This window comes from Denticeps clupeoides, chromosome 3 (assembly GCF_900700375.1).
Source record: "Denticeps clupeoides chromosome 3, fDenClu1.1, whole genome shotgun sequence".
NCBI lineage: Eukaryota > Metazoa > Chordata > Actinopteri > Clupeiformes > Denticipitidae > Denticeps > Denticeps clupeoides.
In genome coordinates this window covers 9,462,450-9,606,628 of record NC_041709.1, presented here as the reverse complement: position 1 = coordinate 9,606,628, position 144,179 = coordinate 9,462,450, and the positions used below count along the sequence as shown (strand labels likewise).

Here is a 144,179-nt window from a genome sequence, read left to right as displayed (position 1 = left end):
AGTGTATATAGTGCAAGGGCCATCTTATAATTCTTATAATTATAACGCAGGGGATATGTCGTGTAGTAAAACACTGATGGTGTAATTATGCCAATAAGTGACAAAAAAAATCCCGATACATACACAAATCGACGTTTTTTGAACACCACAATTTACATACATGGCCTTAATTAATGTTCGTGTCAATATTTCGCTACGAATTAAACCAACAAATCTGATAAATTCGATGGGGTACGGACACGATGGCTTATAAGAGTCCCGGCGAAGCAAATGGAACATTCCGTTCCCCTCCGCCCGAGTTGGTCCCGTCCGCGACCCGGCAGAGATTCCCCCCTGACCCGCGCTACTCCCTTTCCCGTGGCTGCCGTCGGAGAAAATGGTGAGCGGGCATCCCGGGCGCAGACAATCCGCCGCGATCCTCGACTATGGCGCGCCGCTTCTCTTATTTTATCGGCTGGACGTGCCGAGCAGGTCTTACGCTTTACGGCCTTCCTGCCATCGAGGCGTCCTGGCGCTGGGTTTGGCTTTAATGTGAGGATCGTGCCGCGCGGCGTTGCGCCCCGTTTCGGCCGCAGGTTCACGCCGAAGCGTGTTGGCCTTTCCGCCCGGACGGTTGGGCGCAAACTCCCCGACCGGCGTTGCCACTGTTTGAGCGCGGTTCTCTCCGCGCTGCGGTTTATTATTTTCTGGGTCGCTCTCGGCTGTGAGCGTAGCATGCTAACGAAGTAGCTTTACGTTTCGCGTCCGTGGAGATCACGCCGGTTTCGGTTCGGTCGTCTGTGTGCCGGGCGCGTTTGATCGCTAATGATTAAAACATGTCAATGCGTGTCTTCTCTCTGCTTGTCAAGTAATGTCGCGTTTTTCCCCCGCACCTGCTTTCCAGGCGAAGATCAAGGCCAGAGACCTGCGCGGCAAGAAAAAGGAGGAACTCCTCAAGCAGCTGGACGACCTGAAAGTGGAGTTGTCTCAGCTCCGTGTTGCGAAGGTCACTGGCGGCGCCGCTTCCAAGCTTTCAAAGATGTACGTTTGTATGAAGCGTCTGTGTCTCCCGAACACATCAGCACCAAAATGCTTCGTTCTTTGTTGGTAACGTTTTAGTGAACATTTTCTCTCCTCTCTGCAGTCGCGTTGTCCGTAAATCCATCGCTAGAGTCCTGACCGTCATCAACCAGACCCAGAAGGAGAACCTGATGAAATTCTACAAGGTAGCAGACTTTATTTTTATCTCTCTCCTCGTGTAAAGGCCACTGAGTGAGTTGATGTCTTTTAAAAATGAGTCCTGTTTGGGTGGAAGTATTCTAGTGGGTAACACACTCGCCTATGAACCAGAAGACCCAGGTTCAAATCCCACTTACTACCATTGTGTCCCTGAGCAAAACACTTACTTTGCTCCGGGGGGGGGGGGGGGACTCTCTCCCTGTAACTACTGATTGTACTCTGGATAAGGACGTCTGATAAATGATGTAATTGTTTCCCTTTTGTGGCACATGTAATTTATTATTTTTTTTTTTTTTTAATCTGTTGAACATTTACCATCTGAAAAATGTGCCATTTTTATATTAGAACACATGCTACGTAAAGACATGGTCCAGAGTTTGTAGTCCGCAAGACGATCACCCAGCACTGTTCCAGATACCCGTGGATCAAGTGTGAATGGGTTCTTGCTAAATTCACCCATCTTTCTCTTTGGGAATGGTGGGTGGCTGTCCATTGTGGAGTTATCAGATAACACACATCTGCAGTGGATGCCAACAAATGACTAGTCGCAGTTGAATATTATAGTTAATGTGGCAAACCAGATGTGTGTGTGAATATCAACTTTTAACTGTTATTTCTATATTTTAACAGGGCAAAAAGTACAAGCCACTGGACCTGAGGCCCAAGAAGACGCGTGCCATTCGCAGACGCTTGACCAAGCACGAGGAAGGCCTGATGACCAAGAAGATGCAGAGGAAGTCTCGCTTGTATTCTATTCGCAAATTTGCGGTCAAGGCCTAGGCTGTACTATTTTTTTTTCTATTTGAAAATAAACGCCCCGCCCTTTGAAGTTCATTTTTCTTTTTGTTTGGTCCCAGCTGAAGTTCTTTGAATATGTAGAATTCGTTAACATTTAAATAGTCCAAAATGTAGAGGAAAGAGTTTGCCTGTAGACCATAAGTCATTTCAGTGGTTATTGCAACACTTTGGTCAAATACTGTCACACAATGCAGCGTTCTTATGGCATTTAAAACATGGAAGTAATGGGATTGGAATGAAATTTTACATTTTTATTTATTTTTTGGAACATGGGCCGTGGTGGATAAGGAAGCAGACCTGTAATCGGAAGGTTGCTGGTTCGAATACCCAAACAGACATGGTGCCACTGAGCAGGTGCCCACTGCTCACTAAGGGTGATGGTTAAAAGCAGAGGACGCGTTTCATTGTTTCACAGTGTGCTGTTCTGCAGTGTTTTCACAATGACGATCACGTGCATAGAAAGTTGTGAATGTAAAAAATATTTACTTCGTTATACAGGAACTGCACAAGAAACATTTACAACTTTGTTTAAAACCAGCGCAGGTCTATAGTATTTTTGCTGGCTTTTCATACTGAACCACGTCGTGTGGTACTGTGTGCGTTGCTTCGATATTCCAGCACCTCCGCAGCAGCATGTCTTCTTTTCTAAAGTCATTTTAATTACAGCTGATTATCTATTCCAGAACATGATTGGGCCCATTTTACTCAGGCTTGCATGAAGTTGGAGGAAGAAACGCTCGTTTTTGTGAAGCTTTTCAGGGCTCTAAACAATATTTTGGTAAATTAAAAGACTTTTTGTGAATTTTCTTTTTAAAATTTGGTTTGCTTAGGAAATATCAGGGAAATTCTTTTGTAAAAATGTGTAAGAACCCTGACAATGATTACTCGTAAGCAGCATGTCCTGTCTGCTGAGTGTCAGTCCCACTCCGCAGAACCACTCGTGAGCAGAGCGCCACTTGGAGAGAAGATGCACCCGTACGCAGTGTCCTTATGTCCCTGGAAATGGAATCACATTTTAGAATTAACGTAACAACGTCATGAAAAATGTCTCCTCTTACCTGTAGGCAGTTAATACATTTGCCGTCTGACATGTCCCAAATCCTGATCTGCATGAAGGGAGACGTTTTGGAAAGGATGAAGTAGCAGCAAAGTTATTGCATCTAAGAACATCTACAACACTCACTAGGTCTCCCTCAGCTGCTGAGGCAAGTACCAGTCCGTCTCTGGAGAAGGCCAGGCTTCTGACCCAGGCTCGGGTGGGTCCTGTTAGCACAAACAGACAAACCCCTTTCTCTGGCAGCCACACGCGAACTGAACTGTCCCATGACCCTGATGCCTGGACCAATTATAAAGGCGGTCAGTTATGAAGAAACGGTAAAATATAGATTGAAAGCAGGCGGTTTTTCTACTTAGGAAATCTCACCAGCATTCCAACCACAGAAAAGCAGACGCTGGCAATGTTCCCGCTGTGTCCCTCCAAGGTCACGACCTCATCCTCTACAAGCAGGTTCCACACCTTGACCATGTAGTCCCATGCCCCAGTGGCCTATGCAGAATTTTCCCAAGTGTTTTGTGACTTTTTGATTACGTAGATGGTTTCAGGGGTGTATAATTAAACAGGTAATATGCGTACCACATACTGCGAGTCCTCAGCAAATGCACTGCTCTGAATGGCACCCGTGTGTCCCCGAAGTTCCCTGAATGCTTGTCCAGTCTGTAACACAGCAATATGAGCAAATACCACACCACATTTCAGTCAAAATGCATGGACCGTCTGACCTGCACTTCCCACACAACAGCAGACTGGTCCCAGCTGCCGGACACCAACCACCTGGAGTCGGGACTGAAGCTCACGGTCTCTACACTTTTTTTGTGGCCTGCGTGGAAAGAACATCAAAAATCACGCAGCACTGTGTTGTCGGCAGCACAACGCGTCCACTCGCCATGAGTATGTGGTTGCGGGTACCATTTATCAAAAACGACCCGAACAAGCCTAAAGGATTCCCATAGTTTCACCCCTCAAACAGGCACCGGCGCCGCTCACACGGTGGCGCCATCCTCTCAAATAACTCGATTTATCGCCGTTGCGGTTCGTCGTGGCCCCGACCTGTCAGCACGCGGAGACACGTCACCGGCGCCGCCGCCGCGTCCCATATTCTGACGGTGGCGTCCAGAGACCCGCTGGCGCAGAGATGTCCGCACGGCGAGACAGCGCACGTCTTCACGGGACCTGCGTAATTACAGTACATATAGAGACACACACATATACAGTACAGGCCAAAAGTTCCTCAGAAAACCCTTCTCGTTCAATGTGTTTTCTTTATTTTCAGGACCATTTACGTTGGTAGATTCTCACTGAAGGCATCGCAATTATGAATGAACACATGTGGAGTTATGTACTTAACAAAAAAAGGAGACCTGACCTCCACAGTCACCGGACCTGAACCCAATCTAGATGGTTTGGGGTGAGCTGGACTAACAAGTGCTAAACACCTCTGGGAACTCCTTCAAGACTGTTGGAGAACCATTTCAGGTGACGACCTCTTGAAGCTCATCGAGAGAATGCCAAGAGTGTGCAAAGCAGTAATCAGAGCAAAGAAGAAACTAGAATATAAAACCTTTTTTTCATTTATTTCACCTATATAATATAACTCCACACGTGGTCCTGAAAAAAAAATGGTAAAGAAAACTCATCGAATGAGAAGGTGTCCAAACTTTTGGATGTGTGTCTGTGTGTGTGTGTATATATATATAACCCCCCCCCCACACACACACCGGCGTGTCCGCTCAGCTCCGCCAGCAGCTCGGCGCTCCCGGCGTCCCACAGGTACAGGCGACCGTCGTCCGAGCAGGTGAGGACGGAGCGGCAGTCTCGCGAGAGCGCGCAGCAGTTCACCTGTCGGCGCCGCGCAGTGCGTGTGAGTCCGTTCGTTCCGACCTGCGCGCTTCGCGCCCCACACTCACCTCTGCCTGGTGTCGGGCGTAGAACCTCACGTCCGTGGCGGCGAGGGTCGCCGCCGCGTGTCGCCGCATTGTCCCACGGCGGAGCTCGAACACGCCCCAACTCTGTTTGCGAACAGTTTCCACAGTTACGGCTCTTACTTCCCCCTCCATTCACTGGCGTTTAACCTTATTAACCGGTGAAAGGAAGGGGGGGAGGTTGCTGGCGACAATCTGGGACCTGTGTGGCATGTTTGACCTCTGCTGGGTTTAAGGAATTGTTAAAAGGAAAATAAATAGATCAAACAGTAACGCAGTGAGCGCAAAACTGCACTGTGAGCTGGTGTTCCTGCCAAGGACTTCATGAATTAAGAATTGCCTAAACTCAGACATAAATGAATCCCATTTACATTTACAGCATTTATCAGACGCCCTTATCCAGAGCAACTTTCAATCAGTAGTTACAGGGACAGTCTTCCCCTGGAGCAACTTAGGGTTAAGTGTCTTGCTCAGGGACACAAATGGTAGTAAGTGGGATTTGAACCTGGGTCTTCTGGTTCATAGGCGAGTGTGTTAACCACTAGGCTACTACCACCCTGTGAAGCCCCTATGCGGTTTGCCTGGTGCCCTGTTAATGAGTTGAGAAATAGCTACTGTATTCACAAGGTGTATATAAAATTATATAAGAAGTGCCTTGAATCAGTGGAATATTGAGTGAAGATGTTTAAACCTGCATATAATAATAATAAGATCACATGGAAACTTACCTCAGGTTGGTTACACTGGGTGGTGAAGCTAACTATCTTGGTCGTGATGTTTTTTTTTTTTTTTTTTGCCACAAGGCCAACTCCAAATATAAAAAAGAGACAAGAAAGGTAACTTGGGGGAAATCGGTGATGAAAAGACTGCATTTTACTGCAATTCACACATGCACACACCTTCAGCATCCATCTGAAGATGCGGCGATTGGAGTTCATATCCTGGCAGCATCTCTGAATCCAACATGCACCGAATTTCCTGTTGGATTTTAAAATCCTGCCGTTAAGGGCGAACCGCCTGGGCCCATTATTCTGAGCTGTTTTACGATGGCTTTCAGCTGCGCGGAGATCTTCAATATTACACGGGTACGTTGTAAATTATGCCAGTCGTGACAGACAGGGTTGATGGAAGTTTAAGTAGGGCGTGGGATTAGATCAGAAAGTGAGAGCAGATCAATAAAAGAATGGGGCTGTATGGGAATGGTTGTGAGCCAGTCTCGCTCAGGACCTCCCACGGGTAAACCACAAACTGAGAGAAAAGGATTTCCTTCTGATTATGTCATTTTTTGCAGTAAATAATACCGTATGACTTTTATGTTGTGACCACAGGGATGCAATGGAAAATGGGGCTATACCTATGCTGTAATATACTGAACATTAAACATACTTTAGCACTGATTGATTGAATTTGCATTAATCAGTGTACATTATTTATTTTTCAATCAAAGACAAATAATGAACATGTTGCACTGCCAGGAGGGGGCGGTATTTCTCCATTTTATAAATCTCACCCACTGCCCTGTTCCATGTCCTAGATCAAATTCAAATTCAAATTTTATTTCTCAGATATCCAAAGTGTTGCATTATACTTGTTTCTGATAGATTTTAAAATTTATTTTATTAATGCTAAGGTTTTTTCAAAATAGTGCTTAGGTTTCTAATTTTTAATTCTAAAGTTCTTTATAATATAATTATTAATAATGCATTAATTGTTTAAACATCGTTTAAACATTGACAGCTGGTTTTTAACACTATTTTAACAGAATGCAGTGTATTTGTCAGCCTATTTATTGCTTGTGTGGGGTGGCTATTGAAAGTGATGCTGACGCTGCTGAAAAATGACTGTGGGCTCCCCAGAAAAGGCCAGAGGTGGCGGGTGTGAATGGAGTGTGTTGTGCTGAGTGCATGGGTCACTGGACCAGGCTGTCTGAGCTGGTGGGAAAAAACAAAGGAAGGCTGATATTCATCTCTTCAACACACACTGCCATTTTAAAATGAAATGCGGTCGCGTTTCTGTTGCCCACTCTTTTGCACGCTGTACAGTGGCATTGCCCTGATCTCAGAGGAAATTCCCTGTTGGACACAACGCCTCATCCTGTGCTCCCTTTCACACAAGGGCTACTTCTATTTATAAAGAAAATTCTGAATGCATGACAAAAAAGCCTTTTGCCCAGGGCTTTGTCCACACGAGAATAAGTGCACAAGATAGATGGCCACCAAACGGACATAGTACTACTTGCCACTTCTTCTCTAGTCTTGCTTTCTTAGCTAGTGTTGCTGTACATCTACTCTCTCATTTGGTGTTCTGATGATGTACGCAATTTAATCTGTCAGACTTGCACTGTGTCTGAAATGTTGCCAGTTTGAGGCTGGGCAACCAGTTGACCATTGCAATATATGTCATGTATGTCCTTATGCACTCAGAATGGCAAGTTTAGGCACAGTGCAATTCAGTTTGCGTCAGATATGGTTGAAGGTCACACAATGTGACTTATGTTCTATTTTCTTTTCTATTCTAAAACAGTTGATGGAAACGATAAATTCCGTTTCCCCTCTTGTGCACCTGGTCATTGGGTAGACTTGAGCCGGGCGATGGGGGAATGTGTCCCTTTGAAAATGATGAAGTCAGGCAGGTCAAAGGAGATTTTTTTTGTAGATCGCCAAGCGTGATTTTTCTCTCAGAAGTAGGACATACCAGAGGAGATGAGTGATGCTGTTCTGCGAACTTCAGGTCAACAAAAGCGGAATGAGTGATGCCACTTCAGGCTCTCTGTCAAATGGCTACAGCTACACTCCAACTTCGCTTCTAATGACGTGGAGGTAAATGTCGTTTCATCCCATGCCACTAACCTCTGCTCTGACCCCTTCCTCTGAAATCTGTCAGGCCAGCAGTTCTAAGAAAGATGACTTTGAGAGGTCACTTCCTCCAAACCTGCCAGTCAGTGTCGCCTGAGTCCAAAGGGAGACCCTAAGGAGTCTTACTTTTTACAGTTTTTTTTGTGCCACGTTACCCATCTGGGTCTGTATAACTAGACCATTCGATTTTTCCGCCATTGACAAACACCTGCTGCTCTGCCCCTGCCTCCTTCTGCCCTCATCCTGCTTGTGGAGCACAAATCAAATTACTTACTCCCCAGTGGAGCGTTTAGTTAGGTTTTTAGGGGTCTGCCAAGGAAATGTAATGGGGATTATGTGGCATTGTTAGTAGGCACTGGCCCCTGTCAGATGAGAATGTGTGGGAGTGAAGAACAAAGTTCTTAGGGGGTCTGTTCCCCTCATGTAATTAGGGGTCTGTCACTTGCAGGCTGCACACTATGGTGGGTTGCGGCCTCAGTTCTGGAGGCCATTCATGTGTTGCCCTGTGAAAGGGGAGACACGTGTCCCATGTGCGAGGAAGGGTCCTTAATTTGGGCCTGATGACGCCTTGATCTCTTTTTTTCCCCTCTCTCTCTTTTATGATCCTCTCTGTGCAACAGTTTGTAAAGAGTCCAGTTGGATCAGATGAGGAACACTCATCTATAATTATCAGAAGATGGGATACAGAGGGATCCCTGCCCTCTTTAATCATATTAGCATGTGGTGTGAAATGTTTTTCATCTCATGAATGACAGCAAAGCCTATTACAGTAGGCTGTGTTTTATATCTTTTAATAATTTCTTTTTGTTTTATTCCATGAACCATTGTGAGTAGTCATTATACTTCATTATATTTTCATACTAAATGAATCCACATATTTCACTCATAATTTAGATTTATTTTATTTGATGTATTATTTTATAAATAATAATAACTGTTTATTTTAGGGTAGGTGGACTTGGCCTGCCATAACTCTGATAAACTCTGATAAATCAGAATAAATCAATAAAACCTAAAGCTTGAATAGCCTTGCTGTGCTTATTTAACCGGGACATTTGGTCCTTCGTTTGCTGAAGTGATTGTCATTGTAAAACACTGCAGCAAAGCACACGGTGCACACAACGAAATGGATCAGCTATAAATTGGGCTTTGAGTCTTAGGATTTATTTGAACATTTGGATGACACAATGACTTTCATGGTTTCTCTTTTCATAAGTACTTTTCATCTTTGAGTAGTGTGTGTGTCACGTCCATGCGGGCATGACGAGGCGGGTGCACGGAGAGGAGGACGAAGAGTGACGAGGAATGAAGGCATGAAGGACGCTATCACCTGACATCACGAAACAGGGGTTTAATAGTGGACAGGACAGTGGAGACATCCGAGACGTTGACAGTGGTGAACACGGAACATAGCGTCAAAGACCTGACGGCGAACAGAAACGAACAGGGCAGCTTTATACAATTAACACAGGTGAAAACGATTAGGGAACATTACACAGGACAACAATGAAACCCCATTTCGGACCGGATCGTGACAGTGTGAAGGTGATCTGTATGTACGTACTGTATGTATGAAAGTGAAGTGATTGTGATACATAGCACAGCACACGGTGCACACAACAAAATGTGTCCTCTGTATTTAACCCATCACCTTGGTGAGCAGTTGGCAGCCATGACAGGCGCCTGGGGAGCAGTGTGTGGGGACGGTGCTTTGCACAGAGGCACCTCAGTGGTACCTTGGCAGCTCGGGATTTGAACCGGCAACCTTTCGATTAAGGGTCCATTTCCTTACTCACTAGGCCACCACTGCCGCTTTTGTGGCTCCAGTGGAGGCAGGGTGTACTGTGTGTTATGTTCAGGAATATCTGGTTTAAATGAAAATAATTTGGAATTTTTATTGGGTAAACATCCTACAGACCTAAATACCATACATGGATTAATGAAAAAAAAACTTGTCAGAGTTTACATTTTATCAATGTTAGTCTGAATTCTTACATATAGATTTTTTTGCAGTCCTTCACACTCACATAATAACCTTTTAATGATATCAATATCCCCTTTGTGCCAACATATTAATAAAAAAAAAAAAAGCTCACAAACAGCTTTGGGGCAGTGGTGGCCTAGCGGTTAAGGAAGTGGCCCCGTAATCAGAAGGTTGCCGGTTCGAATCCCGATCCACCAAGGTGCTACTGAGGTGCCACTGAGCAAAGCAAAGTCCCCACACACTGCTCCCCGGGCGCCTGTCATGGCTGCCCACTGCTCACTCAGGCTGATGGGTTAAATGCAGAGGACACATTTCACTGTGTGCACCATGTGCTGTGCTGCTGTGTATCACACGTGACAATCACTTCACTTTCACTCTGGATTTAAATGAAGTTAAATGTCTCTCAGCATTTCTTTCAGGGGCTATGAAACCTACAGGGGCAACAAGGCTTTTCATGCACACACCCTTAAAATGAATTGTTCATTATATTTCTAATTTGGAATACCCTGGAATTGTAGGCCTTTGGGGGGAGCGGTCCTCAGTCCATATGTTGAGAACCACATCTCTAAAGGACATTCAGTGCTGTTGGCCAATTGCTCACCTAGAAGAAACTGATGATTTTTTTATTTGCCCGACCACTTAAGCTGCGTTTGTATTTCAGAATTCTAACAGATGTGCTGGCAGTGGCGTAGACTAACTGGCTAGCGTGCTTGATATGACTAGTGACGTGCTATGTGCTTACACCCAGCCATCACCACCACACGCTCACATTCAATTACTCCACAGGGAGTTGGAGCAGCCATTTGCGCGTACGGGAGGAGGTCTTAACCTCAGATCTGTTCTTCAGATTTATAGCTAGCTCATTTGTTTCTGATTTTGCAATAATTGCATTTAACACGTCCAAAATCTTATGCACATGCTCTTCTGTGGGTGTTCTTTGAAGTTTAGTAACAATAGGGAGGACACATTTGTGGCAAAAAAAGCATTGATTTTCTAGAAAAGACTTCTGATGGCTTCTGGCAAAATATTTACCCTATTTTGGGGTGGTTGTTCATTTGTGCGGTCATCTTTGGTTATATCAGATATCATCTGCTTGATATATGAGTTTTGTCTATGTGATGCCTCAAAGTGGAAGTATCAAGGACAAGAAAAGGAGGTGCTTGTAAGAACCTTATAAAGCCTCCACCTCTGCATTTAAACACCCAATAGTTTTTGTGCCTCTTTTGTGTCAATCGGTCTGGATCTTGAGGAACACACTTGTGGGTAAATATTGGGCCTGTGTGAGTGTAACGGAAGTCTTTGTCAGTGCTCCGCCTTGAGGCCACCGTGGAGAATTCACCTCAAAAACTTTCAACAACCTTTGATGTAATGCATCAACCAGCATTAAATGGCTTTACAGAACCGTGTCGTGCAGCCATGCAGGAGGGAACAAAAGACATTCTGAAGGGTTAAGAAAGTGTGTGTGATGCACATTTTAGTCACCTGTGTCCAGCACCATCTCCAGATGTGACTGGAGGGCCTCTGATCCATTTGCAGTACAAATGATTGTAAAAATCTTGATGTGCGCAGGGTAGAAAGAAAACAAAGGGTTGGTTCACAGCAGATTATGTGGGTTTAGGAAAATATAATTGTTTTTATATAATCCTCAAATAGCTATAAAGGTTTTGAATTCAGGAGTTGCCAGCCCACAAAAGTTTCCATGATGCTGTTTCTATTCCAACTTCCAGTCTTCTGTTTGTTAACCCCATTAGATCCCCAATATAGTCTGTTTGTCACGATGGCTGGACATGGCGAGGGAGGAGGATGCATACGCACGATGTCACGAGACAAATGCCTTAAATGAGACAGGGGGTTTAATACATAGTAGACAGGACAGGGGAAACATCACCACACAATGACCCAACGGCGAACAGGATAGCTTTATACAATTATATAATTATACACAGGTGAACACGATCAGAGAACATTGCACAAGACTAACATGAAACTCCGGACCCGGAGTAACTCCTGTCGGACCGGATCATGACATTACCCCCCTCAAAGGCATGATCTCCAGGAGTGCCACAAAAACAGTCCATGAAAGGGGGGGAAGGGGGGAGGAAGTCCATAAGGACGAGTGGTGGCTGTCCTGCACTGGTGGCTTCAGGCCCGGGCCAAAGCACGGCTCATCCGTGGGGGACCGGCATCCTGTCCGCCGTTCACAGTGCCGATCACTCTGCTGCACTCCTTGTCTCAGTTAATGCCGGGAGCACCTGAGCTGTGCCGTCGTAGGTCGTCGAGGTCCAGCCACATGAATTCGCCTCCGGAATCGCCAAGGGGAACATGGACAGCGTGACAGATCCTCTCGACCCCACGGTAGCTTTCATAGGCCACCGAGAGTCTGTCCTGCTTGGGGAAATGATAAAAACATGGCATGGATCTTGGGCAGGAAACTGGAGATTACCGGAGATGCGTCACTGGAATCCGGACAAGACGCCAGCGTCGGGGAACTATGGAGCATGGAACTATGGGCCAAACCACGGCTCTTTGAGTCTCAGCGGGGCAGCGTCGGCTGCATTCAAATATAGTCGGGTCATTCTGTCACGATGGCTGGACACAGCGAGGAAGGAGGTCGCATACGCACGACATCACGAGACAGGGGTTTAATACATAGTACACACGACAAGGGAACATCACCAAACAATGACCCGACGGCGAACAGACACGAACGGGGCAGCTTTATACAATTACACAGGTGAAAACAATCAGGAAACATAATAACACTAATAAGACTACATGAAACTCCGGTCCGAACTCCGGACCCGGAGTAACCCCTGCCAGACCGGATCATGACATTGTTAAATAAATGCCCATTGCATTTATCATGATCTTATTTCTACCAGTCTTTTTTTTTACATGGGGAGTGGTTGAGCATGGTTAGGGACAAAAAGTAAAAAAAAAAAAGACTGCAAAGTATTCCCTTTCTTTCAGTTGAGATCACTGTAACAGTTCATTAAGTTGTGGGAAAGCAGCTGAGCAGGTGACTAAGTGGCACTGAGCTTGATATGGGATCAGCGGGGAGGTCTTCAGCTGCCAAACTCTCATTTACCAGGAGCAGAAGTCAGAAAGCCCACGGAGCCCCACAGTTACATCTCTTCCCAAGAGACTGGCACTTGGATTAGAAAAAGTGAACATGTAATTGGCTTGGAACGAGCAGACCCTCTTTTCTGTTTAAAGAAAACAGTGATTAACTGGCATTTTACAGGATGGCTAAAAGGTATTTTGATTTGATTTGTTACTAATTAACCTTGCTGAGGTAATGATGTAACAAAGGAGTGCAGATTCTGAGGGTATACAGTCCTGCCGTTTAAACAGTGGAACACTTTGTGGTACGTTGTTTGAACTACTGGGGCTTTCTTGTCTATTTTCCAACAACGCATGGTCAAACCATGGACAGGACGTTTTAGTCAACTGTGTAAATACATTAATACATTTATTTTAATAACCAGTTCCTTTGTTTCTGACACTAATTTTAGAATAAGTTTTGCTCTTGAATATGCTCTTGGTCCATTCCACGTAAAATTGAAGGACTGTGTAAGTTTAAGGGTATCCCAGTGCTGAAGCAGTCTTATGTCATGTTTCCAGAATGGAAGAACTCTGAAATGAATGCTGACAGACATTCTCTTCGGGCTTGTCAGCAAGAGTAAAGCTGGTAGCGACCACCCACTTTTAATTGCTGTTTTTATATATAGCATCATAGTTAGATCTCTAAAACAAGTATCAACATCAACAAGCAGGATATGTTGAACTGTATGTTAGCTTTTTTAGGAATGGTCTTGAAAGTGCAATGATGTGGATGAACACATTTACACATGGAAATACTGTCTCTTGTAGAATACTATTTATGAAATACACCTCATTTACCCAATTTTTTTTGTTTGTGCACATCTTGTGACATTCACACACAGGTTATGACATCTTTGAGAGTTTTATGGATTGGTGTTTGAGGTAAAAGCACAGTGTCTCCTGAAAGATACTGCTCTGTGGCCTTTGAGCCTACAGCCGATTGATAACATAACTGTCACCACATTCCTGAAGGCATGCTGAAAGCTGCCTGTATAGAAGTTTGTGATAAATAGATAAATAATATAACAGATGTTTTAAAATGTAAATGTCATACTGTGTGGTGTTAGCCATTACTAATGGTTCATTCAGAACAGATGGTGTCCAAATCTGGAATTTAGCTTGAATTTCCTTACCCTTTTGGTTTCATGTGTCACATTAAAAGGAGGCATAATTCCCATTTGCACTGGTGAATATGCTGCACTGTTATTCTCTTGCCAGGATCACTTCAAACGGGGTTGAGATGTCAGATGATGGACCTTTAGGAGGACCCTATGCTCCTCATGTTCTTTACAACTTTTTTCTAGCACGACAGGAGGCAGAGAGAGGAACATTAGACCTCACCATTAGTAGCTGGAAAAGGACCATACTTAACATGAGCTGTCAGTGTACTGTCAGGTCGGCCAAGGCCATCTGCTCTTCATGTGCTGAATTCTGCTCTATGCTGCAAGACTGGGTTGGACTAGCTTTTAAACAGCAATCAGGAGCAAAATATGACCTCTGCAACAGTTGATTGAACATAACATGTAGCCTGCATTAAGTATATGAAATCTGTATATATGAATAATTGTGTGTTCATTTTAAAGATAACACTGGGATTGGGATTTACTAAGGAAAAGCATGGTCACTGCAAAAAAATTATTTTTAAAGTTCAGAAGTGGGACCCACCCTTAGATGTCAAAGAAAAAGAAATAATCAAAATAAATTAATCAAAATAACCACCTGTCTACCACCCTTTATTGCACAGATTTACTGCATTTTCTTTCTTGCTTTTGAAAATTAATTGTGTCCAAAACCTGCCAGCACCTTTCCCTGTATGCAAAGACATGTCTTGTGTGACCTTTGTGCCATTGTGACAAAATAATGTTATTAAAGTTATAAAATAATGAATACAAAATATTATGTTTGAATACAGCAGGGAAAATAAGTATTTGACACATCAGCATTTATATCAGTAAGGGGATTTCTAAGTGGGCTATTGACACAAAATTTCCACCAGATGTTGCCCTCAAGCCAAATATTGAATTCATACAAAGAAATTTAAGTTCAGTCATAATAAATAAAGTGAAATGACACAGGGAATAAATATTAAACACACTTTATTTAATACTTCATAGTAAAGCCTTTGTTGGTGATTACAGCTTCTAGACGCCTCTTGTATGGAGAGACCATTCGTCTGCATTGCTCAGGAGTGATTCTGGCCCATTCTTCCTCACAAACGGTCTTTAAATCTTGAAGGTTCCTTGGGCCTCTTTTATTAACTTTGATCTTCAGTTCTCTCCATAGATTTTCTATGGGATTTAGGTCAGGTGATTGACTGGGCCATTCAAGCAACTTGATTTTCTTTCTTTGAAACCACTTCATTGTTTCCTTGGCCTTGTGTTTGGGATCATTGTCTTGCTGAAATGTCCACCCTCATTCATTTTCAGCTTTCTGGTAGATGGCAGCAGATTTTTATCCGGAATGTTTACATTACATTTACAGCATTTATCAGACGCCCTTATCCAGAGCGACTTACAATCAGTAGTTGCAGGGACAGTCCCCCAGGAGCAACTTAGGGTTAAGTGTCTTGCTCAGGGACACAATGGTAGTAAGTGGGATTTGAACCTGGGTCTTCTGGTTCATAGGCATGTGTGTTACCCACTAGGCTACTACCATCCCCGGTACAATGTCCCGGTACGTCTCTCCATTCACCCTGCCTTCAATAATATTAAGTCTGCCAGTACCCTTTGCTGAAAGGCAGCCCCAAATCATGATGCTTCCACCCTCAAACTTAACTGTTGGTATGGTGTTCTTGGGGTGGTGGGCAGTGCCATTTCTTCTCCAAACATGGTGTGTAGAATGACAGACAAAAAGTTCAATTTTACTTTCATCTGACCATACTATAGTCTCCCAGTAATCCACAGGCTTCTCCAAAAGCTCAATATGCTTTTTGTTCAGCAAAGGAGTCTTGCCTGGTGAGTGTGCTTGGATGCCATGGCGGTTCAGTGCATTCCTTATAGTTTTCTTTGAAACAACTGTACCTGCGGATGCAAGGTCTTTCTAAAGTTCTGCCCGAGTGGTTCTTGGCTCTTGGAGAACTCTCCTGATTATTCTTTGGACTCCTCGGAAAGGGATCTGAGGTGGAGCACCTGATCGTGGCCGGTTTATGGTGAACTGATGTTCTTTCCATTTCCGGATCATGGCCCCCACAGTGCTCACAGGAACATTCAGCATTCTGGAAATGCGGCTATAACCATTCCCATCAGAATGCTTTTCAACGATATGGTTACGAAGATCTTGGGAGAGTTCTTTGGTTTTACCCATCATGCCATTTTGCACCTTATTATCTTCATGTGTTTAACACTTATTCCCTGTGTCATTTCACTTTATTTATTATGACTCAACTTGTATACTTAAATGTTCTGTTTTCTTTGTATGAATTCAATATTTGTCATCATCTGGTGGAAATTTTGTGTCAATAGAAATCCCCTTACTGATAAAAATGCTGATGTGTCAAATACTTATTTTCCCCCGCTGTATTTGTTCTCATGAGCAGTGTTGTGGTCTGATAATGAGTTGAAAGACTAAATAAGATTAAATAAGATTACATTTTGGTGCCACTAGGTTTGCTCATGAGCGGTTATAAAACATCTATAAACGATGACTTTAATGTGGAATGTGTGATAGTATGCAGTTGTTTTTTTGTCTGAAAAAGCTTTGCGCGTGCCAGATGTCTCAGAATTTTCCTAATTTTTATTCAACTTTTATGTTGTACAGTATGCATAGGTGGATGATCCAAACATATTAATTCATATTAGTTGGAATTGTATTTGAGACCTTCTTTCAGAATTCTGTTTCCCCTTCGTCTTCTTGAATTCACATCAAACACAACTGGCTTCAGACGCCACTGGAGGTTCTTTTGGCCTCATGGCCACATTATGGCCTCTCCAGTAAAAAAAGCAGGGAAGGGCTTGAGCCAACTTGAGCATAACATTTGCACCCTAGGGTAGCATTTGTTTCCACATCCTAAAATGACCACTGGGAGATGTTCTGTCATTTGACCAGGCAGGGGCGTTTGAAGTTTCCTCCAAAGCCCACCCTGTTTATTATGAACTGTTTTATGAAGCATCATGCATGCTCAGAAGCCAGGGACTGCCTAGCTCAGAAGGTATCGTGTAGTGTCACTGACCTGGTTAGGTCAGCACAGAGAGACAATGACGACTTTATCTGGAACAGTTCAGGCAAGAGGAGATGTCTTCAGGGGGTGTTTTTATTGTCCTACAAACCACAAAAAGGCCTTTGCTTGTCCAAAGTGACCACAACGAATTACACAGCTTGTTGTCTCTGGTCATGTAATTTAAAGACTGTTAGGTCTGCTAATGGAGTTTGGGAGGTCCCACAACCTCCCACTGTCTGTTTAGCACCTGCCCATATATGCAGTGAATGGCTGTGCTCTTTGGATGCATTTGTCATATGCACACATATCTGATCTCAGGCTAATATATCATGACCCTTATTACAGGAATGCAGTTTTGCAGGTGAACTGTAATCTAACCTGGCACTGAAACAATAAATTCTCATTGTAGTGTTTTATTCTTGAATGCATGCCCACTGGTTAAATGAACAATGGCTTTGCTGTGTGGTAAAATTACCATGCAATCCTGTATTTTTAAGAAGATAAACACCGCCTGTGTGGAGCTGCTTCACCACGGCAGCATTCCGCCGCGGTTGAGCAATGGCACTGGATCCCAGCTGTACATCTTGTTTCGTGCTATCTCTGATTTATCGACAATGCTGACTGCACACTTCAGGCAGAGCTGCCTGCATTTTATCAACAACTGAAACCAATATCGTGTTTGTCTTGCTGGCTGAAAGCTGCCAGCATCAGTTTTACAGAACTGAGCCACGACACACTGGCAAGCAAGAGTGTTTTTCTCTGTTTATTTACCCGTCACATCACATCAGTTCACATCTTACATTTGGCCAATTTGAACCAAACCAGTTAACGAGGACAAAGTGTAATAAAATTGGTGGAACAGTAGGGGCATCTGGAACATTAGACTATTTTGCTGATATTGTGCAGCAGATCCTTATTCTTTACATTCAAACTTATTTTTAAGCCAAGTAACCAAGTCTATGGCCCACAGTTTGTTAAATAATTTTGTTTATCTAGTAATTGCTGTCATATTCACTGTACTTCAGTAATGATGTGGTTGTGTCAGTTCTCAATTGCTCATTTTGAGGGTGTCATGGTCAGACACCCTCTAGTTATATATGTCCTGTCTTCTGTAGTAATGGGGATATATTAATTAGCATCAGTGTGAAAACATTTACCTCCTTTTGCCCAAAATAAAATAATTTTAGCAAAGATTGCATATGGAATAAGTGGAATAAAAAATATGGAATAAAAAGTGTATTTGACCACAAGAGGGACCCCTTAATAAATAATCAAATGTATAAAATACCAGTCCAATGAGATACAAAAAGTAAAGTAGAGAACTTTTTCATTTTCATACATGTTTCATAATTCAGATCAGTTTTCAATATTGTTAAAAAAAAACGAGTGAAACGAGCAAAATTAATCTTAATGCTTTTTCTCAAGCTTTCTGCCAGTAAAGCTGGAAGGGAATCCCAAAAAGGAGTCCCATGAGGTGCTTTCCCACCACAAGCAGTAAACAGAAAAGAACTAAGTGAATTAAGAAAGAGGAGAGCTGTTGTTCCCTTCAATTTCCCCAGAGCTGGGGCCGCTTGTGCTTGGGAGGGAGTTTGACCTTTAGACCTGGAGAGACCTTCTCAAAAGTGTTTAGCTGAGGTATGATTGAACTCGTGGGACAACTATGCATCGGATAGTGTGTTTTCTGGTGAAAATTTCAACAAAGATAAACGAGTTCCAAGAGCATGATTTTATTGACTGTGGGAAATGTGTGGACATGCACTATTTTCAACACCAGCCTGCCTATGTCCCATTCCCCTTGTGTCTGCAGACTTTAAAGGGTTAGCTAGCAGCTGTTGTCAGAATGATGTTCGAGGCCAGGGATCAAGCTATTAAATCTGCTGTGCATCAGTGTGAATAATGCCTTTACACATTTTTACTGCAGATATGATATCTAATGAATTTTATATATTTTTTTCCAGTAAGATATAGGTGGGAAACAATATGCCATATAAAAAGTATTTCATATATTGTTTTCACATCTAAGGTGCTGATCAGTTGTTAGTAAGTTCTGCTTTGGCCACTTATTTGGGGGCAGTGGTGGTGTAGCGGGTAAGGAAGCAGACTTGTAACCGAAGAGTTGTGGCTTCAAATCTGCTGCCCGGGCCCCATTCATGGCTGCTTACTGCTCACTAAGGGTGATGGGTTAATTGCAGAGGACACAGTTTGGTGTGTGCACCGTGTGCTGTATATCACAATGACAAAACTTTCACTTTATTTGGCATTAAACATCTGAATCCTTTAGCTGACAACAGAGGTCCTCAAACCTTTCCGTGTGTTCCAGTGACAAATGAAATTTTTTTTATCCAGTTTAGAACCATTTACACTGACTACTGAAAATCTTTTTGTTATGCTCACAGATCTGAGGACCTGTCACATCTTGTTGGGGCTGATAGACACATACCTTTTGCTTTTTTGAGTGGTTCATTGGTTTGCACGACAGGATCCCTGCAGGACGTCCAACAGACTCTGCGGACTCTATGTTTATGAGCTAATGGATGAGTTCACCTGGTTGCATGTAATCCACACATCTTTTTAACCATCCCAAAGCAATAAAGTGTCTGCTATGAAAATGCATGAGAAATGGACTGGGTTAAATCATCCTACGCGGCTGCACCACGGTGCGTGACACGGCTGAACCTTCCTAATCTCCTCAAGCCCACTCCCTTCATCTTAACTCAGCAGTGCAGACATCCCTGCAGCTGGGCAACAGGTCGCATGATTAGAGTCCATGAGTTACGGCCGGCCTGGCTGCACCTGTGCATAAAGCAAACAGGCATTCAGACGGGACGACCCCATGCCCACACACACACACACACACACACACACACACACACACATCACGGCCAATTTGATAAACAATAGAGCAAATCTTTTCCAAAAAATCACCAGGGAGGTTAATAACATGTCCTGGGACGTTGAGCTCATGCTGTGGGTTATTGCAACAATGACCGACAGCCAAGGGCTGCCGCTATATATAAAACACCCACAGAGAGAAAAAAAAATGCACAGTCACAGCCAGCGTAATAGGATCGCCGGAATGTTACTATGGTAACTTCCAAACATTTTATAGAACAGAAAACTGTTTGATAGACAATAAAGTGTGATGGTTTCATGTGCTTTCATTCCCGCTGCTATGTGTTTTCTATTCCAATTGGTGAAGTGTGAGATCCTGCACTGCTTTAGATTACTGCTCTGCAATGAGACACCAGGGGCTTTTGCGGTGAGGAGGTCCCCACTGCGCCGCCAGGTTAAGGTCGCGATGGGTGTGATGCTTCCTCGTGAACGTTAATGAAGATCAGCTTGCTGCCCCACCCTTTCCTATATTTTTCTGGTGATGCATAAGGACCCCAGATTTCCCTTTCAAACTTCCCTTCTGCTGAAGATGCTTAGATCTGTTCCTCATCAATCACCCTGACGTCCATTTTTGAAAATCCTCCTCATTGCTCAGTGAATTCTATCCCATGTTACATCATCTCATGGTGTTTGCACAAGCTTTATTAATAAACTCTGCATGTCATGTTCCTTCAGGGTGTTACAAATATTGCATGCTCAAAATCTCATGTCACTTCTTGTCTGGTTCTACTGAGGCCAGGGTGTCCACTGATGAGCAATCGTGACTTAAATACGGATGTCAGCTCAGAGCTGGTAACAGAACCATGATCTCATTTTATCCAATTGCGTGCTTTTAACCCACTGGGGCTATCAGGCACTCACTATCCCTGTGCCAGCACCCAACTGGAGCTTAACTGAACCTGTTCAACAAAAGGCACCAATGAGTGGAAATCCCCCTGTTTCGTCACAGAGGGGTGACGTGTTTTCTAACAGAGTTAGGGTTTAGAGCCCTGAGATCAGCACTCCAAGTGCAGATTCATGTTAGTTTAGTCTGATCCAAATAAGTCAACTTTTTCTTATTAAATTTATTTTCTTAAGTTCTGTGCCATAAACAGAAGGAAGCATATCAAGCTTCTAGGAAAGGGGCTTTAAATGTTAGATTTTTTTTTTCAGGAATCTTGAACATTTCTATGCAGTAAGACTTCAACTCAAATAAGCCACTAAATATATAATATAGTGACTTCAGCTCCTTTTCTGCATGCACATGCTGCTCCCGACACATGATCACCTGTCATGGCTGCCCACTGCTCACCAAGGGTAATGGTTTAAAGCAGAGGACACATTTCGTTGTGTCACCATGTGCTGTATTGTGTATCACAAGGACAATCACTTCACTTTCACTTTCACATACCAACTTCCAATTTCTGTATCATAAACAACTGATTTGTCTCAACCAGCAACATCAATGTTCGATCTCAGTTCAGTTTAGAAGTAACTGCTTAAATATTTTGACCTTGTGGTTTTTGGAGCTGGAAAAAATAGCCTTTATTCAGAATGGCAGTGCACCTGTAAGGGATAGGGTAATGGATATGTGTATATGTATAAAGGTCTGTCTCAGGTCTATGCTCAGTTGTCACCTGTGTGCTTGTCACAGTCAGCAGGGGTCCCAGGTATGAGGGAAAGGGGGGCCGGTGTCTGTTGGAGAAGCGAGGAGAATCGGTCTGACAGCTGCCGTTACGTGAGGAATTCCAGCCTAGTGCCAGCTCTCCTCGTCAGATTGGATTTGGGTGATTCAGATTAAACCAAACATATTACCTTCAGAAAAGAATGAGACCATTTGTTTTTCGACATGGAATAACTGAATTAACAATGCAATGCAAAACTGTCAGTGCCACCTTGAGTCTTATTTTCTTTCTGTTAACCAAGAGCACATGAACTTTGTCCATAAGAGATTAACTCGCTCTGAAATACTGTCTTGAAAACCACATTTTTAATAAATCATCTGCATGCAAACACAGGTGCCATCACGGTAACATGTCAGTGCTTTACCTTGCCATACTCAGGGTGAAATTGCTTAAACAGGTTAAAAGAGAGAATCCTCACAAGGGAGAAATCATAGTGTGAAGTGTGAAATGGGTTATGAACAAAACAAACATTGTATAATTCTTAATCAGAGTATAAATTGTACATGCTCAGTAATGTTATAGAATTGCCATAGACCCGTAGCCAACTGTCTCAGAAATGTTCTTCCATAACCGCTGTTGAGCAGTACTGTCTGGCACGCTGTTCATCCATCTGTCTACATTTACAGTTACAGGGACAGTCCCCCCTGGAGCAATTTAGTGTTAAGTGTCTTGCTCAGGGACACAATGGTTGTAAGTGGGATTTGAACCTGGGTCTTCTGGTTCACAGGCGAGTGTGTTACCCACTAGGCTAATACCACCCCATGTCTAGGGATGAATGTATAGTCACAATGTGCATTCTGTACTAAGATACAGAAGAAAACACTGACGTTAGCCACCTTCCCTCTAGTGTTTTACATGCAAAATATGGTTTCTGAAGCGATTGGTTTTTCTGTATTTTAGGATCAGAGAGCACCACTGCTGTGCTACATGTGTGCAACAGCTTTGGGCACAGGCGGTCAGCAGACGTATGCTTTGCATTCCAGTGGATTCTCTTTCATGCCTCGGTCCTCAGATCACACAAATAATGTCACAATAAATATAATACTGTACAATAATAAAGTTGGTGGGGTGAAGTTAAAATTAATATGAAAATTTACATTTTTGGCTGAATTGGCACTACTATGAAAGTACATGCACTATGGTGCATTTGACTGTAGGCTACATTTACATTTACATTTACATTTACAGCATTTGGCAGACGCCCTTATCCAGAGCGACTTACAACGCGCTTTCAAGTTACCATCGATGAAGAGATCAATTCCGGTTCACTAGGCTACTACAGTCAGCTGGTTTATAATAACAATGAGCAATCATAGCAATGAGATCTGTTATTGGGAGATTTACAGCACCTTCACTGAATCAAGAAGTGAAAGTGACGTGATAATAACTTGGAAACACTGCAGCACAGCACACTGCACACAACAAAATGTGTCCTCTGCAAATGTAACTTCAGTGGTGCCTTGGCAGTTTGGGATTTGATTATGAGTCCGCTTGTGCCCTCATCACAGTGCAGGGCTGAAAGAAGACAGTTATCATAATGGATCATAATGGATCATAAATTTAAAGAGAAGTGAGAGAAATTTGTAGTCGTGCTGACTAGGACATTAACAGAAAAGCTTTGTTGATGTGTCAATGACAGAGGTACAAACCGAGAATTCGATTTCTCTCTCTCGCTCTCTCTCTCTCTCTGACTTCATTCACAATGGAAGTTAGTCAGACATCTTACTAAACACCTAAAGAAGTGTTACTAAACCCCTCCTTAGTGGCTGTGCAGGGGCGATGTGCACTGGTAGAAGGATGCCTTGGAGGATGATGCGGAGAATGTGGAGGGTAAACTGATGTGGTAAGATGGGGTAAACATGTCTCCCGCTTCCTCTGTCTGCACAGGGACCTGGCCAGTGTGGCCAGTTATTTTGCCACACCGCACAAAAGTGGACTAAATAAAAGTGTTCAGGAGTCTTCCCTGTTTTGGATTTTTCTGGCTCTGAGGTTTCAGTTCCCTCTGTGTGAACTTGTTAATAAAACTGACACAAAGCCAGCCTCTTGAAGAGGTGTATAAAGGACAGCTGGAGATGGGGATTGGGTTGCCCATGCAAAGACTCAACTTTGACTTTATTGACAGATAATTTGATCTGTAAAAAAAAAGTTTTTAATGACCTAGACCTGACAGTTTACATTTTATTCACTACCTAAAGCTTAATGAACAATTTCAACCAGCTCTAATGCACTGTAATCAGTAATATAGTCGTAATTATGTTTCATGAATCTCATGGGTATTACGAGGTGAATGATATGCAAATTCTTTCAGTTTACATTTTTTATAACAACCACAAAAAAACAATAAAAACCAAACCATTAATTCTCTTTCAAGGAACCAGCTAATCAGTAAAAATGGTAAGGGTTTGAACCTGTGATCCTGGCAGGTAGGCCTACACCAAATTAAGTTCATTAAGTTCACGCTGTTGTTAAACCCCAGTGGTGCACTTTTATGTGACCTGTCACCAGGCACGGTTCATAACTATTTATTGTGGAAAAGAGCCTTGAAAAACCTTCATGAATGTCACACATGGCTTGTCATGAATGTGAACATCGGGGGGGTGCATGTGTCTCCAGCTGTAAAGAGGAAGTCTTGCTAAGGAGGATACATGTGATATTAATTTAAGCTATCAGTTTCAGCAAATTAAAAGCTGAAGTGGGAAGCGGGAGAAGCCTACAGTAGAACAGAGATAAGAGGAGATAAGTCAGGGAGTTTGGAGTTTGTCACCTATAGTTTGTCACCTATAATGCCTAAAATTATTATGTTAACTAGACAATTCAGTATTTCCTGTGCCAACATGTGGTACATAAATGGCCAGTAATACAGATCACATGGACAGGAAATGGCTCTCTTTGATCAGCTTGAAAAGATGCCTGTGCTCCTCAAGACCAGATAGGCTGTTTTGCATAAAGGTGCACTACCACGTCTTTGCTCAATTGTGAGAGTTAGAATGGACATGAAGTAACACTGGGCTACGAGAGCCCTGTAGGACATTATCCATACGTGGTCTCGCATACACAATAATATACTATCACAAACAATACTACACTCTTTCACAAATACTACCATACCCTCTTTTATTTACTTATTACTCGCTCTCTATTCGTGGTATCTTAGTTACAGCGCAGTTCACATGTCAATGTACGGTTATGCTACAGTTTTTAATACACATAGTGAATAATCATAAATTAAATTGCAATCATGACTTTATTCTTAAACTCATTTAGCCCTAAAGTATGTGATGTCATACCCAAATTCACATACTTTAAAAGAACTATGCTATCCCCACAATCTGAGAAAAGATTATCATCTCTTACTAGCTACAAAGTGTTATTCTGGGACAGTTTTATGATCTCTTATATTGCAGAATTAGGTTAATTGTCTTATTATTATTATTATGCATAGTATTTCTTTATTAATTTCTGAAATTTTATCTATAATCTCCACTTTGAGTCTCCACAGGCTCTTTGCTTTGATATGAAATGGAAACCATTGTTATTTCATGTCATGCCAGATATTTCGGGGGTTACGATTCCTCAAAGGGACATATGTGACAGTAATGCAACACACACAGTCTCTCTGACCTATCTCCTCTTATCTCTGTGCAAACTCTGGGGTGGTCATCCCTTCAAGAAAGCATGTGGATTTATTAAGGAGACAGGACAGTGTAGGACATCCTGAAGATGTATGTATTACAGCTGGCCACTTTCTGGTTATGCATAGATGTGTGCGTCTCAATAGGAGACGGTACAGTTGCCTTTGTCTTGTATGTACTTTTGTTTAGCTTGCAATCTTTCAGCTGGAAGTCCTGCTGCATAAGTTCTTACTAGTGCTCAATATCTCAGATGTCACACATTGGTTGAAGCATGCATGGCAAATCAACATTTCATGAATCATACACAGCTGGAAGCAGCACAAGGGATGGGACTCAGTCTCAATTTGGCTACATGATGTCATCATTTGAAAAAGAGAGAAAGGAAACACTACACAAGTCTTACAAGATTTATCTCTAGGTTTCCGGCTACATTTAAACCATCTAAACTCAAGAAGAATAAAAAACTTGTAAATTATGTTATCCAGTTTATTTGATAACCAGTGGTATATCATAAAGCATCTAGTCCTTTCAGCCATAATTTATTTGAATGTGTTATAAATTTGTATTTTAAAGTCTTGTGACATAAATTAGTCATTAAGCATCCCATAAAGGCCAGCGTGCTAGATCAATTTATAAAGACTTTCATATGACGTTTCAGTTAGATGTTGGAGTTAAACCACTTAAAGCCTTCATCTTGATTGTGGTTTAAATTTTTTATGCAGCACAATTTTATTTTGAACTTTTCGTCCGTCAAGCCTATCATTATAAAACATTTGAACATAGATAAATAGATAAACTACACATTTTAGGTTTTAATAAAGAAATGAAATATGTTTGCAAATATTATACGACCATACCAATGCCAGTTTTCTCCCTGCCATTTCCAAACAGCAAAGCTTTGATTCAAGCAAGTTAGTAGTGTGAGTTCCCCAGAGTCTATCAACAAGGGAAGAGGCCTGTAGAGCCTTCAGCAGAAGGTCAAACACCTCACCTCACCCCTGAACCTGCTGAGGAAAAACAGTGTAGCGGCACGGTTCTGTTTGAGTTCTATTCATCAGTACTGTCAATGATGATGTTTATTTTCCTGTGTGTGCATTTGCCCCCACATGAGGCCAACTAGCGGTTTAAGGAGTGGTCCTGTTCTGGGGCATTGGCTTTGCTAAATTAATTTTCCAAATTAGCTGGACCTTTCCAGGCCATTTAGCATGTATTCAGAGTACAGGCCATCATGCTTGTTCACTGATGATGAATTGTATTTTTCATTTGCACAAAATTTGAAATGTTGGAGTTGGCCCCTCAAACTAAACATCACAAAAGGGCAATTTCAGACACACAACAGCCAAAAATCTGTCAAAATATTCCAAAAATATATCACCACAATATTTATTTTAAAAAATCTTTTTTTGACTGGTTATGTATACTTTCTCACTGTCAGAATACAGCTGCACTGAACAAGCTGCTTGAGATATGTGCTAATTGATGCTTAAATAGCTATAATTATGTTTTTCTTGTGTGAAATGCACTGTTTCTGTTGCTTTTGTCTATGCTCCAGTCCTGGAAAATGTGTCTTTGTTTTCCATTTCACTACAACCATAAAGAATTAAACTGCAATGTTGGATTTAATGGGTTATTGTTAAAGCCTCGTTTTTATGGAGGCATAATAATTGAAACCTGTCAATGGTTTAACTGCAAGTGCAATGAAAGATCTGTTTACATGAAACAATGTTGGAGCAGATGCACTCTTTTCAAGAGCCTGGGAAAGTTGGTCTCAGACTCTGGCCTTGAGAACCTGCCCCCACCCCAGCACCCTCCATATCCCCCCAACACACTCATGCTGGGTCTCAGTGGTGCCATCGGATCAGAGCACATGACATTTGCCCACCAGACAACTGCCATGATCCGTGTGTTTTGATTGACTGTTTGTCTCTGTCGCTAGGAAGGGCAGCTGGCACCTTGGCAGCATGCTCCCATCACATCGTTCAGTCTGCTGATTCTTCAGAGCACTGATTTTATGTCCACTTCACATTTATTTGGCGTGTGATTTATAGCTATGAAGGCAGATCTATAGATCCAGTGGTGTGACACTGTGTGGAGTTTCTCCTTTATGTGTAAGTACTTGGCCATCTGACAGATTCCTCGGTGCTCTTTGGTCCAAATAAAAATTTCTGTTGGCAGACACACAAAGATGTCTATTACTTGTGTGTAGGGGGTATAGTTTCATGGAGTTAACGCAAAAAACATTCTAATAAGCAAATTATTACTCCAAATGTTCACCACATGAATCCTATTGAAAGATTGATTTAGGTCTCAGCTCAGAGAAATATGAGTTTTCTCACTTAATGAAAGATCAACGCTTTTCTGCAGCTATTATGGAGCTGAGAACTAATAGCAGTGATTATTCAGCATAAGTGTTCTGTCATCAAGCAGTTCTCACTGGAGAAGAATTTTAAAGCTTGGCATGAGTAGGAGGTTCAGCGCATTCCAACCATTTTGTGTGTTTGTGGACTTACAGTACGATTCTTTGTTAGAAAAAAGACTCTATTATATTGGTCCATTTGTTCACATTTTCAATAGTGTCCTTTAGTGTTGAGCTATAGTATACTACAAGACTGTTGTCTTCAGTAGTAAAAATCCTACTACTTCAGATGGCACCAACTGTGTGCTTTGTACTCTCTGTATAAGTGAGTCTTTAGGTTTCCTTCAAAATGTTTTTTTGTTTGAACATGTCAGCAGTTTACCAGCATGTACCATAAATGCACTTAATGTATGTACCCTAATTTAACCAGTCACTCCGTGGGTGCCTTTCATGGCTGCCCATTGCTTTCCAAGGGTGATGGGTTAAAAGCAGAGGACACATTTCATTGTGTGCACCATGTGCTATGCTGTGTTTGACAATGGCAATCACTGCACTTTTAAAGAATGTCCTCAATCAAACAACCCCCACTTGACTGTGGGACTTATTGGCTGCCAACTACAAACTATTCACTGCCAGATTAAAAAAGGGAGAGGTTGCTACCTGCAGAGCTTCTGTCCTGGATCCAAAAACAACTCACATAGGTGAAGTCATCACTCTTCCAATTTCGAGCCTGAGATGAGCTCTTTGTTAAAATCTTCATTGCTGCATTATATTAGCCTATTGTGTTCCATGGCCACTTGCCATTTATCATACTTCAGCCAGAAAAGTCTCTTTTAAACAACTAGCAACATGCCCAGCTTTGAAGGCCAGGCTTAGTTACACTTATCATGAGTTGGATTGAATGAAAAAATGTCTGGCTTTTTTGCCTTTCTAGGGGTTTTGTGGCATTGCATTGATTTACCAGTGCATCTAAAACTTCTACTTTTAACCTCCTTGAGGTACAATGCAATGATCCATAGATCCATAGACCCATAGATCTGGTGACAGTTTGCTTTTCTTTTCAAGTAGCAACAGCTCACATTAATTAGTACATTAAATGGAGACACCATAAGGTCAGTTTACTACTGAACGGTGTTAATTATGGTTTTGGAAAATCTGTGGGGGTTCGGAACAATTCAGGTGGGAGCACATTTAATACATAGCAGAAGCTGTCCATTATTGGAACACATGCCACATTCTTTTTGTGTGTCTGTAAATTAAAACTATTTCAGATTACCAGCATATTTCTCAAATGCAAATTACTATTTTTTTTAAAATGGCAAGAAAACAGGACAAGATTAACAACAATCAAGGTTACAGGATTTTTGTGTTCAGTTACAATATATTTTAAACATTTTACATTGGTGGGGAGTAAAACAACACTCATAAATGAAAAACATACTCACATATTGGAATGAGCATGCAGTGTCCTGCCATGGGCATTGTAAAATATATGGTTTTTATTAGATCCAAACACCCAGAGAGGGAGTGTTCGTATATTGTGGTCCACCACTAATAGAGTTTAAATGTTTCCTAGTAGTGCTGATTTACTGAGTAGAGTTGTTTTAAGGCAATGGGTCTGTGTCAATACATTGGCTCAGAATGCAGCTGTAAAGAGACAGAGACACAAAGAGACTATGTCCATTCAGCTAATTTACAAGTAAATAATAGAATTAATGCATTGACAAACAGATCCACTACAGATGTTGAATGTGAAGATTTGTGATGTGCTTCAACAGAATTTCACTAAAAAGTATCCACTTCTGTTCATCTCTATTGTAAGAAGCCAAATTATTCATTATTATCTCATAGTTACCTTAAAAACGATTCATGTAGCTGGTGTACATTTTACAGATCAGTTCACATGCAGTGCAATCCACTCACTAACCAAGTGGCATTATTGTTAACATTGCGTGATATTAGAACTCACCCTCATGGTGACTCTCAGTAACTCCCTTACATCACCAACTGAGGTGCATTATGAGAGAGGCAGTGATGTTGCAAAGTGTTCTTACTGAATGCATGGCAGTGGACATATTTCCAGGACCACACTGAAGAACCTTAGTGGGGTTTGCTAAGTCAGACAGTGATGGAGAGCAGGCAAACACACACTCACAGTCCAATTAGAGCCAGCAGCACTTCTAGCAATTTTTGCTTATTAAAAGACCTCCTCTTGTGTAGCAGTCCCAGGAGTCCTGCAAGCAAGCAGGTTGTGGTAAGGCTGCAGGTGAAAAGCCACAGGGCATATAGACTGTTGGAAAGTATCTCATAAAGCAGCTGGCCTTCTTCCTTTTTACCTCCACGCTCATTATGGGGAGGAAAACTTGTAGTCAAGCACAGCACTTACTTAAAAAACATCTGCAAATACTGTACACAACTCATCATTCATGGAGACATACATTTTTGTTATTATTATTATTATTTGTTGTTATGTTATTACTGTGTTATTTTTTTTTTTATCTTATCTTGTCTTATCTTGATTGTTTAAGATACGTATGCTGCATATTGGAGTATTTTCTTTACAATATAATGCTGAATCTTCTGGGGTGCCCCAAGGAATGATCTCTGGCCCATTACTTTAACCATGGAGAAAACACAACATGTTTATCATTATCACCTAATGCCTTCAGGGTTATCAGCTCTCTGTATCATTACATAAACTACTTTAAAATGTGAATGTTACTGTCTGCAATACATGGATAAAATGTTATGTCCATGTTAACTGAGTCCATGTTAGCTGAGACAAAACTGCCAAAATAATGAAAATGAAGTTATCTATTATCTTTATATTTAGTGTTGGTTAATATATTCTGCATTTACAGCTGTTCTTAAAAGGCTATGATAATCTTTAAATTGTTCACTTTGTGTTTACTTTTTTTGTTTTTATCAGTGTTTGCCTTATGTGTATGATCACCATTTATATCTTTTGTTGTATATCTTCAACCAAAAGCTAGAAACCTTTTTTTTTAGGAAATGTTGGGTTCTGAATGATTAAATTAAGGGTATTTGCAAATCAGATAGTTATGAAACAAATTAGGGATTACAATAATAAGACATCTTAATGCACTTATGTAATTCACTCTGGGTAGGAGCATCTGCCAAATGCTGTAAGTATAAATGTAATCTAGAATGTCAATTTTTTTGCGTCACTTCATAGCTCGTGAAGCACTTTGTAAATGTCATTTTGAAAATGTATACATACATCTCTATTGGGGCAGTGGTGGCCTAGCGGTTAAGAAAGCGGCTGCGTAATCAGAAGGTTGCCGGTCCCCACACACTGCTCCCTGGGCACCTGTCATGGCTGCACACTGCTCACCAAGGGTTAAAAGCATTTCGTTGTGTGCACCGTGTCTAGTATTAACTTCTGAATCACTAAATGACTGTCTCATTTCATCATAGATGTAACGACTAATTTACTAATGGAAGCCCTGACCTTAACCTGCCAGGATTTTTCTAATGGAGTATCGAACTGTTTTAATACTTCTAATGTGTTGAGAGCTCTCAGTGGAATTGGTGTCAGATAGTAAAGTCATATATTGGACTCCAAACAATGGTTCCAATAAATAAGAGGTACCAAAGAAGGATGCGTTCACTGATCTATGTTAATTCACTTCAACATTAGCATTCAGCCTGCCTGTTCGTTCTGCAGACAAATTTGGCTGGAAAACATTGAACACTAAGCATGTTTCTGATGACAGAGTTGGTCTCTTGTTGTATTAACCACCCATGAGACTGACCCTTTTTTGGCTCATTATGGCCAGTGCCTCAAATCACAAATGACCCATCTACAGTATTTCGCACTCTGTATCCTTGGTTTCCCTATTATTTATATCAGGAAATTCTGTTGTAAAGTTATAAGGACATCCAAGACCTTGATTTGCAGCAGTAATCAGATGCTCCCCTCCACCCAGGCCCTGTGGGGGGGAGAGCAAATATTTGGAGGCATGATCTCATCATGTCAATATAATGATTTACATCAGGAAGACTGAAGGGTATTGAATGACAATTCCAGACAACCAAAAAGCGTCTTATGTTCTCTGACCCCTCAACACCATCCCACACCCTGAATGTTGCCCGGCATTTAGGACTGATAATATCAGAGACTGAACAGTGCTGAACACATTTAAACTGTCTCTCATGTCTTTGCAAAATCACTACAGCGTGTGTGTAATGGCCCGTGTTCTATGAAGGCATGACCCACTGTGAGCCATGTTAAGAGTGAACACAGTAAAAAAAAAAAAAAAAAGCAGCTGTGTGCGAGCATGTGTGTGTGTGTGTGTGTGTGTGTGTTCAAGCAATGTTATTCAGGTATGGATCCTCTTGTACAGGATGCTGTTGATTTAGCAAAACCAGAAACAAAACCTTCACCAAATCTCACGATTGTAAATAAATGTACGTGTCTGTGGAGGTTTATTAGAGCTTTATAAATAGGAGTGAGTCCACTCATGTGCCAGTTGAGCATACACAAAGGGCATGATGAGTCACGATTCTCCATCTGCCTGCTCTGCTTTTTGTTTATGGTCTCTTGCGTGGGAGTTATTAATGGAAGTTTTGAAGAGTGAAGGGAGTGGACCCCAGAAGGGAGAATAAGGAGGCACATGAGAGGTTCCCCACCCAGCATTACAGTGTGCTGATCACAACCGGACTGCAATGTTCCTTGCCTTAAGACAGGGTCTTTGTTTGGGCTCTTTTATTAAGATTCGGTAAAAGGGCAATTGCATGTGCAAGTTCAGGCTAGCGTCCCTCAGAGAGTCAGTGTGGCCTGTCTGGTACAGTGTTTGGCGTGATAAATAGATCCCATTTTACACACCCACACCAGAGACAGTGCTTGTGTACTCACCAGCAGCTCCAGGTAAACACAAAAATCACTGGACCCAATGTACCCCACAACAATTCAATGTTGAACATGCAAAGTGGAAAAGAGTGTAGAAGATTGTAAAACTGAGGAGAATAGAGTAAAAAACTATCTCTCTACACACAAAAGCACTGTATTCAAACCCCTTCAACTTGATGTTAGCTGGCATGAAAGAGGCATGGCACAATAGAGGTTAAAAGGATGAGCAGTTTCTAATTTATTAACACCAGTAGTTTATTATTGCAGTTACATGTAAATATTGTATGTAAAAATGTACCAATGTTACAGAGAAAACCAAAGTGAAAGACAGGAGGAAAAGACAGAAAAGCCTGAACCAAGCTTCAGAGACATCACCTGATCCAGGAGACACATGGGAAGAGAGAAGACTCGAGAACTGGAATGCCCAGTTCCGATGGAAAAGAAGCTGAGAGAAAAAAAAGACCCCCGCTACCGCACGTGAACATCCTTTATACATTCGACTCACAGGAAGTTGTCACAGACCAATCAGAATTTGTTGTTTCTGTCGTCACGCCCTCAGAGTCTCCCGTCTGGGGCAGACAAAGAGAGCAGGCGATCTAAAAAAAAACCATGGCTGGCCCTTCACACCCATTATTCACCAATTAGTCACAAGAACAAAGAACAGGAGACCGACTTCCACGGACCATCACCACCAAATTGTCACGAGAACAAGGCAAATTTGCAGAAGTACCGTGGTCCTGCAGAATGCCCCATCTTACAAGATGCACCGTGTTGTTGTGAAACTATTCCTTGCCCACTTGATGACATTTACCGCATCCAGCAATACGACACATAGCTTGTTCAAGAAAAGTCTCTCCACCTTGCAGTTTTCCTACTGATGAACCATTTAGCTGACCATTCCAATAATGTCACGTCGGCGAGCTGACGGAGGAAGGAAGCGCAGAGGCGGGACATAATATAACCAAGGATTTATTAGTAAATACGAAACGATGGCTGAAAATGTCGCTGAAGAGGGGCGGAGTCACAGGCTTTTAAAAGCAGTCCGGATAGGCTATATATCTGGAAACAGCACCTGGAGCCAATCCTGACAAATAATTGAATAACTGTCAGATGTTTTTTTTCTTAATGTCACAAAGACAATCTCAATATGGGCACTTACTGTGTCAGCATTTAACAGTGTATATATACAATAACACACAGCCATGACGGTTTAGGATATATGTCGCATAACTGAAATATTGGTGAAGACTGTACAGGAATTATATTAGCAAATATAATGTCACTAAATATGTGTCACTGACTGTATTTTTTTCCTATTCCAGAATTACAGCCACTAGAAGCAGTAAACAGAGTGTGTCATTCCTAAACTGGGGTTGTGCATGTTTTTGCCAAGATGTTTCTTACAGGGGCGTGTTGGAGTAATCAATTTTAAGAATTAAGTATGGATGAGAAATTTGACATGGTCTTGGTTATGATACAGCACCATAGCAACTGATCTACTGATAATTGTTCTGAGCACCTGTTTACCTCACTGAAAAAACTGTTCTGTATGTTGCTATGGTTTCAAAATCTGTGATAGAAGTGACACTTCTTCACTCCACTCTTCTTCTTTGTTCTTTGTTCTTGGAATGCATTGCTGCATTCCAGCATCCTCAATAGTCTTTTGATTTCATAATTATTTTAAGATTGAAGACTTTTTTATGATCAGAGATGTTCATATTTCATTTACAGATGTGATATGACTCTCCTGTCACCATTAAAGGTCCCCAATTATGAAAAATATTTTTGCTTTTCATGTTCATGTCTGTTCGCCATTGGGTCATTATTACGTGATGTCTCCCCTGTCCTGTTCACCATGTATTAAACCCCTGTTTCATGATGTCGTGCATATGCATCCTATATAGTGCTATCCAGTGCTATCCAGAGGAGAATGGGTTCCCCTTGCTGAATCTAGGTTCCTCTCAAGGTTTTCTTCCTGTTAGAGAGAGTTTTTTGCCTTACCTGGGGCTTTGAGCATTGTTCTATTTGTTAGATCAATGTACATTGTAAAAAGCACCATATAAATAAAGATTGACTGATTGACTTGATTTCATTCTTCCCAAATTTTCCCACACTACTCTCCCCTTGATGTTACTTCCACTGCCTTGTAGCTGCCCACATCAGATTCAAAATACTGATGTTTGCCTACAAAGCCAAAGAACCTTGAATCTCCAGCACTGCTCTATGGGTACCACAATCTCTCAAGGTACTAGGAATGCATTAATCTAGACTCATTCTGAGTTGTTATGCAAACACTATCTACAGATTGGGTCCTAGAGAGCAAAACAAGGGTTTTCAATGATGGATATTTAAAGCACTTATGTAAGTAGATAAGAGTACATGATGTATATAAGAGCGTCTGCGAAATGCTCTAAATGAAAATCTAAATGAACGGCGAAGCAGAATTGCCAAAGCACTCTTTATACATATCGCCATTTCTATCCACTGCAGGACCATAGACAGCTATGGGAACTAGTATTAATGTTAAATTTAAAAAATCATGTTAAAAAAAAAAACAAAAGAAAACATTATCTGGGTTATTGTCTGGGTTATTTGCACACGGATCTCATATTCTCTCTTGCTACATATGAGATGCAACTAACTGCTCAGTCCTTGACAATATGTATTTGGAGATAGTATGTAAATACCTGTAGGCCCTACCAAAATTGTCTTGTCATTCACTTAATTTGGTAGCTATGAGGGTCCCTCATGTTCAAGGATAGAGGAGAGCTTCGTCTGTAATTAGAACAGACACTGGCATGAAGATAATCCAATTAGCCAGCCTTATACTGCCAGTTTTGTAGCTTTCACTTTGAACTGGAGACAACTGACTGCTGTGAAATCCAGGGTGTTGCCAGGGTCGGTGATACACACACACACACACCAACTTTGCCATCCAGTTCCCTTTTTTTAAACATCAAAATTTTTTATTGTTAAATCAGCAGCAAAAAAGTGCAGCCCATAAACAATTCTGTTTTTAATATTCTGGCACATATCCTGTCACATATCCTCCTTAACACTGAACCACATTATCAACTGTTACTGATTAAAATGTTGAACAGCTGCAGGCATTTCCTGTGCCATGACTTTTATCTCCTCACCAGGTTATTTATGCTGCATTCCCCAGATGAAGTTTCATAATAATGTGAGTGAGTTAAGCCCTCTGAACTGCAGTAAAATTAAAATGGCCATTTATCTTTTAGGTCCATGTAGAGATAATATAAAAATGAACACCCAAAGAATAAGTATGCCATGAAACTGGGCTTGTACCCTGTTAATGATTTTATTCTCCCAGATATGCCTTTTTATGCAAAAAATGAAACACATATAGACAGTAGTACTAAAATTATATACAATATAGAAAATGCAACAATTTAATATTATCAAGTTTTAACAATGAGTTAAAAAAAAAACCATATACTACCTCCTATCCAAATCCTTAACAAAATGCATTGTTTGAAACAAGGAAATACCTAATTATTTATTTAAAAGGAACAAAGCGTATTTACAGATAAACATTATTTTACATGTATGTTTTCAATCATGCTCTACTTATGTATTTGAAAATGGTTTAAATGTTGGAAATCGATGACACTGATGAGCCAAAATGAAATCCAGCCACATTACAACCATGTCTAACCAATCCATGCAGTCCAGAGGGAAAATAACCTTTTTTTTTCTTTTGAAAGTGATACTCGTAACATGCATGTATCAGAAATGATGATTTTCGGTTTAATACACTAGAACATTATATAACATACCAATTCTATCTATATATACATACCTGTAAAATGGCAATGACAATGAAACAATGACATTTCTCAATATATGTAATTTGATATCGACCACAGTTACCCATTTGATAATAAAAGCATTATTTTGTGTAGTATAATTTGGTCGTGTGCATTTTCAATATCTTAAAACCAGCATCATTTAACACTGTGGATAAAGATTACGTATGCTTTTCTAATATATTGCAAAACAGGAGCACTGATATTCAGGTTAAAAAGAATATTCACTTTACTCCCTTTGTCATGTATTAATCATACTTATTAAGTGCATATTGACTTTAGACATAAAAGGAAACCCCATTGAAAAAGAAGACCCTTTCGCAATACTTTGCAGTCTCTGTCTCTGCTGTTGCTATTTACGGTACAGCAGAGAAACATGAGCTTTTTCTCAAAAGTGCACTATGAGTTCGATGGTGTTTTCAAGAAAAGGGATGTGGTAGCAGAGTAGTATTACTATTTCTTTTGCTCCACAAAATGAATGTTGTAGGTGAGTTGGTGGCCATTGTCCCAGGCATACAGCACTTTCTCTTTTGGGTTGTAGTCAACCTGTGTGGTGAAGGCGTACTCGTTGATGAAGGGAAGATGTGGAGCTGCCTGAGAGCCTGTGTGTGTGTCGTAGGCATAGTTCACATGTCCCTCGCGTTGGTTGTAAACATCCACGGCGTAGAGCACACCACACGCGAGAAAACAGTTTGCGTACATGTTGCGCTTCAGACCCGTTTTCCAGGTGGTCTCTTTCTTCATGGACAGGTCAGATGGATCTACCTTGCTGATCACAATGACCTCTTGCTGGCCATAGTCATAGTCCATGGCTGGATAGATGACCCACAGGCCACTCTCATCCACTGCAAAGTCTATGTCAGAATGGCCTCTCCACTTCCAGGGCCTTGAGTCTTCATAGACAACATCATGCAGGAGAGTCCAGGCTGCAACATATCGCATCTTCAGGTCATACTTTATAATGTTCTTGGTAAAGGCACGGTTATAATAGAAAGCCCCATTGTACACAACATGGCCTGTGCCGATCCAGTTATATGGAAGCTTGTACAAGTTGCTCCAGCGTCCTGTATGAAGAAATAGGGAAAATCAGTCAGTTCATAAGTTCACTTTCTACGTGATTTCCTTTGACAGCACATTAGTTTAAGTGCTCCAGGTTTGATTATAGCTGAGTAGAGCATTTCTAGCCTGTGTTTTTTTTGCTGTAGGTGCTTCATTGACGTTTCAGTTACAACACAGACCAGGTAAGTAAAACCCTTCATTCTTTTGAAAGAAAAGTACTATATTTATTTACTAGCTATCTTTCTTTTGATAATATATATGGTATTAAAACCCTCTGAAGCAAATTGATCCAAGCTTGGAGCTGTTTATTAGCATTATTACAAGCTCACCCTGACTAATGCAGAATTAGTCAAGGAATGTTGAGCAGTCAACTTAAAAGGCAGACAAACTCAAGTTGCCATTTTCTATCTTTTTAAAGCATCTGGTATCCTTTTAAGAAAGCTTATTTGGAGGATGGGATTTTAAAAATCTGTGAAAACAAGATTTGAGATGAAAAAAGATTTCTTTTTTTTTTAAGTATCTTGCCAGTGGTACTTACGCAAATTCCGCAAATGGGTCCCAAAGATTAGCATATTATGGGAGCGAAACCCTTTTTTTTAATTCATTATCCACAACAGCTTTTCAACCACTGTGAGTGATGATGATGGAAATTTTTATTAACTTTTAATTTCCTTTAGCAATATGACACCAGCCCACTAATTGCTCTCAAACTTTAAAATGGCCACTAATAACAAAGCGTTCATCGGAGCACTGGTCTTATTTTCAGTTTCTAAAATCCCATTAACTTTTCCCATAAGAAACCAGATGTTTAAAATGTAAACGTATACAGAAAACGATGCCACCGCCTCAGTCAATTCTAGTTGTAGTCATCCCTTCGGCTGCTCAGATTAGGGTTTGCCACAGAGGATTAACCGGTCTGGTCGTCTGCACAACTGATTTGGCAAAGGTTTTATGCTGGATGCCCTTCCTGATGAAACCCTCCTGCTTGACACTGGCACCCAGAAAGGCACACAGTGGCTGGGTTAGTTGTAACCATTACTGCAAATGGCAATAACATTGGGTCATCAGGCCAAGGATTATTTATATATATATATTTTTTTTTTACATGAGCAATAACAAAATTGATGACACCTTGTTTGAAATTGTCCAGGTTGCGAAACTCAACAAGGTTGTTGCCATAGTAGTAGTTGGTGATGTAAATCTTTGAGTCTTTGGCCACTGGATCTTTCATCCAGGCACCCTCGTTACGTCCATAGCTGTGATGCTTCACGGGCTCCTCCACTGAGGCGATCGTGCCCTCGCACTCAGAGTCGCGTCCTGCCAGTGCACAAGACAAAAGAGTTGCCAAGGTGAGTAAATAACGTAACACAGCACATATGAGCCCACTGCATGCTTTCATTATTCCGCAAGTACAAATTCTCATGGATTGCACACACAGGAGATGAAACCCACAGGAGGAGATAAGGTTGTTTTTGTAGTTCTGGACCGTTCCTGCTGTAATTAAGCTGTTACTTTTGCTCGTGAATTTACTGTGTTACTTGGCAGGCCTGTGTATGTCCATAACCTCTGTGAACATCCACAGAAATGATCCAGTTTGTGCAACCTCCTGTCCAGTTTCTCGGAAACGTTCCGCTCACAATCAGGGCTCATATGAAATATTGTATATTTCTGTGATGATGGGAACAACGCTAAAACAAAGGAAAAATACACACAACCAGATCACCACCATCCTTCCCACTATCATAGGCTCTGTTGTAGTTTTACATACACAATATAGTTATATATTGATTGATAATTAATTAATTGCATGTGTTATTGCATTGCATTAATTGATGATTCATGTGTTGCATACCATTTTTTTCTAAAGACTGGCTAGTGTTGTTAGAGTTGTCTATCACCAGGACAACAGTTGGCGCTGGCCTCTCTGCTCTGTGTGCCCGTTTGGTCGTAGTGGAAGGATTGCTTGTGCTGGTGGGGTTCCTTGTGGTAGTGGTCGTAGTGGTGGTGGTAGTGGGCGTGGCCTCAGTGGTTGTCGGGGCAGTGGTGATAGGTTCCTCGGTGGATTCGACCTCGAGCACAGTGTCTGGCTCGTCTGGCCTTTCGCCATGGCGAGCCTCTCCGTCTGTGTTCTGTGTCTTGGCCGTGTTCTCTGTGATAGAGAGACAGGAGCATTAGGGAGCTCTGGGAAAGCTCAGAAAACCAGGAGAGATTACACCGCAGAACTTCCTTAGAGACACATAGGACAAAAATGAATAGAATGGCACCCCACACCACCTATGCACACATACACACAAATTCACTGGGCTGAGAATGCATACACACAAATCTGTCGCTCTGACAAACTTTACACAAAAACGGTGGTATAACCAGACAGGCAGAGGCCACCCAAAATGCACTGGCTTTGTCAGACCCATTCAATGTTCCTCAGACAGGCGGGAGCTCCGCCTGCAAACCCCTGGCCAACACGTGTTCCTGTCCACCTCTGTGTTCCTCCAAGTTCCTGTGGGCAATGTCAGGACAAGCGCAGGTTTTGAAAACACTTTCCACCGCTGCTTATTCTGAGACTTCCTGCATGTGGAGCGTGGTGCGTGTGGCGAGTGTCCTTTCTGTGAGTGGAACCACCAGAGCCTTGTTAGTGCTGCCTAAAAAAACATTAGGGCACAAATGTCCATAATAGGTCAGCAGAAACCAGTCCAGAGGGCTCATCTCCAACAAGTGTGTAAACAGTCCATTTTGCAGGAAACAAATTTCTCCTGAAGTATAATAAACAGTGGCCTGCGATCAGTCGGTTGTGCCATAACTTCACAAATTTGAGAAAAAGATAGACAAGTGGACGGCTTGAAACGGCAGCGAGGTGCACTACGCCAAGAACGATTGTTATCTGAGCTCAAGGCTCTTTGGGCGGTGAGGGCTTCCAGCATCCACATGACCGGAACTTGGCACGGCCGCTCTTGGACTTCAAGGAAGTCTTCGCTGAGGAGATATGGGACGTCGCCGACCCTTTACAGCAACACAAACTACTGACTGGTTTACAAACGTCTGGAAGTGGCCACTAGTGTAGATTTGCTCTGAATACCTTGCTGAGGTGTTTGGAGATACAAGGAAGCGGCCCCGTAATCAGAAGGTTGCTGGTTCGAATCCCGATCTGCCAAGTTACCACTGAGGTGCCACTGAGCAAAGCACCGTCCCCACACACTGCTCCCCGGGCACCTGTCATGGCTGCCCACCGCTCACTCAGGGTGATGGGTTAAATGCAGAGGACAAATTTCACTGTGTGCACTGTGTGCTGTGCTGCTGTGTATCACGTGTGACAATCACTTCACTTTCACTTCACTTTCATGGGGCAAAGTCAGAGGAAGAGACACCCATTTGTCACCTTCGTATCTGTGTGTCATTGAGGTTATAGAGCATGCAGCATAGTTTATCGCTGATATCCTCCACAGGATCTGCACAATGATGAAACTGTTCCTTGTCAGTGTGTGTTTCTTGGAGGTCTCTCATGACAGAGGGACATGAACCTCTGAGGTCAAGATAGGTGGACGTGTTTGTGTTTTTACGTGCTAGTAAAAATGTGTGAGAAAGTGAGTGTTAATAATTACCATGTGGTCCGTCACCAGGCTACCATTTATCTTTAACACCAACGGGCATTAATTCAGTCTATTACAGTTTGGTTGAATATTTCTGTAAGGCTTCCTGAGAGCCCCCAACCAAATCATTCTCAGCCTTCTAGAAACCACTCTCCCTGAGACTCACATATCCCACATAGGTTAACAAGTGACCTGCTATCTAATACAGGCCAAATGCCGAGTAAATGTTCCAGTGAGATACGTACTTAGAGGAAAACAATAAGCTAAAGCAATTTATCAGAGAGAACATTTACTAAGAAGGTCAGGACAAGGCCATGTTGTCCCTTCTGCATCACCATCTGTCTTCTTGTAATTGTATTAAAAACTGTTTTGTCTGAGAAGTGGACATGGATCTGAGCGAATGTGCACTTTGTACTTGCTGAATAAAGGCTTGGAAAGGTTTGAAGAAAGGTTTGGCTTTAGATTAAATGTCCTGCAAAATGGAGTTTAAAGCCATTGTGATACACAACAAGCACAGCACAAAATGTACATAATATGTGTTCTCTGCATTTAATCCATCACCCTTAATGATTAGTGAGCAGCCATGAAAGGCGCCCAGGGAGTAGTGTGTGGGGATGGTATCTTGCTCAAGGGGACATCAGTGGCACCTTAGTGGTTCTGGATTTGTACCCATAACCTTCTGATTATGAGTCCTTACAAGTTCCTTACCTGTTAAGCCACCACTGCCCCCTGAATATTTTAATGTCTACGAATCTACTCACTAGTACATACTGCCATGATTTAAGATGAATGCCTAACCTTTGTTGCTGGTGCTGAGGACCACATCATCAGGTTTGGTGGCTTTGTAGTAGGTGATGCCTCTGATCACTCCTGGTTGGTGTCCTGCAGCTTTGACTTTGCCTGTGGGTTCGGGCTTTTCAGGCTTGACTGGCTTGGGGTTTTCTTTCTTTGGTTTGACTGGCTTCTCTTTGGATGGTTTGGGTGGAGGTTTGGCCTTCTCAACTTTCTTGGTGGGATACATAGCAGCTTCTTTCGCTTTCCCTCCCACAGTGTCCTGTCACCATGAACATTTGGTTAATCAAGTCTTACTTTAAGAGCAGCTCTAATAGTTGGGAAGGGATGGGAACATGGGAGGAGGTTTAAAATAATATGACAGACGTGAAGTAACTGGATGAACAGAGTTCTTCAGAATTAAAGTGAACCAGGCTTACGGTACCTGGGCTTTACTGTTGGCTGCGGCTGCAGAGTCTTTCTGAAGCAATTGAAGGCCCAGGCTGTTCAGCTCCTTCTTTATACTGATCATGATGTCCGAGTAGTTCTCATACCGCTTCAACTGATTGGACAGGCTGTTGACGCTGTCCCGAACAAAACTGTTCTCCCGTGTCAGGTTGGTCTTGATTGTCTGGAACAGGTCATGTTAATGCAGATTTGTTCATTTGCTGCTTTGTCAATAGTGAAGCATGGGGGAAGGCCAGCATTTTCAGTATCTCACATCATGTTAGTATTAAGAACAGTTTTGAAAATCAGCAATGTCATGTTTGACAAGAGAAGTTTATTTCTTATAGAAAGACTTGGCATTCTGAGCTCTTTTGTCATTCTCGACTTGGCCCTTTGCATCTGAGTGGTTGAGGATTTCTCTGGCTTTGTTTCAGTTCCCATCACGTCGGGGCAGGGATTTTAGAGAAAACACCCTGATTAAGTGTGGGCTGCCACAATTTCCTTAAGTGCCATTTAATTCAGCTACAGCTCATTAGAGGGTGCCTGCCAGGACTCAGAGGGACAGCCTTTCACTGGATTAATTACATTCTCATCTGAAGAACCAAACACAAACTGTTTGGATTTCTTGTTATTCCCAACAGAAGGTTCAATTATATCATTTTTGGCACTTGCTTTGATTTGCATTTTTTGTAACTGTTCCTCTAATGCCTTTATCTAAACAACATTCCTCTGTCACTGGAGCTTTTCTTGCCTCCTGCTGCCTCTTTGTCTCTGTCCTTCAACAACCGTTCCGGTCTCTCACCTCCTCCAGGTTATTCATCTGGGAAACGACCTTGTTGATATACGAGTGAACTTTCATTAGATCCATGCTAAACAGCGTCCCCTCCAGCAGGTCGATCATAGACTGCAACTGGTGGGAAAGAGAGCAATGATGGGGGAGGGGCGGAGGCAGATGAAAATAAGTACATAAAAGGTCATATATATTTTTGGGAAAACCAGTCAAGGATCATTGATATTAAATTGGATTCTCAGTCATTCACAGAATTAGCTACAGTTAAAACCTTTTGCTTACTAAGCTTATACAGCTCACAATCCAATTCGTCTGGCTTCTTTACAAATGCAGCACACATATTAGATATTGTTCTTTTAAAAGACGTGTGAACCAAACTAAAACTGTGAATGGGTCTGTGACAAATCAATAATGCTCTCTGCAGGGAGAATAAAGGTTCCACTGATATATAATTTACTAATTTACTAATGGTCTGTTTTGTGTTGTGCCAGTGCATGTTGCCAGAACTTGCGAATTCTTGTCCCTCTATTCTTGGTTATGTGTCTCAACACTGTGCCCTCAATGAAAGTGGCTGTTTATTGGTGGGGTGTGCGTGGTTATTTTCCTCGATTGGAGTAGTCAGTACTTTACTTTGAGCAGCTCTGGAGCCTGCTTCTTTAGCTTCTCCATCTTCCACTCGTTTTCACAGGGGTTGAGGGAGGACGGGGGGGCGGTGCAGGAGCACTTGCAGTCAGAGCCCGAGCTGACAGTCTCCACGGTGTAGAAGTCCTCCACTCTGGCGCTGCCATTCCGCAGGCGAGCGCAGGCGTCCCGGGGCAGTGGACGCATGATGCACTTGCAGCGGCAGTCTGAGCCTTCAGATGTCATCCGCACCTGCTCAGTGTCCCCAAAAATCTGTCAGAGTAAAGATTCAGAAGGAGGGACAGGGACAGGAGGCATAAACAAAACCAGACAATGAAGCGCCTCCTTTCCCCAGGGAGGATTCTCTGACTTACTGAAATGGACCATAAATCTCACCATAAAACAACCCGTAATTTTTCAAATAGAAAAAGGCTTAAAAGAGCCTTTAATATTCAGGGACAGACTTGTATAGATTTTGCGGCCTTGTAAATGACAACTTTATGTCCAATGCTGTTATATAATTAAGTATTTTGGCTCACTATGAAGTATGGTAATAATTAGCAGAATACTCAGTTTTAGGCCCCATCCCTCTTCCCCAGTGCAGCTTTCCTCACATGGATCAAATTAAAGTTGCTGAGATGAACTCAGACTTTACTGCTCGGCTTGAAATCTTCAGCAGTGAATCTGCCAGCCTAAGTGGCCGGACTGAATAATCATCCATGAAAAGATGTGCTTCTTGTTTTACAGTAGTTCCATGTACAATTCAACAGGATCTAAATTCATCAGCATGACTAACAGCCAGTCTCAAATGACCAACAGACTCTGCTTCAGCGCAGCAACTGGACAAACAACACTACGACAATTTGGCTCCCTGAAATTCCTATAGAAATGATCTTGAATTTACACCTCTTACAGATGCCAGATGCAGTGTTTCGGGGAGATTTTATATCGACACATATGATTTAACAATACTGTGATGCTGCTAGACTTTTGCGACACCCGTGTATGTACATAAACTGCACAACACACACATATGCACAAACAGACCTCTTTTCCTTGTGGAAATCTGTGAAATCTGAAATGTCTGAATCCTCTGACAGGGCTATTATTTCTTATGTCCACTTTGACAATTCCCTATGGAGGGTCAAGGGGCAAAGGTGAGGAGGGCACTCTACGTACTCCATGCCTCTTTGCACACAAAAGAGGGGGTCACCAGCCCCTGGTGTGCCTGACCAGTAAGGGCTCATTGGCTAGGGCGTATCCCAACATGCTCCACTGGCTCCTTTTTAATCCACAGAGTCACTCATGATGACCACCAGAGATGGAGAGCATGTGATGCTTGTGTCAGTGCAGGTCACATTCTCCTGGGCAGCGGAGCAGACGGGCTGCGATGTCTCAGTTATCGCCAGCCCATGTCTCAGCGTGGAATGCCCTTTCTCTGTTATTTGACTGAAATGTGAATTAAAATGCAACTTACACTGTATTTTTGGCTCAGATTCAGCAGTTTAAAACACACAGAGCAGGTACCAGCACAGATATTTGTCATATTACAGTCTTTTGGCATAAGACATTGCTTTTTATTCTACAGTATTTAATGGCAATTTCTAGACATTCCTCATGATCAAGGACACCCGGTAGAGGTATACGCTGTGTTACACACATACACACACACACAGATTAAATAAAGAAACAGAAATCCTCTGGGAGTACCGTGGGTTCCAGTGGTGAATGGTGATGGAACATTTGTTTGGGTTATCTGCTCAGTAAACGCCCAAGCAAGACCTGTCAAGTGAATACTGCAATGTCTAAATCCATGAGAACCAAGAGTGCTCTTCAAAGTGCACTAGAACATTTATTATTGCAAACCTGGTCCAGTATCAGTATCAGTTTCATCATGGGTGAAGAATATATTATCAGTACTGCAGCAGTTCCAAGGTGAGCTGGACAAAACTAAAGCTGCAAACCAGATCAACGACATTTTAGAAAAGAATGAGAAATTGCTGTCCTTACAAGGTTAAGTGAGAAAAATGTGCCAGTTTATTACCAGATGTAAGTATATGTGCTTTCCTGTATTCAATACCGTGAGCATAACATGAACAGTTATGGTTGAGGCTGCCTGGTTGATTTGGATGCTGTCTTGCTAACAGATGTGATTTGTAGAGAAATAGTAGGATCTGTGACGCTGTGGGGATCTCAGCCCAGATTTAATTTACTGTGGACTATGGGAGGAACGGGTGTGTACAAGACAGAAATGGCAAATTAAGGAGAATGTGGGAGATGCGATATATTAGGTTTGTTGGGAAACTTGGTATCTCTGCATGGTTGAGTTCATGTTACAGTCATCTGGGCCAAGGGAGCTCTATTGATAGACTGTTAAAGACAGTCCTCGTTTGCCTAAAATGTCCACAAGAAACAGAATGTTTTCTTGCTTTGGTTGCTTTTGTCCCTTTCAGCTTTAATAAAGTTGGCCGTGCAGCTGCCTTCAGTCCAGTCCAAATTGCTATTCTTTACTCAGATTAAATGGAAATGAAATTTCTCTCTTTCCTTGTTTGTTTTTATTCCTCTGTCTGTCATGTGATATCCCAACCGGCATGGGTTTGCGGTTAAGTAGTTGGATCAAGTCGTCAGCTGCGCATTGGGAGCCACACAGGTGCAGCGTCCCAGGACTGGTGGTGGCTGAAGGCCAGTCCAGGGCGTCTCCTGCATCTCTATCGGCCCAGAATCAGCTGCCATACATCCCAACACTTGCTACTGCCAACTGCTGACCAAACGACTGCAGGACCTACTGAAGCCTGTCATCAGGACGTTCACACTCAATCACAAACACACCAAAATATCAAACCACACACCAAGGAGAACCCAGCAAACCAGCCCCTCCCACTGTATTTATGGGCATGCCGGGACAACAGGAAATAACCATGCAACATGAGCGCAGCCAAACCATTCTTTTTTTTTTATCTCCAAATAACTGCACAATGAAATTCATTTTATGGGTGGGTGTTATTGTGTGCTCTTGTGGGTATATCTTCTATTAATGCTGTTTATTCTAACCTTGTCTCCTGGAAAATTAAAGAAAAGGGGACCTTAGGATGAGCCAGAATAATAATTGGGTGATTTATGACATATTAACAGCACCAGTTTACAGGTTCTGGATTAAAAAAAAAACATAACATTATCCAGCCAGTAAATCTGTCTGACTTCACCTTTAATACCCATTATTATGAAATATAAGTGAAATCCTGTCCAGTTTAACACACCAAAGTCCCATGACCTTATCAAATTTGGGTAACACACTGTTTGGTTAAGTTCACTGGTACTGAAATCTCCAGGGCATCACAAAAAAATTCACTGAACTTAAGCCTTTATTGCTAAACTCCAAAAACATCTCCACAGCAATACTGAACCTGGGTCATTAAGTCACAAGTGACAAGGGACCGGGAGATGTTTTTACATGGAATGCAGGCTCTTAAAGAAGAACAAGAAAAAAAAAAACAAATATGCATGGTTTAGAGGTTGTCTTTTGCAAGTCGACAGCAGATCAAAGTGCCTGAAATCCTATAACTGTGGAATGCTGTTTTACACAGAGAACCAGAAGAAGTACGGCTCATACCCGCCGGACAAACAGGCCAGGTAATTAGCTTAATTTCGCTCTACAGTCTTGAACCGCTGCCCAAACCTCATTAAGTGCCTACTGAATGTGAAGCACCCGACCTGCTGTCCCCCTGGGACCATTTTAATTGGATGGCACTGAGATTCTTCAGCCCTCTGGACTGTTTGGAAGGATTATGAGGTACAGAGAAAGTTTGGATTTTATAGCCCTCTGAACTACAGAAGCTATGATTGTGGGTGGCTATCGTATTTTTTTTTTAAAACCAGGACGCTGTAAACATAATGAAGAACATTACATGCAGCTGAAGCACAATTTGGGCAAACACACCCACACCAAACCAGTGTTGGGCCAGTTTGGGTTGAAAATCCCACACTGATGTGAAGTTGGGAAGCCAAAAGTGAAGCCACGTTTTTGTGGATTTGCAAAATACTGCCTTCAGACATTTTTTTGTCTTCTGGTAACCACTTCAGACCAGCGCTGCCTTTCCAATCCTGATATATCCTCAGCAGACCTACAAAAATGACCTCTATAAGACTGAAAATGCTAACACTCATTTAGTTTTTTCATAGACTTTTACATGCTTATCTAATGTCTTAATGCTTGATATGTGTATATGGTGGTAGTAGCCTAGTGGGTAACACATTCGCCTATAAACCAGAAGACCCAGGTTCAAACCCCACTTACACTTAACACTTAAGTGTCTCCAGGGTGGCTGCACCTTTGACTACTGATTGGAAGTCACTCTGGACGAGGGCGTCTGACAAACGGCGTAAATATAAATGCCTGTCGTTGATTGATTAATGTGTGAACATATATTTTACAAATGATGATGAATTAATAGGCACAAGCTAAAAATAGATATTCACAAGTATAGAAATATGAATGGTTGTTAGGTAGTTATCACTGTGCGTTTCCCACTGCAGGCAGCCCAGACAGGCCACTACTTTCCACGTTATAATTGCAACTGGAATGTAACACAACACATAATAAAAAAAAACACACTGTGATGTACACTGCCCTCCTTCAATAACAGAGAAGGCCATTAATTCTTCCCGCCTGTCCTTATTATGCAGGACAATTTTCCCATTCTTCCTTTTCCTGAGGGTCTTCAAACCTAAAATGTCCAATTTGATGCACACTATGAAATTAGCAAAAGGGACTTTTCACTACATTTCTAGTATTAACTTTTTATTCCTTTAATTACTTAAATAATATATTTTTTCTCTCCTATTTCACTGAAAAAATTGTCATTTGCTGTCTTGAACCAAATGCCAGCTCTAACATCAGTGAGAGCTGGAAGGTGGAGACAGGAAGGTGGAGATGCAGTCTTTCTCCACCGATGCCTTTATTTACTGCTGTAACTGGTGGAGGCCTACATGCCAGGGCCTGAGGAACCAGGGATGGGTGTCACACACTTCACACTGCCATGCAAAATATGAGCTGGTATGCCGGTGTGCCTGTCTCTGCCTGCTTGATGTTGGTAATAATTCAAGGGACCCCTCAGTTCAATTTCATTTCCACAGATCCGACATGAGGAAGACCCTGAAAGCCCCACTGGTGTGTGTGTGTGTGTGTGTGTGTGTCAGTGGAAGGGTGGGGGTGGTGATGATCTATGGGAAATTGGGAGGCAAAGCAGAAGGATGGTTACAACCACACAGCTGTGCAAACAGCACTAATATTATTGTTCACACACTGGCGCAATTTCATGCCAGAATATATTTCCACAAAATGACTACATCTCCAGAGGTGCTCATCCTCGTGGTATTTCTTACAACAGCCTCGCGCCGGGGGTTTTCAGCGGTCCCATTCTGAAGCCTGAGACTCAGTGTGTACGTTAAACAGCATGACCTTGGTTCTCAACTCGCAGCAACCTTCTGGCAAAGTCTTCCAAGAGTCACAGGACAATATTGTTTAAAACATTTAGAGGCATCTGTGGCTCATTACAAGACAAATAATAGGAATTGCGCTATATATGTGGATCCAAGTGCATACAGAGATGAAGGGAACAGCCTCTAACTTTCACTAGAAAGATGAAAGCAAAGACAGGGCGATCTTGCTGTTTAGAGCTAAACCTCTGCCTTCATTACGATGCATGGCAACAGGGAGAAGCACCTTTCCCGACCCCCACTCCGGCTTGTGAATGCTTGAGCATCCATTCAGATCTTGTCTAATGCACTCCATGTGCCCCTTTTTCATGGTGAGGAACAGACAAAGGCCCGCTTTTCACCACCACACAGCTCTTACCAAACTCACACCACTGCTCCTAAATGCCCTTTGGGAAAGTGAAAGTGAAGGTAAAGTGATTGTCATTGTGATACACCGCAGCACAGCACGCGGTGACACAACGAACTGTGTCCTCTACTTTTAACCATCACCCTTAGTGAGCAGTGGGCAGCCATGACAGGCGCCCGGGGAGAAGTGTGTGGGGACGGTACCTTGCTCAGTGGCACCCCAGTGGTACCTTGGCAAATCGGGATTCAAACTGGCAAAATTCTCCAAAAGGAAACAATCAATATTGAATCAGTTTCAGAAAGTGCTGCATCTACATGACGGGACGCTTTATCTGATTGGGGTGTGGGACTGTGTCAGTAGTGATCCACCATGACCTCTCTGTGTTGCTTTATTCGAGACTAACCAACTGTTTTACTAGAGCTGACATCCACAGTGCTCTTAACCAGTGTGGACTTCCACTGAGGACGTGGGGGCGTCGTTAGTCTGGTTTTGGCTTTTCCTGATGCTTTCGTTTGATGCCTAGTTAGGGAGATATAATAACACATCAGAAATCTCCATGTTCTGGAGACCCAGCGTTCTTTTTTATACTACGGGACCCCCCCATACCTACTTCTAAATGATTGCTCTAGCAGAAAATGACAGAATATTTGTACAAAATTGGTATATATATTTTTTGGCTTTTAATACTTACTTACATGGCTATAGTTATTTCAAGAAATAGTGAACTAGAAATCGATCACAATATCAACTTACCAAAAGTTGTTGGAAATAATGATTCTGCACAAAATCACACACCCCTCCCCCCGTGCTATCATATCAATTATTGGAGAACTTTATTTATGAATGGTGCCCTCAAGATATGATCCGAATAAAATTAGCCTGGTTATCACCGCACCGTTTATGGAAAATGTCATCAGAGTATTATTGTAACTTTAATTACACGCGGCCTATAGTCTAATAGGAACGGTTCACAGTTTTATTAATTTTTTTTATTCGGTCTTACCTTGCTCTCCCCCGTCACGTGTCCACAAATGATCAGTAGACACGCTGCGGCGCGCATGGCTCTCCACATCTTCTCCTTCATCTTCCCTCGCACCTCACAAGTCCTTTAAACCCTTCTTCTCATTCACAAGCAGGACGCAGAGAGGAATTAAAGGTCCATCGCGACGCTCTGCGCGGAAATCTGGCGCGGTCCTCCCTGCGCGACGCCTGCGGCGGCGCCGGAACACGCCCTCCCTCCCTCCGTCCCTCCCTCCGTCCCTCCGTCCGTCCGTCGCGAAGGCGGGATGCTGCCATCCACTGGGCCGCGTCCAAGAGCCCTAATTCACGAATCTAATTCACGATAAACGAGGAGTCGCAGAGAAATTCATTTATCAGCATCACAGCAATTTTACACTCTGTCACCCATCATGGATGTTCTCGTTAATAATAACACCAACAACACATTATCTCGCTAATATTAATCCTTCGTTTTACTATTCATTTTTACATTTACAGCATTTATCAGACGCCCTTATCCAGAGCGACTTACAATCAGTAGTTGCAGGGACAGTCCCCCCCTTGAGACACTCAGGGTTAAGTGTCTTGCTCAGGGACACGGTGGTAGTAAGTGGGATTTGAACCTGGGTCTTCTGGTTCAAAGGCGAGTGTGTTACCCACTAGGCTACCACCACCCCCTTTTCAGGTGTATGTGTACTTGTAAACTTGTGCATTTAATAACTCAACGTAAACACGTGTAAGTATGTTTTGTCGCTACGATGTTTGCATGCTGGCGAAAGGGCGCCATCTTATGGACAATGAAGCATTGTACAAAATGAGATGGGGATAATATTGCACCATATACAGTGGGGCAAAAAAGTATTTAGTCAGCCACTAATTGTGCAAGTTCTACCACTTAAAAAGATGAGAGAGGCCTGTCATCATAGGTATCCCTCAACTATGAGAGACAAAATGAGAAAAAAATTCACATCCCCTGGTTTTTAAATAATTTATTTGCAAATTATAGTGGAAAATTAGTATTTGGTCACTAACAAATAAGCAAGATGTCTGACTCTCACAGACCTATAACTTCTTCTGTAAAAGGCTCCTCTGTCCTGCATTATCAGTATAAAAGACACCTGTCCAGAACCTCAAACAGTCACACTCCAAACTCCACTATGGCCAAGACCAAAGAGCTGTGTAAGGACACCAGAAACAAAATTGTAGACCTGCACAAGGCTGGGAAGACTGAATCTGCGATAGGTAAGCGGCTTGGTGTGAAGAAATCAACTGTGGGAGCAATTATTAGAAAATGGAAGACATACAAGACCACTTTTAATCTCCCTCGATCTGGGGCTCCACACAATATCTCACCCCGTGGGGGCAAAATGATTACAAAAACGGTGATCAAAAATCCCAGAACCACACGGGGGGACCTAGTGAATGACCTGCAGAGAGCTGGGACCAAAGTAACAAAGGCTACCATCAGTAACACACTACGCCGCCAGGGACTTAAATCCTGCAGTGCCAGACGTGTTCCCCTGCTTAAGCCAGTACATGTCCGGGCCCGTCTAAAGTTTGCTAGAGAGTATCTGGATGATCCAGAAGAGGATTGAGAGAATGTCATATGGTCCGATGAAACCAAAACAGAACTTTTTGGTAAAAACTCTACTTGTCGTGTTTGGAGGAGAAAGAATGCTAAGTTGCATCCAAAGATCACCACACCTACTGTGAAGTATGGGGGTGGAAACATCATGCTTTGGGGGTGTTTTTCTGCAAAGGGACCCAGACGACTGATCCATGTAAGGAAAGAATGAATGGGGCCATGTATCGTGAGATTTTCAGTGAAAACCTCCTTCCATCAGCAAGTGCATTGAAGATGAAACGTGGCTGGGTCTTTCAGCAAGTGGCTTCGTAAGAAGCATTTCAAGGTTCTGGAGTGGCCTAGCCAGTCTCCAGATCTCAACCCCATAGAAAATCTTTGGAGGGAGTTGGAAGTCCATGTTACCCAGGACAGCCCCAAACATCACTAGAGGAGACCTGCATGGAAGAATGGGCCAAAATACCAGCAACAGTGTGTGAAAACCTTGTGAAGACTTACAGAAAATGTTTGACCTCCGTCATTGCCAACAATGGGTATATATTGAGATGAACTTTGTTAGTGACCAAATACTATTTTTCCACCATAATTTGCAAATAAATTCTTTAAAAATCAGAGGATGTGATTTTTTTTTCTCATTTTGTCTCTCATAGTTGAGGTATACCTATGATGAAAATTACAGGCCTCTCTCATCTTTGGGTGGTAGTAGCCTAGTGAACCAGAAGACCCAGGATCAAATCCCCTCTTAGTACCATTGTGTCCCTCAGCAAGACACTTAACCCTAAGTTGCTCCAGGGGGACTGTCCCTGTAACTACTGATTGTAAGTCGCTCTGGATAAGGGTGTCTGATAGAATGCTGTAAATGTAAAATCTTTTTAAGTGGGAGAACTTGCACAATTGGTGGCTGACTAAATACTTTTTTGCCCCACTGTATATATTTGTGTGTGTGTGTAAAAGACTCATCAGGGCATTAAATTGATGCAATTAAAGCTCAGTTTAATAAAACTTAATAAATACTATACATTTTAATTAAATACAGTACAACAGTGGGCATTACGACCAATCATTCTTTCTAGCGTGCTAATAAATAAACACAGATCTTATAAAACTGCTAGTGTAACACGCTTGCACTGTGCACTGCCAACCATGCCTAGCCACAGCCCTTTTCAACCAAGGTTCTCATTGAATGAATTATGTTTTTTTATATAGAACTCAGTGTTATTTTAAAGGCTTGTTTTCCATTAAACACGGTCCCCACTGTGGAACTGAGCTTAAACATCGGCGTTAAACCAGGTTAGGTAATATTTTCTTCTATGGCTTCTAAGTTATTCCAGCTATATATCTTATATATCTTGCTTTGAGGATCAACTCCAGGCAACAGCATCTGACTCGAATGATGGACAGTTGATGTACAATTGTGAACACTCCAGACATCATGAATGTCCTATTGGAATTTTCCTGAATTCTGATTGGACAGGTATGGGTGTTTTTATTTTATCTCATTTCTGTGTTCATAGGGGCAATGGTGGCCTAGCGGGTAAGGAAGCGGCCCCGTAATCAGAAGGTGTCCGCCAAGGTGCCACTGAGGTACCACTGAGCAAAGCATTGTCCCCACACACTGCTCCCCGGGCGCCTGTCATGGCTGCCCACTGCTCACCAAGGGTGATGGTTAAAAGCAGAGGACACGTTTCACTGTGTGCACCGTGTGCTGTGCTGCTGTGTGTCACAATGACAATCACTTCACTTTACCGTTTGCACTTCACTTTCTTTTTTGTAACGCCACCAGGTGGCGACAAGAGACAACGTGCAGCGCTTCAGTGCGTCCAAATTTAAAATTCCTGCAAAAAGAAAAACGTGGGTGCAGATTAATTAGGATAAAATAACCAAACTTCTCCAACACCAATTAGAAACATACTGGTACTGAGTTATTATTATTATTTTTTTAATGAAGTTGGAAATCAAACCACATGAGCCTCGATTTAAGACTGTGCTCCTTGTGACTGAATAATTCATTACAATAAAATAAATAAAATAAAATTTACATTTAAATAAACAATTTTATTCCGAATTTCTTATCTCGGTTTTACGCGACAAGTGTAGTGTACGTTGGGGAAGAATGTTTTGGGCAGACAGTAAAATCTTCAATTTCTTCATCATGAAAGCCGTATCAAAATTCGAAATTAGTCCCATTATTACAGTCCCATAATTACATTCAATTTTATTGCACGTCGGGGCTGGGCAGCACACACGTGTCAAACGGAAACGAACCTTTACGGACTAAAAACACCTCTTAGTTCATCAAACCAGTCGTTTTCTTTGCGTTTTGAGTAAATAAACTGATAGGCTTAGAATAAACTGCGAAAATCTGTGAACACCAAGGGCCGTGTCGTCTTGGCACATGTCGTCCAAAATCCGACGCTAACCTGTGTGTGTGACAAAATAAAAGAACGCAAATGTTACAAAGATCTTACAAGGACCTTAATTATTCCATCATTTTCTTCAAAACGTCTGATATCTTCTTTGTTAAAATATGTTAAAATGGGTTAGTTGCGCACGCGCATGTTATTCGGGGAATACATGAATATGTATTTATGTATCAGGCACATCATATTGCTGCCATTTATTTTGAACGTTGTTTTCGGTTTGAAATTGCACGGCGCCCCCGAGGCCACTGAACGTCCAGCGGGTTTTTTTTTTTTTTTTTTTTTTTTTTTTTTAATTCGAGCCGACCGTCGAGCGAAGGACTTTTATTTTGACGGCGAGCGTCGCCGAGTCGACGGCGGCGCGCACGGCGCAGTTCACGCGCTCGGGGGGCTGTTTTCGTGGCCCGGCTCGGCGGACGCGCGCACCTCCGCGAAGTGACAGCGGTCCGCGGCATGTAGCGGCGGCGCCTGCGTTACCAGCATCGTTCGCCGGCGGTGGGAGCGACGGCCGAACCGGACGCGGAGACTCGGCGACTCGGCGTCTCCCGAGGGGAAGATGGAGATCGAGAACCGGGCGAACGGTTTTGAGTATGCCGAGGGGAACAAGTCAATTAAGGGTAAGGCGGCACTTTCGTCCGTGCGCCCGTGACGCGGGGACACCCCGAAATATGCAGCCGGGGTCCGTGGCACAAGTGCGCACAGAAAACGAGTGAAAAATAATTGACTGTTCAGTGGTATCGTTATATTTAATAATCAAGCGGTTCATAATTGAGTAGCTGACTTTAGTTAAAACCATTTAATTGTTTCCACCCAAAGACGTTTCAAGCGCCTGAATAGAAACCAATTAATGCATTAATTAACCCGGAATCATTAAGACGTATTTAGGGCGGAAAAGAGGTCCTGTCCCGAGTTTTGGGCGAGCTGGAAGATTTCGGGGGGCAGGAATGTTTTTATGTGGACGCTCCTCTGGAGATTGTAAAATCTGAACTTTTGAACTTGAGGGGAAGGTTTGGTGCTGAAAAGGAAAGAAAAAAAAACGAACAGCTATTATTTCTTATGAAAATATGATCGCACCTGCCTGTTTTTTTGTTTTTTTTTTTAATAGACGATGTTTGAATCTCATGAGCTCGACCTAATGAGGCTTTTTAATTACATTTTCTTTTTACTAAATTACTGCACGCGCCACGCCCCAACAATATGACTCTAAATACACCACATTCTAATTAAACTATTATTTTTGTTTTTTTTTATCCCTTTTGTGAATAATTAATTATCCGTGTACCACGTTGCGCGCCAATCACCTTCTGAGGCGGGAATAAACTTTAATAATTTCAAACAAAACGACGCTGCTTTTTATTCCACAAAATGCCGATTCGGTAATTGGAAGGCGGCTCGGTAATTGTGGCCGAATTGTGTGCCGGTCGGACCGATCGGATGCAGCCGCGCCTTTTCGTTTTGTTCGATTGCAGCGCTGCGGTTTTGTCCAGTAGGAAATTAATTCGCTTTTTTATTTTATTTTTTAAATAAACTATTTTAACTTCTTCAATTACATTGGGATTTCTTTTTTAAGTTGAAAAATTAGAAAACGTAATTTATTAGGAAATGCTAATTTACCCACCGAGACGAGCTCCGATTCAGTGCCTTGATATTAAACAAACTCTACAAATTAAATCCAACTCTTGCTTTAGTGACATAATATGATATGTGTTTGGGTGAATGTAAAAATGTACAGGATTTCCATATAAAAAGGCTGTTTAGAGGGGTAAACGTCTAATGCTTTTTAAAAAGCTCGCCAGGTTTGAGCGGGGATGGTTGCTCAGCACCGTAATGTGTGTCTGATGGGAATACACATCTCATTTACATGTATGTTCATCTGACCCTCAGTCTGTGTGGTCTGAACACACACACACACACACACACACACATAATTCTAGCTGGTGGCAGATGTTGGGGCTGCAGCCGGAGAGTCTCCACCGGTCGGTCCCCGTTGAGCACTGCAGCTCGAAGCGGGTGTGGGCACATGTTGCAGTTTTTCCCTGGGGGAAATAACTGTGTTGTTGTTGTGGGGTTAGGAGCTGGGGATGGGGATGGGGGGTGACACACACTGGGCCCTCCCCTGTGGTGACCTGGAACAATGATGGGGGGGATACAGTACAGGATGGGTTTGGTGGGGGAGCAGGTACCCCCAACTTTTGTGGAGGAAGAGCTGATCACGAAGCCCCCTGGTTTCCATCCATCAAAGTCACAGCACAACACACATCCACTCAGTGAATTAAGCTGCTTGTCCTTTGCAAACAGAACAAATTTCAAATGTAATATATAAATGATTGTTTAAAAAAAAAAAAAAACTTGTCAGAATAAAGATCAGACATGGTATTCGGATGAATTATCATTAAGGTGATGATGACACGTTTTATGCTTCTTGTGTTTTTGTGTGTCTGGTCTTGTAACCTGACACTGCGTGCGGTTCAGCTGTTTGAACGTCATGTTTTGTTTGAGTGCAGGTCACCATAAGCATTTAGCTCCGTGCAGATTGTTCAGATCCACCCATGGATTATCTGATAATCTCTGACCTCACCTGAACAGCAGAACTGCGGACGCCCGCATTTAGCCCGAGGCCTTTTTGTTCGCTCTTTACTTTTGACTGATGGTTGGGCCATTGATTTCTCTTTAGATAGAAAAAAAGGTGCATGGATATAAAACGAATGAAATGAAGGTACACTCAAAAACCACTGAAGTGGATGAAGCCAAAGTGTTGTGTTGGGGTCAGTTGCCCTCATAGGTCACCAATTATGATCTGTTACCACGCAAGCTGGTGTGTATGAGAGAGAGAGAAAGAGAGCATAATCACTCCATTAAAGATTTAAGAGGTTTGTCAACACAAGAAAATCCATTTATAAAAAAGTAAAAAGATTACACATGCAAGATGTATTAGACTTCCATTATTTATTATAATTTACATAAAGTAATCTTTAGTAACCCTTCTCTCTCTCTCACACACACACACCCTCACACCTTCTGTAGTGTAGAGTCAGCTTTAGGATGCTCTGACACGCTCTGTTTCCATGGGAAAACCATCTAGTGCCGGATTGGTCTACATGCATTCCACAGCGCAAGTGCAGCCATCAGCCTTGACCTCTTACTGCTCCCTGACCCCGCCTAGAGAGAGCAGCCACTACAGGACACACAGGGAGGAAGAACAGGAAGCCGAGAGAGGGAGGTCAGATATTGAGTGGTTTTGGTTGGAGAAGCTCTTCTGATGTCCTTTCAATTAATTTTTTTTTAAAGCAACACATGACAGGGTTCATTTCAAAATATTGGGCCACCACCCAAAAAAAATGTAAACAGTGTCTCTTATTGATCATTGTGATTCCATCATTTTACTTCTCAAACATTTTGGCTGCTGGTTCGTTTTAAACAGTCAGAACAAACAGTTTGGCACCAAACAGCTGGCGCTCAAATGCAAGGTCTTTGGGGGAGGGAGGTGTTTTAGGGTCATGCAGGAATTTTAGAGGTGGGGTCGAAGGGTTTGGTGGTGTTACTGTAAGGGAGCCGAGGCCAGTTGGTACAGTAACAATGACCACAGGAATCCTATGGTACCCTTTTGTCAGCACTCTGTGATTTTCAACAACTGGACCATAAAGCATGTCCCCCCCACCACCACCCTGCCTGAATTAGATTTTTGGCTCAAGAAAGGCTTTTATGACTCCCAATAAAACAATGAACTTGGAAAGCAATATGCTCTCCACTGCATTGCTAGGGCCTCTGTGCCTTAAAATTGATCCCAGAAAACTTCCTTTCTTCCATCGTAAAAAACGAGCTCCCGTCTTCCCGCCTGTGACTTTGATAACTGTAAACTCGTGGCAACCTTGGCTGCTGAGAGGTGCGAGGCTCTGTAGCTTTTGAAAAGGGGGGCTGTAAAAGGGCCCCGAGATTGTCTTCATCCTCATTCACAATTCATTTCCTACAAGGAGGAAGAGTGCGAGGTAAGGCAACTTTGGGCCACAATGACTATTAGAGCGGCGATGGTGACGCCACGAGTTCTGCTTAAAAACTTCCGATGCGCAATACAGGTTCCCTCAGCCTCATACCAACCGCTACGCCTTCAGGTATTTACGACACAATACCTCGGCCTCTGTATTTTTCAGGCAGGACGGTACAGTGGACATTTATCAGTAAACAGCTAAAAGCACACAATGACCGCTCCCATTGGGAAAAATGCCGGGATTCCAGTAGGCCAGCACCCCATATGCTTCTTACACACTTTCAACCTCTCTTTTACTGAGTCATTAACAAATAGACCTCACTTCCTGGCTCCAGCATGGACTTGTATAAATAAACTTAAAAAGATATTTTATGCTCCATCCTTTTGCATTTAATGCAAATTTGCATAAATCTCATCAGCCTGAAATGGTTCTTTAAACTTGTGGTGTCGGACGTCGGAATAACAATTCTGATTAACTTTTTGATTTCATATTCCTGCACAAAGCTTGATTTATTTGGGTCGCTGACTTTTCAGCATCATGTCATGTTCCGATTGCCAGCCCTCCGGCGTCTCCAGTCAGTGTGAAGGCTACGTTAGCCAGGCCAGCGCTCATAAATCTCCCTTGCTTTTATGTTGAAAGGGAAGATGTCCCTTTGAGCTTGTCACTCATTGCAGAGGAATAACATCACCCTCCCCTTCCCTGTCATAAATGCCCCCTCCTCTCCCCTGCCCCTGACCACAGCTTGACCTTCTGAGAAAGGGTGTGAGCTTGAGGTGTTTTAGTGGAAAATGGATGGACCTTATGGGTTCATGTTGAATAAAATAGTTTTTCTTGCCTTTGTAACATGGACACGGGTGACCTCTTTCTGAGTATTCCCTGTTAAACTGAAGTTTACTGTAAACAGCTAAATCGCTGTTAGTCACTGTTAGATATTATACGTATCTTTAGGATATTCATGTCAATAAACATATGCACCCCATATTGTCCTGGAATTATTACACTGGAATGTCACTTTTTAGTACAAGCTCAGCTAGTATTTTGTTCTAGAAGCTGGTCTAGCAACTTGAACAAATACATAAAAACATTGAAAATGGTTTGAGGATGAGAAAATATTGAATATGTTATGGGTAACAGAAATAAAATTCTCTTAATTACAGCATTTATCAGACGGCCTTATCCAGAGCCACTTAGTATCAGTAGTTACAGGGACAGTCTCCCCCTATAGACACTTAGGGTTAAGTGTCTTGTAAGCGGGATTTGAACGTGGGTCTTCTGGTTCATAGGCAAGTGTGTTACCCACTAGGCTACTACCACCCAAACAAAATGCAATTTCATTGCTCCACTCTGTTCTCTGATGAAGTCTTACATGTTGTAATTGACACATGAGATCAGGCTACTTTTAGAAACTGTATAGCAGTGTTTAAAATCAACTTTTCCTGTAGACATTTTGTCTAATTCGATAGTTATGTGGAAATAGTCGATATACAATAGAATCCAATACTAGCCCAATTAAAACATACCATAGTCTTTCATTTCAGGAACTATGATACAACCACAGGTTATAAAAGGCAATAGTTCTGCTTTTACAGTTGTCTCCAAGCATGAGTGGAAAAACATCCTAGATCACGACGTAATGGAACGCTGGAATGTGTGTGTGGAATGTTTGGAAAGAACACACCGGGCCTGTTCTCGAGGCAGGTTTGCAGAATCTAGAACCCTGCCAGCTCCTGGTGGTCCACTGATGTGTCACAAATTATTATCAGATTATGAACTTGAGTAAGTGTGTGCATGTTGGGCTGTGTAAGTGACAGAAGGCAGTCTGAGGGCACACAATGAGCCCCAGGGACAGAGTGAGGACACTGATCTCTGTGGCATGGAGCACCGTTAGGGTAAGAGGTCATCTTCAGGGGTCATGGAGGTGGTCACTGGAACTTCACGCGGAGAATGGGGCTCTTTCATGACCCACAAGCTGCCGTATGAGCTGCAGATTGACCAGCCGAGACAAAGTACCAGTCTCATTTTCATTTAACCATCAGGACTAAGTAGCAGTCGTCTGCTCAGAGCAGAAGGCAGAGAGGTTTATGAGAGCTGGCTGATTATCACACTTTTTCCTAATTTACAGCCTTGGTGAAGCCTGTGTGGTGCATTTGAGCAGTTATACACTGCTCCACTGTGCTCGGAATCTTCTAAATGAATCAAATTATGAATATTCATGAGCATGATTTTTATTGATCTGTTTCTCAGTCCTATAGTGTAATGTTGGTGGTGTCGCTCATGCACTGTTTTCTCTCCTTCTCCTGGTGTGGGGCATTAACTGTGGAATGCTTGTTTAATTTCACCAACACCCACCCGCTAACATAATCTGCATGCGCAGGCTGGGACAAGCACTGTTATTTTCTTTACTGTGCCTTTTGTCTGTGTCCCTTTGTCTTAATGAAGCGGCTTGAGGCAGGGTTCTTGTTTGCCACTGGTCTGGAAGGGCCAGCAGAAAATCCTGCTTCTGAATGAGATCCTTGTTTAAGGCTGTGGCCTGATGGAGGGCTGAGGGTTTTGAGACAGAAGGATAATCCATCTACAGCTACGTCCCTATTGAACACCTATGAGCCTCCTGCTATCCTTGCTAACCAGTCTGTTGCAAATAATCAACTCTGTGTGTTTTTTTTTTTTTTTTTTTTTGCAATTGTTTTTTTAAACAATTGCAAAAACGTAACATTTCTTGTTAAAAAAATGCATTCAAATCATTCTATCACCATTTTGTAGATTTGGTGATTGTTTGATGCGGTCTTTTCTTTGAGCTGCAGCTTCTGTTTAACTGCAAGTAGAGAAAAATGGATAAGCAGACAAAAGGCGTTACTTAATATGAAAGCGTTCTGTTGAATTTGTCGCTCAAAAGTGCTAATATTTCAAATTTACAAACCCAACTGTGGATCCATGAGCCCACCCAGTATAATCGCAGCTGCAGTTCTGCTATTGGCTGCTGTTAAAGCGTTTGCGCAAATGATTAAATAAAAGGAGCATGATCGGGTGTGGTTGTGGAGATAGCCATATACCCGCTCCCTAGTGTCCACAAAGGAAAAACAATGTTTTATACAGTGAGAGTGCATGCAAAAATAAGTGACAACAAAGTAATCCTGATTTTTATTTTTAACACAACATTAAAAGCAAAAATTAATAATTTTTTTCTATTTGCATTAATTAATATGTTCCAGTTTTCTGAGCCAATAAATAGTTCTATAGTCTAAATAATGTTCATTATTAAGCTCTGATTAGGCTTACTTAGAGTTAATTAAATGGTTAAATTGTTCACCTTTATTCCTAATAATAACTGGATTTATCGTATATATATATATGAAATGTGATAGATGGTCTGTTGATCAGCAGCAGTAAGGAGGTAGAGGACAGGAGCAGAACCTTTAAAGTTTGACTTCTGCTGCCTCCTTTAGGAGAGCAACTGCAGCTCGGCCAGCTTTCTGCTAGTGTTCAAAATAATTTGTAGCAGATCACTGTAGTTTACCCTAATTAATAATTTTTTCCCTTCTGTTTATATCTCCATTATAATAAAATTCACACATACACACACAGCAGATTCGAGACTTCATCTATTCGGTGGATTTGAGAGTGAGATAAGAGCTGCTGGACAGGTACGTCCTTCGTTCCTGATGAAGTGCTGATCTCAGTGCCCCTCTGCTGCCCATGCGGAACAGTGGCCATCTGGGATGGGACTTGGGGGGGGTTCAGTGCACGGACACTGAAGTGGGTTTCAGGGATCGGGCCAGATTTCACTCTGTAATGTCCTGGTGTGTGGGCACACGGGCAGATGCTGCCGTTTGGGCTCAGGGTGTAAGTGGTGTTGAGTTTTCAGGAAGATTCATCAGTGCTGACAGCATCTCATAAGTGTGCCGGGGTCCGTCTCTTCTCCGAACACTTTAGCTGAGCGCTGCAAGACTTTAGTTTCACCTCGAGCTGTGGATTGTGTGATTGAGTGTTAAATGAAACTGCCTTGTGTGTGAGTGTGTGTGTGTGTGTGCTAAGTGAACATATGCTGCTGGCCAGTGGTGTGTGCTTGGCGCGTGTCGGGTCAGAGTGCTGCAGCTGTCAGTGAGCTGGGGGGGCCGGGGGCGGAGGGTTTGGGAGGGGGTCCCTCATGCCCCTGCTGACTCGGCCACAGCCAGACCCTCCTGCTGACGCTATCGGTGTCACTGGGAGGATGATGAATGGAGATGCCCGCGCCCAGCCACTCTACACATGGTGCTCTTGCCGGGGACCGGGTGATGGGCCGGTCCCGGAACCCTGTAAAGGGGAACATGAATCTGAAGATTGAGGCATTGAAAGAATGTCTGGAGACTAGAAACAGGGGGGCGGAGAGTCAGTGTAATAAAGAAAAAACTTTCTCAACAGTTACACACTGAAGTCAATATTTAAGCCAAAAAATAATACACAAAAAGAGGCAGCCTGTATTGAACAGTGCAGCATGGCCTCAAGGGAATTAGTGCTACTACACCAACATTTAACACATTTTATCTGAGATAAACTTAAGGTTTAGCTGCTGCAGAGAAATAGTTTCGTCTGTGACCGCGAAGAGTGTCAAATGATTATCGGCCTGAAGAACTCAGAAATCAGCAAGAATTGAGATTTCTTTAATGGTCAACCCATGGTCATACTTTCTACAGTTGTATGTAACTTAATTTTCTTTTAAAATGTACTTTTCATGTCAGTTTGTGGAGCCAAATTATTTGTTTTTAAATTTAGCTAAAAAAAAGTTTGTAATCTATCCGAGAAACTGATGTACGGTCAGTGCCTCAATGAAAGCGTTAATTCCCGGGTACGTAATACATTAAGACACTGTTTGACTTGAAGGCCATGGGTGCCCCACATTTCTAGTTTTGCCAACTCTCTTCATTTTCGCTTCATCGTTGTCTTTGTTCTGTAGGCTGCCTTTGTGGAATTTGCACAATGTACCCACGCTTTTTTTTTGGCCATTTTTGTCTTTTGGACTGGCCAAGGCTGTTCTGCTGCACTTACCTTTTTTCCAGCACAATGTCTGTTGTCGTCTCATCCCCTTGTGTGTCCACTTCATTGGTGTGTTTTTTTTTCTTCTTCTTCTTCTTTTTGCTCCTGGATGACAATAAGCCATGTCCTTGTCCGTTTTTTCTTTAAGGGGTTAAAAAAGCAGAGAGGATGTGGGCTTGTGTGGCACGTCTCTGAGGTTCGTTTAGGAAATGAATGAGTCGCACAAGGCCTAGGAGGCGTGAGGCTTTTGGACCAGGGGAAAAAAAAAAAGTCCTTTTCAGATAATTCTGCCTGAAATTTGTATGAGGCTGGGGAGCAACTTTTTTTTGAAAGATGTTAGAGGTTGTGAGTGACCACGTTCCTGAACGAACCCTCCCCTTGTCAAAAATATTGCTTTTCGTACTCTTTGCTATTATGTAGGCATTAGATGATATTAGGTCAATTTCAGCACGATAATTCAGCGCTGACCTTGGAGGAATCGTGTCTACAGATGTGTAAAAGTTGGCATGAAATGGTCCAGTTTTTATTCTGTGCATTTTTGCCAAGTGTTTGTAACACACTAGTTACGCTGTAATGTTGTGTTAGCAAGGTATACCACAGATGGACACAACCTTGCATTATGATTTCATGGGAGAATTAATAGGTTTGGCATAGGTTATTGGCTCTTCTCTTTATAATATAATATATCTTTATATATTATATTTAGCGTCTTTGTATATCATGGCGGTTTCATGTTCATTAGGAATGGTGAGATCAGCTATTTGAACATTTTGTCTCTGATTAAGACTCTAACGATGTTCTAATCACTTCTGCTGGCCTCCGATATTGATATTTTGCTTACATGTACTCATATTTATGTCAAGTCATTGCATGAAAATATCACACAGCTGTATATGTATGCCCACTCAATTCAGGTTAGCAAAGGATGGTGAATGAAGGGGGGTGGCAGGCAGATGGGGATTTTGGTGGGGGTGGTGGCCGTGTTAGGGGGGTGTTTGATTCCATTCTGATGCACATGAGTCCAGCTCTTACCCGGCCCCTGCCTGGCAGGGGGTCATCCCAACCACAAACAAGAGAGCAAAGGTGCCAGGGGAAGGCTTCGGGACGGAGAGGCTTTTGTTTGCGAGTCCCCAAACAACACCCACCTCTGAGCAGCTTGGATTGAGGCAGGGGTTCGGGCACGTGTGTGTGTGTTTGATTGACACATCAGAGGCTCTTCAATCACGTTCACTGTGACATGTGCTTCCTGAATGCTTCTTTATTTAATTGTAGGGAGGCCTTTCTCTTCTGACTCTGCAGTATATTATGTGACATTAGGTGGTGCAGGCCACACGCTGTCAGCATACACATTGCAGGGCCAACTGCTGCAGCAACTATAGCAACTTGCATCCATAAAAATATAATTATACCACAGTCAGCATCTCTTTAAATTGTATTCTGCATTGGCTGCAACCACAAATCCGTCCACTGGTAAACATTGGAGATGAGTGATTCTGAAGACGAAAGAATGCCGATTTGTTAAACATTTGGATGCATCAGAGGGTTGAGTTAAAATGCGTGGTTAAGATAATCAGGCTTAATGTTTGTCCTGTGGGCAGCCACCCCTTTGTACCTCACAGCACCTCAAGGGGAAAAGAGGTTAGAGTTCAGCCTGCTGTGTTGCTAAATTTGTGTCATGAGGGCACTCAACAATCACATAATGTCAGTCATTGAATTAGTTAATGCATCATTACATTTGAAAATGTGATGCACAAGAACAGTCAGAATAATAAACCAAGGAATTAGCATCTTTGATTAAGGAATTATTTTGATTCATGTATTCAGCAAATGCAGATTTTTTTTTTTAACTCCGTCACAACAATGCAGCATTCAAAGTCACTCTTTCTCTTCTCCATACAGGTTTCTATGCAGATCATCCTATACATGCAGAGAAGACTGAGGAAATTGGTGAGTCAAACCTTCGAACCAGCGCTTGCAACTGGACGAGTCCATGTTTTTGAGCTCTAGTGCCACCTATTGATTAGGGAGTGTAAGCTTGATTGGTGCTCTGGAATTGGGGTGGTGGGGCCTGGGTGTTGAGATGGCCAATAAGAAAGATAATTAATGTATTTTTACCGCAGATACCTTGCCTGAGCTCTGAGTAAAGAAACAGCCATGATTTCTTTGTTTATCTTTCTTGTGATCTGATTTTCCTGGGCACATAACCTTCAATACTGCAGCTCAATATCTGAGAAGCCTGAAAAAATTTGCATGTAGATGTGCTGCTTTGTTCTGTGCACACTAGGGGCTTAAATGATGTGATTTTTACTCAGTGGGTCAATGGTTCAGTCAATAGATTGATTTTTCAATCAGTCAGTAGGAAGAAATGTTTAGATGCATCTTAACTGTAAATGTATATTTTTTTGTAATTTTCAATAAAAATGGGGCATGTGTCTCGATCCTACAGTCATAAATAAACACAGATTGTAGCTCTGTTTAGCCGCCTCAGATGAAGCAACTGTAAGCCTCTTTTTTCTTAAGTAGTAAATAGTGGTAATTTTTTTACTACTTTATTGAAAAGACTTTCTTGAAATAAAAAAGCTTTTTTACACATTTTAGCACAGACAAACATGTTTAAAATAGCTTTGTTGCACCACATTAAGAGCAAGTGTCAATGAGTTTTGGAGCGTTACTTATGCGATTGTATTGACCCTTCCCTTTTTTTTAACCCCTTTATATCATCCTCAGATAAAAATATAATGTGATGTCCTTCTGATTTAGTTTTCTTCCCCTCACTGTTTTAAGGCCATTGAACACAACATTACAAGATTTAAGTACAATAAATGGATGCAGTAGCAGGGCTTAAACATACAGTGTTGGAAATATATTAGTATATATTGCACTGGAGCAGTGTTACAGGAATACCATTCAGATCTCTGGCCTTGGAACAATTGAGTCACTCTAGCCACCAATGGAAACAATCAAATCTATATGCAATACAAATGTTCTTCATATATCCAATTGCATTATTATTCTAATGTAAATTAGTCCAGTTAGTTATCCCTATGCTGACATCTGCAAATGTGTCGTTTTTGTGCACCACATTGTAGTTCACTTTTGAACTCAGTGGTTTGAATGGTTTCATTAGTCATTAGTAGTTTTTCACTGGCAGCTGTTCTTTTATCTGCACTGCATCATCTGTCCAGCAGAGGGCGAGAGAGACTGGCTTTTCAGCTTGTGATGAGGATGCTCTCTGGTTACATTTCTGTGATGCAGTAATGGGAGTGACAGCTAGGGGGGGTTAGCGCCTCACTCAGTACACATGTCAGTGAGCTGTAACTTTTCCAACATTGTAGGATGTGGAATGAAAGTAAATGGACCTACAAGACATTTAGACACTTTTTTTTTTTTTTTTTTTTTTTTAAATAAATTTTATTGATCTACCGCTAATCTACAAAAGAAACAGTCAAATGTGGAATTTTCACTGAATTCCACTTCCATTTTAACTTTACTGGATGAGCTGAACAAATCCTGTGGGAAGGAGTAAAGTGAGTATCAGAATGTTGGCCAGAGACAAGACTGGGACTAGATATATAGTGATTGATAAGGTTTGTAGTGCCCTGAGTACGTATAAGAGGTGGAAGGGGAAATGGTAGGTTGGAGTGAAACGGAGGCAGAGGCTGAGGAGGCCTGGTGTTTGGCTGGAGAGGGTGTGAGGAGACTGGCTCACACGGGTTGTCAGGTGTCTGTCTGGGTGATGGGAGTTCTCTCTGCCCTGTCAGCCCGTCGTTGCGCGTTATCCATCGGTCAGCCACGGAAACTAACAGCTACAGTCAACCATGAGCAACACACAAGCAGCAGTGCCCCTGTCTTCCCTCCCTCCTCCACTTTATTTTTTTTTTTTACCCCATTATTTATTTTTATCTTCCTCTTTAATCTTTTAACCTCTGTCCCTGTATATCTTTCGCTTCTCTTCTCAGCTCTTCTTTCGAGGGGTATATGGAAGTGACACCCTGTCCAGGGTCATTATACTCATGCTGAGGTTTAGCTGACTGTGTCCCATGTCCTTCACTGACTCTGTGGGGGGAGACCAGTGGTGTTATGTCACAAGCAGGAAACACATTCGTTTGAGTAACCAGCTCTGTGCAGTGTATTGCGGATTGGCCAGCAAAGGCTTTAAATCCCTTTAATCACTGTGCCTGAATTAGCAGTTTTAGTGCAGCAGAGAATACTGCTGAACAGAATTTAATTAGCTGATGTCAGCAGGTCACCCCAAAAGGCCTTTAGACATGTGTGCTACATGGACCTGCGGGTTCCATGTCAGAATGAAGTCATTTTTATCGTTGTGAATGGTAATGCAGAAAACTTCAACAGCTGATGCAACAAATGATGTAATGCGCTAATCCTAACTTGTCATCCCGCAAGCTAGTGCGATGTTACATAGCGATAGAGTTTCCATAGCGATATAACTTACCCACTTGTTTCCCTGCATGATGAATGTATGCTCTACATATTTTTATGTACATTTAGTATTTAGATTAATCACATGTTCAATTGATAGTCACTGTAATCATAAAAAACTCACCATCCACGGCTGTATTTGATCAACGTTTTCCACTTTTTAAATATTATGACGTTTAAATATTGGAATTATTGTGATTTTATGTGAGTGATATTTGTGAATTTTTGTTCATATCCCCTAAATGGGCAGAGATTAAGCCAGAGAATGCTCAGTTCAGACATTTGAACTTTTGCCTAGCAGAGCTCAGGGCCCTCTATAGTTTGCCTTGGGGCGCTGAAAGGTTGGGAGTCCAATGTTAAGGTCCAGGTTCAGCTGAAGTTCATTTCTGCCTCATCCTGGCCACCTCACAGGCCCGGTCACAGGGCAAAGGTCACAGGTCACACTCAGTTCAGTGCCTTCTGATCCTCCGTAACCCAGTGACCCTGCTGTGACTGTGGAATGACCGGATCTCCTCTGTGGGTGTCTATGTGACTCTCCCTGTCCCAGATGCGCGCACACACACACACACACAAAACCCACACAGCTGTAAAGCTCTGAGTGCTCAGAGTGATTGTAAAACACGCACCCTCACAGTAAGGCCGGTATTGTTGGCCTGAGTGGCTGAAATAATTGATTTATGTGAAGGAACCCAATTAAGTTGTAAACGTGGCCTGCAGTCGCACAATGAGCTCCACTCGGACGTTCGGCCCTTTCAAACAACCCGCCCCTCCTTCAGCCTCCATTCTGCACTCAATGTTCAGCTCATCAGGAAGTGGTCACCTTCTAGCAGGGGTGAGGGGTGAGGAAAGGGTTATGAGGTTGTGGGGTCACGGGCTGAACTGACTCACAAACAGGCTGTTCTGCCGAAGACCTCCGATTGGGAATGCTGGGTCTTCATTCACTGATAGGATGGAAGGGGTCAGAGGGCAAAATCCAGCTGTTCCATCTTCAGTCATCTTCACTCACCTTTTTCCTTCTTACAGGGACCTCACCATCTGTCCCAATGGCTACTGGATTGTGTGTGTAATAATTGAATTTAATGTTGTGTTTTATTCATTATATATTCACAGGTAGACAACATTGAATTATGGGTTTGAGTTTTTCCGTGACCATAATGGCCAACTAGTGAAAGTGAAGTGAATGTAATTGTGAAACACTGCTAAATAGAACACGGTGACGCAACGAAATGTCCTCTGCTTTTAACCATCACCTTTAGTGAGCAGTGGGCAGCCATGAAAGGCGTCCGGGGAGCAGTGTGTGGGGACGGTGCTTTGCTCAGTGGCAGCTTGGTGGTTCGGGATTCAAACCAGCAACCAAATGTACATTTACATTTACATTTGCAGCATTTATCAGACACCCTTATCCAGAGCGACTTACAATCAGTAGTTACAGGGACAGTCCCCCTGGAGCAACTTGGGGTTAAGTGCCTTGCTCAGGGACACAATGGTAGTAAGTGGGATTTGAACCTGGGTCTCCTGGTTCATAGGCCAGTGTGTTACCCCCTAGACTACTACCACACCGTATGTGACATAACGACACCATCAACACTCATAGTCTGATGGAATTTGTTAAAAATAGTCCATTGTATATCTGTATAGGCTGTCTCCATCCTCACAGCAATTTGTCGTTTTCATTTACTGCCCTCCCCTAATGTAAGTACATGTGCGGTAATATTATTAGCCATGAATGAATGGGCAAGATAATAGAAAACACATTAAACAAATATGGTGTATGATTCATGTTGAATCAGGACATTAGCTTTATCTGCACATGGTTCTATAAATCATTCATTAATAATCATTCTTATAGCTAACATACTTCAACAGTTTTGCTTGACAGTGGCAATTAAAATAGACATATCAACTTTACTCCCTTCTCGAGACTCTGTGTATAATTTCGAGTGGTGTAGTCAGGGAGTGAATTAAATAGATGTATTCATAGTTGGGGTCCTAGTGAACCGGAATTGATCTCTTCATCGATGGTAACTTGAAAGCACGTTGTAAGTCGCTCTGGATAAGGGCGTCTGCCAAATGCCGTAAATGTAAATGTAATCTCTTCATCGATTGAAAGCACGTTGTAAGTCGCTCTGGATAAGGGCGTCTGCCAAATGCCGTAAATGTAAATGTAAATGTAAATGCCGGGCATTTAAGTATCGATACCAGTGCTAATTGATATTGAAATCAACACTACATCAATTCGTAACTGAGAGTATAGACACGAAAATTATTTAACATTACATGAAATATAGTTGTAGGTATAATTTGGGTTGAAGTAGTGAACAGCACAATGAACATCCCAGGGTGGTCCAGCGCTGACCAGAGGAGGATGGGTTCCCCTTGGTAAGCCTTGGTTCCTCTCAAGGTTTCTTCTTCTTTCGGCAAGTTTTTTTTATGCCACTGTTGCCTCTGGCTTGCTCACTTGGGGCCTTGAGCACTGTTCTGTAGTTAGGTGCTTTGTGACAATGTATGAAATAAAATTTATAATGAATAAATAAAATTTGACCAAGGCAAAAACTATAGAAATATTGGATTTATTTTGTAGGGGCGGAGTGGTGTGAAATATACGTAAATTTTAATACTATGATGCCAAGCAAATGATGTACGCTTGGCATCATGTTATTAAAATATAAATTTAGAATTTCATATAGCAATATTGAATAATTGTTTAATCTGAGACAGATAAAGTAACAATTATTGCCCCGTGGTCAATTTAATGTAGGTTTTACTTAAATCAATGTCCCCAATGACACACATGCCAGTAAAATATCTTAGTGACATTGCTGTATGCTGGCACCAATTTGAACATATTTTATGCCACAACCCCCTCACACAATGTTTTGAAATAAATTTTTGCACTAACTGAGTGTGAATGCCTGTTGTTTGGCTTGGATAATTGGCAGAAAGGGTGCTGATATTTGGGTTGACGTTGTTCATGACATGTTTGTATGGTATGTCAGTTTGCATTCCCAGCTTGAATGTTTGTGTGTGTGTGTGTGTGTGTGTGTGTGTGTGTGTGTGTGTGTGTGTGTGTGTGTGTGTGTGTGTGTGTGTTAGGTTCTGCTTTCTGGATCTGAAGTGCTTCATAGATAAATGTGTCAAGTGGAGGCCGCCCTCACTTGTCTGAGTACCTTGTTCTGCAGTGTAGCCCATCACAGCTCCTATCCTTTTAAAACCTGTGATAAGCTAGGTGTAACTGAGATCATTTTTATCAGTGACCATGTACTTGGTCATTTGAGTAGAATTGGTGGGGATGGGCATAGGTGGAAATATGCTCTACTCACAGTAAGTTAGGGATATTATTATTTACATGGGTGCTTTTCCTATTTGCTCTGAATTTTAATGAAACAAGTTAAAGTTCACTTCGATATTACTAATAATGTATTTTCGATTAGTTTAATATTTTTTACCCCAACAATTTACACAATAAAAATGTCAGTAGCTGATGTTTCCACCCTTTGCCGCAATGACACCTTGACGACATGGTCTCGTGCTCCTCATGATGTTGTTCTGAGGCAAAGCGTTCCACTCTTCCACAAGTTCTAAACGCAGTTCAGTTTCTGCTTCAACTGGTCCCAGACGTGCTCTATGGGGTTCAGGTCAGGGTACATTGATGGTCATACCATATGAAGCACTCCCACTTCCTGAAGTCGAGCTGTGACAATTCTTCCATGATGATAATGCTGATAATAAAATTTGGGGGTGTGCTGGTGGAATTGGGGAATGCTGATGGGTTCTATGATGTCTCTGTTTTGCACTGACTGGTGATGCCTGCCCAGACTGTTGCACCTCCTCCACCAAAGCAAACCCTGGGGACCATGTTGACCTCAGCGTATTGCTCACCTCCACTTCTCCAGCAACGCTGATGTGACACTTATCAGTGAACAGGACTGTAGACCACTGCTGCATTGTCCAGGTCACATGGTCTTGTGCCCACTGCAAATGTTCATGGGGATGTCTTGGTGTCAGTGGAGTCAACTGCAATGGTCATCTGGCATTCCGGCCAAAGCAGTGGAGTCGGTTGTGAATTGTTTGTCTGGAAACCCTAGTACCCCTCGCATCTCGGAAACAGGCCTGCAGCTGTGTGGCAGTTGCAGAATGATGTCTGAGTGCATATGTCCTTAGCTACTGGTCATCATTGCGGTCTGTCACTCGTGTGACTCCACTCCTGTGTCGGTCATGAACCACTGAGCAAAGTACCGTCCCCACACACTGCTCCCTGGGCACCTGTCATGGCTGCCCACTGCTCACTCAGGATGATGGGTTAAATGCAGAGGACAAATTTCACTGTGTGCACCGTGTGCTGCTGTGTATCACAAGTGACAATCACTTCACTTTCAAGTTCACAAGCAACATCTGACTGCCTGGCACCGACCCGAAGGCGCGCCATGGCCAGGTGACGCTGCTCGTCTATTAAGTGACGTCGTGTGTTCATGGCTGTTTTAATGATGAACTTGGAATGAATTAGTGACAGTACCAGCTTTTTATACTCACAGAATGTTGAAATTGAGGTTGTCTTTTGGTATTGACCCAATATAAGGCAGACATGTACACAATGAGACCATTACATGGAAAACACAAACACACCGTATGTAAGACAGTCTCTCACAATATCCCTAACTTATTGTGAGTAGTGTATATATGTGTGTGTGTGTTTGTTCTCCTTTTTATCTCTTTTACGCACAAACAACAGAAAGAAGAGAGGAAAATAGGATTAGCCAGTAGAAGGCCAGGGAGAGCCTGAAATGTCGCCAGTTAGTCAGGGAATGCCACCATCTGGCCCTCTGGTAGAAGAGTCGGCCCCTTTAGACACACACACACAGGCACACTCACACACACACACACTAACCAAAACAACTGATCAAACCCCACAATAGGTGCTTTAACGATGCAGTGAATTAAAAGGGAATAAAATCGGAAAGTAAGGGTTGGTCTTTTCCTTCGTTGCTAAACTCTGTACAGTAATGTGCTTTGATCCTTTATCATCACATTCAGCGAAACGCTTACTGTGATGTATATGTTTTAATCATCATTATTTCTAATATTCCATAATCAAAATGCCATAATAAGATGGTTGTCCATCTTATCTTAGCCATGATCAGCAATCCAAAATGCTATGAAGATGAACACAGCGCTGATGCCCGCCACTCTCCCGAAGGTGACTGGCTGACCGCTGTTTCATCTTATGTTCTGGAGTGAGCGTTGGCAGGAGTGAGAGTGGTGAATTTGAGGAGAACGGATGGGGGTTTGGACAGTAAGGATGAAGAGGACGGTGGATGAAGAGGTGCTGAGGGTGCGGTTAGAATTATGAAATACATTTTTTTTTTTCTTCACTGCACAGTTCAGCTGGCCATGGACAATGACAAAGGAAGTCATTGGAGTAATTTACTCTGACTGAGAGATTAAGGAATGTGTTTATACCAAGTCCGCCCCACACACACACACACACACACACTCACACTCAGATATAAGGACATCATTATTTTTGGCCCTACAGATACTGTATGTGAGGCCTAAGCCCTCTCAGTCAGGAACAAAGCATGCTGTGGTTCCAGCCTGTTTCTAATCTGAGCAGGCTGTCGGCTTCCAGCTCCATCCCTCCAGTTTCCATGGAGACAGGCCAGTGCCAGCCAATCCTGGTCTGCCTGATGCTGGCGTGACCAATGGGATTATGGGCTGGTGAGGGGATGATGCTGTGGTAAAGCCAGGGGGACGCTAGGCCTCTCTAGGTGCTTTTGGACTGTGTGTGTGTCTGTGTGTGTGTTTGCATGCAGATGATTGTGTGCGTGTGGGGAGGCACTGATATTATGACACAGAGGTGTCATTGTGTGCTATAGGTTTTGATCCAGCACCCTGATCCAGACACACTTTATGTTAGTGAACATTGACACCAGAATCGCACTCACTCATACACACGCACACACACTTAAACATTTGCATTGAATAGTTTCAGATTCCCCAAGACACAACAAAATCAGGAATAATGTTTTTGAAATTGGCAGGTTGCTCTAGAGGAAAATGGTTTCATGTGCGTCTGAATTTGTTTTCAATGCACCGAGCAAATGCTGTTATTGTTCTGAAAATTGCCCGCTGACATTAATAGTCACATGAATAACTTGAGTGTGTTTGAACAAAATTAGCTTGTGAGGTTTAGAGGCAATTATTCCGCACCGCTAGCACAGAGCGTGTCACAATCGGATTTTTATAATTTCACTGAACAGGGTTTTTTTTTTTTATATATATATATATGCTGCGTTGAACACACACCCCCAACAAACAAAATTGCCCACACACAAACATGTAGTGACACTTAATGACATACAGGCACCGAGTGGCTCTGGTGATGTAATGTACTAGACTGGGTCTGGGTGACCTCAGTGATGCTGTCTGACATGTTTGCTTTAATTAAATCTGCTCTTTTATGCAATCTGTGAGTCACGCACTTACACACAAGCAGCGGGCTCGGGGCCGACAGTGCTGCGGGAGGAGCATCGCGTTAGCGCAGGCGGCACATGATGCAAAAGAAACTGGTGTGTGTGTTTTAATAGCATGAATGTTGCTTTTAAAAGTGAAAGTGTGCTGTATTGGTTAGTTTAAGCTGTCATTATGGGGCCTGCTTGGTGCCTGAACTGCTGACTTGGTATAACTGTGCTGCAGCTTTTCTACACCGATGAGCTGATTTGAAATATTTGTTGATTTTGATTGATTTTAAACTTAAAGTGAAGTGATTGTCACATGTGATGCACAGCACACAGTGCACACAGTGAAATTTGTCCTCTGCATTTAACCCATCACCTGAGTGAGCAGTGGGCAGCCATGACCGGCGCCCGGGGAGCAGTGTGTGGGGACGGTGCTTTGCTCAGTGGCACCTCAGTGGCACCTTGGCGGATCGGGATTCGAACCGGCAACCTTCTGATTACGGGGCCGCTTCCTTAACCGCTAGGCCACCACTGATTTTGGCTGTGTGGGCTGCACGGTGGTTCAGTATTTAGTGATGGAGCCTCACACCTCCAAGGTTATGAGTTTGAGTCCCAACTCTGTGTGTGGGGAGTTTGCATGCTCTCTCCTTGTTTGCACCGGTTTCCTCCAGGGTTGTGGGGTCCACACCCACATACACTAAACTCCGAATTCTCCATAGGTGTGAGTGAGTGGTGTGTGTGTGTTTGTGTGTGTGTGTGTGTGAATGGTCAGTTTGGGGTGAGTCCTCTGCCATGTACCCAGTGTACAGGGATGGTATCCGGCACCCTTGAACCTGATATTGACTTAGCAGTTGTGGAAAGTGAGGGAGAGGGTGTGGTTTTGATTTTAAGAGGTTGTCTGTGTGCAACAACCTGTGTGTCCACAGGGGGGCAGTTGTTCTGTTTTTCTAGGAAGTAGAGGACCGTCGCATCCCTCTCTCTGTCCTGTGGGCCTGTCAGAGCGAATGTATGTCTCACTGTGGCTCCTGGCTTTTAAGCTGCCCTCACGTCACGCAGCCGCCCACTGTTCATTATTTATTTATCGGCTCAGGCTTGTTCTCCTCCCCCTCTCCTCATTATCTGCTCAAAAGGATGATTGTGCATCCAACTTTCCCCATACTACCCTATGTTTGCTTCAACTTTCCTCAGTTGGAAGTTAGAGTGCCTGTATATCTATAAAAATGTCCAGCCAAATGTGGATGCATTGAGACACTGGAGACACTGTAGGTGTTGAGACCACGCCCCTTTTTCAGGACCGTGTCTGTCCACTGGTCCTAAATTCGGCATTCATTTTCCTGGACATAGTTATAATTGATGCTTTGAGATCAACCTCATTCGTATTAGAACGGATACAGAGCAGAACAGAACATTATTGTTTCCCATTGTTGTAAGGTAGCAAGATATATTACTGACTAGCATAACCGAGACAAGTACAGTTAACAACAATATCAGGTATGGTTAATGGTATTTCTTCACTTTAGCTGATACTTATGTGTCTGTATTAACACAGACCAAGGTAGCAGCCATTTTACTATAATAGCAGTAAAAATTAATATAATATGAAAATAAGTAAGAGTTTTAATACGTAATAACTAGTATGTTAAAGGTTTATTGAAACAAATCTGAGAATTTCCTTTGCACAATCTTTTGGTGAGGTCAAATTGTTGGACCAGAAGTGTATTTAAGAATGTCTGACAGAAATTGCTGATTTGATGTTCTGGAATCGCAGATGAAGTCCCATGTTGCCATCAGCTGCATCTCCTCCTTTCGTCCAGCTGAGTGCTCCTGGCAGATCTGGACCGCAGGCGACCGCATCCTGCCCGCTGACCTTCTCATCTGCCCACCCCCCTCCGCATTTCGCATCCGAGCGACGTGATTTTAATTAAGCCGTTTGAGCGTAGCTGGCGCTGACTCGCTGTTCGGGGGAGCGACGCTCGTGTGAATGCTTATCGGGAATGACATCTCACTTCTCATTAAAACGTCAGCTTTTGTCTTGTTGCCGGCGGGAACGTGAGGTCCTGTTTTGGAAGCAGCTTCTTATCTCGCCTTGTGTAATTGACAGATGAGACCACAGACATTCGTATATTAGCCTGATCTGTGGTGATGGGAGTGGCCCAAAAAAAACGGGCGGTGGTGTGCAGAGGGGTGAGCTATTTGTCCATCATGACCTCTGTTGGGGACCTCTGGTTGTGTCCGAAATTAAAAAGCATATCTATATCTTTCTTTTAATCACCACTGTGTTTCGTGCTGGGTTAACTGGTTGACAAGCCCGTCCTTCTAAATCCCTCTGCATAATGAGGGGTGACATTGTGCCGTGGCACCAGAAATCGGTCTGCTCAGTAATGTAGAATAGTTTCTAAATCGAGCGTGGCTCCCGTCTCTGATGTAGCTGCCGGTGGAGATGAGGTGATGTGAATCTGTAATAGCGCAGCTTCACAGTCCTAATCAGCGGGAAATAGCTGACTGACTGACTGACAGATGCTTGTCGGCAGCGTCCCCATTCACATTGCTCCCTTAGAGACGGCCACCACAGTCAACACCTCAACAATAGTTTTTTTTTTTAGCTTATTTTTTATTTTAAGATAAAATTCGATAAACAGCAGTGATTTATACAGCAATTTTGGTGTGTGGTCAGCTGACCTGGGGTCAGTATATGTACTAAGGAACCCACTTATCCCTCTCCCAAGTACATCCGAAATTGTCACCTGAACACGTCAGTGTTTTATAAGCCTGTGATTTTTTGGGGGGGAAAAGTATAAAAGTGTCCCTGCTAAAGATACACAGATGTAGTGAAAAGGGTGGGAATAAACTCAACAACGTGAGGGACCAGGTGTGTGTAGGCGTGTGCTTTTGCGTGTTTATGGTCAGGATGAAAGCAAATCTCCTCCCTTCCCTTAGGTCTCTGGGAAATAAGTAAGAAAAAAAAAAAAGCAAAATGAAGAAAATGTGCATGTGGTCTGTAGAGGCTGGAAAATTCTGATGTGTTAAAAATTCCCAGCATGGTTGCCATTTAGATGGGGCAATTACCAACAGATTAGCTCCACATGGCCCTACACATTAAACCTGTTTTAAAGCAACGGAATGAACTTGCGGGCAGATTCGTTCCTGTTTTTTTTTTTTTTTGTTTTTTTTTTCTGGGGGGTTTTGGGTCCTTTCAGGTGGCTGTGAGTGAGCTGATATTCTCAGAGATGGGAAAGACTGATGAATAACAGATTGTCTTCACAGCGGTTACTAATCGAGCCGCATAATGTAGCGCGTCAGCATCACAGTATGCAGTTGTCACATCGCAGAGACTGCAGAGCTGACGGGCTGCGCTGCTAATTTGACCATTTAAGCCTGACCTGTAGAGCCGCATTGAAATAGCACTATAATGAGAGCAAATATGACGTAGAATGGGGGGGTGGGGGAAGCAAAGACACATGAAGAGGAGTGGGATGGTTTGCTGGCGAGCAATGAATGTGTTCATTTCATTTCTGAGCTGTGACAACTGGCCGTATGCTGGTCTTGGTGCCAATTCTTATCTGCACTGGGCCTAGTACAGTTCTGCATGCAATTCCAGAGCAATTAACCATCCTTACATACTCCTATTGCCACTGATATTGTTCTAGATTAAACTGTTTTTAATTCAGGTCTTTTAAATAATAATTCTTTCTGGTATTATTTCTCATAATCAGCTTGTATTAGGCAAGAAGTTACGGAAAAGCACGTGGCATTAGCTCAGATCTGGCTCAGAGGTGTGTGTATTCATTCTGTCATGCCATCACCGTCCGTGCGGCGCGGTGTGTATGGCAGATGGTGCGAGCCGCTCCCCCCCCCATCCCGGCCCGGGCCATGAGAGGGGGGCTTCCCCGACCCTGGGCTCCTTGAGGTGTTTGCACCGCAGTTTGCATTCATTGATCAGTGAGTTATTCAGACGCCAAACCCACCGACAGCAATGAATGTTTATCGCAGCCATTTTTTGGCGGGAAGGGGGAGGCGCGGTCCAGGGGGGCCGACAGCCGACGGGGAAACGGTCACGCCAGCGCCTTTCCTGGGTTCTACACATCTGTATGTGTGTGTACGCTCACCTGTCTTCTTTTTATTCTTTTATTTTTTTCCCGTTCTTCTTTTTGGAGTCACAGATGGGAACAGTCGCCTTCAGGGTACAGTCAACGGTCGATGGTTTCTGTCAGAGTTTCAAACTCACCGACAGCGTTGAATGTTCCCCGGAGGCACCGACAAGGCTCAGGTCTGTGTGAGCGCGCCGCTATCTCGCCACGCAGAGACGCCCAGCCCGCCCCCCTCCCACCGCGTCACCCCTCCGAGTCCTACAATCCTCCAGCTGTTTCACCCACTGGATCACTTTACCCCGTGGCTGCTATCAGAGTGGGGCTGCGTGTGTGTGTGTGTGTGTGTGTGTGTGTGTGTTTCCTTCCCAGAAGGCAGCTGGCCCCACGTCCCCAGGTCCATCCAGCCTCTCGCGCTCGGTATCTCCTCCACGAAGAACTGCAGAGACAGAAGGAAAGGGAAAGATGGCGGTTAGGGTTTTGGTTTTAGGCGTCGCTGCTGCGGTATTTACCTCGGGCCTGCATTTTAGCCACACGTACAATCAGCAGCTGCTGAGAGAGCTTCCACACACACACACACACTTATTCACTTATCTCGTTTCAGATATCACTTGCAAATAAGCTGGTGGGGACCTGCTCTTTAAGTAAAATTGGAGGCTATTCTATATTTGTGCGGACGTTTGTTCGCCACCGAGATATAAATACGTGCCTCCTCTTGCACACTCAGTCACTCGGTCTCGGTCGCTGATGAAAGGTTTGCTTTTCCTCCGAGGCTGCGAGGTTTACGGCGTCACGCCATCATGTATAATTAATGTGCAGCCTATCTCCACTGTACGCGTGTCTCTCTGCTTTTGTCTTTCCTCGTTTCCTTTTCTCCACTTTTATCCCCCCGGTTTTCTTTGTTGGTGGAATGTGGGACTGTGAAATGGTGTGAAATGCGGAGTGCCGGGTGGAGCAGCGTCTCCCCCTCCCCACCCCACCCCTCCGCCGGTACTCCAGCAGAGCAAAATCCGCGAGCAGGGCGGGGTCTTCTCCCCGTCCGTCACTCTCTTCTTTCTTTGTCAGCTCAGATTCTCACCCTTCTCCTCTGCCAGACAGCTGCTCTGCAGCCCTCACTCATAAACGCAGCAAGTTCTAGCCCACAGCAGGAGGCCAGGTCCAGCTTCAGGGTGGTGTGTGTGTGTGTGTGTGTGTGTGCATGCACATGCACGCTGTTTATACAAAAGATTTCTCTCTGAAAATTAAAAGATTTAAAGAGCCATGAAAAATGCAAGATGTACTATCCCAATACCACACACATGCTCTCTCTCCCCAAGGTGCTGTTTACTTCCTGCCTGTGTGACCTGCAATTTTGTGTGTGTATGTGTGTATGTATGTGTGTGTGTGTGTGTGTGTGTGTGTGTGTGTGTGTGTGTGTGTTTTATCTGCTTCTGAGGGAACTGCAAAGCACTGAGCCCTAAATTATTGACCAAACAAGACTGCATTCAGAAAATGCTTCTAAATATAGTGAGCAAACACACACTCGCAGACTGCACGTGAGAGAAGGCATGGCCCCAGACGTCATATGTACGCCAGTTCTAAATACTTTTACTTGTGAAAATCAATTCGCTGAAAGGCGAGGTGACTGCGAACAGTCGTTAAAACGGAACCCGGTTCTCTTCCTGATCCACCAGCACCTGTTGACTCTTCTGCTCCACGTTTGCAGGTGTAGGCTTATGGCGCGGATGATAAAAAAAAAAAAAAAAAAACAGATTTCCGTGCGTGAAATTTAAGGCCCCTGAAACAACAGCTTTTACGGCGGCTATTCGGTTCCATGGTAACACGAACGCGGCGCGGCTTCGGCGTCACACCTGGTCCGACTGGAGGATTGGTGACCCCGTCCCCCCGGCTGCTAACTGATGGGACTGTGCTGTGTGTGCCTGGCGCTGATACGAGATTGGGCGGGACGGTCCTGGTCTGTTTGGCGGTGCTACCAGTCTGGAAAATGTCAAACGAACGTCACAGCAACTCTTTCTGTTCCTCTCGTTTCCCCTCTGCTCTCTCCCTCCCTCCTTCTCTGTCTCTCTGGCGGGAACGGCCCGAAAACTGGCAAGATTTTGATTCTTGAATTCCTACCCCGCCACCTCCCTTCAGACCCCCTCCTCATCCGCATTGATTTCCGCCTCCCGCAGCAGCGTCTGATCTGCTTCCTCTTCTTCCTTTTTAACCCGCTCCCCGAGAGGTGCATCCCTGCCTGCACCCTTCGCTGATAACGCGGCGTTCTCGGGGGGGGGGTCCCCCGCCTCGGGTGCCAGCTCTCTGCCGGAGACGGCGCGAAGTGGTGATGACCGCTGACGGGTTAGCGGCTCGGCGCTGGCGCCTTGCCCCCCCCCCCCCGTCACGGACCGCGAGCCACACGCGATAAGCGGGCGGCTCTCTCTGACAACGGCCTCCCTTTATCCGGAGCCCGCCGGGGTCAGAGAAACCCCAGGCCTGCCCCGTCAGCAGATTCCTACAGGCAGCCCCACAGGCAGCAGCAGGGGTCTGACGCAGGAGAAAAATACATACGAGCCTGTGATCTTAAGTTTAAAACGAACTTTACCAACTCATGCCAGGTATTTGCTGACTGACTGATACAGGAAGAAGACAAATGTTCTGGTTAAAGCGTGAACTTCAGCCGTGCTGGGTCTCTAAGAGCAGAAACCAGCGTGTAGGAGACCCCGGTAACCCGACACCAATTCCCTCCGAATACTCGAGATGCCAGCGGTCTCAGAAACGGGCCCTCCGAGACCTCCACCCACTCCGTCTCGTTCTGAAGGGACTGAAGCTTCTGCTTAGGGCCCCCCAAAATTTCCGCCTTTTATACACATTTATCAGCAGCAGTAAACAAGTGTCCATCTTGAAAAATTTTCAAATTTGGGTCAGGGGTCATCGCTGTGACTGGTATTAATGGACTCGTCTGAACTTCTGAGTTCATGTCACAATCTTTGTGTGCTGCCTTCACTGCTGGAAGAAAAAAAAAAAAAAAACGCACAGTGGCATCTTGGTTGACTGGCGTCTTCCCTCTATTCCCTTCCCTCTCTTTTTCCAAACGCGAAGAGGTCAGGTTTATCACTCGCCCTCAATTATCTTCAAAGCCTCCACATTGTCGGCACTTCAGAGGCTAAATCCACACAGGCGGTTTAATTCATTGACTCATGTGGCGTGACCCTCCACCCGCCTCTAATCAAAGCCGCGAAAAAGAGGGGATGGACCCCCGGCTCACTTCATTTAAATAAGGCGCAGTGGCCTCAGCGCGCGTCTCGTTTTGAAGCAGAGTTGTCGTCCCTCTGCGACCCGTCTGCTGCTGTTTTTAAGATGCTCTGTCCACAGATCGGCTAAAATTACAAGCTCAACATGCCCTGTATTCTATAAAAATATTTCTCTACTGTGGTTAGAATGTCGTTGAAATAACATCAAAGCTCATAAATTAGTGATCTTACTGAACCGATTTGCTAAAGCAAAGTACATTTAGTGTTGTGCGACAGGCAAGATAAACCGGAGAGAATGGTGTCACCATGGTGGCAGGAACCAAACAAAAGTTCGTCCTGCGCCTGGTTTTGCGATTTGCCTAATCCGCGTTTTTTTTTTTTTTTTTTTTAATCTGCCCGGCAGACGTTACGTGGCCGCTGCTCTCTATCAAGATGATGGATTAGCATCTCTTTACCCACAGTCTCTGACTGTAATAATAATCATAGCTGTGCTCTAAATAATGTATAAAAAAAAATGCACATAAACACACACACACACACACACATCACTGAGGCAGGATAAGACCCTAATACTGGCAGACTGGAAGGGTGTTGGGGTGAGGGAGTGCGTGGGGGGGGGGGTGTGATGTCATCATCAGCTGTCCTGCCAGGCTGCGCTGTAAACGCTTCTGAGGTGTGATGGCAGCGGCGAAGGCCGCTGACCCAGAAGCGCCGCAGCCTCATCCAGACAGCGCGCGCCGCGGGGGTCGAGGGGGGGGGGGGGGGTGTGGGGGGGGGGGTGGTCTGAGCCGCCCGCGTCGCACTGAGTAAAAGTCAAACCCAGGCTGTTCGTGTTCACAAGCACCCAACTGTCTCCATGAGTACCATGCAATACGACCACACAACACAAAGTGTCTGTTCCTGCTGGCCTTTCTGAGGCGGGATAAAAGCAACCTGACAGGTGTAGGGCTGTGGAGGGCTGGGCTGCCATGTCGAGGGAGGATGGGTCAGGGCGTGGTTTTTGGGCGGACACTCTCCCAGCCTCTGCTCAACCTCATTTCCGCTCATTCCTCTGTCCTCCGTACAATCGCTTACGCCTGTGATTCATTTCGGAGCCTCCCTAGATTCTTTTGTTCTGTGTAGATTAAACTACATGAGCGGGAGCGTTTGTGGCTCTGGCTGCTCGATAACAAGAGGATTTAACCCTGCCAGATCCTCCACTCATCTTCACTTTGCTCTTTTTCTAATCCATTTTTTGTCTCCTTACTTAAGTTGTCAAAAAAGCACATCATGTACATAATGGGTTGCGTGTCTAGGCTTAAAAAAAAAAAAACTCGTAAATAATGAAATGAATGACATTGTCCAAAGGTTCCTTTAAAAAGCCAATGCACATTCTGTTCACTGATCATTGTATAAAGTGATAAGATGACTGCCTAGACAAAGCAATGTCTCTCTCTCTCTCTTTCTCTCTCTCTCTCTAATTGCTCCTAAAAATGTCTTCTGCCAGTTAGATTAGCTTTCCAATTCCAACTCCAGTTTGACAGCACTTTCTCCCCACATGGACACCTTGTCAGCTCACATGCCTGCAACGGCACCCACTCAATGAGCTTGAAGTAAATGAAAATCCTGGATCACTTAACACTGGGCTAATAATTCCTCCCTGTGGGTTGGTAGTAGCCCAGTGGGTAACACACTCGCCTATGAACCAGAAGACCCAGGTTCGAATCCCACTTACATACCATTCTGTCCCTGAGCAAGACACTTAACCCTGAGTTGCTCCAGGGAGACTGTCCCTGTAACTACTGATTGTAAGTCGCTCTGGATAAGGGCGTCTGATAAATGCTGTAAATGTAAATGTAAATGGTTGCGGCCTCTAAATATTTCCTTCTAACCTTTTTAAACTTTTTTTTTTTTTAACCTGATTTCTAACACACTGCCATCCCACCATTATTTAATCTGATTTTGTTGAATGCAGGAGGGTGGGCAGGAAGGGGGAAAATGAAAAATGGAAACGGGTGAAGTCTGGAGCTGCTGGTTTACATGGGTGAACTTTCCAATGCTTTGCTGCTCGTCAAACACTGAGACAAAGGCATTGGGGAGCGGGAACTGCGCCCCACATTTCTGTCTAACAGATCATAGAGGCTCACAAGTCTCCGCCTTTCCCCATCCTCTCTTATCTGTGCCTGGTGCAGCGTTCTGACTGGAGAGACGCTTTGATCCTCAGCAGAAGTGAGGGTGCATTGGTAATGAGACCCACCTTGGGTTGAGGAGTAGAAGGGGTGAGACCTGACCTTGTTCAGCTGAACCCACCGAGGCTCGACTTGGCCCCGCTGCCGTGATGGCACGCGAATCGCTGTAGAGACCATAATTCTCTGAAAACACTAATAATTCTGCAGAGCCTCTTCTGGCTTCTTAAATTTGGGGGCAGATTGTGTGTGTGTGTGCGCGTGTGTGTTTCTCCAGCCCCTGGGCTGGGCATTACGTGTGTCATTGAAATGTGGGTCAGTCAGGCAGATGACCCTCTCGGCCTGCTCCTGGCTCGCGGTTCTGCCTAATCTGCACTAATGCACAGAGAATGGCTGCCAGACGGGCCTCCTAATTGACCCTGATATTCAGTGAACAGAAAAGAGCGCGTCAAATGGCTGCTTCGATTTTCACCACGCGGCCGATGCCGCGCAGGACGACCTCTTCAAACTTCGCCTCAACACTAAAAGCAGAGCCTGCGAAGACTAGACAGTCCACCCTTTCCCGACAAAAGAAACCCGCGGCGTCCATCTTTCGCCCTCTTTATTTCAACGTGACGTTTCTAATCAGCGGCGGACGCTAATTAGGCGTTTCGGCCAAACAATACCTGGCATTTAAAAAGTGTAATTACACACAGTTCAAGAACGCTTAGCCTCAAAATGGTTGTCCCAATGATTGGCCATGCCGCAGCGCAATAGCGCGATGGCGGTACGACGGCCCCGTCTCCCATCTGCTCCGAGAATAAGAGGCCGTTTCATGCAGCGTGTCGTCATCCTGGCATTGTGCGAGTGGACAACGCCGCCCATTCAGAAATATACATTTTGCCACCCAGAGCACCGCCAGCAGGCCGAATTTAAACTCCAGTTTACCGAATTCATGTCAAAACTGGTTTTGACATTTTGTCCTGCACTTTTACAAATTTCTTTGCGAGGAGAAGAATTAGACTTTTTCTTTACTAATCGTACACACACGCCACTTTTCACAATTTGTAGTTTTGATGCAGCGGCCAGCAGTATCGCCGAGGAATGCCGGGAGTGGAGTGAAGGGCATGCCGAGACAGCATTACACCCGCAAGCTCCGAGCCCCTCTCCCCGAGCTCCCCAAGAGCGAGACGTAGACACCACACACACGTTCCGTTACTCTTAATCACATGCTGGCATCTCCACACACGCAACTCCCGGCTGGCAGCCTGCCCGCCACTCGTCCCCCCGCAGCGGGCACGATCAAGTAACCCGGCGCCGCGCGGGCCGCTCGCACACCTTCGCAAAGAGCCCCAGCGCCGTCAGGGCCGTCCCACCTCAGAGGACGACAGCTCCGCCCCCTCTCTGTCCTTCTCGCCAGCCACCCGTCCCTCGTCCCGCGCCACGTCCACCTGTTCCGGTATTTCTCTGCGTCCGTTCGGAATTTGAACTGCGCAGCTCATGCGGGGCCTTCGTCAGACGCCACTGCTATCGAAGTGGACGTGATCGAGACAAAAGAGACCGACGCGGCAGATTTTAGATAGTGCGCCTTTTCATGTTCTTTTTCACAAACCTCCTCTGTCGCAAAACAAAAGGACCTGAGCCGCCCTCAGCTTTTCGGGAACACGAACAGTCTGTGTTCCTCCTCGTTAGAAAAAAGGAAATAAAGATGATGGGAAGATAAAAAAACCAAAGGGGTAACTGGTGGGTGGAATAATGATGCGGGATGAGATGTGGAGCAACAGAAAGACAGAAGGAGCATGGAGGGGCGGGGACGAGGGGGCGAAATGAGATGTGCATGCCCCCCATCCCCACCCCAAGGGGATTGTTGGTTTTTGAAACACCTGATTTTTTTTTATTTTTTTTTTTTTCCCCTTTTTAAACGACCATGTCATTGGCTGAGGAAGTAGCAGACAGGTTCTGTTGCTTTTATGTCTCCTCATTTCCTCTTCTTTCCTATCCTCTCACACCCAACACTCTGTGGACAAGTTTTAACAGCCATTTCTTTCTTTCTTTCTTTCTTTTTTTTTTTTGGGGGGGGTGGGGGGGTATAGGAAGAAGGCTCATTTGTGCAAGTGGTTAATGAAAGAAAGTCATTTCCTGTCTGCTATGACCCCGCACCCCAACCTCTGAGACCCAACCGAAACTCGCTGCACCCTCTGTGTACTCTAATCCGCGCTGCACCAGCCCCCTGCCCCCACCCAGTGTGCGCCGTGCTTTGTGTCCGCGGCGCTGGCGACCAAGTGCTAACAGATCCCCATTGTCCAGCGGCGGGCCTGAATGGCGAGTGCGGCTCGCTGAATTGCTTGTCTGGTTTCTATTCAAATCCAGGTAGGGGCCAGCTCTCTGGGGAGGAAGGGGGGGGTGGGAGTCTTAGGTTAGACTCTGCACTCGTTAGAACCCCCCACCCCCCCAATTTTTCCTTAATGGGGGCATATCGACAAAGTCCAAGTGGCCCCGGGGCCATAAGGGTGGTCACCCCCCGCCAACAGACGAGAAGCGGCCGCACTGGTGCAGGTCCTGTCATCGGCACATTAATCACCAACGTCGGCGGGTTGTTACCAGTCGCATCTCAACATCGCACACACGCTCTCACACGCACTTTCGGATAGACCTCACAGCGACATTTCTCCCGTTTTCTCAATCACAGTCAACCGGTGATGTGATTCATGTTGATTCAATCCATCGCGTGCGTGCGAGAGCTGTATCACACGTGCACAATCAAGGCGTTCTGAGATGCAAGAGCTGAAACCCGTTCCCAGAAACAAGCTGCTTTCCAGCTCCAGTTAAAGGTGATCTGATGATGCGTCGACTCAACTTTTCCTTTTTATCCTCCCTCTTTAATGACAGTTGCTTTCGTTTAGCTCTGGGAATTTTGAAGAGCTGTAGCTCTTCAAAAAAGAATATCTTCAGGATCCAACAACTCTCCAATCAGCCTTTAAAAAAAGACTCCTACATGCAAATTTTTTATCGTCTGTTATTCCTCTTTTCCTCATCTGGACATTTCTGCACATCTCTGCTATTCCTCTTAACTAACTGTACAGTGCAGTTCTGAAATGTCACAGTGAGCCTAGAAGCTGTAAAAAAAACGAAAAAAGAGAAACGAGAGAAAAAGAAGCCTCCTTGCCTGTTGAGAAGCCAGTCACGAGCCTCAGTAGTTGTTCCAGCGTTTCTTCCTCTCCCGGGCCCCCGGCTCTTCCTTTCTCCCTTCTTTTCTCCCTCTCCCTCCCTCCCTCCCTCTCTGGCTCTCTCTCTCTCTCTCTCTCTCTCTCGGTCTCGCTTTGGTTTTGCCGCGCTCTCTGCCCCCCAGCAGCTGGCCGTCCTGCCTGATCCAGGGCCGCTGCTAATGACCCAGTGAGGCTGTCTGGCTGGGGCCCCTCTGCTTTTGTCCACTGTCTGGCCCGGTTCCTCCTCCACCGCCCCCCTCCGCTTTTCCCTGACAAGCTGCGCCCTCGGGGCTCCCAAACAGACACGCTGGCCCCCCAGCGTCACCCCAACCGGCCCGCGTCCACACTCTCACCCGGCTTAAGGTTTTTGGGGTTTTTTTTTTAACAAAGTAAAAACAAAACTAAAAGTGAAACCCGTATGTATTTTATTTTTTTTTAACATCGCATGCGGTGACCGTCTCAGTCGGAGCCGCTGAGCACGACCTCACCCTGAATAAACTGCAGCTCGGGCACGGAGCGAATGGGTAAAAACAGTGTCATGCAACGGAGAACTCTGCTCACAGCACCCATAAACACACCCAGTAGGAGGAACGAGGAATCAAGGAGAGGACCTGCTTACCGAACAATAGAAGAAACTTCTGCAAACTTCCTTCCCTCAGTTCACTCAGGGCCACGCCGTAGAGAGGCTGATCTGTCAAGAAACGAAATGGGGGGGGGTCACAAAAGGAGGCCAAACCAGGAGAAAAGTCGCGGGTGGGGTCTCGGATGTGGACTGGATGAATGTCTTCCCCACGTCGTGCACTTATGAGGGGCGAGCGGCGTGGAGAGGAAAAAAAAAAAAGTTGAAAATAATAAAGAACCGGAGCGGTTTTTCTTCTCTCTCTTTCCCTCTCTTTTTCAGTCCCTTCACTCTCCTCCCTTCTCTCTCTCTCTCTCTCTCTCTCTCTCTCTCTGATATCCTGTTCACACGTTCCTCAGTCCCGCTGACAGGAACTCTCTGTGGATAATCAGTAGCTGGAAAGAGAGAAAAACACAGACAGACACACACACACACACACACACACACGCGCATGCATTCTCCGGCAGGCGGACGAGATGAGGTATTGAACAGCTCCACGCTTCATCCCAGCCTTGTCTGTCCCACTTGAAATGAACTATATATGACCCGCTTGACAGACAGGAGCAAATTCAGTCATGTGGTGGGGAGGGACACTTGTTATTGGATAGGCTCCTGGCAGCCCAGGGCGAGTGCTCTGTGATTGGCTGAGGTCGGGACCATTGAAATGAGAGTCTCGCACCATTCACAGGCGGTAGAGCTGGGCAGGGTCACTGTTTGGGTGTCTCTTGCCAGTAATGATGAGAGAGGAGGATCAAATTTTTCGAAACATTTTTTTTTTCCAATTCTCACACGTACTGATGTGAATGTGTTTTTTTTTTGTGTGTGAACTATATATAGTTTGGGTGCATCTTTTTTTTTTTTGGTTTTTAGGGAATGAGTTCAATTGGGCTCTATATGCATGTATTATTCATATCTGTACCTATATAGACGTGTAGATTAGAGATCAGAGTGTTTCGTGTGGAAGTGCTGGCATGGTTGCGTTAATCCTGCGCGGAGAGGAGACCGCGATCGGCTCAACTCCTCGCAGTTTGTCTCCAGGTTACACTCACTGCAAAACCGCAATTCTGACACAGTCCTCCTCCTCCTCCTGTGCACCACATCTCCTCCTGCTTCTCAGCCATTAAGCCATTCTGGGGAAAATAAAGCAGGCGGAGGGGTGTTCTGAGCCTCCTGGCAGTCAAACGATGCTCTTCATCCTGCTGGGCCTCCTGCAGAGACAAGAGGCTGAATATTACAGAATGTATGTATGTGTGTGTGTGTGTGTGTGTGTGTGTGTGTGTGTGTGTGTGTATGTACATAAAAACTACAAACTAGTCATGCATACAGGCAGAGTTTAAAAAGAAAAAAAAAATCACGTTCTCCGCATTCTGTGTATCAGTCAGAATGTGATATTTGCCCCATTATTAGTATCTTGCATTGTGTATGTGTGTGTATGCGTGGGGGGTGCACGCTTGTGTGTGTGTGTGTGTGTGTGTGTGTGTGTGTGTGTGTGTGTGTGTGTGTGTGTGTGACCTATATTGTTCATGAGACATTAACACAACTGTCTCAGCCAGGAATACTTGCTGTCAGCAAACTCTCTGTGACTGAATGTTTTATGTGATGGCTTGTTTACAGAATTATTTCTAAGGAATGACTTCGTTTTGGCATTCATTATTATATAATTAATATATTTAAGAATTAATGTTAAGAAATTGCACTGAAGAGGCCCAGTACAAGTTTTTTCATCCAGGTGATCGCAGGAAGTGTTAAAGGAGGTCGCGGTCGGCTTTGCGCATCTCTCAGTATGCTTCTGGAATTGAATTAGTTCCCTGACAGCGCTGCTCGAGTCGTTAGTTAGTCACGCTGTGACTGGAGTCATGTGACACTGGAATACCGCTGTCAAGGCAGAGCGCGCTACGCGATCGGCCTCACGCTGCGCTCCGGGACGTTCCATGAGTTATTGGGCCAAGGCGATTCCGTATCGTGCCGCTCTGTTCATTACAGCGCTCTTGTCAGCGGGGACACCTCTGTATGTTGCCTTCAGTCACGGCACTTTTGTAGGATTCACGATTCAGGTTCCCAGATGATATTATTGCTACTGCATGGAACCATGCTGTTCTGTGATTGATATCAATGTTCCAAAAAAAAATTATATATATTTATATACAGCGCAATGGCCTCAAGCTAAAGCTGATGCCAAATGCTCTTTTTCACACTTCTGATTTCGATCAGAGTGACCTGAATAAAAGAATTTCTCGGCTTGTTGGCCCGCATTTTTATTGCTCATAAACAAGGGAGAATGGGGCTGGAGAAGAAAGGGGAAAGTGATGGAAAGAGGACGTTTTTTTTTTTTTTAAGGTGGATTTTTGATTCTTATCATTCTCCTCAACATATGCCAGGAAATGGCAGGAAGGGAATTGCTTCAAATACAAAACATTTTCATGTCAGCTTCAGCAGATGTTCCTCCTCTCCACCGGAGACACGCTGCTGGGGTTCTGGAACCAAAAAGAGAATGGCTTTGTTACCTTATGCATGTACAAAAAGCGGCCTTGCTGGTTCTGTCCTGGCTTCTGCATTCTGTGCCACACCGGGCAAAGAGTTCATGGCCTGTATCCTGAGGGCTGATATCCCAAACAGCCCGCAGCAATACATCTGTACACGAATACACCATCTGTTCATCTTGAGCCATGTTAACACCACTGGTTCTGCAGAACCAGTCATAAGCCCTACAAACAAGGTTCATCTTAAAATAATCCCTTTGGGATTTAATGGATCTTATTTTTTAACATTAAAAAAAACCTCAAGGTGATGTGTTTTTGTCTGTAAAAACCTTTTACATTTTGATACTTTTTAAAACCCCTTCCAGGTCCATTTGCAGAGCTTTACAACTACTTTTCCTTGATCTATAAAATGTACAGGACAGCCTACCTTTTTCAGCAGTGTAAAATTGAATTTTTATAACCAACTGGTAGGGCAATGGGGGGGACATTTAAGTGACCTGACTATACAAATAAAAATTCTTTATTCCACGAATTTGTGCTTTTCACTTTTCTGTTTTGCCACACACATTTCCATCTTAAGCCCATTTGTCCTTCCTTCCATTGTGTTATTCTTGACTGATGGCACTTCAAACTGTAACAAGTGACAATAAGAAGCACACACATCCTTCTTCAGCCATTGCCTTGATTCAGTCGGGCACCAGTGATCTAGTTCCACTCACTTGAGGATGGAGAAAGGGTCACTTCAGTCCTGCTGCTGGCCAAGTGTGGTTGACAAGAGCCTGTGTCCAGAGAGAAAACTCTCACATATTGCTGGATTGGGTCTATCCTGTGCTGGAGGGGGGTTGTGAGTGGGTTGGGGTGTGCTGTCCAAACAGCATACGTGAATTTGCATCAATCCCCGCTATCCCCGGCTGAGCCTCGGCTTAACGCGTTGCTCAGACCCTCACAACAGCATCTGGGGTGTCGGCAGGCCTGACCGTCCCAGCTGTGAAACTGCCTCACAATGGCTGCCTGTGCAGTGCTGGTCTGTGATCTGAGGCCTCTGCGTGGCCTTTGTGCTGCGGAGCAGGTAGATTTACACAAGGGCTCACTGCTGACACGCGCGTTGCACCCCTTCACCGTGCCTACGGTGTCCCTCCATTCTTCCACAGTCAGGCTCTCTCCTGGCTGAGGTTATCTGAAAGATTGAGAAGATGGTAAGGGAGAGTAAAGGACGAAAGAGAGCGAGAGTGTGTGGGGGTGGGGTGCGGAGTGAGGGGAAGAGTCAAATTCACGTGATCCCCGTTGAACTCGGTGAACCTGGCTCCAGCCATGAAAGGGCCTTCAGTGAGTCCCTTGCACTGCAGCCATTGGCCGGGCCACAGGCCTGGCCGTCCAGCACACAGGGCCACGCTGCACGCGCTCAGAGCAAACAGCGCAGGCAGAAATCCATGTCCCAGTGGCCTCAGCTGACCTGCCCCAATCTTCTGTCACCCACAAGACTCTGCGACGTGTCCTGAGTTGCCACCAAGACTAACCGAACTGGAGCAAAAAAAGGCACTTAAAAAAATAAATGAAAATGTTTCAGAAATGTTTACTCAGCTGGACCTTTACTTCAGCTGGTTGAACCCCCAGCCTCCACCACCATTCCCTCCTAAAGTAGCGAGTGGAGGAAAATGGTTTAAGACAGTCCATCTCATCTCAGCAGCCCCTCAATCATACCCAGGAGCGGAGGGCAAAAGCCAGAAAAGAAAAGGAAAACCACACATAAAGGTCCGCCTTGGAAAACATGGAGGGCTGGGTTGGGAGGCTGGGTGGTGACTGGGCTGTGATCTGCAGTGCTATTCTGGTGAAATATGGTCACACCGCTTGATTGGAAGAGCTGGTGATCTTTGGCTCACTGACCGAGGACATGAGTGCATTTAACCCCATCCTCTACTCTGGTGTCCTTACGTCTAATTGTCTAGATCCCCGGCGATTTATAGGAGCGATTAAGGGGAGTGTCGGAATACTTCATCCCTCTCTTTATACTTCATCCCTCTCTCTTCCTTGTTTTCCTTTCTCTTTCTCTCCATGTCATTCCCCCCGCCCAACTAGTGTCTCTTTTTTCCATCCCTCAGTCTTAAGAGACACATGTTCCTTGTTAACATAGCAGACGTTGCCACACTGCCCCCCTCCATCCCACACCCACTGCTGCCCAACAGAGGGGACTAAAGCAAATGCAGAAATGTGTAGAGTGTAGTGTTGGTGTGTATTTATCAGCCTGTCAATCAATTTAAATGATTTCATAATTCATTTTCCATGAATTAATCACAAGACTAAAGCTTGCTATAGTGCATGTTTAAAACAATGACTGAGGGAAAGTGTGGGAAAGAGGCTCAGACAGGGAGTGAAAGGTAAAGTTTTTTAGTTGTTAATAACCCTGAACAAAATCAGGCCATTCAATTTTTTTTTAACTTTCCACCTAAAGATTGATTCATATGATGCACCAAAATTGAATTGATTTAAAAAAATATTTTGGTTGCATCTGGTTGCTCACCTGAAGAAAAGATGCGTCCAGATGCAGGTGCATCGTGGCCACACAGCAAGCTTGTGCTGCAGCCACCATACTGCCTATTTGAAAATGCGCAGTCTGAATTTAGCCCTGAAACTTTTCACATCTGTGTGATAGGTCAGGCCTACACAGGAAGTAAACAAAATGCAACTGCATTCGTTTATTTTAATGTCTTTATATACGAATCCTGAGTATTAACACATGCATCTTGTCAGCTCCACGATTTGCTGAACATTGCCGGTTGGTGTTAAGCTGACTGCAGTGAGATTGTGAGTGGATATAGATGATTAGGTCCTGGTTGTCATTCCTTCAGTCTTGCGCTGTTTTCAGACCTGTAGGGGCTGCCCGTGAGAACGTAAATGTCTGAATCGGATGGAGCACAAGCGAACGGACTTTAGTTTGCCAGTTCTGCTGCATACAAAGTCAGTGCCCATGTGTAGGTAGAGCAGGCCATTCATTCAGCGAGCGAGTGGGCGTGAAGACTGGTGTAAACTGGTGTAAAACCAGAACAATATGGACATAAGAGGGTGGACAAGGGTCATTTACCAGAGGAAAAGGCCAAAAAGAGTGAAAGAGACAGAACCTCTCTGGGCTGCCAGTGAAATAGTCAAACCAAATTCATGGTATTGTATTGACCAAATTACAAAGACCAAATTTCTGCTTTATGCTCCTTGAATTGTAACTTGCATCCTGAATTTTCAATAGATGAGAACACAACATGCTTGCCTGTTGTGGGAAAGGGCAATTCTGGTCAATGTATGGACTTCTGTCCATACATTCTCCTGTTCATTTGAGAAAATGTCATGTTGACCCATTGACTTAGATGTCAATTCAAGACTACCCTTGCTGCCAGCTCAGAGGCTGATCGGTAATGCCCTTGGATAATGTATCTCTGTGTTTTGCTCTGAACGGGAATGTGTACTAAGGGCACAACATTCCCTCCTTGAACAGCCTTTGTAAAAAGTAACTTTACTAACACAGACACAGATGAAACAGAGGGCTTATACCACCTAGTCCAAAAAGCACATACATAGTCCATTGACACAGTAGAACCTTAAACCTCTAATCCCCCATCGGGTCCCGTCGGTCCTGTTGTGTAAAATGTTTTATTCCACCTTTTTCGCTCCCCTGCCTCGCTGCTGCTGGTCTAAGTGTTCTGTATGACAGGCTGAATGAGGTCCAGGGATCCGAAGCAACCTGCTCAACTCAACAGCTGGGCTCTCCTGATGTTTGTCCCCTCAAACACACACAGCTACAAAATGTGTAGTCTTATTCTGTACATGAAAGCACATGTACGACTTTTGGTCTGTAGCCATGCCTTATGTTTGTGTATATGTAAACCTACAGGGTTTGGGGCAGTGGTGGCCTAGCGGTTAAGGAAGCGGCCCCATAAACAGCAGGCTGCCGGTTTGAATCCCGATCCGCCATGGTGCCACTGAGCAAAGCACCGTCCCCACACACTGCTCCCCGGGCGCCTGTCATGGCTGCCCTCTGTTCAATAAGGGTAATAAACACAGGACACATTTCGTTGTGAGCACCCTGTGCTGTGCTGCAGTGTATCACAACAACAATCACTTCACTTTCAGCTTTTCCCTTTCACTTACAGAGAAAAAAGTTTGTATGCGTTTTATTTTGGGACCTGCGTGATGTTTTGAAGGTCTGTGTGTGTTCTAGTGGTTGTTATGGGTACAGATAATGTGTGTACTGTGAACTGGGCTCTGGCTGTTTGTATGCATGCCACTGTGCTGCTGTCTCTCTGCATCTCTCAGAGTTGGGCCTGCGGTTGTTTTTTGCTCATCAGCCTGAGAGAGGTGACTGCACTGCATATGTGCATGCTGCCGGCAGCCTCGCATCACCACCGATGCCCTCTGACTGTATGTGTGTGCGTGTGTGCTGCCACTTCGCATCAGTGATGCATCGGAAGAGGCTTAATCACTAACGTGTGTGCAAGAGCAGCTCCGACAGTGATGTCAACACATACAGGTGTGTGTCCATTTGCTTTCATGATTGCTTCTCTATTGCAATTGGTCTTTGTTAGTATTGAAGAAAACGCTTTTAAAAAGTGCTCAGGGTCCAGATTAGAATGAGGGTGAGTGTTGCATTAAGCTGGCAGTGCCCTTCTTTTCTTCTTCCTCTTCGTCCTCCATGCGTGCCACTTCCTTTTGCCATGAGCGTGGCTGGAAAAGACGTCCCTGCAGTGAGCTGTGACTTCTCTCCTAATCACTTGCGACAACGGGGTTCTGTACCTAACATCCCCCCTGCAGCCCCCCCGGACCTTGGGAATCACAACACTGCACAGCACTTTCCCCCTCCATAGGGAAACTAGGTCACCACTCAGCAGAGAAGCCCGTTGCTTTCCGCACATTTCAAATCCGTAAAATTGGACGTTTTTCCGTAACGTGGCATGGTATATCTTCGTGCAAGTGATGCTACGAACCAACTAAATTCCCATCCGTGGTCCCTCTTTTTGTCTGTGAGATGCTTAGTTGATTAAGGAAAAGCCCCCACCCTGCGCCAGTCCTGCGGAAGACGACCATGTTTGGAAGATTAGCATTAGCGTAGCTGCGGTGCTGCAGAGGGTAGGGGGAGGGGAAGATTAGCTGCTGTGTTAGCTTCCCTTTGAAGTGTACATCATTTTCTCTCCTCTCTTTGTGCAAAGGCGATTTCTGAAAATGTTCCGCTCCGGCATTGGCTGCAGAGCCCTTGCTTTCGCCCTTTGTTGAAAGCCTGAAGCGTTTTTTTTTTTTTTTTGTTACTCCTCATAAAGTGGACGACAGAGAGGAGATTTCCTCTATTTTAGGCTATTGTCAGTTATTTCCGTTGTGTGCCTACTTAAGACCTAATATGAAATGAGCACATGTCCCAAGGAGTACATTCTTACACTGATTGTTTTAAAAACTTTGCTGACTTTCTACTTTCGTGCAACGGAATTTTCCGTTTGCAGTGCCGCGGCCGTTGCAAGCCCAATAAAGCTGAGTTTTGTGAATTATTATCTTTGTACAGTTTTTTTGTGTGTGTAAAGGACACTCGTGGATGTCTGTAAATAGTGCCTCTCTCCTTACGCTGGCTGCGATCCCTGGAGAAGTCTGGCTGCGAGCAGCTACGGAGCGGGGTGGGCGAGAAGCGCTTTGATCTTTCGTCTGTTGTCTCAGGGAAGCGCAAGAGGGGGGGGGGGGGGAGAGGAGAAAATGCAGTAGAAGGCAAGCGGGGAAGGAATGAAAGAGTGCGAAAGAAATTAATTATATATACGTAGCTAGCTGACAGGATTTTGTACGGGGGTGAAACCGTAGACGCTTCTTTCCCCCACCGCAGAATCGTTTATCGGAAGGAATTGCCGGGAATGAAGCCCCATGCACTCCAGTGCAGTTGACAATTAGTGTCTTGCTGTCTCCAGACCTTCAGGAACAAGCGGTGCTAATCGCTGCCCTTTAATCCCATCTGCACAAGAGAGGGGGGGGGGGGGGGGGGTTAGGCATTGTGCGCTCGGGATCGTGCTTGTGTGTGGTGTCCCAGTGGCTGTCAGGCCGGTGGTAGAAGCCGCATTGTCTGGTGCGACAGGGCTCAGGTGAGCAGAACAAGCCAGGCTCTTTGATGCCCTGTGCCCGGGCGACACCCTCTTTCTTTTCCGAACGCGGCGTGCCATAACGACTGGAACACAAACCAGTCAAGTGAGCCCCGCCAGCCAGACGCTGCGTGATCGCTATGGGGTGGTGACGGACGAGTGCCTGTGTTGTGTGTGGCCTTACCTGTCAGTCAGGTGCGGCACTGGCACCAGGACACCATGTTCTCTGAGGATGTGTGCTTCTGTGTGTGTGCTAGTCATCTGTCGCTGGGGTAGACTAAACAAAAACAGCGCTGCTGTTGTCTCCGTAGTCGGGGTGGGGGGGGGGGGGGGGGGGGGGGGGGGGGTGGGGGGGTTGTTGGAACATGCCTGGTCCTTTGTGACTGGGCGCCCCTCTGTTGCTGTCTCTCTCTAGTCCTCACTCTCTTTATCCGCCTTCTTTGAGTAGTTCCCTCGCTATGGGCCGTAGTTTACCAATGCCAAGAGCAGCACAAATAAATATATGGGTCATGTTTGCTGAGGAGGCATCAGGCACGTCTTCTGGGCTTTCCGAAATTAATACATAAACAAGAAGGAAGAGAAGGAACTTCCCTCTTCTTAAAATTTTGATAATGTGGTAGACGTGCTGTGAAGTCACAATGGTGTTTGAGCCATTAACACCCAGCTACAAGGGCATAGCAATACTTTCTAGCACTGTAACTATATAGAATATGGGGGGGGGGGGGGTCCTTGATCTTGTTATATTTTTTTTTTGTTGTTTCTTTCTATGTCTCTTCTGCTGTAGGGTGCATTTTCAAAAATGACCAGATTACTTCCCTGTCACTCCCTGTTTTTCCACACACTTGTCAGTCATAGTTTTTCTGACTGATCAATTTAGCCCACAAGCGAATCCAGGCTGAAATAAAAGAAAAAACAAACTTATCTGCAGTGCAAAACTGTACTGTAGGAGGCATGTTCACAAATGTCATGTCTACTAGAGCTTAGCTGCTGATCTGTTTGGATGTTTGGAAGCAGCTGTGGTCTTGACACAAGGTTTTCTATAGCCAATGTCCGGCCTCTACAGCAATCTGTTTAATTTGTAACATCTTAAAAATAGAAATGTGCATAAACTGTGGATATAGACTATTCATATTATATATAGACTATTCAGTTTTATTTGTAATAAAGGCCAACACGACTAGTCAGTAAGACCCTCTAGATTTGGACCTAGATCTGACCTTAAACTGCAACCAACAGACTTCGTAGGAGTCCACTTCCTTACTCCTTCTCAGAAGTAGAAGCAAATGGGTATGATGAGGGCTTCTGCTTCCTGGTGACCACGCTGGTCGTTTCCATGGCCATCAGGCTCTGTATCTGTGCCAGTGCATGTTCGCTGCATTATCCTGCTCTCAGAACCTGCTGAATTATTGAGTCTGTTTGGGGAAGCCGGGGTTTGTGAACAGGAAGAGAGTATTTATAGTCTACCGACACGCCGTGAAGAGCAGGCGGGGGGTGGAAGTTGTGTGGTCAGTCGGTGTTCTCTCCTCCCCATCATTTCTGCATTATCTCTATTCTTCAGTTCCTTCCCTCATCCTGTCTTTTGTGCTCCCGTCCATCCTGTGCTCAGCTCGCTTCCACGCTTTTTGAAGGTTGGATTTCCGGCTTGCTTTCACTGTAGCACCTTCAGTTCCCGTTTTTAATCTCTTGAGGGTCACCAGACTTCTTCATCTTCTCCTCCTCCATTTTTCTTTTTCCTGAGTCAAAGGTCTGTTGGCAGTGATGTAGGGAAGAGATGTAGTCCCTGGCATTAGAAAGAAAAAAAAATAGTCAGTGCCTTAGTTCCTTTGGTGCCAAGTCAGTGTGATGGTCAAGGTGATAACAGCCAAACATCTCATTTTGTCCTCTAGGTGTGAGGTCTTATCTTTCCCAATGTTCTTCCATGAGTACTGGGAGGTCAGTAGAGAGAAAATGGTGAGATACCCACTGCTAAACGCCTTCACCATGACTACATTTATCATACGTTTTTTCTTGCCATTTATTCTTCCACCTCCAGACTCTGGAAAGCTGTAGGTGCATTATGTGGCACACATAACTCGTAACCAGAAATGTTCCTTGAATGCTAGCACATCATTTCATGCCTCAAGCCCTCAGTTTTTTCTGGGCGAAAGAGCAGGAGCATCGTGGCAGGAGTTCGAACTCTGTCCACTCTCCAGTTCCTCTACAGTCGACGAAAAGGAGCTAATTCTTCATCGCAATCCGATTGACCTAGCCAGACTCCAGCCCCGTTGTTGCACATTGAAATCAGCGCGCTGGGCACTTAGTGATACGTCGTGACCGTGATTTAATTTCATATGGCATGTTGGGTTTATGTTTTTTGCCCACAGACATACACAGCTGTGGCCTAATTATTTTTTTCATCTTCCTGTCTTCCCTTCTTTCCTAGTGATCTCCTCATCCATGCCGTGCAAGTGTGTTGTACTGCGTTTGTCACTTTTCTGATTTAACAACTGAAAGGGGTAGATTAGCCTCAAACTAATCTATGCTGGGTTAGTCCCCATGGGGGCACGACTTGATTTATGGAGAATTAAATCAGGAGGGTACCTGTCCATCCCTCGGCCAGCTCTTCTCCCTCCCTCCCCCTCCGTCTTTCTCAGCCAAGGCTTATTCTTCACGCCTGTGTGGTTTCTCTGTGCTCCCTCCTTCCTCTTCCCCTCACACACGCCTGAGTGCCCAGGAACGCACACACACCCCAGGCTGCCCCTGTGTGGTTTGTCTTGTGGCATGCTGCAAATGGCCGTGTGTGCCGGAGCCGGGTGTCAGGTGCGCTCTTTAGGGTTTTGGCATGTTGCTGTCCCTCCTGCTCCATCACTCACCTGAACTGCCTGAACTGAGCTGCCTCCAGGAGCCTAGAGTGGATCTTGTGCACGTGTGTGTGTTCGTGTGTGTTTACATTTGCATAACACTCTAAATTGTTAAAGTACATAATTGTTTTAATCCTTTGATTTTCTCTCTTCTAGTCATATAGGTTACTCATAGGTTTTGGTCAGGACTGTGGGTGAGCTGGTTTGGTTGTGGATATGGTCTTGAGATGAGTAGTACAGAGATTGCGTGATGTGTTATCATGAGGACAGAAACCTCTGTTTTTATGTAAATCCTGATGATGTTCTTGACCAGAGCCTTAACAAACAAGCCTGATAAGTCATTTATAGTGCTTAAAAATGGGACTCAGTTGACACAAACACACACACACACACACACACACATGTATATACACTACAGGACAAAAGTTTGGACATACCTTCTCATTCAATGCATTTTCTTTATTTTCATGACCATTTACATTGGTAGATTCTTACTGAAGGTATCAAAACTATGATTGAACACATGTGGAGTTATGTATATATATATATGTATATATATTCTACCACAACCTTATCACCCTTTTTGCTTTAGGATCTGTACACCATTACATGCTGGTTTTGTCTTCTTACCTCACATTCCAACTCAAATTAACAATGTCTCCTGGTTTTGTTACCGAATTGCTGTTTGTTAGTCATTGTATCGTCCCTAAGCACAAGTCAGTTGACAGGCCCACCATACTCTACCTCTCCATGACTGCCTGAATTTACCCGAAACCAGAGACCCACAGACAGCGTGGGCTATTTTTGCTGGGTTCACTGTAGTCAGGTGATATGCTTGTTTTCAGTTCCAGAGATTTCAAAGATCGCAGTTTGAAAAGATGTGTAGTAACTCAGTTTGTTTCATTATATCTACAGATGATTCTGCTGATTCTCATGCAGTCACATTCATAGAAACATACTAACACACTTTCAGAGCACACTTGCATGCTCACTATTTCTCTCTCTCTCTCTTGCACACGCACACACACACACACACACACACACACACACACACTCATGTCCCTGTGAGGCTCTGACGTGCATGGCTGGGTGGCCCTGCTCAGGCAGTGGTTTTAAGCCGGTTAAATGCTTGTCTGGGCAGAGGCGGTGAGCGTGCCTCAGAGGAAGTGTTCTGCGCTCTATATGGATGAAGGGATGATTTGGTGACGCCGGGTGCCGGATAAACGCTGTAAATTAACATTTAATAGTGTGACAACTTGCTGTGCTTGCGTTTTTTTAAGGATTCATTTACCAAGTTTCATGATTAAAGTTACTTTTAGACAAAATTGTACCAATTCTTCTGATTTGCAACACTGTTCTAGTCTACTAAGCCTTAGAAGCCTCCAGTCACCAGGCTGAAATAAGAGAAAGACACAGTGGAAGCTTCTTCCTTCCCAGGTGGAGAACGTCATGTCTCTTCTTCAGTGCCCCAAAGTGCTTTTCAGTTGTAGGTTTCTTGATATGGAGGCAGTGTGGTCTGCTGCATAAATACATAATCATCCGACACCCCCTTCTCTTCTCACTGTAAACAAGCCATGCTTGAAATTTCAATTTTAATAAATACATAAGAAATGATTTGCTGTTTAGGGACCTGTGTCCTACTTCAACATGCTGGATGGAGCCAGTAAAGACAACGAATGGGACTTTCATAGCAAATGTGATTAATCGTGAATGGGTAACCAGGACAATTTCGTACTTTGACGTTGTGATGTCCGTGTGCAAATGTACAACAGACTGTCTGAGCTTCATGTATCCTCCTCTCTTTAAATTCAGAAAAATGTGTGGTTTTGTTAATCAGCAGTTGAAATTCTAATAGTCCTAACCTGGGCCAGCCACCCCAGATGTATATTTGTGGATTTAAGATTTCAGATATACATATATTTGTGGATTTAAGATATACATTTTTAATTAACAGGTATAAGACTAAAATGATGTAAACTTTAGCAAATAGCAAGGAACTAAAATAATTCCGATGCAATTCCAAGTGTCAAATATGTGTTTATAACTTTTGTATGTAAATGTTATAAATAAATGTGGCTACATTTAGCTGGCTCACTTCATCCAAAATGTCTTAAAACATTTTTATCTGAATAACACTTGGCCTAGAGCTGAGTGATGTCAGAGATGGACTGATTTAGTGTTATATTTTGGATAGTTTGCTGAAATCACATAAAGATCTTCTTGCCCTCCTGGGTTTGTGTGTCTTTTGCCTGTGAATAGGTATGTACATATGTTTGCATTTCTGGATCTTACGCGTGGATAGATGGGAGAAGAGAAGGGTCTGTGTGGCACAAAGACCTTGATGCCATCTGTTTCCCTGGCTGCCATGTGTCCTGGCTTTTGTGTGCCCATGCTCAGCACTATGGGAGGCTGAGGGTGCATATGTGCGTTCTGTCACCTCCCGGGCCCTGCCCTTGTCTGCCTTGTCCACAGCGGCTGTGGGCAGGTGTGGGGTCCGGTCCCCCAGGCCTCACTCAAAGCCTTCTGTCAGGACTGCGCTCCCTCAACACCTTCTCCACACCGTGGCCCAGCGTCCTCCTTCTGATGGAATTGGAGCAGATGCCTCATTTGCTTGACCATCATGCTCTTCTCTGACGTGAGGGCTTGTAGTTTGAGGCTCTGGAGTCGTTGGCTTACCTGAGCCTGTCACATAAAATCAGCTCTGTGTGCTTATTGGCCCAGCTGTGTCTGTAGCCGTAGTGATGTAATGAGTGGCAGGTGCTGCTGGACTCGGCTCTAGAAAAAAAAAAAAAATCGTATCTTATTTTCTTATTTTGTGATTGTTTCTCATTTTGTCAAATTAACTGATTGCATTCTCTTCCTTTCTTTTCTTCTCTTCTCACAGATGGCCTAAATGAACACCACTTAGGTAAGGAAATGTCGCTAACCTCAGCAAGTATACAAATATTTTTACACTGCACGCGCGCATACAGGAACTTCAGGAACAGCGTTTCTTTTTTTTTTTCCATACGGAGGACTGTAGGTCAAGGCCAAGTCTGCATCGGTAGAAAAAGCAGGCCGGCACGTTTCCCGTGGCATACATCACCTTTCACAAGGCAGAAAATGACATAACACACCATTTGACGGCTAACTACATTAGCGGCTGCTGAGCCCCAGGCTGGCGAGTGGCCCAGGCCTTCATGCCCCTCCGGATCTGCGGTGTGTGAGGGTGGAGGCCAGGTCTTGATTAGGAGGTTCCCCTCTCAGATAACAGGGTGGTGTGGTGCTGCCTCTCGCAGGCTTGGCTCCAGCCACTACGTGGTTGCGTCTGGAGTGAAAGACGTCTCATTACTGCTCCTTGGTCTTTGCCTGAACAAGACCTGTAGTCAGAGCACCGCTGAGCCCTGCGGTCACCCTCTACTCTTTCCGATTCAGAGTGTTCTCAGTTTTTCACCAAGCGCTATCATCAGGGGGGCTTTTCTTGTGTACGAAGTACCAGCACTTTCCTACAGAACCAGAAGGCACTTTCTGAACTTTCAGATTCAAAGAACGGTGGAGATGATTGTAACATTATTTCAAAAGGGATGTCTCAATACCATACAGTTAGCGATCACTCCCTATAGCAGTGGAATTACCAATATGCCAATACCCGGATCAAAATGATGATTACTGACAAACACGCACCTATACATTTAGCATGTTTTTTGCAAATCAATTTTCACTCACTGGCCACTTGCTCCAGGCTCATCTGACTCGTGCTTTCTTGAACAGTGGAGTTATCCCTGTAGGTGCATTAGTGTCTGTAGTTTTTCGTGCACTTGTGGGAACAGGCCAGTATGTGTATTTTAAAGAATAAGAATTGCAGCCCCAGTACCTACAGAACTGAATACAGTGCACTTTAAGTATTGTTTCTGGTGACATCCCTAATATTATAAATAATATATATGAAGTCACCAAATAATTACTAGACCCTATTAACTAATTACACCCCACAAGCTTAATGTTCCACAAGTTCCACTAGAACCTTAAATAATGGTGGTCTGGGTTCTAGCTCCTGCTTTTAAATGTTCCATGAAAAAGAAGCCCTTGCATAAAGCAAAGGTGAAAGGTCAAGTTAAATCTGAAGCAACGATTTTGCACTCTGCATTGCTGTGAGGGGTGAGGAAGTGGCGCTGTTTCACGTGGACATGGTAAGATCTGACACTTCAAACCCACGCTTAATAGCTCACTGTAATTACATTAGAATATATAATCATGTGCTTAAGCAGCTTCTGCCAATCACTGCTCTCCCAGCTGCGTAGGGTGACGCTTTCAACCTGACAAATGTTTGTGCCCACTCCCCAAACCCCCCAACCCCTTTAAAGTACAGAGAGAGAGTGTGTGTGTGTGTGTGTGTGTGTGTGTGTGTAGTTTACACACGTGGCACTGGCACTCTAATGCAGAATGATTTAAAAGGTACCGCTGCACAAGGTCGTGGAGGAAAAGGGCTCGCTTTAAACGGGTTAGGGAGCGGAGTTAATTTGCGGCGATTAACGTAAGCTCCCAGTGCGGCGGGGGAGCGGACGGCCTCTGCGCTGTTAGCGCCGTTTGACATCAGGATTAATTTGACTGGAGATTACGCTCCACTCACTGACAGCCACTTTACACTAACTGCGAGTTTCAGCGCTTTAGAGGGAAGTTGGGGGGGCTTGCTGTTCTTTAGGCATCTATAGAATGTTTGGAATGAGGTATGCATTTCACAGAAACCCCTGCCAGATAATAGTCTTTTTTTTTTATATATTTAAATAGCCAATTTGGACTAGTTAACTTTTCTTATTCCTCATATTTGCTTAAACATGACCACCCAGCTATGATGAAAGCACATTTTTTTTTTTTTTTTTGCTCTGTATGTGTCACTTATCTGGTGACCCTGTTGTTTTTAAAAAAAAAAAAAAAAGCATCCGTTGTGCAGAGAATTAGCACGAGAGCACACAGATTCAGACCCTGCTCTCTCAACCCTTCAGCCAGAACTACACAACAACTAAAACACACATCAGACCTGGGTTACATAATGTAAATATATGTATACTACATGGAAGAAGTTCGAGGTTTTTAAACAAATCATCTGTTTGATTTTATGTGTTCTATTTTATTCAAAGAAATAACATAGTTGTGCTTAAAAATCCGTTTCATCTACTCTGTATGTGCAATTTATGTACGTGTTTCAGCAAAGTAAACACCTCGTGCCTATATCACAGCAGCACAGAGTCACTGCGTCCTTTTCAGCGATTTTGGGAACTAACCCTCCCAGCACCAGCAAAGTGATTATCGATGCAATAAAGACACACCTGACAGATCTTCGCAAAATAAAATGTAATTTTACATTTGTGAAGTGTTTGCAAAAATTCCTTGGAAAAATAATAATAATAATATTTTTTTGCTACATTATTTTTGTCCATGAGTGGGTCCAAACCTCTGGTCCCTGGGGTTGCGAAAGCATATGCCAACTGCTTCTAAATGTAATGGCACTTACAAACCAACTATAAACTTCTCCATTCATGGATTAAGCCTAGCCCTCGGTTTGAATGGAAACGCTTTTTGTCCTAATTTAATGTCTATTCACCCAGTTTTACTGAGTCTGAGGCCAATGTCGGACCTTTTGAAATAAAAGGCCATACGCGCTTCAGCACACGGAGTGGAATGATTGCGGGTGTGAACTGTTCGTCGCGTCCTCTCCACCACGAGCACGGAGATACGCCGACAAAGCACCTTTTTTTTTTTGTTCTTGACCATCTCAGGCTCTGTGCTGTAATGATACCTGAGGCGTCAGCACTGCTGTGTCACAGCGCCGTCTCCTCCGGCGCCAACGTAACGCCGATCGAGCCCCCCGGCCCAGGAATGCTGAGTTTAGTAGGCCGGCGTTGTGTAAGCGCGGCGGGGGAGGGCGAGCGCCACATGAATAAAACAACGTGGGCATCTTCCCAGCGAAGTGTGTTTTGTCAGAAGGAGAAGTGGAGCAGGAGAATGGGGTGGCACAGCGCGGCCCTGCCTGTTATTTCTGCGGGCACAGCTTTCAGCGGCTGCTAATGCAACCTGACAGTTCTGGAGCAAGACGAGGGAACGGAGGGAGAGCGGGAGGGCGAGAAGGAAGATGAGATGGGAGGAGACGACGGAAGGAGGGGAGGGGAGGGAGCGCGAGTGACACAGCAAAGAGGTCAGAGGAGAGGATGACAGGAAGCGTTGGGCGATGAGAGGAGTGGAGAAAAGACAGAGCGGCTAGTGGTTCGGGGTACCTGTACCAGCCTGTGATGACGCAGCACGCTTCACCCACAGCTACAGGAGGTGGAACTGCCGTGCGGGGAGGGCTATGTGAGGATTAGAGCAGGAGCACCAGGCCTTGGTGGACATTGGCAGCATACAAATATGCACTTGATGCATATTCCGCCATCTCTCTCTCTCTCTCTCTCTCTCTCTTCCTCTCAGAGATAAGTGTGAAAAATGAAAAGGTTCTCAAGCAGAAAGGAAGACAGAAGGACCCAGGCCGTAATGGTTGTGGCTCTGCTGGTGTCTGCACAGAGCAGACATTCTCTTCAGAACCGAGAGAGCGAGAGAGGCGGTGAAGGGGCGCGACAGCCTGTTCCCCTCCGTCTGCGAAACCTGTCATTATGATTTTTGGTGGCGTAGTCTTTTTTTTTTTTTTTTTAGTCTTTCTCCCTTTTTTTTTTTTCCCCAAAATAAAAAAAAAAAGCTTGGCGGAGAGTCTCACGTCTAAAAATAAAGAAGCCGTAGAAAACTGCTCTTTCACTACACACCGGCCACAAATAACAAGCAGCAAATCATCCACAGTCGCAGAGCCCCTCCCCTGGAAGGAATGTCAGAGAGCGGTGGTCTGGGCAGGAAGGCAGGCTCCCCGCATACCACTGTGGCTTTTTTACTGTGTGTGTGTGTGTGTGTGTGTGTGTGTGTGTGTGTGCGTACACGTGTGTGAAGATAAAGCTCCGTGCTTGTTGATGCACGTCTGGAGGATGAGTGCCTGCGCCTTCAACAGGGGCTTAACGTAATGACAGTGACCCGATAAATGTAACGTTTGAGTCGAAGATAACCTACAGTATGGCAGCCAATGATAAGCTGTTCATTTTTCTGCGGTAACACACATGCGGAACCCTGCCGTGTGTGGAACCATTCTCAGCAGTGTAATGAAGCATTCTGGGATGCTCATGTTCTCATAGTGAGCATTCTCACTTCACATGCACAAAAATAAAATCAATTTTGGCCATCTCCCCTCCCATTTGCACATTAACGAAGACCAAGATGGGGTGGATTATGGAGATGAGGTTCACATCAGACCCCGGAGATGCTCTTCCCTGAGGAAATTGTGTTAATTATGAAAAAATGAAAAAGGATTAAAAAAATAAATAAATCTGTGGTAACGTTCAAATGCAGTGATGTGACCTTGTTTGTTGGCATGGAAGTAATCTGCCCTATTTATTTCTCCGGTTCTTTTCATCATCGTACAATGTTTTGTTTCAGCCCACCGCTCGGGCTGCGCTCATAATGGAGCCGTTTCCTTGGAGGGGTGGGGGTTTGGGCCGATGATGTGCTTTGGAGATGCTGATGTCAGCATGATGCCCCCTTCTGGCAGGTCGTGGGAGAGGCCAATAATCCTTTGTGTGTTTGAATAATTTTTTTTTATTATTCCTCCCTCCCTCACTTATACTTGCCATGAACAGCAAAAACTCTCTCTCTGACCTTTGTGTCCATAACTAAAGTCGAATGGGTGGCTGTGCCTAATACAGCACTGCATTTTAAGTCACGGCCTGCCGCTGCCGCACAAGTTCCTTGTTCAAGGCTTCAAATGCAAAGGCCTTTAGTTCTTTACTTCACTTCTTTATTATAAGGTGCATATAAATATTTAATGTGTATGTTGCAGTAATTGTGTGTGTGCCTGTGTGTATGTGCTCGAGTCAATAATTAAAGCGAGTCTCGGTAGATCTGGGACATAGCCATTGCCGCAAGTGTAATTATGGTGAAGTATAATTAGTAACGATTGAAGAGCACATCTTTTCTCCTTGAGTGAGGGAAACCGGAGGTCATAGGGCAGAAGGAAAAGGCAGAGCGCGCTCAGCCAGTGCAGGATAAAAATAAGTTACCAGCCCTGGATCATCATGTTCTCTGTGTGGCATCACAGTGCGGGTCGAGGGCTTGACAGCTGACGCTCCACTCCAACGCTCGGTTCACCATCCTGGTACCAAAGTCATTCAAAGGAAGTAAATGCAAATAATACACCCCTCACATTTTTGTAAATATTTTATTATATCTTTCCGTTGGATGACAAAGTAGTTAGTGCACATCTTGTATAACAGTGTAAATTTGCTGTCTCCTCAAATTAACTAAACACACATTTCCTATATGGAAATGTCGAAATTGTGCCAAAGTGTCAATATTTTGTGTGGCCACCAATATTTTCCAGGTCTGCCTTAACTCTCTTGGTCATGGAATGCACTTTTCTGAGTTTCTGAGTTTGCCACTGTAGTCCTCGTCCATTATGTTGGATGGCGAATGTTTGAGACTTTGCGCTCCTCCACCTTCTGTTTGAAGATGCCCCTCAGATAAATAGGGTTTATGTCTGGAGACATGCTTGGCCTGTCCAGCGCCTTTACCCTCTGTCTCTTTAGCAAGGCAGTGGTTGTGTTGGAGGCATGATTGGGGTCATTATAATGTTGAAATACGTGGAATAGGAATAATCTACGTTTGAATACTAGTGAGTACTAGTGCAGGTTTGACTTTGTTGTAATTTGTGTAAAAGACCGCCTTCTTGTGTTGTTTCTTTAAAACGTTACTGAGGACATTCCTAAACTCTCCCACTAATGTAATTTCTCCTGATAGACACAAGCTTTGTTGATTGAAGCCGCATTGCTTGTATTGAGCCATGTGTCTGTATGGTTTTGCAGAACCTTTTGACACGTGAACTGTTGTGTTACTGTGTAATTCATTATACGTTTGTGGGAGAGTCTTGCTTTCTCCAGCTTTATTAGATAAAATGTAACAAATGTGTCATTAACATAAACTGTTATCATAAAGCCCTGTTGTTGCCTTTATAAGTGTTGAGCAGAAGTGTCCTGTGTTCTGATACCTCAGCCTAAATCCAGATGCAATAGTTTGTACATGTGAAATAGTTTCAAGTGAAGAAACAGGCCATTCAAAGCAATGTTTGTCTGGTGTGGTGTCTGGTGGTGCTGTCAGTCTGACCCTGTGGTCTAAGATGAGCCTTCACTACATGGCCATCACAATATATTTAAACCCTTTTTATTAATTAATCCTCAATTTGGTTTTATCCCTTGTCACACACAAGCATCTATTTTGCGTGTCAAAGTTGGAGTTGGAGTATCGTTGGAGTGATTTGTTTTTTGTATCGGGTCTTATCCAAGGATCAATGTGTTACCTCAGGTCACATCTATAATCCATCTGCTGCTATGCCACAGCACACGTATACAAACACATACACTTGTGCAGACCTTGGGTAACTATTTATCATAAAGGTGTTGTGGCAAAAATCTGAGTTCAGCCTCAGAAGCCAAAGACAAGCTTTTTTGTGTTCATTGTTATTAATACATTTTCATTTAGTTGCATTACGTTTGCATCAGATCGGCTTATGTTTAGTTTTATCCCAGACTCAACACCAGCACATATGCCTGATCTGATAGTATTGCTTATGAATAACTGGGGCAACACTCTTAATGGTTAGTGGATATATTTGAATATCCAAATATTCAAACTGATCTCTGTCTTCATTTTCATATCTAACGCTGCTAGTCTAAAGGCGAGGAAAAGCAGTTTTTGTTCCTGTTTGGAGAATTTGTTCCTGTTCTGTAACTGACAGTGTGGGTTAGATGTTTAGATGTCAATTACAATAATCTATCCATAAATCAGTTGCTGAATCTACTATTAGACATTTTGGTTTAGTCTTAAAAGTGCTGGGTAGAAAAGTCACTTCAGGTACAAATTACGCATTCTTTGCCTGATTTGTTACTGTCTTGGTTGACTGTGAGTGCTCTTCTTGTAATAACAACAGGAATATTGAAACATTGCACCACAAGCCATGAAGGAGGCATTTTGTTCTAAATGCAGATTAACTCAAAAATGCCACTGGAAAAGTGTAGTTCTAGTAACTTCCTGCAATAATGCACTCCAACCATGGAACCCCTGCCTCATCACAGCAGCTTAAATCTCTTTATCTTCCACAGCAGCGTAAAAACTGTTATGCTGTGAGGCCTATTTACAAGCGCTGAGCCGTGTGAGCCTTGTTGCCTTTGCTATCACTCTCAGGGTCGGATTCTTCATGACTAGAGCTGCAGGTTAATCGTCATTTGGAGGGGCAAGATGGCCATCCGTGTTAGGGGTCAAGTGTGTGCTTCAGGCATCCGCACAGGCCAGGCGAGGTCATCTGTGACTGCTCTCCATCTCTGGGTCTGAAATGATCCTCCCAATCACATGCGCTTCAGTTTCAGCACGCTGAATGCAGCTGTAAACAGAATGCTGCAGATTTTCTGAAATACACATTGAGTCATGCTGAAACCGGTTCAAGGAGACGCCCTGCGTGTTTCATAAATGGCAGAAATGTTGACTGATATCTAAATTCAGTGCTGGAATGAAACTATCAAAAATATACAGGAGTTCAGAATTTTTTTAGTTTTAATCATTTTATAGTGAGCATTGTGTAAAATCACACATTTATTATATTATTATCACGACAACTGGCACTTTATCCTGAATTATGCAGTTCTGTTAGCCTGTCTTGAAATGTATGGCTATTCCTGCATTTATAGGATTATGGCTAAATGGGTCATTTTCTATGGCCTCTGACACTAAATAAAAAGACATTTTACTATAATAAATAGTAGCATACTTAATATAGCAATCTGCCATTTTTTTCTCATTGTCTTGCTTTACCTGAAGGGTTTTGTTGAGCTGAAGGCTGCAGGTGCGTGAGTGCTGGCTTCTGTTTTGTAGTCATGTTCATACTCGCCTGGGAGGGGGACTTGTCTGTACAGTAACAGTCCGTTAACTGGTCTGATTAATTAAATCAGAATTAATTAAAGCTGGGCTGTCTCTAATGCACAGACGCCATGGAGCCTTTAATCTGATCCCCCTCCCTTCGGAAACTGGGCCGCAGGCCCCACAGTGGAGGGATCATGCCCAGCTTCAGTTTGTCACAGTATATGTTTGCATTCAAGTTCAGCACTCATCTAGTCCCAAACCACCATGTTTTGACTGTAGGTAAGACACACTAAGATGACACAATCTTGGTCTCATCAGACCATATGATCTGGTTACAGTAATCCATTTACATTTACATTTACATTTACAGTATTTATCAGACGCCCTTATCCAGAGCGACTTACAATCAGTATTTTACAGGGACAGTCTCCCTGGAGCAACTTAAGGTTAAGTGTCTTGCTCAGGGACACAATGGTAGTAAGTGGGATTTGAACCCGGGTCTTCTGGTTCACAGGCGAGTGTCTTACCCACTAGGCTACTACCACCTCAATCCATGTCTCTAGTCTGCTTGTATTCGGTTTGCTAGCTTTCTTGTGCACCATCTTTAGAAGACACTTCCTTCTGGGATGACAGCCATGCAGACCAATTTGACGCAGTGTGTGGCGTATTGTCTGATCGCTGACAGTCTGACCCCCGCCCATTCGACCTCTGCAGCAATCCTGGCAGCACTCATATGTCTATTTTCAATAGACAACCTCTGGATATGATGCTGACAACGTACTCCCAACTTCTTTGGTCGACCATGTTAAACCGTTGCTCAGTTTTAGGGTGTGTAAAGCTTCTTCAAGCCTAGGCCATATGAGAGTGGCTGTATGTACACTGTTATACAAGCTGTACACTGACTGCTTTAAATTGTATCAAAGTGTCATGTCTTCAGTGTTGTCACAAGGAAAGATATACTCACTCACTGCCATATGGTCCTGTTTGTAATTTTATTTATGTTTTTAGAAAAAAAAATTATTCTGACTAAAATAATAATGTGATTATTATTCTTTACACAACTCTAAAAGCTCGACTGCATTTTTAGTCAAGCTTATCCTGCATGTATACATTCAACTGGACTAGGTGTTCTGTGCATGCTCCCCAATTCACTCTCAAGACCCAGAAGTGACAGAGGAAGCATCTTTGGTGTCTTGCTTTTGATTACTTCATAACCACAAGGCAAAACATGAATCTGCAAAATAAGAAAAGCATACAGCATGTTCACAATGTGTGATGTAAATGAGTTGTAAACCTGTTCAATTCACTGCTGGACATTTAACCAATTTGCATTAGCTGTATTGTCTATTGTTTTGATATGTGATTCATTAGGTCAGCCAAAAAACACACAATATTATCAAGATGAAAGGGGTTATATTGGCACCTATCGTATCTGACATACGTTGGTCTATAAATTGATTCCCTGCAATGAAATGGTTTAGTCAAGTTATAACCTGTCTTGAAGAAGAAACAGGAGTGGTGCACAGGGAAGGGTCATTGTGAGTAATTCAGTGTTGTGCTGCCTGAGGTTATATGAATTTGAGAGGTCTGATTAACTTTAGTTTAGCAAGTTTTAGTTATTAAATGAACAAGCCCCTGAAATAAACAGGGCGCCTCGCTGGCTGCCGTGCACACAGGGATGCGCAGGAATCTGCATATGACGTCACTGTTTGTTGCCATTTGGGTCCAGGGATCCTTCAGCATGCATATTTCAAGGTGGATTGGGAGGTTGGTGTGGGGCTGGTGGCCGTGGATAGAGCAATGGAGGGGAGGGGTGGGGGTAATTTGGGTGGAGCACAGTTAAAGGGCCTATCAGTTCCACTCTGCTAGCTCACCTTCCCCCACCCCCACGCCTCCCACCCAATGAGCACAGGACCTCAGGCCAAGCCGTGACCCCTGCAAGAGTCCAGCGGTCACATGACCTGCCTGTAAACTGACCTAAAGGGGCAGTCCCAGTAACAAGGCCAAGGGGTGAGCGCGAGAAGGGACAGAGAGGAGCTGGTGAGAGACAGAGAGGTAGGACAACAGATAGACAGGGGGCCAAGATAGTGAATGAAAGAGAGAGCGGAAGGGAAAGGGCATTGGACCAGTGTGATACATCAACAGAGAGGTAGAAAGAGAGAAAAGGTGGTGGGAAATGACGCTTGGTCCTGCGGGCTGGATGCAGAGTCTCTAAAGGTTCCTGTATTGACTGAACCAGCGTGGATGGTTGCCAGGTGACTCTCTGGCAGGACAGGACCAGCATGAAATGGATACATGGGATGGTAAGAGGCCTGAGATGAGAGGAGTGTCTGTTTTTGAGTTGATGTTTACTTCAAGTAACTGATTAGATTTATTTGGCACGTGCTAGAAGCTGGGAGTTTCTGCTTTTTAAATGGTTTAAATGGAGAATTGGGTGCTAATCATCCAACAGAGATTCATCACCTCGAGCTGTGGTCTGATGAGATGTGTGGCTGTGAATGAGAGCTTAATCTCTCTGTGAAACAGCATGTGCCAGTCAGGATGAGAGTCAACGCTTAACTCTGGCCTCTCTAGCGTGGGATTACTCGCCTACCATACATGTGGCAGGGGAAAAAAACTCCCGGGGAGTGAGTGATGGAGTGTCAGAACTAAATGCGTGGAGGGTTTACTTTAATGAAGTGTGATGTGCCATCTGAGTTGAATTTATTCTAATAGGATGGTCTGGGTTGTGGCCCATCTGGAAAAGGTTTTTGTTTGCCGGTTGCGGTGTTTACATGGCTGCACGGCCCACTGTAAAATCCTGTGGGCCTTTTTTTTTTTTTTTTTTTTTTTTTTAGTCCAACCACCCATTAACCCCTCTCCAATCCAAATCTGGGTCATGCCAACCATCAAATTCCACCTTCACTACTGTATAACGCTGTGGCCAGACTACCTCCAGCAGATTGCTTTTTTGTTGTCGTTGCGGCTTCCCTCCTCCTTTCTTCCAGTTTTGGTGTGGGATTCTTCCAGCATAAGTCTACCAACACATCATCACTGAGTCACAGTAACCCACACAAACAAGGTCTCTGTGTCCTGTATGCCTCGGTCACCGGCCACATATTGTTTCCTGTTACGCAGAAGCAGTGAAATGTGGGTGGGTTTTAATGTAAGCGCTGTGCTGGCCAGGCGAGCAGTCCTGTCAAGTTTGTTTAATGCTCTCTTAGTTTTGTCAATGAGGAAGGCTGAGCGTGAGAGTTTCTCTTAAGGTGCTACATCATTCACTCGCTCACGGTCAATTCCAAACAGCTCGACTCCTTTCTTATGCGCATTGTAAAGGGGAATCCTGTTTGTTTTCATCTTCTCCTACACAAGTGTAAATGGCACAAATGCAGCTAACACCAGTGGGGTGTTATTCTCAGCCATTTCGGACAGCCGGATGCTGCCATTCGGTTATAAATTAGTTATAAATGCAGAACGGGAGTATTAGTCCCGCACACACGCCGCACTCGTGTACTCCCTGTCTGAAATCTGCCCCTGTGCGGGTTCTGATAACCTTTTGCAGGAGCAGCTAACGTGAGTGCCTTTGTCTGAGCTGATAAAGGGTTAATTCAATGTAAGTCTTTCTTCTTAATCTCCTGTTGTTTGCGGGGGGAGGTGTGATGCCAGAGCTCACTGTGTGTGTGTGTGTGTGTGTGTGTTTTAAGGCTGTGTGAAGATCAATAGCAGCTAAGCTTGGCTACAGTTTCTCTGTAATTTCCCTTGACTTGGTCAACCGCTTCTGTTCCGCTAATCTGCATTTTTCAGACGCTCCCTCCTTGCAGCCATACGCATCACAGATATTGCCTGACGTTTTGAATGCAGGATGTTGGTGCAGGGGTCCACGGTGGTCAGACCCCCTCCCCCGGGGCTTACCGACCCTCCCCCGTCCACAGCAACCTTCACCAGCATCTGTCATCATCACACTAAAACAAAGAGGCTGTTTTGGCCAAATGACCTTTCTGCTGGCATGGGATTAATCTGCTGTTTTCTGTGCACCGTTATACCTTTTTATTGTTCTGTTATAAACAGGGCCCTGTGCTTACCGGTCTGGTGTAAATCACATTGAAAGAGAATATCCCTGTTGGGCCAATGAAGTAATCATGTGACTGAGTAAAGGTCAGCTTTGTGGATTTTTAAGGGACACTCGCTCTGGTCTCCGTGGGAATTCCAGACTGGAATGCAAAGTGAGGAATTTTCTCCTAAAATGGAGGGATCAATACTGATTCTTGTCATGACTGGTTCATTTTTTCAGATGTCCTCTTTGCTCCGGTGTAGTCAATTTAGCATTGATCAGTAGTGATCTGTGGGTGAAAGTCCGAGGTTAAAGAAGCACATTAGCAGAGTGAGGAACACGGGTTTTTCTGTGTTGGTTTATTTTATCCGGAAACTGGGATATTTCTTAAGATTAATATTGCAGGGTGGAATTCAGCATATTCGAAGTTTTGTCTCATTTGTGTCAGCCATAAATATTTAGGTACCAGCCAAACTCGGGTCTCATTTTGGACAGACTGTCTCTTTGAGAGCACGATATAATATCAGATTTGGGGACTCAATCTACCTCTAAAACTTTTTGACCAAATTAATATTCTAGTGGGAACATGTCTTCTGTGATGCAATTTCTACTCGCTTTGTGTCCCTTCTGCTGCTCTTTGAGTTTTGCTGGTGGTGCAGGCTAAAAATATAAAGGTGTAGCTGACGTCCCATCACCTATAATGATGCAAATCAGCCTTTCCCCCCCCAAAGACACTGGAGTCGGTCTCTCTTTGGAATCAGCTAGATTGACACAGATCCTCTAATGTCTTAATAAGATATGGCTTACTTTAGCGGGCTGGTCGATGAAGCCAACCCTATAATCCAATATGGGGTGTGGTGATCGGGTGGGAGGTCTTTTGTCTGCTGTTCTGGGCGAGTCTTAGGCTAACCAGAAGGAGGATTAAGAATATAATGGCAAGTCTAACTTCTTAGGATATAGTAATCTTACGGGTGTGAGATTAAAAACAGTGGAGTGACTTTGGCATGTGGACCAGAGGGGTATAACGGCACCCTGTCACTTCAAATGCTGTAATGAAGTGTTTTTATGTGATGAATTGAAGAGGACTTAATAGATTACTTGTGGGGATTGGAAACTCAAGACACACTAATGAGTGCGACTCTTTGCTTTGCGCATTTGACCTTTTGTTTGTGGTGCTTAATTTAGTTTGTGTGAAGCTCAGGGAATATGCCTATGCCAATAAACGTTGGCAAGAACGCTCAGGGAACAGAATTAAATTTAGGGTGAAATAATGTGGTTAGTGTGCGTTATCTGCAAAATAGTTTTAGTAAAATTTCTCAGGCTTCAGATATTGAACTACTACTTAGAAATGGTATTTTCCACAGAGAGGATAAACTTTGATTTATTGATTGGTGAGCATGGCAAAATATTGGCAAATCTGCCCCTTTATCAGCCCTTCCCAGGGCATCAGGATCTCTGAAGTGAAAGAGAAACCCCTCCATTGAGTTGCATTTCCTGATTACTTTAAAGTTTGGAATGGCACCCAGGCTGACCCCACCGGAAAACAATGCGGCCCTTTAACAGGCTCAGGGGGAGGGGGCCGGGGCTGGGGCCGTAAAACGCCCCTGGAGTTCAAGATGATTTTGAGTGCTGGCCAGGGCATTGTGGATTCTCTCTGTTTCTATCACACACACACACACACACACACACACACACTGTCACACACACACACACACACACACACACACACTGTGGCCAAGTGATTTAACACAGCTGTCACAAGACCTTGCTGTGACCCCCGTCTCACTCTTTTTTTTACACCCACAGACACATGGGCACGTAACCTTACGCAATCATTCCACAACTTCTGCGGCACTGTTAATTGCTGTAGAGTCCATGCGCTGATGTCATAGTGTGCTCAGTCCGTGTGATGGCATAAAGGTGCATCACTCTGAAGTAACTAATGATTCCTTTAAGTAAAAAAATAACATTATATATAACAGTATATTAACATATAGCCTCAATTCGAATGTTCTCCAGGAATATCTCACAGTATCTCACGTTTTCTCACAGTTTATGTTAAAAATAAAAAAATATCTACTTTTAGATTTCATTAGATTTTTTTTCATTAGATTTTTTCAAACAGTTTTTATATTACAATTAATATTATTATTACAAAATGTCATTATAAAGGCTTGTTTTGGTAACACGTAGAAAATCAAAATGCTTAAGCATGTATCATCTGTAATGGTCGGCCATTAAAACCTGAAAGAATTCATGGATTTAGCAAACCGGCAGAAGAATAGAGATTTGAAGATATGGGATATGGTGATGAGCCATACTGCCCTGAGGGCTAAAAGAGCAGCAGGGTTTATTATTAACAAAGTTACTGTAGTTCAGTGGTGTCCTCAAAAGCAGAGAACACAAAATGGTGCGTATGGCTTCAAGGGTTCTCGGTAAAATTGGTGTGGAAAGTACTTGTTTCGGAAAACAATAACTTACAGTGGGTATGGGTACATTGTGATTTTCATTAGATCACAATTAGTTCTGTGCCTGCACTGTGCATGGTGGGAATTAATCTGGGGTTGTGTTCAACTAAACAATTTTTTTTATTACTAATGATGAGCATGGGCATTTTAAGACTCAATTTCCTGAGTGAGGAACGAATTACTTCTGCTACTTCATTTTTATGTTAGCTAGTCTTTTCATTTGCAGTGAATTGCTGGTTTTAAAAAACTAATATTTAAATATGTTATGTTTAGGCCATAAGAACTTCTATAGGTGCCAGTGATATTTTTTTGTTTGTTCAAATTAAAAGTAGATTCTTCAAAGTAAAATAAAAAAAGAAAGTAAAAGGAAAACCTATTGTCACAGTACAGTGTGGCCACCATCCTACCCCTGCCCCCCACACCTCATGTAGAAATAAACCCTGAGTTAGTCAATTTAAATGGTAATACCTGAAAAGCTTTAGAAATCTGCTCGGCGCTCTTTAGCATATCTTTGAGAGGCTTCCACTGGTCCCCTGCTACTAATGGCTTTTTGTACACGAACATAATATCTCAATGAGTCACTCACTCCTGCTCTCTCTTCGAGTTAATGAATTGCTCCTCTTTTTCTTGCTCTACCCCCCCTCATGGAAGGTTGCATGTTAGATTGTCCATATATGGGGGACTGTAGTGACATAGTGGCAGTACGGGCTTGCACAGCATTCGACTAACCTTGGCACAAATGACCTGCCCAGACATTTGGCATAATTATTTCTTCCCTTTCAAGTAAAGAGTTTATTTTACCTCCTTGGGCTTTTCCTGTCAAAGGTATCAAAGGTAGTTCAAGAAAGACTTTAGTCAAATCCAGTTATTTAATGAAACTGTCTGAAAACATGAAAAGCAATGTGAAGCTTAAGAAAGTTGGCCTGCAGTATGTAAACACTGGGTCTTTTAGAGCTTAAATGTTCACATGGCAAGGTTTATTCTACAGAGTAGTAATTAGTATGAATAGATGAGTGAAAAAAGAATGAAGCTGAAGAGAGAATGTTGAATAAATGCAGCTTAAGTCCATGCAAATAAAAATTAAGTTATCCATACCAGGGTAACGTTTGCTTCTCAATGCATTCACTGATGCTGTGTGATGTTCATTATAATACCTATGAATTTGAAACTGCCACATTTATCAGACAGGCTGACCTAAGATCAGTTTTGCTTTCTTGTTTCATAAAGGTAAAGGCTGGAAATGCCTGACTCTGCATCAGTTCTGTGAGCAGAATTTGCTCTGATGTCACTGGATGGCTTGTTCATGAAGGGGTCCATTGGCAGGGCTTGGTTTGCCAAGCTGGGGTTACACTGTCCCTTTTGTGAGTTATGTGGGAATGCATCTTAGGACTTCCCATGAGGCCCTTTCCCTCCATCCATAATAAACATCTGGCATTACGAGGGCACCCTGATCTATGGATAATGGGGCAAATCTGACCCATTTATCAGCTCCGTGACCTAGCCACGGCTAAAGCGCAGTGGCTGATCACCTCTGTTGCTTGCCACACTATGGAACTAAAGGCCTGCAGAGGATCTCTCTGGGGTTGTAGCAGAAATATATCAGGGGGGGTCTAAGTGGGGCTGATGATAGCGGTGGTGGGTGGGAGATTTTGTTGGGTTAATTCTCCCTGTGAACAGAGGCACCAAGCCCGGGCTTAATTCCCCTTCCCATGCCTGGAGGATTTAGCTGCTGGAGGAAGGTTGGAGGATTATGTCATTTAAGATTTCAAACCACTTCTATTTCCTCCACTTTGAGCTCCCTCATCTCCAAAGAGTTTCAGCCACTGTGTGAAGTGATTAAGAGTGTGTGTGTGTGTGTGTGTGTGTGTGTGTGTGTGTGTGTGTGTGTATACACACATGCGTCGAGTCAGCATGACCAAGAACGTAATGCACATTTTATTGTTGGCACTCACACAGTCATATTGTACTTACATAATCATGCATCATATTTCATAATTCCATTCATTATTAAATTAAGTAGAAATGTTTTGAATAAAAGTTGTGTGTTCTGAGGATTTTCTGGAGAAAGAGACCAGAGTAGAATGGCAGCATGAAACTGCTGCCATATAGTGATGGCACTATAAATTCCTATAGATAAGAGGCAAAGATATTTGGGCAGAGGTATGCTCTGAATTGGGGCAGATGTGATTGAGGTCGTGGATGGATTTACTTAACACTGGCAGAGACTTCAACTGCTCTCCACAGGTGTTGCGGTACAGTGTCCTACATCTGCAGACAGTCGGGTTCTGATGTTCTGATATGGCGGCTGTAGAGACTTATCGTTTACCATCTACCATGTTGTCCTGGTTACTGGACTCGTGTTGCTTTTGATTTGAGAGCTACACAGGCCTGCAGTGCAGAACAGCTTTTTTGGTGAGATGGTGAGAAGAAGTTTCTTCTGACCCTTATTGTTGTCAGTACTTTTGAATCTGTGAAGAAGTGGTGGGTCTCTGAATGTCTGTCTTTAAGCTCCTCAAGGTCAATTTAAAGACACCCAATTGTAGCCCTGACTGCAGAAATATACCATAAATATGCCAAAATCCGTACTTTAAATTAGACTGTGTTACCTTTACTTCACCATGTCTGCAGTGTTCTAAAAAGAGATGTAAAGAAAAAACTGCACATTATTCTCTCTTAATGTATGACTGGTCACTGCAGGGGAAATTTATCTTGAACTGAAGTCCAGTGATACACCATTTATTTTATTTTTTTAATGCCATGATTAGACATCTCAGTCTAAAGTATATACACCCTCCTTATCTCCAGAACATTCCCAAAGCATATATATATATATATATGTATAACCAGGGTTCACATAGTGTTCTCAATTACCCCTTCCAGCCCTGTGCTCTACAGGCAGTTCAATGGCTCTGTGCTTCCTGAGAACTGTACCAGGGCTGTTATTTATCTACAGTACTGATTATGTCTTTCAAAGCATGCGTTTTGTCACTTAGTGTTGACCACAGTGTGCACAAGACTAGTGTGCACACTGAGATTAGGCACTCGGAGATTATTTCATGAGATTATTCAATTTTACTGTATAACTGTAATTACTGTAGTATGCAATTGCAGGGCAGAAGAGTGACTATGCAATACAAAAATGTAAGAAGAAAGGTCATTTTTGCATCAGGACCCATTTCATTTTTTCGACAGTTATGACACATATTGAGAGAATAAAATTCTCTGGAATTACATAGTGCTGTGGTTAATTTTGGGAATGAATACATTGACATGGTGAGTTCATCGAGTCACAGCATGCACTCCCACTGCCAGCCACTGCCGCTACATCGTTCGGCCCCCTCATGCCTCATTCTCCCTGGCAACCCTGGCTGGAGGCACAGTGAGATAGCCATGCTCAGCCTGATTCTGTCTCCGTGCAGCAGACCCTGCCGCCCTCTCACCCCCAATCCAAAGTGACAGTCCCCGTCGCTGTGAGCAACCTGGCAAAAGAGGAGCACAGAGCAGCCTGCAGGAGCAGAGGAACATGATCAGAGCAGACCTCTTATTAAAGGCCTTTTCTTGACTCATATGTACGCTTTTGTTGATGCATACACACACAGTGGTTTGAGGTCACTGGAAATGTCTATAACATACACATATTAAATACACCTTATGGCTCATTTATCCCCATGTTCCTGTTTGAAATATCCTTTTAATTTCTAGCTCCTCATTCAAATTGCTTATTAAAGGAATAATTATTAAGTTTTTTAATTAATTTCCCTTCTCCCCATAATGACCAGATGACCAGGCTGACCAGCGCTCCTGCCTTATCTGTGGAGACCGTGCCACGGGCCTCCACTATGGCATCATTTCCTGCGAGGGCTGCAAGGGCTTCTTCAAGCGGAGTATATGCAACAAACGTGTGTACCGCTGCAGCCGCGACAAGAACTGCGAGATGTCGCGCAAGCAGCGCAACCGCTGCCAGTACTGCCGCCTGCTCAAGTGCCTCCAGATGGGCATGAACCGCAAGGGTAAGACAAAATACATCCAATATTAAACTTTTTTTTTTTTTTTTACTTATTCCATATGGGTGGGTGGTAGTAGCTTAGTTGGTAACACACTAGTCTATGAACCTGAAGATCCAGGTTCAAACCCGACTTACCATTGTGTCCCTGAGCAAGACACTTATCACTGAGTCACTTCAGCGTGGCTGTCCCTGTAAAAATTGATTGTAAGTCACTCTGGATATATGCGTCTGATAAATGCTGTAAATGTAAGTGTCATATACAGTTCTGGAACACGTAAGAGAGTTATTTAAAATCCTTTCTATTTCTATAACCCGGCCTTCCATGTTATTTATTTGTTCACTTCAATATGATCATCTCAACCAAATCTTAAATCTCTTATTTAATCTAATTTAGACTTCAACAGTACTATTACTGGATTGTTTTATATTGGGTACAAAATCATTTTTGGCATTATGATGTTTTTCTGTTGTTTTTTTTATGACTCAGTTTCTAAAATGTGTTGATAATTGAAAATGAAATAATGACCAGTATGTTATTTAAAAACATAGAAGAATTTATAGAAGAATTTTCTATTTAATACAGACTCAATGCAGTCAGTTAAAATATAAATGAAAAGAAAATGTTGAAAATGTATCAGCATCTTATGTATTTTGTTCACCTGTTGTGGGGAAATTAGAACAGAAAAACCACAAAAATTTGAGGCTGAAGCCATTACAGATACTGTGCTCATACTAAGTCTTTAGAACCCCAAACGTCCAACTACAGGCACCTGATGTGTGTGTGTGTGTGTGTGTGTGTGTGTGTGTGTGTGTGTGTGTGTTTGAGCATGTGAGTTTCATAAATGAGAAGGATTATGATGCAGCCTGACAGGTGTTTCTCTGAATAAATTGAATTGGCATTGCACCTGGGAGGACCTTGTTCTGTGTGGAATGAGCAGATAATCAGATGACCCCTTTAGAGAGACGAAAGAAACAAATCTTTTAAGGGAACTTCTGGAGCCGAATCACTTTCTGAAGTGATTCGTCTGTTTCTCAGTTCAGTTGAGCTGTCAGAGTGAGACTCACCAGCTGTAGCAGGCAGTAGGCAGGAGCGACGGAGGGAGATAGGGGTTCAAGATTTATTTGTCACATGCATTAATTCATAGTTTTTAACATAAATTCCTTAGAAGCATTATACTCGAACACGTTAATTGCTAAATATAAAACCAAAACACCAATTGACCAGTAACATGCTTGAATTAATTACTACAGTGATGTGATCTCAATATGAAAGTATAGTTTACTTTATCCTCATGAAAATAACTGTACTTTAAACTGTTCGAGTATTCCAAGTTCAGTGTTCTTATAAAAAGGTTGATTGCATTTCACACCAAATTTAAACAAGAGCCCCTCTGACCACTGCAATCAACATGACAAATAATGTCCAAATAAAATGAAAAAAAAAATTTGTTCAGCCTAACTTGCAAAAGCTAATCCAACCGGATCTGCTTTGGAGTTCACAACAGTTAGCACAGCCCCAAGCAGCAAAAAAAAAAACAGACATTGTCTATACTTCACATATTCACTTTACTTGACAGTACAACACGCAGTGAAATGCAAAACTGCTCTGTTTTGACTGTGCATTGTTAAAGAAATAGTTATAAAAATAAAAAAAGTAGAGTAAAGGGTAAAATAAAAGAAGAATACTTAGTAAAAAGTAGCAACGTCAGCAAGCTAGAATGCTGTGGTGTCAAAGTTGTGGCCTAATTACAGATCGTATAATGCAGTGCTTCAGTTTCCTTACCAAACGCGATCTTTGCAGTTGAATATGTGCAGGATCACTTTCCACATCGCCAGCCAGTTGGTTGTGAATCAGCTCAAAATTATTTTTTGCTTCAAAAAAAAGTCACCAAATAGTCATGCAAACATGCATTCAGTTTGTCGGCAAGGTGTGCACTGCATATGGGATTTGTAGTTTGTGTGTTATCAGTACTTCATATCACCAGACCATAATAATATGGTCTAATAATATATAAAGTGATCTCGCAGGATGTGGTCCACTGGCTGAGAGTTTGACACGGGCTAAAATGCAAGTAAATATTTATGTTCAAGGAGAACATGAGCCACAAACATGGCTATGGATTCTACTAAAGTGCATTGTGCATAGATTGTGCAATGACCAAGCTAAGACATCTTTCGATGTCTCTTATACCAACACATTACTAGCTAGCTACACTCCTAGTGAACAGATCACTCACTGATCCAAATTTGGTGAGTAGACTTATTAAATACCACACCATAGGACAGGACACTAAACATGATTTTTTTTTTTTACAAAGGTGTTTGTCAAAGGAACACAGCAACAACACTCAATTCAGGAAGTCTGAGTCGTAGGCTCCTCCTGCCAAACACTGAATGAATTGTTGATTCAATGAATGAATCTTTTGAACGAAAGTGAACTGATTCATTACATCTAAAAGAACTGCCCATTACTAACACATACTCTCTCGCACCAGTTACATGATGATGGGCTGACTGGACTATCTCCCAAGCAGACCTCTTGCATGCTTTCACAGCAGCTCTTCATGCTGTTCAAGAGACAAAAAAAAAAAAACAGATAAACCAGGGACTCCATCCTGGTTAATTCCTGTGGAGTGCCGTTGCAGGACACTTTGGTGTCTCTTCAGAGGGCATTTTCTGCCCTGTCATCACACCCTCTGCCCATGTAACTGTAGTGCCAACCTCATCAGAACATGAAGCGTGTCTTGGAGATGATTCGATGTGACATTGCTGTTCACAATTGCAATTTCACCCTCTGTTTTGCTGTGCAACATAGCAGCTCTACCCTTATCTCAGAATAAATAAATAAAAATTGTATTTATTTATTTGATCCTGCCTTTGATCCTGGTTTGCAGCCGATTAGTTGTGGGCCGGTGAGAGGAAGAAGAGATGTGTGATATGTAAAGTGATTGATAAGAATCGGCGTATGATTTGCCATGCCCGCAGTGCACAGCGGGAGGAATGCCTTGATCAGGTCGTTCATCTGTGCCTGTGGGGCTATCAGATACCTACCTAACACAACCCAGCACTGCCCAGCATCAGGTATCATCCGGCTCACCTCCCCAAGCAAGATATTAATCCTTTTAAGGCATGAATCAAAACAAAGTGACCTTAATGTACGTATGGGCTCTCTTCATCTGTCGCTTTTTTTTTTTTTTTTAAATAAACCATGTAATCCAGGGTGTGACATGCTCACGGGAAGGTTTGTTTTGCGAGAGGACTGCCTGTGGTCTCACACCACTGCTGCTGTTTTTCTCATGCAGACATCCTTGTCCAAACTGTGCACAGAGGTTCAGTAGTGCCCCCCAGTGGCTAAATAAAAATGTTATCCATTTAGTACACTGGAGGGCCCATTATAAACCTTAAAAGTCCTTTTGGAGGCTGGGATACCCCCCTGGTCAAGGTCCAAAATCCACAATCACATTTTATGGGCTGTGATTTTTTTTTAATTATTTATCCCAGAATGTAATAGCAGCACAGTCTAATGATATGTGTGTGTATGGATGTCTCTTCACACCACAATAGCTCTGTTGATATTGGTGGAATGTTCAACTGCTTAGCCTGGGAATTTGAGATGAGGAGAGGTGGGGAGAAACAAATGGAGACCAGATAGCCATAGATCAAAAGGATATTCTCTCGCTCTCCTTTTTCTCACCTTCCCTCCAGTCCTTCCTCTTCTAACCCTGAACCAGCATCAAACTCATCTCCACAAAATGCCCATCTCTCGCCACTAGAGGGAGCCCTTTATATTCTGCTGATCGCTCTGCTATAGAACCATGTTCAGATCTATTCAGGCTTTACTTGAGTGATTGATGTGTGTTTGATGTATTGATTCATGTTGTGTCTATGTCTTTTTGCAGCAATCAGGGAGGATGGGATGCCAGGCGGAAGAAATAAAAGCATTGGGCCAGTTCAGGTTGGTCTCCTGCACTTCCTTTTTTAAATATCCCCCTGTAAAGAATCTGCTTCCTTTCACTCAATGACAACAGTTCCTAAATTAACCTTTTTTTCCCCAGAAATTAATCTACCCGACTCAGTCTTGCAGAAATGGATTTGAAGTGTCTTCTTTTTGCGAGGGTTTTGTGCGAATTACTCTAACCTCTACCCCTCATCCCCCATCTCTACTTGTTCCATCTCCACGCTTCATGTGTGGAGTGTCTGCTGGAGAGCGAATGGGATGGGGGGGGAGGAAAAAAAGAGGCTCTCGTCTGTTAAGGTTGCTTCATTTGGCCTTCAGAAGCACAGTGTGAAGCTGGGCCCCTGAAGGCCGCGCCAATTGATCAGATCGATGGATGCCTTTGATGGAGCAAAACCAGGCAGTTTAGTGCATAGTTACTCAATCTCAGTCTCTTTAGTGCATCGCCACTCAATAGCCGAACGCATCATCCTGGAGAGTCTTTAAATTACATTTTTCCCCCCTACTTCTTTTTTTAAATGACTGAGCTATGTGCAATTTGAACACACAAGCATGTTTCATTTGTTCTTCAAAACTCCCCCTAACCTCCTTTCCGTCTAAGTTGATGAGTTGTGCCAGGTTTGTTTTTCTGAAACTCAATGACATCGTTTGCATCGCCTGAGATGCCTGACTGCCATTCGGCTGAAAAGTATTCGCAAAATGGCTTTTAGATAACATTCCCTGCATAGAACCTATCAAAGAGTGAAAGCATTCAGGTACGTGCGGCGCTTGCCTCAGTGTCCTTGCGTCTAAACTGAATCTGGGCCCTTGAAGACAAAGCCTGCTGCCCCACGCCTGCTTCTCATTATACCACTCAGGTTAACTCATTAGTCTTAATCTCCATTCTGCCCGCAGTGCATTGAGGGAGTAATCAGGCGCTTTTCAGACACGCAAGAATGGAGGGACCACGTGTGGCGGCGCAGGGTTCACCCGCCTCGCCGAACACCTCGCGTGGAGACGCTCGCCCAAACATGCTCTATGTGGGCGCCTCTTTTTGTTCCTGTTTCTAATGAGTCGTCTGCCAACCTCGCACACCCACGCCCTTCCCCATTCCACTTCGCAAACACCTCAAAGATACCCGTGGCCACGTTATTGATTGGTCGTTTATTGATGGGGTGTGAATGAGATGCCTTGTTGATGGATTTAAGATACAAACTCTGGTGTTCACACTCGCCACAAATTCAAATGAATTAATAAAAAAGAATAAACAGCGGAGATTTTTTTTCTGTGTCCAAAATGTTTGAAATGCAAAATCCAATGCAAATGTGCATGTAGTTGTTTAATTGCTGCCTGCTTTCTCTTGCTGAAGATTTCTCACGAGGAGATTGAGCGCATCATGACAGGTCAGGAGTTCAAGGAGGACGCCGGACTGGCTGAACACACCTGGGGCAACAATGGAGACAGTGACCACAGCTCTCCTGACAATGGCATCTCTGAAGGCAACCAGCCGTCGCCTGTGTCCACCCTGTCTTCCAGGTAAGGCGTTGTCATGCGCTGACATGCCACAAGTGGAGACATGGACGCGAGCAAGTTCTGTATTTGCTGTTTTTACTAAAGCAATGCAGATCACTGGAAGTACTTTTCACCCATGAGTAAAAAAAGCATCATATAGTTAAAAAAAAAAAATGCGTTGTATATGCCACTCATCAGAAAGGCAACATATAGTTTCTCAGCAGATTCTGCCATTTTGAAAGCGTGAAAGGAAACCTCAGCCCTCTTTTGCCAATGCACGCAGAAACATAAACAAATAGAGCACTGAGAGTCAGTCCACGTCAGAAAAGAATGCTAGAAATTCAGTTGTTCTGCACCGTCCAACTTGTTGCCTCGGAAACAGGCGGTGAGAGTTTTCGTTCTTCTATGATGAGGGCCCGTCGATGAGCACCGATAAATGGTTTCGTGTTCACCAAGTATTTTCTTGAGGTCAGGCACCTTATTAACACTACCTCAGTGGCATGCTACGGTGTGCTCCTCATTGGTGTATAGTCCCTCAGGGTTTATATTTGCTAATTGTGTTTGTCCATTAGAACCACAAAAGGAACCTGCACACATGTATGCAGTCACTAAACGAAATCACCAAAGGCCTGCAGCACAGTTCTGTTTATTAAGGCAGAAGACCATATAGTAGCCAAATCGATGCTGGGACAGGATTAAGTGCTAACGGCACTGCCTCTAAATACACATTTCATTAACTCTTCCCCGAAATCATCTTAGTTATAAAGTGCACACATTATTATTTTTTTTTTTTTAGAAACAAACATTTTATGAAGGAAAATAATAGAAATACATTAAATCACTCTAACCCATTGTTTTTTTTAATATTTTGTTGTCTGTAGTAACACTGTAGCACACTGTTGTGCAATTGATATTAACTTTATGTGGTTTAAAAGCTTCTGGGAGGGTTATTTCCAAAACTGTGAAACTGTGCAAGTATCATTTTAAAAAAGGTGGGCTCTCTTGTCTGGCCTGTAGTGCTCCTACGAATGCATGAGGCAGTTAGCTCGGGAGCGCATTTCATGTAATGGTGATATGGCAGCTGACCCAGAAAGTTCAAACCCCACATTAACAAATGCTGCTGCTACTGTCTCTGAACAGCACCCTTATTAGCTGAATAACTGAAAGGGAGACATTCTGTATAAGTGCACCATCATTGTAAATGAGTCCATGTATATTGGTGATGTATGTGTTATATTTATATTTATAGACCTGTGCTCCAGGTTTCCTTTTTCATGACCTTAAGTTTATTTCCTAGTCGCTCCCTGGAGATGAATGGCTACACTGCTACCTACAAGGATCAGTATGTCGGGACCCCTGTGCCTTCTCACTACCAGTACCTGCCACATCTTTTTGGCTATGCTGCCCAATCCGGCCTGCTTCCCACCCCAGCCCGGAGCCTCTACCCCCAGTCTCAGACACTGGTCTCTCAGCTGGTTGCGGCGGAAGATTTGTCGCCCCTCAGCACACCAATGCTTATTGAGGAAGGGTGAGATGGAGCTAGTTTTAAAGATGTGCTGCTGGCTGTGCTTTGGCCTTGAGCTACATTTAATAGTGTACTGATTGTGGAACGTATGGTTTTGTGTTGTATAACCACAGGCTATACACAATATTTTTCCATCTGTATACATATTGAGTGGATACATTGTCTTTTATGTTTGTCCTTTGTTGTATTTAGCACTGTCTTAGAGGGCCAGAGCTTTTCACAAGTAAACAACAATGCGATGAAAGGATATACTGTTCCATATTGGGACAGCTCTGGTACCCCAGTTTAACATAATTGGTCAGGGTCAGGTATGAGAAAAGTAATATTTAGTTTCTGCCTTAATAAAATAGTATGTATTGTTGCTAAGCAACACTACTCTGTCATTATTAAGAAAAACAGCCAATATTTGTTTATATGGGGTCATCCTATAGTAATCTTCAGACAATCAGCAGAACAGAGCGAGCATTTACGGCATTGGACCAGAGATAGAACTGGCCTCCAGGAATTGAGTGTGATGCTCAATGATGAAAATGTCTGCTCAATTGTGTCTACAGAAAGATTTATTTTCTTGTCTGTCACACTCCCCACTCCACTTTTAATGTCCAGGTACAGGGTGACACAGGTGGAGCTGTTTGCCCTGCTCTGCCGATTGGCCGACGAACTGCTGTTCAGGCAGATCTCGTGGATCAAGCGGCTGCCATTCTTCTGTGAGCTGTCTATCGAGGACTGCACACGGCTGCTCAGTGCTACCTGGCAGGAGCTCATCCTGCTGGCCAGCCTCACCATCTACAGTGCTCAGATTTTTGGTGACCTGGCTGATGTCACCGCCAAATATACCCCAACTGATGAAGAACTGCAAGGGTCAGTCAAAGAGCCTTTAACAGCAGGAGCACTTCATAGAGATAGATCTCAATAAATAGTCATTTGACTGTAATCTAGGGTGTATTGTATTGTATTGGCAGTGATTTAATTTCTTGTAATCCAGTTGAATTATGAGCGCCTGAATAATCTTTGTAATAATTTTGTAATAATTTCTTATATGTAAATTTTTTTGCATTTACTTTTAGTTTTTATGTGTTTTATATGTCTATATTTTTATTATATTATAAATTATTAAATTGTACATTTTATTTTATGTTTATTATAAAACCTTTTTGCCTTAATAACAGTCTAGTTATTTATGGTTCACTAAGTACTATATGATTAGTCAATTATTTACTGGTAATCTGCCATTAAAATTAAATTTGAGCATTCTGAGTTTGAAGTAGAATAATATTCCATATATTATGACTGACTGGAAGGAAATTTAAAGATTGGCTTTTTGTTTCAGATTTAGTGAAGACAGCATGGAAGTGATGGAGCGACTCATTTATCTGTACCGCAAATTTCACCAACTGAAGGTCAGCAACGAAGAGTATGCCTGCATGAAGGCAATCAACTTCCTTAACCAAGGTACCTGTCCTACTCACAGGGTGCACTGTAAACACAACTTCTAACTGTTGAACACATCTCCAGCATCCCCACTTTTATGGGAATGATTTTGCTTGCTTAGGGACAAGTAATCAGTAGTTGACAGTTGAATGTATTGTGAATGTACCATTAAAAGGCCATCCACAAGGACTTCACATAGGGGTTGATGTGACATGTGGCAGCGATGTTCCCAAACATGGTTGTTTCTGTTGTGGTGATGCCGTTCAGAACGAACAATGCTGAACTGACAAGTTTTCTGTTTCCTGTTTTGTTGCCGTCTCCTGTAGATATTCAAGGATTGACCAATGTGTCCCAACTGGAGCAGCTGAATAAGCGATACTGGTATGTGTGCCAGGACCTGACTGAGTACAAGTATCCGCACCAACCCAAGCGTTTCCCTGAGATCATGATGTGCCTGCCTGAAATCCGTTGCATCGCAGGTGAGGATTCCTTCACGATGGGCTTAAGAACGTTAATAAATAGAACTTAAATCATTGTTTGAAAAGTAATACATGTGTTTTTTTCTGGGATTGTAGGAAAAATGGTGACCATTCCTCTGGAACAGCTCCCCCTACTGTTCAAAGCGGTTCTGCACTCCTGCAAGTCCAATGCCAATGGTCTCAGGGCAGGGACCTCCCCCTGTCTAACAACAGGACACACCCATGAGCCACGTCTCTGAACCCACCGTCCCGTAGTAGCAGAGGTATTGGTGGCAGGTGTACCCTCCTCCAAAACCACCTTCATGAATGTGACAAGCAGTTTTTATTTCCTTATCTCTTTGCTTTCTTAAAAAAAAAAAAAAAAAAACAATGTTGTATTTTCCTCTATCTATTTATTACATGACAGAGATGAATGTATGATTCTCTATGCTGTGCACATGCTTCTGTTCAAGAAATGCACAAAAATGCAAGTGCAGTTTACACATAGTTTAAATCAAAAGTTGACCTGCTTTTCAAGGATTTTTGCGTGTTCATTTGAATTTGATTTGAAGATATGTTGCCAGCAGTGAACAGCGTTGAAGTCAAAAAATACTACCTCAGTTTATGGGTGCTAATTGCCCTTTTTCCTGCTTAAAATTTGTTCTTCACGTTTCAGCCTTGGTGTAGAAGAAAACTACCATTGTGTGCTTTTTAATCTCAGTGTTGACTGGATATTGTTACTAAAAATGGTTTTATTTACAGAAGCGACATAAACAATGTTTTATAAACTAAATATGCAGCATCTATATATACACGCTTAAATATTGATCTCCACTCTTGTCAGTTGATTTATAAAGATGTGGGTGTTTTCTACAATCCATAAATTTAGCAAAGATAGGGAATAACTGTGTGATGTTAATGGGCCACTGGACATTTTTCTTTTTTTGATTGTTGTTGTTTATTAATTAATTGCAGTTTGTCCAGCCAGTAATACTGAACCAGTTAGCCACCTTAATTTGCACCAGATGCCGGGGAGACTAGAAGTGCAATATGCACAAACTAACCAAAAAGGTCTTTAAGGGAATGGATGCTGCATCGTTGGAAACTGACTTTTATAGTCAGAGTCTTCAAGTGCTCCTTTCAAAGACACGTCCGAAAGCGACAGACTCGCTGTGTCTCATGGTTGCATCTTCTGTCTCAGAAGTTCTCTCTGGTCTCTTCTCTCGCGGGTCTCTGCGGGCCCGTGTTTTAAACAGGGTAAAGCCAGTGTGTTGTACTGTGCTGAAATAGGGAAAAAAAAAAAAAAAAAAAAAGAATCTCAGGAATCATTTAGAACTTAGAAATATTTTTTAGTTCTGGGGGAAACTTGCAGTGAATTTTCAGTTTGTTTGTTTTTGTCTTTTGTTATAGAAGCGGGTGTAATTTTAAAAATTAAATTTTGAATGTATGTCTTCAGCTAGAAGGCCTGCAACAGTTTGAAGGACCTGATGTTTTCAGCAATGCCACGTTATGCAGGAGTAGTGCATGTTGGGTGAGGAGACAAAGAATCACTTGAAAGCGTCAGCTGGGAGGACCGAGAGAGCTGTGTTTTCTTCCCCAGAAAGCATTCCAGTCATCACCATACAACGTATTTCTGAATGTTTACATATTTGCACCAGACAATGATTAAAGTGAAGTGCGGTGAAGTAACTGCCAGATTTAATGCATCTGCTATGCCATGCATGTAAGCCATGTGCCGGTGTCCTCTACGGCACTGGTTGGGCCTTGAAGTGCCTCCATTGTTTTAGTGTGCTAACCCTGAAGCCATGCATATTGGTAGCTTCTTGTTTTTTTATACTTTATATTTTTTGGTCATTGTGAATTTTTTGCCTTTTTAAAGAATGTTTTTGAATTGTTGATGTGTTCCTATCAAGTGAACAGTGTTATCTTTCAGTCTCTCTCTATCTCTTCTCTTTTTCTCTTGTCCAAGTGTCACAGCCATGGAGCTTGTGAGTCACTGCGGATGATGACAAATAGTGCCCCCTGCTTTAAGGGCACTGGCCTTCAGGTTGACTGTTTAAGATCAACACCGGTCTCTAGGTGGCACCGTCTGTCTGAGACATGCAAGCTCTGGGATCTGGAAGACCTGAGCAGCTTAGAAGCCAATTATCATTCACCAGATTTCTGACTCAGCACAAAGTGCCCAGTAGTCTTCTGGTGTCCACGGGGCTTCTTTTTCTCTTTCACTTCCTATATCTACCTCTTGCTCACTTTTATCCAGCCTGCCATACCAAGAACTACTGAAAACAATAAACCCGTAATTTCCACTCTTTTTCTTATGATTAATGGAATTCTGGCAGAGTAGTTAATCAAGCATCCTTTGTTCTGTAAAGCAACATTAGTTATTGTATCTAATATTTCTAGTTCTGCAGTACAGTTGACTCTGTAATGGGTTGTGATTTTCTGCAAAAGCAACAATAGCTTCCACAAAATGTTTTATTCACGTTAAAACCCTTTCTGATCCACTGCTGTAAACATGAAGGTCTGTCTGCCCGATCATCTGTTTGCACATCCCCATCTCAACCTTCTTCCAACCCACCTCCCTTCCGCTCCTACCCTCCCCACTCTGTAACTATGACTACCTGTGACAATGTGACCAAGAACTGTTCAAAGCATGTATAGAATGTTAGGACTTGACGCCAAATAAATGTGAACCATATCTAAATATGAACCTGCCTCCTCTCAATTCTGTATGAATGCAAAAGGTTTCATGAGTAATTTATCAGCCAGATGTTAACAGAGCTGCTGTTTTTATTGTCCTTTCTACAGAACACCGCTTATCCTTTGATGTATGGGAACAATTTGCATATTTACAAAATTACATTGAGAGATATACTGGTTTAATTTAATGGTTATGATTAGAGTCTACTTAAAGGTAATTACACACATACCATATAGTGCCTTATGATGACCGTGGGTGGCAGGCTGGGAGCCTGCCTGTGAGAAGGGGGGTTGGATTCACCTTCTCACATGACATAATATATGGTGTCTATATAGTGGTTATCAAATGTCCACAAAATACTGGGAAAACATTGAGCTCTATAGATGTGGTTAAATAGATAAAGTATTGCTTCAGGTTACTGAGGATGTGTTTAAGGGTAGATCTTATGTCCTAATCAACCTTTCAAGTATAATTAGTTTAAAATAACTAGCTATAAATACTGACATTAAATACATCACTGGGAAGGTCATAGAAGTCATGTTCATTTAAACACTGTTTACCTTGCAACAAATGTGCTTCATCAGATCCACCACTTGAAAATAAATGAGAGTTGGGGAGGGGGGGTCGGCCGAGTCATCATAAATTAGTGCAGTGCTTTTGGAGACAGCTGCATCCCTTTAGATAGCCCCTCCCCTTCCTGTGGACAGTGGGGTGCTGTTTTTAGCAGGCTCCCCTCTTCTGACAATTAGCTCCAAGTGGAGGAAAACAAATGACTTCCTATTCCACTGCAAATCCTCTCCGCAGTAGCCCAACAATAAACACTTGGCCATGGTTAATTCGCCAAAGCCCTTTTAGCTACACACGTTTATTCTTTGATTAGAACAAGTCGCTAGTCACTGTGTTGTGGAATTCTAAAAACATTTTAAGAACATACAGCTATAATTTCTTGAAATGCAACAATAAAGAGACTATGTTATAATCTAATAAACTGCTACATTTACTTGATGTGATTTTTCCATAAACAATATTATTTAATTCCATAAACATCTGGTACATATACCATCCAATAATTGAATATCTGCTGGAACCTTTGACTCCGTCAATGGGAATTTTTTTTTTTTTTTGCCCAGTAGGCAAATACCCCTCAATCTCAACAAATGCCGCTTGTGAAAAGGAAACTCTGCCTTTTATAGTTAGATCTGGCAGCTACTGCAAGCCAGTGATAGCAGGTGACCCCACTGATGGGGTTTCCCCAGAAATGGACAAAGAGTGCTCTTTTATGGGAAGTCCTTGGCAGTCTTCCGTTGTTTAAATATGGATTCTTTAGGTTTTCTATATCTAGAAACTCTTAGTGCAATTTTTTCGTGAGATTGTAGGGTTTTGTTTTTGAAAGTGCATCAATGACGTTTAGTGCAGTTTCTAATTCATATTTGACACAGACATCCAGATACAACATTCATAATCTCAATTTAATTCCATGTAACCAAGCTTGAATTGTTGTCAAGTACTACACAAATATTTTGCACACTTGTTGTATTTTTATGTCTAGATTATTTTTATAGTGAGTATTTAGGACAAATGCAATGCGGTCATTTTGATTTTTCTCCACCAAAATGTTTAATTACCATTGATACTCTTTCTAGCAATCCTTTCAAATGAAGGCTATAGTGCTGCCTTCCATAATATGGGAGCAGGCTAATGCAGAGTCCCACTCTTTGGCAAACTTTGCCTGCCCACACACTTTGACACAGATACAGTAATCTTATCAGCACTGACTGTCCCACTGCACAGATGACTCTGATAAGCACTGATTTAAGAGATGGGGGATGTGCAGCGAGGCCTTCACTTTCAAAAGTGGGAGGGATTCCAGACTAATTTGTTTACAGATGGATGTCTTGTGCATTATTTAAAAAGCAAACATGTCAGTGTGTTCGGGGGGTGCATTTTGAGGTACTACTGTTGTTACAAGGCACTTGCGTGTTTCTTTAACACACAAAGCATGAGGAGAGGTCAGTGGGTGATGTTTGTAACAAGCCAAGTTTTTTTTTTTTTTTTTTTTTTTTTTTTTTTAGCCCAGTCCAAGGCTTAACGAGGTGTTTGGGGTGAAGTGGACCCACGTCAGCGCTGGACCAGGCTCAGGGTCGGGCCAGCAGCCTTGCCTCGTGGGTGAACTCGGTACAGTGCATCTGTGCTGGCCACCTCACATAAACCAAGACAGAGGAAGTGTTCATGCTTTGCCCAAAAATGTAGAGGCCAAGGTTCCATATATCTGGAAGTGTGGCAGTTGGGTCGAGGCAGCCAGTGTCATCAGACTAAATGGGGAAAGAGAGTTTACATTTTGTGACCATAAGGCCAATATGAATGAAATTTAAGATCTTAGTAAAACAGTAGAAATTATTGAAAGTCCCACAATTGTTTATGAAATAAATGTATTTATTCACATGAATCAAACAAAAGTGTTTTTATAATTATTATTATTTATTTGTTTGTTTATTTACCATTGCAAGAATTGTGCTGGAATTGGTGTAATGTAGGTACCATTTTCTGCAGGCGCTTAATTGCATTTTTACTCATTTACATTTACATTTACAGCATTTATCAGACGCCCTTATCCAGAGCGACTTACAATTAGTAGTTACAGGGACAGTTTCCCTGGAGCAACTTAGGGTTAAGTGTCTTGCTCAGGGACAGTGGTAGTAAGTGGGATTTGAGTTTGTAGTTTGGCCACAGAGTGCTACACCTTGCCCGTTACAAGAAAAACATTTCCAGAATTTGTCCAAAAAAAAAAAAAAAAAAAAACACAGATAAAGTGATGTTAAAATACATGTTGACACTTGAGACCTTAAGTTAAGCTATTTAAGACTTAGTATATAGGACCTTAATGTCTGACTTTGAAGGCTTTGAGTTGAAGAACCCGGCTTCAGCTTTAATGCAACTATTCTCTTGACTGTAGCTGCTTTTTGTTCTCATCTTCTGTCCACCTCCTCCATTATATCGTCAGGGCTCAGATGTGGACAATCTAACACAGTTGCTGTTCTGGCAGGACACATCTGAAAGTTGGTCTTCTTTGTGTTAACGTATCTCCTCCTTGCTACCTACCCACAACAATGGTTTCTTACACAAAGTCTAAGAGTATTTCTGAGAAGGCCACTTTTCATGGATGACACATGCACTTATGTCCCAGAGAATGGCTCTGGATTTCCGTCTATTCCTTTTACATCTGTAAATACACTGTTCTTCAAATGCAGACAGCTTTTTGGACAGCTTCTCGGGTTCACTGATGTTATTTGGGTTCTAATCAGACACTCACTAATTATCCATCAACACTTATTCATAATCAGGAACTGGAGCTCTTCCCAGTGTGGAACTCTTCCCAGGAATCCAATTCTCACCTAGTGAGAAAAACGAAGAACCCAGAGTACACCCATGACAACAAAAGGAGACCATGCAATGTAATATTTAAACATTTATTATATAAAAATAGTACACTAACTCTACAAACTCTAGCCTCGTTTAGAAATGTCCTTTTTCATCCATTTTTTTCTCACACACACTTCTCCCCGGGTGTCTGTCATGGCTGCCCACTGCTCACTAATGGTGATGGTTAAAAGCAGAGGGCACATTAAGTTAAGTTGCTGTGCTGCAGTGTTTCACAATGACACTCATTTCAGTTAATTATGGAATATCTGCATACATCTGCAACAATTAGTCTTGAGTTCCTTAAACCCAAGAGGGTCACTTTAAAATTTCCAATGATCATTAGAAAACCCTTTTCAAGGATCTACGTACAGCTGAAAACATCAAAAGAAGAAGAAAAAAAATCTTTGCACTAGTACAGTATCTACTGGATCAGTAAATGTGGGTTGAGCTACATCATTGTTTCAAACTTTTCAATGATTATTTATTATTCCAGTTTTAGTCATGGGACAAAATGAGAACATTTCTTTGACCCTTACATTTTGTACAGTAGTGTTTCGGCTTTAGCCAGATAAAGTGGACACAGTTGGGGGGTCCTCTTAATGCCAATAGCATTTTTGGCCCAAGCAAAGACACTTCCTAGCATTAAAAAGAATTTTCCTTGGAAGTGTGTGATAGAGGCACGCTCCAGGAGCGTGGCCGAGAGGACATGCTTAACTGAAGGGTAGATAAGGAAGAGAGAAGACCACCATGCATCTCTCGTTAAAAAGGCACACACACATCAAGGCTAACCGAGCATGTGCCAACACCCCCTTCTCTGAGCCGCTACTCTTCGCACAGTCTTCTTCACGTTACACTACAATAGTGAATGTTTTGGTTCAATTAAATGCTCTGTTCAAATAAAATAATAGTAGTGTGAAAGTGAAGTGATTATCACTGTGAAACACAACGCAGCACACGGTGACACAACGAAATGTGTCCTCTGCTGTTAACCATCACAAGTGGTGATGTGGTGCCCTAGTGGTTAAATGTGGTGGCCTAGCGGTTAAGGAAGCGGCCCCGTAAGCAGAAGGTTGCCGGTTCGAATCCCGATCCACCAAGGTGCCACTGAGCAAAGCACCGTCCCCACACACTGCTCCCCGGGCGCCTGTCATGGCTGCCCACTGCTCACTCAGGGTGATGGGATGAATGCAGAGGACACATTTCACTGTGTGCACCGTGTGCTGTGACAATCACTTCACTTTCACTCAGCCATGGGGACCTCAGTTCAGGATTACGGGTCCGCTCCCTTACCCGCCAGGCCACCGCTGCCACCTAATATGTTCTGTAGAAGTGAGACATTTCTCATGTTTAGGCTAGAAAAAGTGATAATATTTCACAGAACTGTAAACTTTCTGCAGCTAATGGTATCGTTGGCTTGGCTTGTGCTTGTGGAAACTGACTTTCTTTTCTTTTTGACTAAATTCTGGAATATTCACTTTGTATCATGATTTCTGTCCTACACATCGAAATTGGTATTAAAGTTTAGTAATGACCTCACAGAGAAGCATTGTTCTCATTTTAATATTTTGTTATTTGTTGAACTGAATGCTGCCGACGTGTCAGAGATTTCAAAATTTCTGCTCCCTTTGCTCCCAAATGTGGGTTTATTATTGATACACAGTAATTGAAAAGCTTTAATCGTTCGGTGCTTTATTGCCTCATTCATTTCACAGAACTTTCTCTCTAGAACAATGACCCTTGACACTCAAGATATAGAACAGCCTGCGGCGGCCTTGGCTGAGGAGGAATCATTTCATTTTGGCTGTGCATTCATCCATCTGCGCAGACAGAGATACTCTTAAAAGACTATACAGCTGCACTTTGTACACAGGTGATTCCTTTCACCGTTTCAGAGGCCGGGCCAACAGGACATTGGCAACAAGCATTTTTAATAAGCTCCATATCAAGCATAAATGGGTTAAAGAAAAGGGTTGTGGTTGGTGGGGAGTCAAAGAGAGCGAGCGAGAGCCACGGTTTGTGTCTCCCACCAGCCTCGTGCTTTTGATGAATTTTTTTTTTTTGAAGGACCTCGTATGGAATAAGATGCGTTTGCTTCAGCCAAGTGGGGAATTTGAACAGGACGTGCGTTTAAAGGGGTTAAAAGGGTTGGGGATGTTCGGAGTTTGTGGGATATGAAATACGGGGCCGATCCGGTGACAACCTGTTGCTTTAGTTTTGATTAAAGCCCAATCTGAAGTGCCGCCTCCCCAGGACCATTGTCTCAGTCTCAATTACACAAAGTTCACAACACTACGGTTCTTTCATTTTTATTCCGCTGCTTCTTCTCTCGTTCCTATGAAAACAACATTACACACCTTAATAACTTGCTCCTGCATCATCCACGCCTGGATCCGGTAAAGCGGTGGTGATGGCGTTCCACCTGCTTGCACCGGCCCCGTCAGCAGCCAGGATCTAACACCACCAAAACGCCACATTCCACTTCCCTCATTATCCTCTTGACGTCTCCGTTTTTAATTGCTGATATTGGACATATTGGCCTCATAAAAATAAAATAAAAAATGCCAGACGGGGTGAATGCGTTTTAGCCTCTGCAAACAGGAAGGAAAAAAAAAAAAGTAGTGCAAGTATTTTCAAGGAGGCACATTAACCACGGGCCGAGGATTTCTATGGGGAAGCAGAGGAGTGGACAAGAGGCGGCGGACGGGGTCGGCGAGCTGAAATGGCCGAGACACCGGGCCCACCGCAGGCCCCACATCCTCAAAGTGAAGGTCACCGGTGAAACCAGGAGGGCCCCGGCCTTCCCGGGAGAAGGCCCCTCGCAGTCTCCCACAAGCCCCTCTGCAGGGGATGCGTCTTTATGCACCGTTCACTCAAGTTATTGATTGCTCGCAGAACCCCAGCAGAAGGGTGCATAATGCTGCACGAGCTTTTTGGGATGGTCACGTGCTGGAGAGAGAAACGTTGTTCTGGAAAGGAAAAGCCCGGGAATGAGCAGGAGACGGGAGATAAGGGGCGAGATTGGGGTGGGTGACCTTGCCGGAGCCTCGCGCTGTCGCCGAGTTGTTGCGGCGGAGAAGGCGCTGCGCGGCCGGACGGCCCGTTTCGTTCCGGGACTTCGCCCCGCGCGGGGTCCGGAAAAAGCGCGAGCGCGGTCGCCGTGGGCGGTGACGTCATCGCGGCGGCCGTCAACGGCTCGGACGGACGCGCTGACGCGTGCACAAGCGGCGACGCCGACGTCAAAACAGCGAGGCGACGCGGAGATCTGTTCCATATTTATTTGAAAAACACGTCTCACCCGCAGAGACAGGCCGTGTCTGGTAGCCACAGCAGCCCCGCATAACAAGACCCGCGGCGGGGACAAACACGAGATAGGCCGCCGCTGGTCACGTGGCCACCGCTTCTTATTAGGACGATTACTGTTGTTATTATTATTATTATTATTATTATTATTATTATTACTACGATCCGATTTATTACCCCGTGCACGACCTCTATCCGATCCGCTCCGGCACTAAAATAGAACAACAAAACACGTGTTATTATTATTATTAATAATAATAATAACGATGTGGTGTTATTTACGTCTAGTGAGCAATATTACGCGCTTGACTCGCCGTAGATGCTTCTTCAAACAATCGTAAGACCGAAATTCCGAAGAAAACCTTTTACACGTTCAACCTACGAATTAGAATTAATAACAGTTACGTTTTTATTTATTGATTTTTTTTTATTTATGTGTTTAAGTGGAGTGCAGACAATTTTAACGTTTCAAAAGATGCACGCCAAAAAAAAGCAATTTTGCTATTGTGCTGCGGTGAAAATATTACAAGGTTGAAACAAGATTTGAAACCAGTTGACTGTTAGATTGAAGTATTCTTGGCACAACGTGATAAAGAAATAGATAAAGTATATATATATATCTCTCTCACATGAATATAAATTCCCCCATTGTCAGTTTCTGACGTTCATTTTGTAGTTTTATACAGTACAGTTCATTTTATACAGTTATAACACAGCGACGTTGTTACGTAATCACAACCAACACGTCTCATACGCGAAATTATAGAATAATGTGTAAAGAATACGTCTACTGATGCACGGTTAATACGTGAATGTAAATGTATTATATTCACTCCGTCATCGCACGCGTTTATGAAACAAATGCTGGTGCGGGTGTGTCCAGGAGCATAGAAATCTAACAGTAAATGCACCACCATCTTTATTCTGACGTTTCTCTTGCGTGGACGAGGGCGCGCAGGGTGGGAGTCCGGGGGTCGAGAAGACGAGCCTCCCGCTGCCTGCTTTATTTTACTGTCCAAGCCCGTAAAAATAAGAATACAAATACACTCATAATCGCCGCATATTCATTATTCGCAGCGGGTTTTATTCAGACAGATCGTGTGAAGAATGTAAATTTACTGAACTGGGCTAGAAAATGTGAAACTGTCCTTCATGTTTAAGATTTTTTTTTTTTTAATCTGATGTTTTATCTCTTTCTTTCTTTCTCTCCCTCTCTCTCTCTTTCTGTTGTCTTTGAAAATTTTCTGCCCTTGAAAATCTCGGGTGGAAGTGAACGGAGCGCACAGTTGGCCACGAGTCCCCGAGTGGCCACTTCACCTTCCCTCAACATCGAGATTCGTTAAATACAACACGCGGGCTCTATTCCCATCGATGTCATTCATTGTATTTATATCTGCACTCCCTTCCACTCTTGTAATACCGACCCAGTTTTTATTACTATTATTATTATTATTAATTTGAGTTTAATATAAATGTGATCCCGATGTAAGGGACGAGCGGCGGCGCGTTTTGGGGCGCGTCTCCCTCCTCATTACGCATGCCCGTCAGAGATAGGCGCTCCCGCCTGTCGCTCCTCTCACGTCGCGCTCCGCGTGAATATGAAGGGCGGCCTCCCCTGCGTGGGTCCGCACACGGTCTCCAGTCTCCACGCGGACACGAGCGGGTCGGGAAGGCGCGTCCACGGGGGTCCTGCGTGGGAGGAGAGGGAATAACGGCGCGGAGGAGAGAGGAGAGCTGCGGGCCGCGCAGGTGCCGCTTCCTATTACAGATTTTAATCGTTTTAATAACGCGAATTAAAAAAGACATCTGTTTGGCAATTTTTTTTTGTTAATGTCACAGTTGAACAACATTTTGCAAGTATGCATTAATCAAGATATTAAATACGAATTCTATAAATAATAAAGTTCTGAGTGACGGGAGTTGTCTCATAAAGGCGTAAATGAAGAAAAAATAATCCTTCTAAATTATTCTATATGTTAATTTGCATCTAACGGGACACCGAAACGATTTTTTCCCGTAGGCAGTCCTGATAATAATAGAAATGTTTGCGCCGTTCTCACAGGCATTCCGTTGAACGGAATGGAGTACAGTTACGATGTGGATCTAGAAGAGCTGTGTCCTGTCTGCGGAGACAAAGTGTCCGGGTATCATTATGGGCTGCTGACGTGTGAGAGTTGTAAGGTATTTACCAAGCTTTGAATTCTGCGTGGCTGTCTGCTTACCCGGCTATTACTATTATTACTATTATTATTATTATTATTACTATTATTAATATTATTTACCTTGCTTTCGTTTCGACAACAGGGCTTTTTCAAAAGGACAGTGCAGAATAACAAGAGGTACACTTGCGCCGAAAGCCAAGACTGTAAAATCGACAAGACGCAAAGAAAACGGTGTCCGTTCTGTCGCTTCCAGAAATGTCTGAGTGTTGGGATGCGTTTGGAAGGTACGTTTGAAGAAGAAGAAAAAACGAATTAAATCAAATAATTAACAAAAATTAAAAGGAATGATTGCGGTAAAATTGTTGGCTTCGGGTGGACTGCCGTTTACTGGGAGGTTTTGTTAAAATGTTCTTTTTAAAAAAAAAACGACTGATAATGAATATTACAAAAACCTTTGCAATTACCATAGACCGGTGATCTGATGTATTATTATTATTATTATTATTGATGATGAATTTATTTGTTTGCCTGCTTTATTTGACATGACATAAATAATTATTCTGGGCTCAGAAAGACATTTCTAATACAGCCTCGAGCCAGCAGCAGGGTTATCGCTGTGTGTAGTGATGATGAATTTTTCCTTCGGTGGCTGGATCAAGGTGAAGTGCTATTGATTCATTCTGCGCTAATGGCTGATGGTGTCTGCTCTTGTGGCCACAGCTGTCCGCGCAGACCGCATGCGGGGGGGACGCAACAAGTTCGGCCCCATGTACAAGCGCGACAGGGCCTTGAAGCAGCAGAAGAAGGCGCTGATACGGGCCACGGGCCTCAAGATGGAGTCTACGCCGCCGCTGGCATCCCCCGCCCAGACGGACTATGGGTTTTCTGGCAGCCTCCAGGGGCTTCAGCCCGTGCCCAAGGGCATGCTGCCTGCAGCCTCGACCGCCATCTCACCCACAGACTATGAGCGCAGCCCCTACGGCCACGCTGCTCTGGGCATGCCCATGGCGGCCCACGAGCCTCTGCAGGCCCAGTACCAGTACGCCTCCTTCCCCAGCCGGGCCATAAAGTCCGAGTATCCAGACCACTACACAAGCTCGCCGGAATCGGTGGTGGGATACGCGTACCCCGAGCAGGTGTACCCCACCGGCTCTCCTCAGCCGCCCAGCATGCCGCAGCTGGTGCTGGAGTTCCTGCGCTGCGACCCGGACGAGCTGCAGGTCCGGAGCAAGATCGTGGCCCACCTGCAGCAGGAGCAGAGCGGCCGCGGGAAGCACGACAGGCTCACCACCTTCGGCCTCATGTGCCACATGGCCGACCAGACGCTGTTCTCCATCGTGGAGTGGGCTCGGAGCTGCATCTTCTTCAAAGAGCTGAAGGTCAGACCCTCCCCGCCTAATTCTGAAATCCTTCATTATTAATCCTACAACTGTAGGATCACTTGTTTATTACATATTATACAATATTCTACAACATATTGTATATTGTGCATTATTACATACTACATATGTTGTAATGTATTCCGCAATGGAAAATAATCAAGCAGAATGAAGGAACTGGTCTGCAGTTCATTTTAAGACCCCGTGTTATTACTTCGAGGCGTCATTCTTGCCGTCACACGAAGTCTGTGACCCGCATAGGACGGAATTATTGTCCACAGACCTCAGTACGCTGCAGAACAGAGGCTCGCCTGCATAACGTCCATGATGGAAAGACGATGACAGGAGTAAACAGCTTCGTGCGCGGATACAGTAGCGGGAGTTGATGAATGAGAGATGGAGAAATAGGATGAAGTCTAGACTCGTTTTGAAACTGGTGGTTTTGTGACACATTCGCTCCTTATTCTTGTATTCCTGATGATTCTTAAAATCCTTTTTTAACAAGAGTAAAATGACAGACTACACACTTTTCTAACTGAATTTAATTACATCTAATTTTAGATTATGTATTTTGTATACATTTTAAACATTTTAAATAGAAAATGTTTATTGGGTGTAAAATTTTTTTAGCCATAATTCTGAAACGTGAATAACATGTTTAAATATCTAACCTTATAAATCGTATTTTCACTCAAATAGCATTCCCTATCTGTAAACTGTATGACATTTGTGCTTATAATACATGGGGCATTTAATCAAAGGAATGATTGAAGCAGCCATCTATCCCCATGCAGAATATAAAAGCTTAAAAAAATGCCGGGAAAAAAGCTAAAAAAAAAAAAAAAAACACGTCAGTGTGATGTAAAGCAAGCATTTCAGGTTGTTCTGTATGATTATGGTGGATGGGGGTTCATGCACAGATGGGCGTATGTGTGTGTGTGTGTGTGTGTGTGTGTGTGTGTGTGTGTGTGTGTGTGTGTGTGTGTGTGTGAATGTGTGAGTGCTTAACATACAGGTTCGGGAAGGAAGATCATGAGTCTGTCGCTCTTTTTTAATATGTGCATTCTTCTTTCATAAATGCTCGTTGATGGTCTGGCGTGACAAGGTCATGTCCATCTGTCCTAAAATAGAGCACTTGAGCTGTAGTTCAGCTTAGAGGAAGTGAACACTACAGTGTCCTTACCCTGCTATCCCTGAGATTCTTACCACAATTCAGCCATTGTTTGCTCTGATAAGCCACAGATGAATACAGTGACAGATTTATTTTTGATAAATTATTTTTTTCTGTGGTTCTCCTCACAATTCCCATTCAGGCAATATTTAGTCAATACACTAACTTTAAAAACTTTATGTGTATCTCTCTACTTAGCTATGATAAAATTAATCAACCACTCAACATAAATGAACAAACAAATTGAGGATTTTCTTTACTCAAATTAACACATCACACGAGATGCCATTGAATTTGGGATCATAATGAGATTAAAACAAGTCACATGTAAAATAAATATGAATACTTAACGGAGATGTTCTGTTGTTGTGAGCTATGGAGTTGTGCCCAGATCTTGGTCTTTTGTGAGACTGTATCCACGTTTGTTAAAATTAACCACATGCAGAAGTTATATAACATATAATGCAAAAATATATTCATTACTGTGGAAAAAAAAAATTTAATGAAAAAAATTAAAGGATTTAACTCTTGAGGTAAAATACTGCACTGCACTATAAATCTTATAACAACTTTGCAGTCTCAAAAATCTCCTCAGAAACATCAAATCTCAGCAGGAAAGAACTCCCACAGTTATTTTTGCTCATAGTAATTGCATTCCAGCAAATAGATAAGAGTG

At 43.4% G+C, this 144,179-nt stretch overlaps 5 protein-coding genes across 8 annotated transcripts in view; 3 read left to right on the top strand and 2 right to left on the bottom strand.

Moving 5' to 3' along the window:
• The first annotated feature begins 294 nt into the window (after nt 1–294).
• On the top strand, nt 295–2,052 carry rpl35 (ribosomal protein L35). The gene is made up of 4 exons (XM_028973624.1): nt 295–379; nt 884–1,020; nt 1,124–1,205; nt 1,849–2,052. The coding sequence occupies exons 1-4, from the start codon at nt 377–379 to the stop codon at nt 1,996–1,998; spliced, it is 372 nt and encodes a 123-aa protein (XP_028829457.1). The 5' UTR covers nt 295–376; the 3' UTR covers nt 1,999–2,052.
• A 427-nt stretch (nt 2,053–2,479) lies between these two features.
• wdr38 (WD repeat domain 38) lies at nt 2,480–5,098 on the bottom strand. Of its 4 annotated transcripts, none has more exons than XM_028973620.1 (9): nt 4,981–5,098; nt 4,792–4,912; nt 4,124–4,246; nt 3,796–3,893; nt 3,650–3,730; nt 3,440–3,562; nt 3,200–3,352; nt 3,075–3,122; nt 2,480–3,012 (listed from the first exon to the last, which is right to left on the bottom strand). In XM_028973620.1, the coding sequence occupies exons 1-9, from the start codon at nt 5,047–5,049 to the stop codon at nt 2,932–2,934; spliced, it is 897 nt and encodes a 298-aa protein (XP_028829453.1). In that variant the 5' UTR covers nt 5,050–5,098; the 3' UTR covers nt 2,480–2,931. The 4 variants fall into 4 exon arrangements, with proteins under 4 accessions (XP_028829453.1, XP_028829452.1, XP_028829454.1 ...); XM_028973621.1 differs by having other exon boundaries at nt 2,920–3,012; nt 3,200–3,279; XM_028973619.1 differs by having other exon boundaries at nt 3,075–3,352.
• A 30,699-nt stretch (nt 5,099–35,797) lies between these two features.
• LOC114786733 (olfactomedin-like protein 2A) lies at nt 35,798–50,679 on the bottom strand. Its single transcript, XM_028974113.1, has 8 exons — nt 50,463–50,679; nt 43,627–43,890; nt 43,009–43,116; nt 42,205–42,390; nt 41,787–42,042; nt 39,254–39,550; nt 38,533–38,718; nt 35,798–37,406 (listed from the first exon to the last, which is right to left on the bottom strand). The coding sequence occupies exons 1-8, from the start codon at nt 50,541–50,543 to the stop codon at nt 36,796–36,798; spliced, it is 1,989 nt and encodes a 662-aa protein (XP_028829946.1). The 5' UTR covers nt 50,544–50,679; the 3' UTR covers nt 35,798–36,795.
• A 4,337-nt stretch (nt 50,680–55,016) lies between these two features.
• On the top strand, nt 55,017–129,741 carry nr6a1b (nuclear receptor subfamily 6, group A, member 1b). Its single transcript, XM_028974883.1, has 11 exons — nt 55,017–55,077; nt 65,356–65,403; nt 101,935–101,958; nt 120,284–120,514; nt 124,410–124,465; nt 125,814–125,980; nt 127,254–127,484; nt 128,088–128,342; nt 128,812–128,933; nt 129,239–129,391; nt 129,488–129,741. Exons 1-11 carry the CDS (start codon nt 55,017–55,019, stop codon nt 129,628–129,630), a joined length of 1,491 nt encoding a protein of 496 aa, XP_028830716.1. The 3' UTR covers nt 129,631–129,741.
• A 10,684-nt stretch (nt 129,742–140,425) lies between these two features.
• Nucleotides 140,426–144,179, top strand: part of nr5a1b (nuclear receptor subfamily 5, group A, member 1b) — a 10,906-nt gene continuing 7,152 nt past the window's right edge. The window contains exons 1-4 of the mRNA XM_028972623.1: nt 140,426–140,540; nt 140,854–140,972; nt 141,096–141,237; nt 141,674–142,332. Coding sequence (XP_028828456.1) covers nt 140,871–140,972; nt 141,096–141,237; nt 141,674–142,332 — 903 coding nt within the window. The 5' untranslated portion in view covers nt 140,426–140,540; nt 140,854–140,870. The remainder of the gene's footprint in view (nt 140,541–140,853; nt 140,973–141,095; nt 141,238–141,673; nt 142,333–144,179) is intronic.

Bases quoted from the DNA above. Each gene is read 5' to 3' on its own strand.
- rpl35 (XM_028973624.1), top strand. The intron at 1,021-1,123 runs GTACGTTTGTAT...TCCTCTCTGCAG, and splicing joins GCTTCCAAGCTTTCAAAGAT to TCGCGTTGTCCGTAAATCCA. The intron at 1,206-1,848 runs GTAGCAGACTTT...ATATTTTAACAG, and splicing joins ACCTGATGAAATTCTACAAG to GGCAAAAAGTACAAGCCACT.
- wdr38 (XM_028973619.1), bottom strand. From the start codon at position 5,049: ATGCGGCGACACGCGGCGGCGACCCTCGCCGCCACGGACGTGAGGTTC. The intron at 4,913-4,980 runs GTGAGTGTGGGG...CGGCGCCGACAG, and splicing joins ACGCCCGACACCAGGCAGAG to GTGAACTGCTGCGCGCTCTC. The intron at 3,894-4,123 runs GTCGGGGCCACG...CTTTCCACGCAG, and splicing joins GTGTCTCCGCGTGCTGACAG to GCCACAAAAAAAGTGTAGAG.
- LOC114786733 (XM_028974113.1), bottom strand. From the start codon at position 50,543: ATGAAGGAGAAGATGTGGAGAGCCATGCGCGCCGCAGCGTGTCTACTG. The intron at 43,891-50,462 runs GTAAGACCGAAT...TTACTCTGACAG, and splicing joins ACGTGACGGGGGAGAGCAAG to ATTTTTGGGGACACTGAGCA. The intron at 42,391-43,008 runs GTGAGAGACCGG...GACCTGTTCCAG, and splicing joins AGATGAATAACCTGGAGGAG to ACAATCAAGACCAACCTGAC.
- nr6a1b (XM_028974883.1), top strand. From the start codon at position 55,017: ATGGAGATCGAGAACCGGGCGAACGGTTTTGAGTATGCCGAGGGGAAC. The intron at 125,981-127,253 runs GTAAGGCGTTGT...TTTATTTCCTAG, and splicing joins GTGTCCACCCTGTCTTCCAG to TCGCTCCCTGGAGATGAATG. The intron at 128,934-129,238 runs GTACCTGTCCTA...CGTCTCCTGTAG, and splicing joins AATCAACTTCCTTAACCAAG to ATATTCAAGGATTGACCAAT.